Source organism: Heteronotia binoei, chromosome 7 (assembly GCF_032191835.1).
Source record: "Heteronotia binoei isolate CCM8104 ecotype False Entrance Well chromosome 7, APGP_CSIRO_Hbin_v1, whole genome shotgun sequence".
Lineage (NCBI taxonomy): Eukaryota > Metazoa > Chordata > Lepidosauria > Squamata > Gekkonidae > Heteronotia > Heteronotia binoei.
Window position 1 is genome coordinate 115,585,963 of NC_083229.1, and position 119,386 is coordinate 115,705,348.

Sequence of the window (119,386 nt, forward strand, 5' to 3'; positions counted from 1 at the left end):
CACTCCTCCTTCCTACTCTACTTTAACGGAGCTATGGGGTGGGAGCCACTGCTTTCTCGCATGCCCAAGGTCTTGTCCCTGGCACCTCCAGCTAAAAGGATCAAGTGATATTCTCACAATTTTTATTGCTTAATCTCACATTTTTTTAAAAATTAAAAATGTAAATAGTTTCAATTTTCTTCATTTTCCTACAATTCTCTGTTTTTTAAATTTGGGGAAGGGGCTAGTGGGCATCTCTCCAAGGGCACCAAAAACTGGCCCTGGTTGTTAATGCAGACACATATATGGAGATGCAAAATGCTGTTAGAACTCTATTGAACTGGCTAGCCTGTGTCTTTTAATGTGAATGGTCTCCACATCCGGGGCCGTATGTATGACTCACAATTAAAGTTGCTTGGGCCCATGACCTGTACTGTAGTCAGAAAAAATATGTGTAAGAGATTATATTTTATTTTGACATTAATTTTTCCGCTATGTTTCTTTTCTGCACACCTTCAATTATCCCTTACAATTCATGTCTCTTTCTTTAGTAAATTAAGGTAGATTACAATCCCCTGTGAGGTGGGTGTGGCTGAGAGAGCTCTCCCAGAAGCTGCCCTTTCAAAAACAACTCTGCGAGAGCTATGGCTAACCCAAGGCCATTCCAGCAGATGCAAGTGGAGGAATGGGGAATTAAACCTGGTTCTCCCAGATAAGAGTAAACGCACTTAACCACTACACCAAACTGGCTCTGTATGAGAATCCTCGATAATTTTTTGAGCTCTGGGGCAATCAATGGCTGTCCTGGGTTGACAGGTTCACTCCAGAGTCTAGGAATATTTCTCTGGTCAGGAAATACTCCATTTGCAGCCAGTGCAGGCTCCTGGCTCTAGCCTTATCAGTTCCTGACACAATCGTTCTGCTTAGTAAGCTAACAAATTATAATGGATAACTATTCCAATCATTTACTTCATTATTAGAATAATTAAAAAGTAAGACCTATATTGTTCAAATCCGCTTTGAGTGCTTTTTGTTATTTGCCAGTGATAAAACATTATGGGGAATTGGTTGATTGGGAGTAAATGAGATGGAAAGTAAGGGTGTTTTCGCACTCACGTTTTACTGGCGCCACGACCCTCCTGACGCCGGCGAATCTGCATGGATTTCGCAACAGAAGCGCCGGCGCTCCCAGAAGCGCCGGCGCTTTCCGTCGCTAAGCCAGCGCAAACGTTTTCCTGCATCTTTGCGATTTCCGTTTGCGCTGGCTTAGCGATGGAAGTAGCCGGCGCTTCTGGGAGCGCCGGAGCTTCTGGTGCGAAATCCATGCAGATTCGCCGGCGTCAGGATGGTCGTGGCGCCAGTAAAACGTGAGTGCGAAAACGGCCTAAGTGTCTGAAGTAAATAAAGGTAAAGAGTAAATCTGAGGTAAAGAGTAAATCTGAGGTAAATGAATCTGAAATAGAATTAGGAAACTGAGATTGGCTATACTTACCCAAATTCTGATCAACCCCGACTCACATGGACAGTGTGTAAGAAAGGAAGTAACAATGGGTTGCGGATGAACTTCCTACAAGAGTTCACATCTAGCCTCATTGGCTTACAAATAGATATCATTTGTGTGTCACAGAAAACATGCTCAATAAACAGCCAATGGTTATCTGCTTGATGTATCCATGTTTCTTTACATAGGCAAGACCCTAAGAGTATATCAGCCATTTCCCTCATGGTATGTTCAAAAGAAATATCATGGGGGAAAAAGAAGAGATTGGATTTATACCCCGCCCTTCACTACCCAAAGGAGTACAGAGCAGCTTACAACAATCACCTTTCCCTTCCCCTCCACACAACAGACACCCTGACAGAAACTTGGTATTTCCAGAACAGCCTCTGACAGAGTTATGACTGACTCAAGGTCACATCAGCAGTTGTATGTGCAGGAGTGAGGAATGAATCAAACCTGGTTCTCTCATGCACTTAACCACCACACCAAACAGTAAGCCTAATCCATACTTGGTTTTAATTTTTTTATTCATTTATACCCTGCCTGGGGAAGGCAATGGCAAACCACCCCATAAAAAGTCTGTTGTGAAAACGTTGTGAAAACAATGTCACCCCAGAGTCGAAAACGACTGGTGCTTGCACAGGGGACTACCTTTACCTTTTTTCTCTCCAATTGGGGACTCAGCAGCTTACATCACTCTCTTCCATTTTATACTCAAAACCACCCTGTGAGGTAGGTTAGGCTGAAAGCATGTGACTGGACCAAGGTCACCAGCGAGCTTCCATTCTGAATACTGATTGGTTCTGGTTGTGTTTTTTATGATTAAAAAGTGAAAATTTTAATTAGATTGGTTACCACCAATTAACTCACAATTCTCATTTTATTGTCTGAACAGCCTTTTATGGAGGGGTGCTGATATGGAAGATGGCATGCCTCTCTCTTCTTTGCTTCCAGTGCTGCCCTGATTCCTCTCATTCCTGCAACTGTTGGTCTCCCTGTAGGAGCTTTCTTGAAATAGTTTTCACTTTTTAAAAAATGTGAAATGTATTTTTAGCACAGGTAGCCCTGTGTGTATTCCTTTCTCTTCTGTCTCTATCTTCTTTTGGGGGAAACACCTTTCTTTTTAATAAGCCTTTTGTTGCCAGTTTCCATCTGATTCACTTCTGTGGGACTTGACTCCCCACCGAAGTGATCCATGGCTAGATCTCATGGCTGAAAAATGCCTGGCCCTGCATACCAAACGGCTTATTTCTAAGGTTTTTCAAAAAGCTAAGTAAAACCCCAGAGTATATCTAAAATGAGCATCCCAGAACAATTTGTTGTTGTTGTTGTTGAGTTGCACAGTTGAGTTCGACTCTTTGCGACCCCATGGACCAAGTCATGTCAGGCCCTCCTGACTTCCACCATCCTCCAAAATCTGCTCAAATTTGTGTTAGTTACATCAGTAACGCTGTCCAGCCATCTCATCTTTTGCCGTCCCCTTCTTCTTTTGCCTTCTGTCTTTCCCAGCATCAGGGTCTTCTCCAGGGAGTGCTCCTTTCTCATTTGGTGGCCAAAGTATTTGAGCGTCAGCTTCAGCATCTGACCTTCCAGGGAACAGTCAGGGTTGATTTCCCTTAGGACCGACTGATTGGATCTTCTTGCAGTCCAAGAGATTCTCAAGAATCTTCTCCAGCACCACCCAGAACAATTATATCCATATAAATGCCAGTTCTACTGGGGCCAAGGAACAGAACTCAAAACTGGATTATTAAGATACCAGCAGATATGATTCTGACCCTGAGTAGAGAAGACTCTGCAGGCCTTTTCTCCACACACACTTATATAGAAGTTTTAAATAAAAACTAAATAAAATATGCATGTTCACGTCTTTATAATGATGGGCATAAACTGTTTAAATAACAAACTCTACTTTATATTTAACTTGTAGCTTAACACAAAAGCCACATCCAATAAATGTCAGATGTTTGAGAGCTGCAAGACAGGAAGGAAGGAAGGAAGGAAGGAAGGAAGGAAGGAAGGAAGGAAGGAAGGAAGGAAGAAAGAAAGAAAGAAAGAAAGAAAGAAAGAAAGAAAGAAAGAAAGAAAGAAAGAAAGAAAGAAAGAAAGAAAGAAAGAAAGAAAGAAAGGGAGAGAGAGAGAGATTGGGGGAGGGACAAGTAGAAAGAAGGCAACTTTAACTTTAAATGCATTCTCCAAGCTGCTGGCTGGTTTGGCTCGGAGAAGTTATTTAAAGAGACAAATGCCTTCTCTAAACCAGCCAATGGGGCAGCGGGGACTTCAAGAGTCACACAATATGTGTGAAAGAGCAGTAGTTTGGCCACCCCTAAACTAGTACATCTTCCATATTGAGCCAATTCTACAGTGCAGTTTATCTTCTTCCCCCATACACTTCCCCATCTTTCAGATTATTTTTCTTTCTTGATGACTTTATAATCTGCTGCCTAGTTCTGTTCTAAGCCACCCAGTTGCTTTGCTTGGAGGGCGTATGGTGGATATTTTCCGGTTTTGTCCATATGCTCCAAAGGAATGCATAATCTGTAAACCTCAGGCGTCTTTTGGCAAAAGGCTCAGTCACTCCAATGTCGCGGCTTAGCAGTAGCAACCTGTAGCTGAAATCTGTGATACTGGCTAAGATTTATAACGCAGCTTGAGGGGTGTGTGTTTATTCAGTCACTTCCCTCTCTGATCTGTACAGTGCTGAGAGAGCAATTCATCAGCGTAAGCAAAAGAAGGAGGAGGGGGAGATGTATCAATCTTCCTAGAAGGATTATTATTAGCTTTTGTTTGAAAGGATCAAGGCAAAAGCAAACCATGCAGACTAGGTTCTAGGACATTGCTGTCAACATAAAAGTTAAACAACACAGTTAGGAAGAGAAATTTCTTACCCCCACCTAGAGTTGCCAACCTCCAGGTGGTCAAAGCAAAACCACTGCACAAACACAAAATAAATCAACAATATTAGAATAAAGTGTCCAAATAATTTATAAAGATACCCCAAATACACTGGAAGTATATTTCATGAGGGGATGGATTCCACAATGATTTTCAAGAAGATTCCATGGAGAGTTTACAGGTAATCTTGTATTTCTTGTTGCACTTTGTATTCTGTTATTGTTTTTAATATCAATGTACTTTGAGTGCTGCATTTTATTCAAACAGGATGGCTCTTAGATGAAGCTTGTTTGCGAAATGTGGTATATCAAGTCAACAAAGACGTTAAAGAAGGAACTTTGTACCTTTGGAGCCTTTATTTTGGGAGACTGGATCAACCACATCTTGTGAAACTGACTGTGATTGAATTTCCAGGGGAAGCCTTTTGAATGGACCTTTTGCATTCTCCATGGAATCTTCTTGAAAATCATTGTGGAATCCATCCCCTCATGAAATATACTTCCTGTGTATTTGGGGTATCTTTATAAATTATTTGGACACTTTTATTCTAATATTGTTGATTTATTTTCTGTTTGCGCAGTGGTTTTGCTTTGATCTATTTACTGTGTAGCCACTTTGTTTCCTAACTTCCAGTTGGTGGCTGGAGATCTCATAGGATTACAACTAATCTCCAGGCAACAGAGAGCAGTTCACCTGGAGAAAAATGGCCGCTTTGAAAGGTGGACTTTGTGGCATTAGTCCTCATTGATGTCCCTCTCCTCCCCAGGTTCTGTCCTGCAAATATCCAGGTGTTTCCCAGCCAGCAGCTGGCAACTGTAACATATAGACACACAGAGAGAGGCAGAGGTTATGAAATGAGGCAAAAAGAGAGCCAGTTTGGTGTAGTGGTTAAGTGCATGGACTCTTATCTGGGAGAACCGGGGATGATTCCCCACTCCTCTACTTGCACCTGCTGGAACGGCCTTGGGTCAGCTGCAGATCTTGCAGAGCTGTCCTTGAAAGGGCAGCTGCTGCGAGAGCCCTCTCAGCCCCACCCACCTCACAGGGTGTCTGTTGTGGGGGGAGAAGATAGAGGAGATTGTAAACTGCTCTGAGTCTCTGATAGAGAGAGAAGAGCGGGGTATAAATCTGCAATTCTTCTTCTGAGAAGGCAGAAAAGGAATAAAGGAAAACACCCACATTAGGATAGATTGATTTAAATTACAGCCATACTGCATATTTGAAGTAAAACCTTGACTTAAAAAGTATTCTAAAAACAGCAAACTACTGTTGTTTTGTTCAGTTATTCTAATTTAATTACCCAATTATAGAAGATGCCAAAGAAACTAACCTTTCCAGACCTAGGGGTAATGAGGCAGATGCCCACTGCCAGGGCTTTTTTTTTTTAGAAAAAGCCCAGCAGGAACTCATTTGCATATTAGACTACACCCCCTGACACAGAGCCTGCTGGAACTGTGTTCCTGTGCGTTCCTGCTTAAAAAAAAGCCCTGCCCACTGCTATCCAGTGAGAGCACATAGACTTGGTTATTTGAAAGATTATATTTGGGTGATTACTAAAAAAAAAAAACCTTAAAGGGGGAGAGATGTAGTGAAACGGACTATTCTCTTTTTCTTAGTTTCAGTGCTAGTCTGAAGTTGGTTGCAATAAAGCAGTTGTGTTACATTTGGCAAGTGAGCATAGCGATTTATTTCATAATCGCTGTGAGATCACAAAAAAATACATTCTGGGATAACCAGTTTGCGTAAAGTGATACTCAAGCAATGTATATACATGTCACATACCTGCTTGGATAAGACAAAGAACATAAGAGGGAAACAATTCATTTGTTCTCTCATGTAAATAAAAGAGCTTACTCATCAGTAGCGGTTGCTAGAAACAGTTCTGTTGGTTCAGAAGGGGAGGGGGAAAAAAATCTCTGGATAAATAGCATAGCACAAAATTAACTGCATACATGTGCAGTGATTGATGATGAAGTCAAGCACCTGGTGAATCTGGTCAATTTGACAGGTAAGATATATTCCATTCTAAAATATACAAAATGCCTATTCACAATCCCTTAATATGGTGCAGCTCCCATTAATATGCTGTCAACAAACTACTGAATGTAAGCAAACTTAATGATGACTACTGAGTCACCAGTGTATATTTTTAATAAGTGCTTTAATCTATGTCAGTGGTTGTGCGTACACAACAGGCAGAGTTGCAGTTATTCTAATTTAATTATCCTAGGTGATACAAATAAACTGAACCATACAGGGAATTTAATCACAGAATAATAGAGAACATGAACTGTAAGTTAAGAGGGTTTTTTTCATGAAGCTAACTCTAGGAATGTACATACCGGAAAGTATTAACTCAAAATTTGCAGTAGCTTTGGGTAGTAAATATGGTTTGTGCTGAAAACTGGAGGAAACCTCTGAAGAACTAAGCCTGTAGGACACTATGCACCTGTGCATGGAACGCTGTTCATCTGATGAAGTGAGTTTGCTTTATAAAAAGCTTGTGCTGGCATAAATTTCATTAGTCTTTTAAGGTGGGGAGAAATTGTGGCTCAGTGGAAGAGCCTCTGTTTGGCATGCAGAAGGTGCCAGTTTCAATTCTTGGCAAGGGAATCTTCACTTAAAACAGTCACACAGTAGATGATGGGAAAGACCCCAACCTATGACCTTGGAAAGAAGCAAGGTGTTATAGGACTGCTGTTTAACCCAGCATGAATATCAGGGCTTTTTTTGAGCAGGAACGTACAGGAATGCAGTTCTGGCTGGCTTGGCATCAGGGTGTGGCCTAATATGCAAATGAGTTCCTGCTGGGCTTTTCCTACAAAAATCCCTGTGTGAAACAATGGTGGTGTCAGGGGTGTGTGGCCTAATATGCAAATAAGTTCCTGCCCGGCTTTTTTCTGCAAATATATATTCACTGAATATATTCAAATAGTTCAAATCAGGGTTTTTTTTTCTGGAAACAGAGGTGCCAGGACTCTGGAGAAACACATGGATGTGGAGAAATGGAGGGAAATGGAGAAACACATGGATGTACCTCATGAACCTTTAAACAATTTTGGAGTATTTCTACAGAGAGGTTCTACAGAGAGGTTCCAGAACTCTGTTCCGCCATGTTCCTTCAGGGGAAAAAAGCCCTGGTTCGAATCTCTGGAGATGGAGACACCAAAAAATGAAGCTGGCAGTAGTATAAACAAAGATATGCAGTTAAGTAAGCACAACAATGTGCCAGGTTTCAAAAATATGACTTTGTAATTACAAGTGGATTCCACTTTTCTTTGTTCATTAAATGCAAGTGGCATATATAGGATTCTCAGAAAGTATCCTGTCAGGACAGCCACCAGATCTATACTTACTTATATTTCTAGCAAGGTTGCTGTATCAAGTATCTTCCAGCCACAGGAGGGTTTTTTCCACAGAAACGTCTCACTGACATTATTGTGCATTATTTATTGTGCACCACTTTTAAGTAGGTGAGAAGTGAGGCACAGTGTTTTTAAATAAATTAAAATAACTCAAGACAAACATCTCAACTTCCTTTGTACGTTGAACGTTTAGCACTTAAGAAAAGCCGCATCCTCATCTGCCCTGTCAGCATATTTGAAATTTCTAACAATTCCTGCCGATAATCAAGCCCTTTTTTCTTAGCCATCGGCCATTCCGAGGACCACTATATGAAAATCTTATTCCAGGACAGATATTGCTGATGCGGACAGAAAGCGCTTGAAACATTGGATCATAAGATCTTGTTTTGTCCATGGCGTAATTTATATAGAGCAAAATGGCTGGATCCAATCCTGAGAACGTTAGTTTTTTTGATAGAACAAGTTGTACCGTTTTTATTAAAGGATGTGGATCCTAGGACTACTTTAAAAGTAAAGGCATGGGTCATTACCGACCCAAGGGGTGACGTGACATCAGAATGCTTTCTTGGCAGACTTTTACGGGGTGGTTTGCCATTGCCTTCTCCAGTCATCTACACTTTACCCCCAGAAAACTGGGTACTCATGTTACCGACCTCGGAAGGATGGAAGGCTGAGTCAACCTGGAGCTGGCTACCTGACCCCAGCTTCCACTGGGATTGAACTCAGGTTATGAGCAGAGCTTGGACTGCAATACTGCAGCTTACCACTCTGCACCCCGGGGCTCCTAAGGCTGCTTTAGCCATGGTAAAATTATTCTCTGTGGCCAGGGCCAGCCATGCCACTAGGCAAACGTAGTGCCCCCCAAGTGACTCGGTGATGTTATCAGTGCGGTGTGTGTGTGGGTGTGTGTCACCCAGGGCTTTTTTTTTGTAGCAGGAACTCCTTTGCATATTAGGCCACACACCCATGATGTAGCCAATCCTCCAAGAGCTTACAGTAGGCCCTGTACTAAGAGCCCTGTAAGCTCTTGGAGGATTGGCTACATAAGAGGGATGTGACCTAATATGCAAAGGAGTTCCTGCTACAAAAAAAAGCTCTGGTGTCACCAGAAGTTAGCCGTGTCTAGGGTGCCAGTCAGTCTAGGGCCGGCCCTGTCCATGGAGATTACATGGAAGGAAAATAAGAATTTTTAATGATGGGGTGAAGAAAATGTATATTAAAATATACTACAACAGCAGCAGCAACAGCTACTACTACTACTAATACTCCTACCACTGACGGTGATGATAAAAATAATTTAGCATGGCCTAACTTGAGACCTCAAATGAGTCGACCTCTAAAGGGGAAAAGTACAGAGCAGGACAAAGTTTGAATCCAGTGGCTTCTTTAAGACCGACAAAGTTTTGTTCTGGCTATGAGTTTTTGTGCGCACGGCTTATACCCAGAATAAAACTTTGTCGGTCTTAAAGTTGCCACTTGACTCAAACGTTGTTCTGTTGCTTCAGACCAGCATGGAGACCTACCTGAATCTATGCACAAATTAAAACACATTTATAAATGCGTATACAATTATGTATATCACAGTATATAAAAGAACCCCATAAAGGCCTGTATTCTACTGTTCACTTCTCCACTAAGCAAAGTTTGAAGCCCTTCCTTCAGCTTCCTCCAGCCTAAGGAAGGCAGGACATTATTTCACCCAAAGATGCACATTTCAAAGGGTGAAAACTGGCTGGATGCAGATACAAACACACGTATATATGGTGCTGTGCTCGACATGATTCAGTCCAGTGACAGAAATTTTATTTTCTGTTTGAAGAAGTGAGCAGTGACTCACGAAAGCTCCCATCCTGCCTCAAATTTTGTTAGCCTTTTAAGGCACTACTGGACTCTTGCTCATTTCTGCTGGTACTTACAGACTAACACAGAGACCCATTTACCCATTGTTATAAAGAGGTGACCTTAAATTTGCACCAGAGAAACAAGTGGCTGGGGAAACTGTAGCAGCCTATCTTGCCCACAGACATAGATCCAGAGGAGTTAGCTGCGGTAGTCTGCTCCTGCGAAATAGTAGAGTCCAGTAGCACTGTTACGACTAACCAATGTTATTGTAGCATAAGCTTTCAAGATAGGGTTGCCAAGTCCAATTCAAGAAATATCTGGGGACTTTGGGGGTGGAGCCAGGAGACTTTGGGGGTGGAGCCAGAAGACATTAGGGGTGGAGCCAAGATCAAGGTTGCGACAAGCATAATTGAACTCCAAAGGGAGTTTTGGCCATCACATTTAAAGGGACGGCACACCTTTTCAATTCCTTCCTTCCATAGGAAATAAGGAAGGATAGGGGCACCTTCTTTTGGGGCTCATAGAATTGGACCCCCTGGTCCAATCTTTTTGAAACTTGGGGGGTATTTTGAGGAGAGACACTAGATGCTACACTGAAAATTTGGTGCATCTACCCCAAAAAACAGCCCCCCCAGAGCCTCCATGATTTTCTATGGGAATAAATCTCCATAGGGAATAATAGAGTTCCCAGCAGACATTTCCCCCCTCCCCTCGCTTTCTGACGACCCTGAAGCAGGGGGAGGGTCTCCAAACCCGGGGATCCCCTGCCCCCACCTGGGGATTGGCAACCCTATTTCGAGAAACACAGGTCTCTTCGTCAAGATGTCACCTGACAAAGAGAGCTGTGTTTCTTGAAAGCTTATACTACAATGTGTGTGTGTGTGTGTGTACACACACATACATACTCTTAAAGGTGCTTGTCAATAGAATCATAGTATCATAGAGTTGGAAGGGACCTCCAGGGTCATCTAGTCCAACCCCCTGCACAATGCAGGAAACTCACGAATACCTCCCCCTACATTCACAGGATCCTCATTACTGTCAGCTGACAAAGCAAAGCCAAGGGCGTTTTCACACACACACCCCAAATAAGGCGCTTTTTCGATCCACATCCAATGCACTTTGTAACTGGATTTTGCAGCCTGAGCTGACAAAAACCCGCTGGCCGAGAGTGGCCAAAGCGAACTGACACAGCATGAGGATTTGAGCCCGGCGCCTGCTTCCTTCCCAGCCCACTCCAGCAGAGGGTGACCGGGTGAGTTTGCCAGCCGGAGGTCCAAAGCGGGCCCGCGGAAGCACCAGCAAGCGGGGAAGGTTGTCCGAGGCGAGCAGGGCGGCTGGCGGCAGAGGGAGGACAGGGGAACCCGAACAGTCTCCCGTGGAGGGCTCCAGGCCCCTCCTCAGGGCCGCGGGAGGCAGCCGCCGGTTGCTATAGCGACGGCCCGGAGCGGGGGCTCCTCGCGGCATAGTAACCGCGCTTTTGCCAGCCCTGCGCCGCCAAAGCCTCGCCGGGTGCAGCTGCCGACAGAGGAGGAGGAGGAGGAGAAGAGCGCCGGCGCCACAAGGGAAGCCCGCCAGCGACCCCCACCAGGTACGGAAGGCGCCCCGGGCTGTGTCCTTCACTGGCGTCCCTCTCCAACCCCCCCCCCCCCCTTTCCTGTCCCCGCCCGCCCTGCAGAAGGAGAGTCCCTTTGGGTGTCATTGCGAGAGAAGCGACACAGTTTTATTACTGCACCAGTCTGGCGGGAGGGGGGAAAGAGCCTGGCTGGCACCGCTTGAGGACAGGAAGCAGCCGGATGGATGTTATTGGGGTTTGCTTTTTTTTTTTTGCAAGCCCCTCAACAGCTTCTGTCCTTTCTTCCCCCTGCCTTATAAAAAAATGGGCTAGCAAAAAAAACTGGACATAGGAGCGGCTGCAAGGTTCAGTGGAGTTGAGCAAGATTGTTTAAGGACATTTGGCCATTAGAAGTAGTCGGGGAAAGTTTGGGGGGGGGTATTGGGGTCCTCCGGAGCCCTAGTTGAAAGTTGGAGGGAGTTCATTGCCTTGGGAGGGGAGGGGATGCTGCTGTTGCTTGTTGTTGCTCTCATTGCTTGGCATGGAAATGGATTGGCACCAATGTTCCCTCTAAGCTGTGGGAGTCTTGGGAGCAAAAATTCTACTTTGTGAGCTCCTGGCATTAAAGTTGTGAGCTGCTGCATAAATTATTGTGCTCGGGGGTCATCCTTCCTGAGCTAAGACAAAAAGGTGTGAGCCGGAGGCTAAAAAAACTGTGAGCTAGCTCACACTAACTCAGCTTAGAGGGAACACTGATTGGCACCCCAGCTTTTGTGTTCTTCTGGAGTGTATTGAAAAGGCTACTGTGTTGGGTGTGTTGGAACTGATGAATCAAAGAAGGTTCTATGTTCCCCCTAAGCTGCAGAGACTTGTGAGCAAAAATTCTACTTTGTGAGCTCCTGGCATTAAAGTTGTGAGCTACTGCATCAATTAGTGGGCTCTGGGGCCATCCTTTCTGAGCTAAGACAAAAATGTTTGAGCTGGAGGCTAAAAATCTGTGAGCTAGCTCACGCTCACTCAGCTTAGAGGGAACACTGATCGGCACCCTGGCTTTCGTGTTCTTCTGGCGTGTATTGAAAATGCTACCGTGTTGGGTGTGTTGGAACTGATGAATCAAAGAAGGTTCTATGTTCCCTCTAAGCTGTGGAGTGCTGTGAGCAAAAATTCTACTTTGTGAGCTCCTGGCATTACAGTTGTGAGCTACTGGCATTGAAGTTGTGAGCTCCTGCATAAATGATTGTACTCTGGGGTCATCCTTCCTGAGCTAAGACAAAAATGTGTGAGCTGGAGGCTGAAAATCTGTGAGCTAGCGCACGCTAACTCAGCTTGGAGGGAACATTGTTTGCATGTATGGTTATAGGCTAGCTGGTTATTAATTTGGCCCTGGAACCTGTGGAAATTATATGAAGTCCTAAGCTTCCTTCTTTTTAACAGCTCTGCTTGGTGGAGGAGGGCATAAACTACCGGGTTAATTCCTCCCCCCCCCCTTGTCCTGGTGTGACTTTAAAGATGTCCTGATACTGAATGGATAATTCCATTTTTCGTTCCCTGAGCTGCAACTGGTGGACTTCCTGTTTCCCTTTTCTTCTGCAGAGTAGTCTTTAAAATCCTTGGCATTACAATAATGATTTGCAATAACGGAATGGAAGTTTTTAAAAAACTTCTCCCTTGGAATTCTTCTCTTGCTGCTGGGATGTGAGGTTGTGGAAAGATGTGAGGGTGTGGAAAGAAGGGCTTAATATGTTTCTGAAATTAGGGGTCTTGCAATTAGATGAAATGTACAATTTAAAAATGTTGGGATTTTTACATGAAACATGTTTACTATGCTTAAATTCAGCTCTTACCTTAAAATATCTCTGAAATTAGATGTGAAAGACTTTGCTACCTGGAAGGTGCAATTTGGAGTTACATTTCAATGACAAGAAAGGGCAGTAGAAACTATTGGACCAGAACCAACGGGTTAAAATTAAACCAAGAGTTTTCGGCTCAACATTAGAAAGAACTTCCTGACCGTTAGAGCAGTTCCTCAGTGGAACAGGCTTCCTCGGGAGGTTGTGAGCTCTCCTTCCTTGGAGGATTTTAAACAGATGCTAGATGGCCATCTGAAAGCAGTGAGGATCCTGTGAATTTAGGGGGAGGTATTTGTGAGTTTCCCGCATTGTGTAGGGGTTGGACTAGTTGACCCTGGAGATCCCTTCTAACTCTATAATTCTATTGACAACTATGCAGTATGAATGATGCGTATATGTCACTTCTCCAGCCATCCCCTTGAAACTCATTTTCAGCATTAATCTAATCTTATTTCTGTGAAAGTCTGCTTAATGTTGGGTGCCATTTTCAAACAGAAAGAATTCAGTTTTTTACTGGGTCAGATCCTGAACATTTTTCTTATTTATTGAGTGGTTTGGTACTTCCTTGGGGAAGTTTTAATCAAACGTGAGAAGGCTTGTACTAGTTGCCTAGAAGTCTCTAAGAACGGGTGTTGTAGATATGGAAGTGGATAAAGGTTGATAGCAAACAGAACACTACATGAATCCTGGGTACAACTATCTCATTTGTGAGTGTGCAAGTTTGCAAAAAATAAAAATAAACCAAAGGCAATATTCCATTGTCTTCAGTTGCTCTGAAAGTCAGCATGCAAGCATAAATTCAGCAAAGCATTTCGACACTGCTACGCTTCCATGCTACTTCCCAAATTTATGTTTGTCATTTAGCAGTTAAAGGCACAGGATCACTGCAGTGAAAGAGTTGGCAATCTTATCTAAAACTTTGTTCAGCAGTTAGCAAATACATTAGATGCAACACTATAATCACACCTCTAATCAGGTCTACTAGAAGGGGAAGACATGGAAGTAGTGACAGACTTCACATTTCTGGGATCCAAGATCACTGCATATGGTGACTGTAGCCATGAAATTGAAAGACTAACCTAAGCAGTATAGTAAAAAGTAGAGACCTCACCTTGCCAACAAAAGTCTGTATAGTCAAAGCTATGGTATTCCCAGTAGTAATGTATGGCTGTGAGAGTTGGACCATAAGGAAGGCCGAGTGCAGAAGAATAGATGCTTTCGAGCTGTGGTGCTGGAGAAGAATCTTGAGAGTCTCTTGGACTGCAAGATCAAATCAGTCAGTCCCAAAGGAAATCAACCCTGACTGTTCCCTGGAAGATCAGATGCTGAAGCTCAAATACTTTGGCCACTAAATGAGAAGGGAGCACTCCCTGGAGACCCTGCTACTGGGAAAGACAGAAGGCAAAAGAAGAAGGGGGTGGCAAAAGATGAGATGGCTGGACAACTTTACTGATGTAACTAACACAAATTTGAGCAGATTTCGGAGGAGGGTGGAAGACAGGAGGATCTGGCGTGACTTGGTCCATGGGATTGCAAAGAGTAGGACTTAACTGTGCGACTGAACAACAATAACAAAAAGTACTACACCTTCAGTGGAACTTGTTTTAAGTAAAAAGCATAGACCTGAGTTCATATGGGGCTGGGACTGTGTCCTAATTAAAATAATGCATATTCCCTTAAATGTAAGAGATGAATTCTAACATAGGCATCCGCAGGGGACTGGCTCTATGGAGAGGATGCTGGAGTAGAGGGACCACTGGTCTGATCCAGCAGGGCTCTTCTTATGTTCTTATTATACTCAGTGTAAAATTATTTTCTTTCATTGTCTGGCAAGGTATCATGGATCAAGTTGCTTTGTTGAAAAGCTGTTTCTTTCTCTATGCCCTTTCTTCTGACACCGTTGTGTTTGTGAAACGTACAGCAACAACGACCTGTATTGGTTGCTCAGCACAAAAAGCCAGGATGTTGCTAGACTTTTTACTGAGAGCTATATAAAATAGAATGCCTGCGATCTGGTAGTGAAAAGTCAGCTGTGTATACGTTGTTGTTTTTTCCAGAAAGCTCTGGTTCTCTTTTCCCCTCATGGACATAACACAAATGATGGAAAGCACTGGAACCTAATAAAAATCCACTTTAAAAGCACAAAAGAAAGCCTTAGTCACATCTTCCACTTCACAGCCGCATTCCAATCATATGCATGTTTCCTTTTTCACAATTAAACCCCCCAAGCGCAGTGGAACTTTCCTAGAAGAAATTGTGATAGGGTCATAACCCAATATTCACAGAGTCACAGAACCTTTATTGACATAACAACAACAATATCAAATCAAGAAAGCACAGGGGGGCGGGGAGGTGGTTAATTAAACATTCTGAACAGACTTCTCCTCTTATAAGCACAGTAAAGGAAGTTTGCCACCACTTTGATGGTTTCAGCCTTATTTGAGGCTAGTAAACTTCACTTATCTTGCTTTCATCAGATTTACCCTCCAGTGATTGCAATAAAGTATGCAGATAAGATGCACGTAAATCACAGTGTTTATGTTAGCCTGTTTTAATGTGCTTCCTTCTGCCGTATTATACGGGAGATTTTTTTTTTTTAAACCATTCTTTGAAAGGCTCTGTCCCTGTGGGCTGAAGGAAACTGAAGGAACAGGCCATGTACTTTTATCCTGTAGATTCTACTGTGATTTACATTACCCAATATACGGAAGCACTTTATATTTTATTTTTTATTTTATCAGATTTACGGTATATCCCGCCCTCCCCTAACGGGGATAATACCTTATAAAAGTTCCATGAGCCTCAAAATTGGGCTAGAGCAAGCATGTTGGTAACCCATAAAGATAAAATGAGAAATAAATCAAGGTGTTCTGAAGCAGTTCCACAGAAGGTGTTCTGAAGCAGTTCCACAGAAGGTGGAACAGAAGGTGGAACTAGGTCCCTGTGCCCATATTTTACACCCCGGTATTTCAGTCATTAACTGTTGGTAAATGTAAATCTGGAACAAAAGGAGGAGTACCTAAAATGAACATAAAAATACATTTCTATAATGCAATATAAATAAACTACCCAAAGAAAGTAAAAAAGTTCAACTGTAGTAAAATGTGTAAAATAAGGCTATGTAGCTAATTAGTACCATACGGAATTGGATGTTTTCATTCAGAATAATGTATATAATATGTAGGATTGCACAATGCAAGTGCAGATTTGTAGAATAATACTGCTCAAAATGCAAATGATGTCTATGCTGCGCAGTGTTATGTGCTGCTTGACCCCTTTTAGGACATGAGTAAAGGATCCAGCTTATCTGTTGTTTTGTGCAAAGCCCATTCTGTGCCCTCTGGAGTCCATCCACTTGACACATAATTTGGGCAAAGGGAAGACGTATGGCTTTGAAAAGTCTAAGGGAAGACGTGAAGCAGCTGGTAGAAATACAGTGTAACGTAAATCACATGCATCTTCTCAAAGACTTGGGGACGTGCCAAAAGCAGCTTCAGACACATCCAGACACTTGCCCAATGACCCCCCAGAGACTGTGATTTCATTGTTGCTATGGCTCACTAATGGGACCAGGCAGTATATGTCTCAGGGAAACCTCCTGTGGCCATTACAGACATTCTGAAGTTACTTCTGCCTATTTATTAAGTTAATGATGTAGCAATAACAAGCTATTGACACACCACCTACACCACAAGGTACTTTTCAAACGGCACACACAGTCAGCCCAAGTGAGACTCCCTGTCTTAAAACGCAAGGTTGCTCTGTTCTGAGTTCATGTCTGAAATCATTTGCTCCTCGCTGAAGAACATCTGATGTGCTTTAAACCCAGTGGAATATCTTATTTTACCAAGATGTTCCTGATTCCAAAACGTCACTCCTCCAGAACAACTTTTCAGAAAGGTCTGTCTCTATAGCTCATCAGTTTCTTAACATGCCTCATTTTTGACATTAAAGGTAAAGGTAGTCCCCTGCAAGCACTAAGTCGTTACTGACCCATGGGGTGACGTCGCATCAGGACGTTTTCTTGGCAGACTTTTCGTGGGGTGGCTTGCCATTGCCTTTCCCAGTCATCTACACTTTACCCCCAGCAAGCTGGGTACTCATTTTACCGACCTCAGAAGAATGAAAGGCTGAGTTGACCTTGAGCCAGCTACCTGAACCCAGCTTCCGCCGAGATCAAACTCAGGTTGTGAGCAGAGCTTGAACTTCAGTACTGCAGCAGCTTACTACTCTGCACCACAAGGCTCTTCTCTTCCTTCTCCGCCTCCTCCTTCTCCTCTTCCTCCTCTTCCTTGGCATTATGAACTGATAAAGCCATTTAAAAGAGAGAACGCTTGAGAAGCTTTGGGAACTTATTTTGCTTTTTCTTAGGAGGCTGTGTCCAAAGCTCACTGAACAGCCAGGCTACCTTTACCATAGGGTTACCTAAGCAACTTTTGCAATGTATGAAATTAGTGTTTTATGACATGCACATTGTTTTTGTTTTTATTTATTTATTTATTTACTTTGGATTTATATGCAACCAACTCCGCGAGCAGATGATTAAAAGAAATAATCTATGCTAAGAACATAAGAGAAGCCATGTTAGATCAGGCCAATGGCCCATCCAGTCCAACACTCTGTGTCACACAGTGGCATTATATATATATATATATATATATATATATATATATATATATATATATATATATATATATATCCACACACACACACTGTGGCTAATAGCCACTGATGGACCTCTGCTCCATATTTTTATCTAAACCCTTCTTGAAGGTGGCTATGCTTGTGGCCGCCACCACCTCCTGTGGCAGTGAATTCTTTGGTGTCTTTATGCTTTTTATTCTATGCTTTGGTGTCTTTAAGTTTAATTTGAGATTGCAGTAGGTGAAGAGGCAGGGCAGTGCCAGAAATAAATATTTAGAAGGCAAAAATGAGCAGGGTAGATTCAAAGGGATCAAGCACAGCAGAATTACATCAACAGGATGAGTTTTCCCAGTATGGAGATACAGTGATTCAAAAAAAAAAAAAAAATCACTTATTGAATTTCTGCTTGGTGTGCATCTGTTAAAGATATAAGAGTTCTGGCAAAGAAATATTTCCAGGCTGTATCAGAGATGTCTTAAGTTTGGTTTGGTAAAATAATCCAGATAATTCAACTTGGTCTTCTCAGAGGTTCAGAAAAGCCTGGGCCACTTTGGCTTTCGAGCCCTCCATCCCCAATAAACATTAAAAAACACATAGTGTCCATGAAAACAAGTGAAACTTATCAAATGCCAAAAAAATTAACCAGTGTCTAAATTGGAGGCCTCCTTTGAATTTGAGGTCCAGGCTAAATGAACCCCCCATCAGCAAAGGACCCCCCCCCTCCCATCAAGAGTAGCAGGGCCTCAAATTCAAAGTTTGGTTTGGTAAAATAATCCAGATAATTCAACCTGGTCTTCTCAGAGGTTCAGAAAAGCCTGGGCCACTTTGGCTTGTGAGCCCTCCATCCCCAATAAACATAAAAAACACAGTGAAAGCAGAGGGGTTCCTAGGCATAAGATTTCAAAAAGAAAAGGAGATAGTAGTGAAGTGAAAGGCAAAAGACAGAAGAGGAGAGTGAGAGTTAAATACTGGACAAATTTCCACCTAGAAACAAGATAGTATCTTTTCACTCTTGTGTTCCACCTAGAATAACTTAACTACCCCTGTGCATTGATGTCTTTGGATGTCCTGACCCCAAATTCAGCTGGAGCACCAAAAAAAGGTAGGCTGCAGGAAGAGCAATCTCAGCTATGCCTGTGCTGTGACGGCCAGCTGTGGCACAGCAGTGGCAGCACTGGTCAGTTCCCTCAGGGGTAATGTATGTAGCGGTCTAGCGGTGGCAGAGGAATAGTTTTCTAACAGGGTAGCTGGTGGCTTGCACTGCTGCATCCATGGTGATTCTGCCTCTGTGGACTTGCGGCGTAGTTTGGAGGCAGGGCAGAACAAGAGACGCTGCTGGCCTGTGGGAGCAACCGTTCAAAGGGCCAGGTGCCAGTGCACGTCACAGTTAGGGGGCAGAGAAGGGCAGGTCAAGAGAGCCCCATTCTCCTCTCCTGGCATGCCCCCCTGAAAGAGACCCACACCAATGACAGATATATGGTTGCTGCCCTTCAGGAGAGGGACTGCTCGGGTCGCCATCCTTCTGCCTAGATGTGCGGCCAGAAATGCATATTTCTGGGTGCCATGATAAACCATAAGACAAAGAGCAGGACACTCTCCCCCTTTTCATCTTTTACAACCTAAGGCAAGTAATAAATCCATCTGGCCCAAGGATGTTTAGGTTAGCCTTGCTGTGAACGGTGTGATGTGCCTCTCCCCCAGATTCACACAGCCAGGTCTTATCTACTCTCTGAGAAAGTGTGAGAAAGGGAGATGTTTGTAACAGCCTGCATTCCTAAGTAGTAGAAGAGATACTATGTAGTAACCTTTGAACCCATGACTCAAATTGCATCTTCATGTTACTCTTTGAAGCTATCCTATAAAGTATCTATGTGTGTCTGTATACGTCGTTACTTCCAAGGATTCTGTCCTTGGCAAAGCTATGGAGTTTCTACAATAAAGCAACTTTTGATTGAATAACAAAAGACTGATTATTGAGAAATATCAATGCTTGACATTTGGAACTGCACACTTCCTTTAGATTGAGGAGCTCATTGCCCCTTGTGGGGAAGGATGCTGGGGGGCAGCTACCTGGGCACTGTCATGGGTACTGGGGACCCTGCAGAAGAAGCTGAGCCTGCAGAAGAAACTGTGCCCCTGCCACCTGCACCAGTGCCCCTGCCTCCTGCTGGAGAAGATCCAAGCCCCCCTGCCTCGCCCTCTCGGGTGGCTCGTGTGCGTGACCGCCTTCGTCAGGACCTCAGGGATCGGAGGAGGGCGGCACGCTCACGAGCAAGACGCTCCCTGGGCCCGAGTTCTAAAAGGATCCTGGCCCTTTTAGGAGTGAGGATGCTTGAGTCTCAGCGGGATCCTGGCTGCCTCTCTGAGCCAGCAATTAGCCCAAATGGGCAACAGACAGCAGAGGGCTATATAGCTGTGGGCTTTGGGAGGAGGCTTTGTGGAAGCAACTAGTCACTTACCTGACGTTCTAGCATCCACTTCGGCTTTTGACTTTGGCTTCTGGACCCCCTGACTTTGGCTTTGACTTCTGGACCCCCTGACTTCGGCTTCTGAACCTCTGACCTGCGATACCTGGACTGTGATTCGGTTTTGGCGCCTGGGACCCTCTTTGCTCACCAGCTACAGACCTTGGACTGCCCCTGGGCTTTACCTGACCCGGCCCCAGCCCGTGACAGGCACTTGCCTTCTCGCAGCTGTCCTCCTGTCCAATACGAGTCCCACATCTGGCCTCCCATGGCCATGTTTGACTGGCTCCCAGGCTGTGTGGTTGGGGAATTCCCCTTTTGGCACATAATGTTACCATCCCCGTTAAACTCACCTGGCCTCGTTGAAGTGCTGAGGGATTGCTGGCGATGTATCCGCAGCACCACCTGCAGCTGCTGCTTGAGTCTCTGATTCTTCAAGGAAATGAGTTCGTGGGTTGCGTGGTTAGCTGGTTCACCGCATACGGTGGAACAATTGCCAGGAAACCCCTTCCCCAAATCACAGACACGCCCTGTCTTCTCTCGAGGGTGGGAAACAGGTGAATGACAGAGCATTCCCAGTGAAACTTTCCTGGGATCTTTCCCCATGGCATGTCAGGGGCCCCTTTAACACAAACCTAACACTGGGCTTGAGTGCAGGAGGAACTGACATAGCCCCCAACCTCAAGGCAATGTGTGGGTGCCCCTTTGGGTTGCGTGTCTAAAGGTTGAGTACTGTTAGGGTTCTGAAATGGGAGAAGTCAACCACAGCGTGTGGACAGTGCTCTCTTCCTTGGGCGTTAGTGCTAAGTGCTCACCTGGTAGTACTAAGTGTTCTCTCTGAGCTTTTCCCACCCCAGAAACTGCCTCACCACTTGCCCTAAGCCCACGTGGCAAGGAGCTCCGAGACAGAGTCCTGTGCCATGTGCCCTAACTACCGAGTTGTGAGAACTCCTGGCTGAAGTTTTTGTAGGATGGAGGGGCCAGCAGTTGGGTGCTGGGGGAGGCGGGTTTGGCTTCTGTGGGGAGGGAGGTGGTTGACTGAGCCTGTAGTTGGCATCCTCAACTCCTTTGAGCCAAAGTGCCAAGGCTGCAGTGGCAGGGGGAGACTTGAGTTCTCTGTTCTATCGGTGCCTACGGGCTACACTATGCTTTTTGTTGACGTAGCTGTCTGCCTCTGACAGGGGATGTTCCCAGGCTGAAAGGGCTCAGGGAACCAGCTAATTCAGGCTACACACTCCGAACCACCCACAACCACACCAGCACAAGGGCCTGTGCCTCAGTTGTACGAACAGACAGCTGTTGCAGCCTTCCACCAGCGGCCAAGGATGATGGAGCAGCTCTGGGGGCCTACTCCATCATAACTGGCTCCAGGGGTGGAATTCTAGGAGGAGCTCCTTTGCATATTAGGCCACACACCCCTGATGTAACCAGTCCTCCAAGAGCTTGCAAAAAAGAGCCTTGTAAGCTCCTGGAGGATTGGCTACATTAGGGGGGGGGTCCTAATATGCAAAAGAGCTCCTGCTAGAATTCCACCCCTGACTGGCCCTTATGCAGGCATATCTCAGACATATGCCCAACATACAGGTCAGTTGGCTCCCTGAGTGCTTTCAGCCCCCCCCCCCCCATTGCTCTGTAAAGCACTAAGCTGAAAAGAAAGAATGGAAGCTTGAACTGCAGTTGTAGGAGGGGAGACAGTTGCTGGAATCTTCACTGTTCTTACCTTGGCACTTTCCAGAGCTTTTTTGTAGCAGGAGCTCCTTTGCATAATAGGCCACACCCCTCTTACATAGCCAATCCTCCAAGAGCTTACAGGCTCTTACAGGGCCTACTGTAAGCTCTTGGAGGATTGGCTGCATCAGGGGTGTGTGGCCTAATATGCAAAGGAGTTCCTGCTACAAGAAAAGCCCTGGACTTTCCCTTCTAGTTCTTTCCCAGTTTCCATAAACTTATCCATGTTTTGTTCTCTCCACAGCCAAAATATATAAGGAATTTTATGTGGAGTGGATTTGGAAGGGATTTGCACTGTAGCATGTTTTGTCTGCAACTCACCAATGCCCGGCAGAGGTTTTCTTGACTGGCTAGAAGTGAAGGTAGAATGTGCTGAAAATAACTGTAGATGCACTGCACCAAGAATTCTGTTTGCAAAAGGCATATATGTGTATGGGAGTTGCGTGTGAACATGGATTTTTTCAAACAAGGCCTGAACTGGAGTTGCTGATGACGAATTGTGCTCTGGGGGGTGCAACTCGATGGGAAGGCAGAGCTGGAGCAAACTGTGCGTGGCTGGAAAGAAAGACAAACTTCCTTACATGCTTTCCCTACAAGCACTTTTCAAAACAATTCCCTCACATATGCGCAAGATTATATGTATCCTCCATCTATATAACCGTTGGTGTTGCTGTTCTGGGAAGCTGGTTTCATACAGCCAGGGGGTTTCATTCCAGCAGGAATTCATTTGCATATTAGGCCACACCCCCCGATGCCCAGCCAGCCAGTACTGTGCCTCCCCCAAGCACCAAGAATACAGAGCATCACTGCCCCAGACAGAGAGTTCCATCAATACCCTGTGGCTAACAGCCACTGATGGGCCTCTGCTTCATATGCTTATCCAATTCCCTCTTGATGCTGTCTAGGCTTGTAGCCGCCACCACCTCCTGTGGTTGTGAAATAAGAATATATAGAGTGAATGCAAGAGGCCAAGCTTCATAATGCATCTGGCATGGCTGTGGCTCAGTGGAAGATCCTTTGCTTTGCATGCAGAAGGTCCCAGGTTCAGTCCTTGGCTTCTCCGGTTAAAAGGACCAGGCAGCAGGTGATGGGAAAGCTCTCTGCTTGAAACCTCGGACAGTTGTTGCCAGTTCTGAGTAAACGGTGCTGACCTTCTTGGACCAGTGTTCTGATTCGGTATAAGACAGCGTCATGTGTTTTCATGCGGTATGAAGGGCGACCCAAGGAATCCTCAAATAATGCGTATGCTGGCCCATACTCGGTAGGCAGCCCTTCACACAACCATTCATGCTGAAGTTGGACATACCCCATAATTTGAGTTCAGCAAACATAGGGAAATAACGCTTCACACAAAAGCCGCCTCCCCTCCAGTCGGGGCGGGCCCTGCCACTAGGAAAAGTAGGCAATTGCCTAAGGCACTGGCCTTCTGGGGGTACTGAATTGGGCGCCCCCCCCCCCAATGACTCAGTGATGTTGTCAGTGCAGGGGGGGGGGAAGCCAGAGGTCAGCCTCGCCTAGGGTCCGCCTCCAGTGTCTTTTCTCTCCAGACACAAAAATCATTGGGCCAAGACAACAAAGAAATACAGCTAAAAAAGGGAGAGTGGGCGAATGAGAGGCAAACTTCTTCGCAAACTTCTTCTTCGGAGAGCCAGTTTGGTGTAGTGGTGAAGTGTGCGGACTCTTATCTGGGAGAACCGGGTTTGATTCCCCACTCCTCCACTTGCACCTGCTAGCATGGCCTTGGGTCAGCCATAGCTCTGGGAGAGGTTGTCCTTGAAAGGGCAGCTGCTGTGAGAGCCCTCTCCAGCCCCACCCACCTCACAGGGTGTCTGTTGTGGGGGAGGAAGGTAAAGGAGATTGTGAGCTGCTCTGAGACTCTTCGGAGTGGAGGGCGGGATATAAATCCAATATCTTCTTCTTCTTCTTCTTCTTCTTCTGCATCCTTTTAAAAGATTCACAGTCATCGTCAGTTTACAAGATAGAAGTTTACAAGATCACGCATAGGATAGAGAAGGCAGAGAAGGAAGTACTTTTCTCCCTTTCTCACAATACGAGAACTCGTGGACATTCAATGAAATTGCTGAGCAGTCGGGTTAGAACTGATAAAAGGAAGTCCTTCTTCACCCAAAGGGTGATTAACACATGGAATTCACGGCCACAGGAGGTGGCGGCGGCTACAAGCATAGTCAGCTTTAAGAGGGGATTGGATAAACGTATGAAGCAGAGGTCCATCAGTGGCTATTAGCCACAGCTTATTGTTGGGACTCTGTCTGGGGCAGTGATGCTCTGTATTCTGGGTGCTTGGGGGGGGCACAGTGGGAGGGCTTCTAGTGTCCTGGCTCCACTGGTGGACCTCCTGATGGCACTTGGGTTTTTTTGGCCACTGTGTGACACATAGTGTTGGACTGGATGGGCAATTGGCCTGATCCAACATGGCCATTTCTCTTGTGTCCTTATGTTCTTATGTCAGTTACACCCTGTTCAAGCCTACCCAGACAACTACATGGACCTGGGGCAAATCTTCAGAACCACGGCTTCTGCTGAGGGAGGTAATGTTGGGACCTAGAGCCAAAGGCCATGGTTCTCTGTTTCAAGGTACTGTAGGCACATGGAGGGTAATGCCATAGTTGTCTTCCAGGATCAGAGATTCACAAACATCGCAAAACGCCTGCAGATACAGTTTTGCTAGTTTTCCTTTCCATTTAATGTCCCCATTCTACAGAAGATGCAGTCTGAATGCTATCACGTCTTCCCCACGTTCGGTGATAATATCTTGTGTGTTTTCTCAGGCTGAATTTGAACTGTGGTGATGAATGGTCTTCACACCCCCTCGAGTTCGCCAAACTGAGCACTTAGCTGCAAAAGATGTCAGAAGTGGGATCGTCTTAAATAGCACCCTTGGGCCTTTTTTCTCGCAGCTCTTGCTAAAAGTTGATGGGGAAGCATAAAGAAGTCAAGGACTGCAGGGGAGGGAGTGCTGCCCTGCCATATGAGCCATGCTGACATCAGGTTATCGGCAGGGACACATTGTGTGAACAGGATGCCATACATCTATCACAAAATGCACTGCCTGAGTTTCAGTCAGCAATCAAAACCAGCAGTGCTGCAGCTGAACTGTGCTATGGATCTCTGCCGGTAGCAATGTTAAAAATTTGTAAACCATTTCAGTCTGAAGAAAGGGAAGATGTACCTTTTATAAAAAAAATATAGATATAAATGGGCGAAAAGGTGACTAGGACTATCCATATGGGATATATTGAAGGTGTTTTCCCAGGTCATGATTATCCTCCTTATTTTGCTAATGCTAAAGTGGTTTCGTTGGATTCAAGTTAATCATGAATCCAACAAAACCAAGCTGCCCATAAACAGGGTGAGGTGATCCTTGCAGTGGTGGAGCTTGTGTTTCGTACTGCAGCTGTTTGGTGTAAGTTTTTCTTCCTCCTACCCAACATGACGCCAGAGTACAGTGAGAAACACTAGAACAGGGATGGCTAAACTTGCTTAATGTAAGAGTCACATAGAATAAATGTCAGATGTTTGAGAGCTGCAAGACATGAATGTCAGATGTTTGAGAGCAGGGAGGGAGGAAGGAAGGAAGGATAGACGGGAGAGGAGGAGTTGGAAAGAAAGCAACTTTAAATGCATTCTCCAAGATGCTGGCTGGCTTGGCTTGGAGAAGTGCTTTAAAGAGATAAATGCCTTCTCCAAGTCAGCTGATGGGGCGGTGGGAGCTTCAAGAAGCACACAATGTGTGTTTATGAGCTTCATTTGGCTCCCGAGCCACAATTTGGCCACACCTATGCTAGAACAAAGTTTGAGTCCAGTGGCACCTTTAAGTCCAACAAAGGTCTCTTAAAGCTTATACCCAGAATTAAACTTCGTTGGTCTTAAAGGAGAGCCAGTTTGGTGTAGTGGTTAAGTGTGCGGACTCTTATCTGGGAGAACCGGGTTTGATTCCCCACTCCTCCACTTGCACCTGTTGGAATGGCCTTGGGTCAGCCATAGCTCTGGCAGAGGTTGTCCTTGAAAGGGCAGCTGCTGTGAGAGCCCTCTCCAGCCCCACCCACCTCACAGGGTGTCTGTTGTGGGGGAGGAAGGTAAAGGAGATTGTGAGCCGCTCTGAGACTCTTCGGAGTGGAGGGCGGGATATAAATCCAATATCTTAAAGGTGCCACTGGACTCAAACTCTTCTCTTGCTCCAGACCAACATGGCTACCTATCTGAATCTGTCAGCAAATAACACTGTCTCACTTCTGCATAGTCAGATCTCATTGGCTCTATAGCATGATGAAACAGCCACAGTGAGGGCTTCCTGTTTTCATCATAGATTCTTGTTTTGGGGGTGGGGTGGTATATTACTGAACAGTTGCATCTGGGGTGTGGACATTTCTGCTTAGATCTCGATTCCTTCAAAATTTTCTTAGATGTTTCATTTTAGCAAGAAGATCCAAAACAGAGCCAGTTTGGTGTAGTGGTTAAGTGTGCGGACTCTTATCTGGGAGAACCGGGCTTGATTCCCCACTCCTCCACTTGCACTTGCTGGAATGTCCTTGGGTTAGCCATAGCTCTCACCAGAGTTGTCCTTAAAAGGGCAGCTGCTGTGAGAGCCCTCTCAGCCCCACCCACCTCACAGGGTGTCTGTTGCAGGGAGAGGAAGGTAAAGGAGATTGTAGACTGCTCTGAGACTCTGTCCTTGAAAGGGCAGCTTCTGGGAGAGCTCTCTCAGCCCCACCACCTCACAGGGTGTCTGTTGTGGGAGGAGAAGATATAGGAGATTGTAAGCCGCTCTGAGTCTCTGATTCAGAGAGAAGGGTAGGGTATAAATCTGCAGCCTTCTTCTATGTTAGGTGTTGTCTCTTCCCAATTTCACCCAATGCCAAATGTGTGCATTTCAGATCCTCAGGGTTGTTATCATATCTGTGCCACAAAACGAAATTAAAAAGCAACCTTCAAAACAGTGGAGGGAGTTGTAATAGCTCGCTAAGCTTATGTACTTCACAGACACCTCAGGATGGCTTTGGCAAGTGTACTGTGCTCAAAACTGTACAAATTGAATCCTGTGAAAACTGGGCAAGGAAAACCCTAGGGAAGGAAGGCAGTTGGCTGCTACTGCTCTCAGAGAGCCCTTCAAAAGGGGGGAAAAATGAGCCTACTACACCAATTAATTGTCTTTGTGAGCAATGAATGGGATTTTGGGGGATATCTTGAAAAGAAGCTCATTCTGTGAACCCTAAGCAAAACATTGCTATACGGATGCACTTTTGTCTGTAGAGCTCCTGGTGTCATGAAGCAATTTGAATCTCTGCCTGCTCATTTAACTGCTTTCAGAAAGGTGATACTTGCTGCAGAGTTGCTCAGCAATTCCATCTTTTTACACAGTCTGTTCTTTTCAGAGTAGCTGGTGTGCAATCAACAAAGAGTAAACAGCGCATTATCTTTGGTGTGGGCAAAAAGGCCATTCTCTTCAAAGCTCTCGGGAGCAAGACTTTACAGTAACACAGCCATAAACGTGATTGTCCTCCTGACCCGACTGCATGCAGCGGCACTTACTTGTGCGAGCCATCTGTGAGACAGCAGGATGTCAATTATAGTTCTTTATGCAGAGAAAGGAACAGCGGATTTTCCTGGTGGTGTCTTGGGCCTTCAACGGTCATCTGGCAAACTGGGGTATAACTAGTGAAGCTTTTATCATCATAGGATCCTAGGCAAACCTTAAGCTTTTTGTACTGTTTTTAAAAGCATAAGAGCTCTCAAAGAAATATTGGCAACCCAAAGCTCAGAATTTCATTAGATGACTTTAAACTTAATGTGGCTGTTCGTAGAAGACAAAAATATATGACTTCTGTTAATGCATACTGATGCAAAAAAGGTAAAGGTAGTCCCCTGTGCAAGCACCAGTCGTTTCCGATTCTGGGGTGACATTGCATCACAACGTTTTCATGGCAGACTTTTTAAGGGGTGGTTTGCCATTGCCTTCCCCAGTCATCTACAGTTCCCCCCACCCCCGCAACCTGGGTACTCATTTTACCGACCTCGGAACTATGGAAGGCTGAGTCAACCTTGAGCCTGCTACCTAAACCCATCTTCCTCTGGAATCGAACTCAGGTCATGAGCAGAGAGCTTGGACTGAAGTACTTTGCACCATGGGGCTGCTATTGATACAACCCTGTTCATAAATAGTCAAACTGCATCCTGATGTTTATCTTTCCCCCCCTTTTTTGCTCTAAACTTACCCTTTGCCATCATGAACATTGATTCAAGTGGGTAGTCGTGTTGATCTGAAGCAATAGAGCAAAGTTTGAGTCCACTCTCCAACTTTGTTCAATCATGAATATAAAGAGGCCACTACATCTGTATGTTCATAAGCTACTGTGGACTTGTTATTAAAGGGCAATTAGAAAGAGATTGTCAAGAGGCTTTTTAAAGACCTTTCATCTTGTGTAGTAAATTGTGCCCTTTGCACTTTTTTTTTTAATACAGAGGATTTATTCAGAACAGAAACTGTCAGACACAGTATCTAATGTGAACGTCCCTATACGAACAGCCATAAAATGCATTTGGAAAGGAAGGGGAGAAATGTTAAATCCCATTATAGGCCAATCAGCCTAATTCCTATATTGAACAAAATATGTGCTGCCTTTTTAAAGAATGAATTAAAAGAATGGATGGAAGAATACAAAATAATTAAAGAAGAGCAGTCTGGCTTTCGGAAAGGCTATAAATGCATATAACATTGCTTGATCTCATCAGTAAATATACTAACACTAACTGTGAATGTATATTTGCTGCCTTTGTTGATCTTCAAGTAACTTTTGATTCAGTATCTCATGCTCTCTTATGGGAAAAGTTGATTTTCACCTTTATCCTGAAATAGCTGATGGTCCTGATTAAGAATTTATTTACCAGGAATGTTCTACGTTTAAAACCCCCCAATATAAATTCACCTTCAAGATCAATATGGATCAAAAAAGGTGTATGACAAGGATGTGTTTTAGTTTCACACTTACTCAATTTATACATCAATAACTTCTTCCCAGATCTGCAAAATAATACTCACATACTACCGTATATTTAGCAAAGCAACCACAACCAATGCTTTTATATGCTGATTTAGTTCTCCTCAGCTGAACTATGGTTGGCTGGAAGAAACTCATGAATGATTTCTGTGTCTTTTGCACTTGAATTGCTGACAGTTAATTTTGCCAAAACAAAGATCTTGAGATTCTCTAAGTAAAGACACTTAAAGGAACATATCTGGCAAATTTATGGAGAAACTATCAAAGAGGTTAAAGGTAAAGATAATCCCCTGTGCAAGCATCAGTTGTTTCCGACTCTGTGACGTTGCTTTCACAACGTTTTCATGGCAGACTATTACGGGGTGGTTTGCCATTGGCTTCCCCAGTCATCTACACTTTACCTCCAGCAAGCTGGGTGCCTATTTTACCAACCTTGGAAGGGTGGAAGGCTGAGTCAACCATGAGCCGGCTACCTGAACCCAGCTTCCTCCAGGATCGAACTCAGGTCGTGGGCAGAACTTGGACTGCAGTACTGCAGCTTTATATTCTGCGCCACAGGGCTCTGTATCAAAGAAGTTAGACAGTATAAATATTTTGATATTATGTTAATTATAACTTATCCTAGAACTCCCATATAAATTCTGTTATAAGAAAGACTCAAATGACACCAGTCATACTCAAGAAATTTTTCTATCCAAAATGTAGCCAATTTATTCCTCCCAAATTGCTCTGTGCTTCCCCAATACGGATCAAAGGACCACTGGATCCTCTTTATAAGCTCCACCAAACTTTCTTTCGCAAGATCGTCTCTCTCCTTCCCATTGTACCTTTGGCTGTGATGTGGCTGGAACACAGGCTGCATCAAATATCAACAATTGCAGGCTTCTAAGCTCACACTGTCCCTCTGTGAGTATAATGCAGCCTGTTTCAGCCTTACTGAAACTAATAACTGCTGATTCCGGGCTGGGAACATGGCTTAGCCTTATTGATTCAAAGCTCGCGATATTAAACCTGAGCCTTAATCCTAGGAATTCAGTGGGAAAAAAATCTGTTAACTGTAAAAAAAAATATATATATATTTTTTTTTTAAAAAGGTTGAGCTATGCTAAAATTCAGAGCTTGTCAGAAATTGTTTCCTGTTTACTTCCACTTATCAGAATGTGTTTTTTTATTTAACAGTTCCAAAATATCATTGCTCTTTCATGCTACAAAGAAGAAACGGGTGGGGGGGAGATTGGATTTATACCCCTTTGTTTTAAAAAGATTGGGCTATGCTAAAATTCAAAGCTGATCAGAAATTATTCCTACTCAAAGGAGTTTCAGAGCACCTTACAATCTCCTTTTCCCTTCCCCTCCCCACAAAAGAGGTAGTTGGGGCTGAGAGAGCTCTCCAAGAACTGCTCTTGAGCAGAACAGCTCTGAGAGAGTTATGACTTGACCAATGTTCCCCTCTAAGCTGCAGAGTCTTGTGAGCAAAAATTCTACTTTGTGAGCTACTGGCATTAAAGTTGGGAGCTAGTGGTATTAAAGTTGGGAGGGTCATCCCTCCTATATATAGCCAAAGACAGTGGGCAGATTAAGAACATAAGAGAAGTCATGCTGGATCAGGCCAATGGCCCATCCAGTCCAATACTCTGTGACATACAGTGGCCAAAAACCCCAATAGCCTTATGATGTAATTTAGGCTGAGAATATATAAGTGGCCCAAAGTTTCCCAGTGAGCTTCCAAGAGAGCATTTCAGGGGGTAGCTGGATTTGAGTCCTGTAGAACCTAGAGACTAACTAGATTTTGGGGGATCAGTTTTTGGGAGTTGAAGCTCCCTTCATTTCCAAAGCTTATATCCCCAAAATCTTGTTGGACTCTAAGGGGCTAATGGACTTGAATCTAGCTGTCCAACAGAGTGTGGATTTGAACCTGGGTCTCCCAGATCCTATTCTGGAACTCTAGCCACTATGCCACTTTTTCTGTGGAATTCAGTTTCTTTAAAAAAAAAATTGAATGGGAATTTGACTGGAGAGATCTGAACTGTTCTTAGCCTTCTCTTTGAGTTTTCGGAGAGCAAGTTTGGTGTAGTGGTTAAGTGTGCGGACTCTTATCTGGGAGAACCGGGTTTGATTCCCCACTCCTCCACTTGCACCTGCTGGAATGGCCTTGGGTCAGCCATAGCTCTGGCAGAGGTTGTCCTTGAAAGGGCAGCTGCTGTGAGAGCCCTCTCCAGCCCCACCCACCTCACAGGGTGTCTGTTGTGGTGGAGGAAGGTAAAGGAGATTGTGAGCCGCTCTGAGACTCTTCGGAGTGGAGGGCGGGATATAAATCCAATATCTTCATCTACCTCACAGGGTGTCTGTTGTGGGGTGAGGAAGGTAAAGGAGATTGTGAGCCGCTCTGAGACTCTTCGGAGTGGAGGGTGGGATATAAATCCAGTATCTTCATCTACCTCACAGGGTGTCTGTTGTGGGGTGAGGAAGGTAAAGGAGATTGTGAGCCGCTCTGAGACTCTTCGGAGTGGAGGGCGGGATATAAATCCAATATCATCATCTTCTTCTTCTTGGCTCGTTCTTGTGTTTGGTCTCATAAAATGGCTTGGTGTTTTTTTAAGTGAACAGTTGCACCAAAGTATTAAAAGAATCCTTATGACCTGTGGGGTTGTTTTCACCTGTATGGCTTTCAGACCCCACCCCCCTCAGAGCAATGCGATCCTAATGGGGTGCATAATGGCTCTTTTGGCCGTAACACATTGTCACCACAGAAGTATCAGTGCTTCTTTCAGATGCTACTGGACCACAGAGTCCTTCAGACTTGATACCCTGCCAGAAAGGCCACCACAATTCATGAATTCATAAACCCTTCTCCAATCTCTTGTCTGTCATCGTGGCTCACGCGCAGGGTTATGAAACAGAACACCATTCTGTATTGGGAAGTAAATCTAATGTTGCAGAACACCGATGGAATAAACACAATGTCCTTCTCATTTCCTATTGCCCACTGAACTCGAACCTTGTTCTTTTGCTTCGGACCAGCACGGCTGCCCACCTGGACCTATTGCTGTTTGTGAGGGATGGTGTAAGAAAGCATCGCTTCTTGCTTGGGCCCAATTTTAGCAGCATTTTATGCACTGCAGAACATTAGCTTGTTCTTTCAAGTGTGACATAGGCTTTTCTCTACGAGGTACTGGCATTGGCCAAGGGAAATGAGGCAGGCTGCTCCTTTCCCCCTTCTGCTTCTGTCAATCAGTGGGGCTCCACTCTTTCTAATGTTCTTGTAGACAGTGGCACAATCCTTTGAGAACCTTCATAGTGTCGTACCAGGATGGCCAAACATGTGGCTCTTTCACACATATCGTGTGACTCTCAAAGCCCCCCCCCCCCCGCCATGTTGTGCAGATTGGATAAGGCATTTGTCTCTTTAAATCACTTCTCCAAGCCAAGCCTACCAGCAGCTTGGAGAATGAATTTAAAGTTAAAGTTGCTTTCCTTCCACTTTTCCCTCCCTCATCCCATCTATTTGCCCCCCTGCCTGCTTGCCTGCTCTCAAACATCTGATGTTCATGTCTTGTAGCTCTCAAACCTCTGATGTTTATTCTGTGTGGCTCCTATGTTAGGCAGGTTTGGCCACCCCTGGTGTAGTATGATCTGGGATGCCTAGGCTGGAATCCTTACTCTACCATGGAAGCAACCTTGGAATTAGCCACACATGTTCAACCTAACCTACCTCACAGAGTTGTTGTGAGGATGAGATGCAGAAGGGGAGAATAAGTCACTTTGGGTTCCCATTGGGGAGAGGAGTGAGTATAAATGAAATAAATAGTACATTTTTTGGCAATTATTTTGATTCCTTGGGGTTTTCTCTTCCAGAAATTTAAAAGCAAGCAATAGATCAGGAGTGTTGAACTTATTTGTTATGCGGGTCAGATCTTCACCTTGTTGGGCCAGGCCATGCGTGTCATAAAATGTAATGCCACGTAGGGGAGATATAAACTTTATAAAGAACACAGACAAACACATACACTCAGCCTAATCCACCTCACTGGCTTGTTGAGCCTCAGCCAACAGAAGGAAGAGAGTTTTGGCTCAGTAGCTCTTCTGTGCAATTGAGAGAGCCTGGCAAAGCTCTCTCTCCTTCCCCAACTTCCTTCCTAAGGGAGGAGCTTTGCTGTGTAGCTCCTGTGCGATTGAGCAAGCCTAGCAAAGCAAGTTGTGATGCAGAAGGACGCGGGAGAGGGAGAAAGAAGCAGACAACAGTGAGTTGCTTGTGGGCCTGATAGGAGTCCTCCAGGGGCTTGGTTCAGCCCCCGGGCCTCATGTTTGACACCCCTGATCTATATGTTTCTATACCTTCTTTCCCCTTAATGGCTCTGGACTGGGGGTGTATGTACCCACTATGTGGTTCTCAGCTCCTTTCCGGGTACTGTCAGGCAGACATGCCTCTAGGAGTTCTTGGTAGATTACCCTGTGTGGGAACCGAATTTGGATTGGGACCACTGGACGTGAGGAGAGGGAACTCTCTCAGCACTATTTTCCTGACCTGAAATGCCCCCCCGGGAGTCACTAAATTGAAATAATAATAAATAATATTGACCATGTTGGGGGAAACTCCCATGTAGCCATCTAAAGAGCAAATACAACTCTCCATTTCAGGTTGGTAAAATGGCAAGGGGGAAGACTAAAACCTGTACTCCCTGAGCACAAGACCAGGATCAGCCATGCTCTTGGGAAGCAAGTTTTACCCAGGAAATCACAGAACACACCTGCTCAGCATTTCCCAAGAACAATGTATTGTGTAGTTACGTCCTCTGTGTACCTTGTCTTGGAGTCATGTCAGGAGAGCTAAACCGTTCTTTCATACCCACAGTGATAAGTGACTACACTGGACACAATGCTGGAGTGAGACTTGCACTCAGTTGCAGTTATTTTACTGCCTGGATTTGCAGTGGGAGTATGTGGGGCCATGGCAGGTGGGCGGTGGGGGAGAGAGAAAATGAACACCCTCTTTCACTCAGCCTGGTATTTGGTCTGTAATCCTTAACGGCAAGCTGCCTGGCTGTAAATCACTTATGTAAAATAATGAATTCCTCTGAGCATGCTCAGAAAGCCTTTTATTTACCAATGAATAACCACTGTCAAAGGAGCCCCATGGTGCAGAGTGGTAAGCTGCAGAATTGCAGTCCAACCTCTGCTCATGACCTGAGTTCGATCCAGGTGGAAGCTGGATTCAGGTAGCCGGTTCAAGGTTGACTCAGCCTTCCATCCTTCTGAGGTTGGTAAAATGAGTACCCAGCTTGCTGGGAGTAAAATGTAGATGACTGGGGAAGGCAATGGCAAACCACCCTGTACCATGGGCTGGTAACGACCTGATGCTTGCACAGGGGACTACCTTTACCTTTTTGACCACTGTCAAGTTCTGTTTCGAACTGAAGGTCTAAAAAGGCATAATGTTTAAATTCCAGAATCTTTCAGACCAGAAGAAGTACCTTACTACAGAAAGTGAAACAGCCGAAAGAGCGTAATATCCAGGCAGACTTATAAACCCCACTACCTCTCATTACAATGATGACTTCAGGAAGATCTAAATAAATCTAGCCAACAGAATAATCAGCTGTTTACTACAAAGAATAATCAGTTAACTGCAAACACTATGGATATACAGACTAGTCACATCTATCTGCTTGGATTAGGGGCCATGTTCCCTCTAAGCTGTGGAGTCTTGTGAGCAAAAGTTCTACTTTGTGAGCTACTGGCATTAAAGTTGTGAGCTACTGCATAAATTAGTGTGCTCTGGGGTCATCCTTCCTGAGCTAAGACAAACATTTGTGAGCCAGAGGCTAAAAACCTGTGAGCTGGCTCACGCTCACTCAGCTTAGAGGGAACACTGATTTGGGGGTAATTTCTAGGTTGAATTGAGTGATTTGCAGGCAGGACCAATTTAAGAATCTCCAATTTTAGTAACTAACACTGCAGCCCTAAGGACACTTCCCTGGGAGTAAACTCTACTGAGTATACAGGAGCAGGATTTTGCATAGACTTGTTCATGATTGCATTGTAAGGCTCTGATAATTTGCTGTCTATCTCCTCCCGCACACACACACACACACACACACACACACACACATTCATTCCTGGATTTCCCATTACAGTTTTGAATCTTACCACGCAATTCCATGTCCTGCAAGGTCTCTTGAGAGAAGAACGTTAGGTATGCTAATTGAAACAACAAAGGACACATAGTATGATCATAAGCAAATCACTTCTCCCTGAATTGCCGATGGCATGCGTATTACAGTTACAGAGCTTATTCTCTGCATGCCAGCTTGTTAACAACCAGTGCATATGTAAAGTGGAGACCGGAAACAATAAGTGGTACTAAAATGCAGTTACATTTTGCATTTAGTACATAGTTAAGATGCATGTTAAGTTAAGATGCATGTTAAGATGCCTTATGCTCATCCAAGCAAGGCCTTCTGCTGGTGCCAACTTGCAAATGGGAAAAGTCAACAATTGCCCGTATATATGCCTTCTCCGTTATGGCCCCATCTTGTGGAATGGACTGCCTGATCTTTACTGGAACAGTGGTGGCAAGTGTATACCTGTACATTCTCCTAGACCTGAAAGCTCTCAGTACTATCAGCCAGAGTGTATTTCTGGAATAGGTTTACCAGGTCGAGGGCGTGGCGGGGGGGGGGGGAGGACTTACCAGCAGCAAACTGAGGACTAGGTCTTCCCCTATACTCTCCATCCCACCAGTTAATATCTGCCTTACACACACCAGGCCTCAGATTCAGCAGGAGATCACAGAAGCATGGCTCCTGAACCTTTCTGACAGTTCCCCCTTCCTGCTCCCCACCTGCTTTTTCCACTGAATAGGAGGTGCAGCTGCATAACAATCCCTGGATTAGGAGAGCGGACAGCCAGCCAGCCAGCCACCGGGAGCTTTGCCACTCCCCCAGCAGCCCTCATTAACCCCTGGAGAAGCCTGCACCACACTTTCTCCACTTCTTGTGTGATTTGGGGTGGCTTGCTGGCCTTTTGACCTGGGGAGCAGCCCAGGAGAGCCCCGGATGAGCGAGGGCTCACCTGGGGCTCTCTTTTCTTGCGTTGGGTTGCTTTTGGCTGGTGTGTGTGGGGTGGTGGTGGTGGCATATGCTAATGAGATCCACCATCTATTTTTCTACAAAATAACCCCTGCCACACACCATTTTCTTTGACCCAGCTCACAGAGATGAAGTAAGTGACTACGAGAGACACAGTGTTTTCAGTGATGGTTGTGCCTCACCTACCCTTAGGTTTCCAGCCCAAGGCAATTGGCATTGTGTCATCGTCATCAGCGAGGGTCCCATTGCACAGCAGCAATCCCCCCTCCCATTTCCCCTGCCACCACTCAGCTGGAAGAGCCGGCGGAGGGCAGGAGGTCTGGTAGCTCCTTGAGCCTTACCTGACGATTACCATACTGTCTTTTGGGCACCAAAACATTTCTTTTTACCCAGGCTTTGTTTTTATTTACTTATTTCCTTCCTGACAGGAACCCCAGGCATCTTACATCATTCCTTTCTCCTTCTTTTATCTTCGCAACATTCCTGCAAGATAGGTTAGGCGAAGAGACTGCAGCTGTTTCAAGGTTCCATACAGAGTGGGAATTCAAACTCCTGGATCTCCTGGATCCTAGCTTGGCACTTAACCACTGCACCACACTACCACTCTGTCTGGCCGCTGATAGGTTTTATCTTTCCCCCCTGTCCCCTGTTACTTGCAGCCCCCCGGGACAGATAGTGTGAAATCAGAAGGAAGCCCCACTGAGAAGAGGAACGTGAGATCAGCGTATGGTGAGTGGGAAAACGGTCTAACAAAATTTATTTATTTTATTTATTATTTATTACATTTGACTTATATCCCGCCCTCTCCGCAAGCGGACTCAGGGCAGCTCACAGTATCATTTGCACAGTTAAACTAATAAAATATATAAAACCATAATTTACAATTCACAGTTTAAAAACATATTACAATTTTTAAAACCATTATATAGTGCTGAATCCATACATTATAAGCGGCATTAACATTCCAAACAGTGATCACCGGCATTCTGTGTGAAGAAGAAGAAGATATTGGATTTATATCTCTCCCTTTGCTCTGAATCTCAGAGTCTCAGAATGGCCACAGTCTCCTTTTCCTCCCCCACCCCCGCCCAGCAACAGATAGAGAACTCTTGTTTCTAATAGATTGGGAGAGAGTGCTGGGATAATTTTATCTAAAAGGGAAAAAAAACAAGTCATTTCTGCATCCTACTCAACACAAGGTAGCGCAAGAATCAAAACTACATAGCAGTTGGAACTTGTTCAAGGAACTCCTCCACACACACACACACACACACACACGGGGAATTCAGGAGGAAAAACGACAGAAATGACCAGGGCCCGTGCACTGGGTGAATACACATCTATAAGAACTACAATCACTCAGACTATCGGAGAAACCCCAGTTTTCTATCTGCAAAGTCATTTTCTCAGCTATATTCTCATTAAATTCAATGTGATTTTCCAAGGAGTGGAGACTGCAGAAATGCTGCATTTTTAATATAAAAACTGATACAGTGTCTTGTGTGTTGGAGGAAAGTGGTCTTCACAACATAATTTCAGAAATGTGCCCAGTCCACTAAGTCATGAATTGCAAAGGAGCACACAACTTTTTTTGTGTAACAAGGCTCTTCTTTCTGGATAATGTATTTGATTTCTCTCTGGGTTAGCAGTTGACCTTGAAATGCAGCGTTGGCAATTTAAAGTTCAGCAAGGCTAATTCCTAGATTTCTCAGTGCCATTAAGCATAACGATACACTAACTTCGCCTTCCCACTTCAGCGTTGTCTTAATCTGTATCCAGCTTTCTCCTTTGTTCCAAGTCTATAATTTATAAGTAAGTAGCTGACTTTTAACAGAGGCAATATTTTAAGTGGGGGGTCACAATCAGGCCTTGAATTTAGCAGGAGCTCACAGCAGCACAGCTCCTGAACCTTTTTGAGGGTTCCCTCCTCCCCACCACCTACCTTGTCCATTGAATAGTAGGTGCAGCTGCATAACAATCCCTGGATTAGGAGAGCAGGCAGCCAGCCAGGCACCAGGGACTTTTCCACACCCCCAGTTGCCCTCATTAACCCCTGGAGAAGCCCACATCACCCTTTCTCCTTATTTGATCTCGGGTGGCTGGTGCCTTGCTGGCCTTTTAACTTGGGGGGGGGCGGGCGGCCAAGGAGAGCCCCAAGTGAGTGAGGCCTGCTTGGGCTGGCTGGATCTGTAGCCAGCCCAAGCAGGCCTCACTCGCCTGGGGCTCTCCTTTCTTGCATCCGGTTGCTTTTGGCTGGTGGGGGGGCATATGTTAATGAGTTATGCTAATGATCTCTGCCACCTATTTTTCTGCAAAAGGACCCCTACTTCAAATTGAATTCCTAGGTGTGTGGAGGCCTACGTCAGATCAGGACCACAGGGGTGGGGAGAGGGGGCTTGATCCTTTTTGCCCGCGCAGATTCCCTGATCTAGAACAGCCCTGGGGATCTGCTGCCCTTGCCATCCTTTACTCACGTGGTCGATAAGAAAAATTAAGAGGACATCGCTTCCACGCTCCTGTCGTCATCCCATCTTGTTTCAGACTTGGTTTGTGGTGATTTTTTTTTTTTAAATAGGATTTCAGCACTAGCTGGTGTGGGAATGGCAAAGCACTATTGGTGCACCTGGCAGCAGAAACAGCTGGGTTGATTTGGGAGTTCCCTCACTCTTTTCTGGTTGCATTGCCTGTTTAAAACATCCTGTAGTATATTCTTTCCCCCCAATACTGCTAGGATTGAAAAGGAAAGGGCGAGGCAGTTGGCCCCTTTCCTGGAGCATGACGATCTAGCAACGGTGATTTATGCAATGGTCACCTCGAGGTTGGACTACTGTAATGCCCGCTACATGGGGCTGCCCCTGTGCCGAACACAGAAGTTGCAGTTAGTGCAGAACGCTGCTGCCCGGCTGTTATTAGGGCTCCCAAGATGGGAGCACATCTGGCCAGGGCTCCGGGATCTGCACTGGCTGCCAATAATATACCGAGTCCGGTACAAGGTGCTGGTTATTACCTTTAAAGCCCTATATGGCCTAGGACCTGCCTACCTTAGGGACCGTCTCTCCCCACATGTTCCCCAGAGAGTACTGAGATCGGGCTCTCAAAATCTGCTTGTTAGTCCCGGGCCAAAGGAGGCCCGTCTGAAATCCACCAGGGACAGGGCCTTTTCGGTAACGGCTCCTTACTGGTGGAACCAGCTGCCGGAAGAGGTGAGGGCCCTGCGGGACCTTGGCCAGTTCCGCAGGGCCTGTAAGACAGCCCTCTTCCAGCTGGCCTATAACTAACTGGCATTGGGAACTTTATAGAAGGTTGTAGTGTAGTGTTCTGACAGAGCACTGTTTTATTTGTTTTATTACTTTATTGTTTTGATTATTGTAAATCGATGTATTTTTTAAAACCAAAATGTTAGATCTTATGTTGTGAGCCGCCCTGAGCTGCTTCGGTGGGAAGGGCGGGATATAAATTGAAATAAACTGAAACTGATAGCAATAAGAGCAAGGGAAAGAAACATGCACTTTTAATCTTTTGGGTCTATAACATAGTGGGTTCAAAGCATTGCAGAGACGAGGTCATAGTGAGGACAGCTCTTTATTAGGTGCAGGCTGCTCCAACAAAGACTGACTAAGGGCCTATGGACCAAACCTATATACAACTCTAATCGCCTGTGCTAGCCTGCCTTTGGTTCATTCAAACAGGCAGGAGTCTGTGATAGGTGCAGGGCGGCAGGTATTTGGATCCCGCTATGCGTTGAGCCCCATGGCGCAGAGTGGTAAAGCTGTAGTACTGCAGTCGGAGCCCTCTGCTCATGACCTGAGTTCGATCCCAGCGGAAGCTGTTTCAGGTAGCCGGCTCCAGGTTGACTCAGCCTTGCATCCTTCCGAGGTTGGTAAAATGAGTACCCAGCTTGCTGGGGGGGAAAGTGTAGATGACTGGGGAAGGCAATGGCAAACCACCCCATAAAAAGTCTGCCGTGAAAACGTTGTGAAAGCAACGTCACCCCAGAGTCGAAAACGACTGGTGCTTGCACAGGGGACTACCTTTACCTTTACCCATTGTTATACATTCCCCAAGCTCTGCTTTCTTGGCTCCAATGAGCGGGCAGGAAGTACATACTTTAAGGCACATACATAACAGGGTCATTATTGTTTTGCTTAGTTCTGTTAGCAAGTCAAAGTGCAGTGTAAGCAGGACTCTTTTTTTGTAGCAGGAGCTCCTTTGCATATTAGGCCACATCTTCCGGATGTAGCCAATCCTCCAAGAGCTTACAGGGCTCTTAGTACAGGGCCTGCTGTAAGCTCCAGGATGATTGGTTACATCAGGGTGTGTGGTCTAATATGCAAAGGAGTTCCTGCTACCAAAAAAAAGTCCTAAGCAGAAGGTTGAACAAGGATCTGGGAGATGAAGGTTTCAGTTACCATTCCACCATGCAACCTTGCTGGGTGACCTTTGACCAGGCACACACTCAGCCCAATCTGTTTCGCATGGCTGCTGTGAAGCATTTTATGTCTTGGTCCCCACTGGGGAGAAAGGTGAGGTTTGGTTTGAATGAAATAAATAAATAAAGTGCAAGAGCAGGCAACGTATATGCCTTTTTGCAGGGGTGGAATTCTAGCAGGAGATTCTTTGCATATTAGGCCACACACCCCTGATGTAGCCAGTCCTTCAAGAGCTTACAAGGCTCTTTTTTGTAAGCTCTTGGAGGACTGGCTACTTCAGGGATGTGCAGCCTAATATGCAAAGAGCTCCTGCTAGAATTCCACCCCTAACAGGATCAAGAAAAGATGATAGATCTATTAAAGAATTGCTTACGATAATGGTCATGGAAATAGTCCAACCCCATCACACCAAATGGGACTTAATCGTAAGAAAACATACGTACTTAAGATCTTGCTGTGTGTAGATGGGCATTGTGGGATTTTGACATGAATATAGTGGTATATTAAGTGTGGTGTGAAACCACATATTTAGTTCTGCTTCCAGCCGATTGTGGAAGAAGTATCCTTCAGCAGTGCAAAAAAAAGAATCTCATATAGAAAGACCCACTTTCTTCTTTATCTTTGGAGTTTGTTCCACATGATGTGATTTGATGCATGCTTCAGTCTGATTTAGTGTCTTAAGGTCAATATCAGCAGTGACAAAAATAAGATTTCAGTAATCTGTTTTATCTTTATGCTATCCAGCATAGCCAGCCATTTCTGCAGTAACTGTAATTGCATGAGGCTGCTCTTTACCAGATTTGAAATAGATTTTATTCTTGCATAATTAATAGCTCAGTGTTTCAATTTGATTTACATTGATTTGCTATTAATCATAATATTAGAGGGTCTTTCTGGATTAAACTTCAGTTCACTCACATTCCAGCCCATCACCATCTCTGTGCGATATAACTTAGTGCAGGGATGGCCAAATTGTGGCTAAGGAGCCACGTGTGGCTCTTTCACAAATATTGTGTGGTTCTTGAAACCCCCACCATCCCATTGGACACCTTGGAGAAGGCATTTCTCTCTTTAAGAACCTCGCACAGTTTTGCAAGCCTTGTAAAACCACACTCTTCCGGTTAGCCTTTAACTGATATAGAGTTACTGTTATTGTGGGAGAAAATGTAAGAACACGGAAGCCATCAGATGCGAAACAACTACATATGATATCAGCACCAGATTGTTTTAACGATTGTTGAATTATTGAATTTTAAATTGTCGTATTGATGTTATGCAATTTTTGAACTGCTTGTTTTTATTTTATTGTTGTGAGCCGCCCTGAGCCTGCTCCGGCGGGGGGGGGGGGGCAGGTTATACATCAAATCAATCAATCAATAAAATAAATTTAAATCACTTTGCCAAGCCAGCCAGTTAAAGTTAAAGTTGCTTTCTTTTCGCCTCTCTCTTCCCATCTTCCTTCCTTCCGGCTCTCAAACATCTGGCATTTATTCTATATTTATTTTATTCACAACCGCATTTAACTTTAAAAGGGGTAAATTCTCTGAGATGAGGAGGCATGTGAAGAGGAAACTGAAAGGAAAGGTAAATACAGTCAAAACCCTTGGGGAAGCTTGGAGGCTATTTAAAACGGCAACTAGAAGCTCAGATAAAATATACACCACAAGTTAGGAAAGGCACAAACAGATATAAGAAAAGGCCTGCATGGTTAACAAACAAAGTAATGGAAACTGTAAAAGGTAAGAAGGACTCCTTTAAGCGGTGGAAAGCTAGTCCAAGTGAGATTAATAAAAGGGAACACAGGCTGTGGCAGATCAAATGCACGACTGTGATCAGGCAGGCAAAAAGGGACTATGAGGAGCATATTGCAAAAAACATAAAGACCAACAATAAAAATTTCTTCAAATATATTAGAAGCAGGAAACCAGCCAGGGCAGGGAGGCAGTGGGGACCTTGGATGACCAAGGGGTAAAAGGATTACTGAAGGAGGATAGGGAAATGGCTGAGAAGCTGAATGCATTTTTTGCCTCCGTCTTCACTGTGGAAGATGAGAAGTGCTTGCCCGCTCCAGAACCACTAATTTTGGAAGAGGTGTTGAAGGACCTGAGTCAGATTGAGGTGACAAGAGAGGAGGTCCTATAACTGATTGACGAATTAAAAACTAATAAGTTACCAGGTCCGGATGGCATACATCCAAGAGTTCTGAAAGAAAAAGTTGAACTTGTGGATCTCCTGACAAAAATATGTAATCTTTCATTGAAATCTGCCTCCGTTCCTGAAGACTGGAAGGTAGCAAATGTCACCCACATCTTTAAAAAGGGTTCAAGAGAAAATCCGGGAAATTACAGACCAGTCTGTCTGACTTCAATACCGGGAAAGTTGGTAAAAACCATTATCAAGGACAGAATGAGTAGGCACATTGATGAACACAAGTTATTGAGGAATACTCAGCATGTGTTCTGTAAGGGAAGATCTTGCCTCACTAACCTGTTACAGTTCTTTGAGGGGGTGAACAAACATGTGGACAAAGGGGACCCAATGGATGTTGTTTACCTTGACTTCCAGAAAGCTTTTGATAAAGTTCCTCATCAAAGGCTCCTTAGTAAGCTCGAGAATCATGGAGTAAAAGGACAGGTCCTCTTGTGGATCAAAAACTGGCTAATTAATAGGAAGCAGAGAGTGAGTATAAATGGGCAGTCTTCGCAGTGGAGGATGGTAAGCAGTGGGGTGCCACAGGGCTCAGTACTGGGTCCCATGCTCTTTAACTTGTTCATGAATGATTTGGAGTTGGGAGTAAACGGTGAAGTGGCCAAGTTTTCAGATGACACTAAATTGTTCAGGGTGGTGAGAACTAGAGAGGATTGTGAGGCACAAAGGGATCTGTTGAGGCTGGGTGAGTGGGCGTCAACGGGGCAGATGAAGTTCAATGTGGCCAAGTGCAAAGTAATGCACATTGGGGCCAACAATCCCAGCTACAAATACATGTGTGATCTGGCAGAGACTGACCAAGAGAGAAATCTTGGGGTCGTGGTAGATAACTCACTAAAAATGTCAAGACTGCGATTGCAATAAAAACGGCCAACGCCATGCTGGGAATTATTAGGAAGGGAATTGAAAACAAATCAGCCAGTATCATAATGCCCCATATAAATCGATGGTGCAGTCTCATTTGGAATACTGTGTACAATTCTGGTCACCGCACCTCAAAAAGGATATTATAGCATTGGAAAAAGTGCAGAAAAGGGCAACTAGAATGATTAAAGGTTTGGACACTTTCGCTATGAAGAAAGGTTAAAACGCTTGGGGCTCTTTAGCGTGGAGAAACATCAACTGCGGGGTGACATGATAGAGGTTTATGCATGGGATGGAGAAAGAAGAGAAAAGTATTTTTCTCCCTTTCTCACAATACAAGAACTCGTGGGCATTCGATGAAATTGCTGAGCAGTCAGGTTAAAACGGATAAAAGGAAGTACTTCTTCACCCAAAGGGTGATTAACATGTGGAATTCACTGCCACAGGAGGTGGTGGCGGCTACAAGCATAGCCAGCTTCAAGAGGGGATTGGATAAAAACATGGAGCAGAGGTCCATCAGTGGCTATTAGCCACAGAGTGTGTGTGTGTGTGTGTGTATATATATATATATATATATATATATATATTTTGCCACTGTGTGACACAGAGTGTTGGACTGGATGGGCCATTGGCCTGATCCAGCATGACTTCTCTTATGTTCTATGTGGCTCTTACATTAAGCAGGTTTTTCCACCCTTGGCTTAGTGTATCTGCAGCCTCCTGTTGACAAAGACAGGCCTATCTGGAGGGTCATCTGCATACTCACGACACTGCACCCCAGATTTACAAACCATCTTTCTTAATAGTTCCGTGTGAAAGTTTAACAATGCAGGGGGCAAAATGGAGCTGTGCAGAACATCAGAAGCCCAAAGTAGAGCAGCAGTCTTCTAGGACCACTTTCTAGATCTCATCTTCTGCACATAAATACTGACACATACACCAAGCCACTGCGCAGAGCCTTGTCTGCCATTTAAGTATGGTCTACAGGTACAGCATACAACCGCCCTTTTGAAGGTAAGCAGCGGGTCACTGCCTGGACACAGGGCCGGCGCGTGGGAATAGGCAGGGTAGGGGGCTGCCTAGGGTGCTACCCCGCCTGGGGGCGCCACCAGGCACCCTTCCCCAGTGGGAGGTACTGCTCGGCCCCTATGTTCTTTGGAGGCTTCCTTAGAAGTCTCTGAAGTGTGCAGTGTTTTAGCACCACCCGGCCACTTTCAAGCAGAAAGCAGCTGCCGCGCTCTTTGGAGGCTTCCTTGGAAGCCTTTGAACAGTGTGGTGTTTCAACCCGAAAGTAGCCAGGCGCCACTAAAACACTGCGCTATTCAGAAGCCTCCAAAGAGTGCGGTGGCCGCTTTCGGGTCGAAAGAGGCCAAGGTGGTACAGGGGGAAAGCGGCAGCACTTTTGCGCGCCACCCGTCACTCTCTTCCCCCCACACCACTCTGCACGATGATGTCACTAGTGATGTCATTGTGCCGTGCATGCTATGTGTGCGCAAAAAAAAGGGCACTTGTGGGAGGGCATGATGCGGGGGTTTGCCAAGAGCGGCAGAACCTCTAGCGCCGGGCCTGCCTATGCAGCTTATACCCAAAAGCTTAAACCCACAAATAAAACTTTGTTGATCTTAAAGGTGCCACTGGACTCAAACAGGATGCTGTTTAGGAAAGCTATATATATGCTGGTTTCAGCTTGCTAAAACAGCAACAAAAAAAGGTATATTCAACAGTTGTAGGACAAGTGTGTTTTTGTGGTAATGCACATGGGCTCTTTTCCTGGCACAAATGCAGGCAAACTTGCATCCCACAGTGGCTGTGCTAGCTGGTTGGAAGACTCACACTTTCTTAACGCCAAAATACGGAAGGCTGAAGAGGGAAAACAAACGTTAGTCGCTGAAATCTTTCTAAACCTGGATTTAAAATGGCTGCTGTCCTAGGTTCCAGGTGTTTGCTGGCTCTCTCCAGAATTGCTTCCCTCCATGCACACACTTGTGGGAAAATATTGGTGCCTTGCTGTGTCATTAAAGCGGTGACCTGATTTCTTTCCCTGTCACTGTGTGTATAAAGCAACAAAGGGACAGCAGGAGGGGAGGGGAAAATTTTTACATATAAATCAAGATGGTTGGCTGTATCTAAAGAAGTGAACAGGGGCTGATAACAGACAGGCTTTTAAAGCCACGGGGGCGGGGGGGGCGGGAGGCAGGCAGACCAAAAAAGCACATCCACACGCACACATCTGCCTGCCGTCCTTGTCCCGCCCCCAGTTTGCCAGGAGCTGGCTTGAAAAGGCACCACTTGTGAATGGGACGCATGAACATTCCAGATGCTCCAAGGGCGCCTGCGGCTCGCGCCTTTTTCGTGCGCCATCCAGAAGTTCCGGGGCGCTCTATTTCTGACCGGCTCTCTTTGGGGTGGCTTCAAGCCGCCCCGAACCGGCTTTTCTGCCGTCTGCCAGTGACTCACGAAAGTTTATGCCCTGCCACACATTTTATTAGTCTTTAAGGTGCTCTTTCCTATCGTGATATAAGTTAGTGTAGCCCACTGCTTCTGTGAAAACAGTGCCACCCCCATTGATATTCTTCTAGGCTGTGGCCAAGACTGTAGCAGCTGCATTTCCTGATGGCATCTTTTGAAGTTCTCGTGTTTACTCCCCTAACTGTACAGCAAAATTAATCTCTTGATGGCAAAGCAGAAGAAGGGAGGAGGGTGATCTGTTTGGACTGCTGAGACGGGAAGTATCATGGCCACGGCCTCCCTTTGCCCCTCGGATAATTAAAGCTATATCCAGGAGAGGCTGGCTATGGGGCCTGCTTAGGGCTGTCAGCCCCACACCCCCATTCACTGACAGGGGATGCAGGGGGTGGGGGGGTAAGGTTGCTAGATCCAAGTTTTATTCTTGCATAATTAATAGCTCAGTGTTTCAATTTGATTTGCTAGATCAAGTTGGAAAACTCCTGGAGACTTGTGGATGGTGCCTGGGAGGAATAGGGACTTCAGTGGAGTACAGTGCCATAGAGCCCACCCTCCAAGTTTGGTATAGTGGTTAAGTGCGCAGGCTCTTATCTGGGAGAACCAGGTTTGATTCAGTTCAGTTCAGACCTTTATTAGCATAAAAGGTTTGATTCACTACACCTCCATTTACAGCTGCTGGAATGGCCTTGGGTCAGCAATAGCTCTGGCAGAGGTTGTCCTTGAAAGGGCAGCTTCTGTGAGAGCTCTCTCAGCCCCACCTACCTCACAGCTGCTGGAATGGCCTTGGGTCAGCAATAGCTCTGGCAGAGGTTGTCCTTGAAAGGGCAGCTTCTGTGAGAGCTCTCTCAGCCCCACCTACCTCACAGCTGCTGGAATGGCCTTGGGTCAGCAATAGCTCTGGCAGAGGTTGTCCTTGAAAGGGCAGCTTCTGTGAGAGCTCTCTCAGCCCCACCTACCTCACAGGATGTCTGTTGTGGGGGAGGTTGTGAGCCACTCTGAGGGTGTTTTTACACTGACAGTTTGTGACTCTCTGTCACCGCATTGGAAACTCACCTTTTACATTACCTAACGTTCTCACAGCTGTTTTGCGTTGTTGCTGCCCGAAGCATCTACATTTGTTTCGGTGAGATGAGTTTTGGAGCTGCTTCTGCAGCGTTTTTCTTGACACTAGTTTTGATCTGGTCTTTTCTCTACAGGCGTTCCAAACTTATATTGTAGAAGTTTTCATGCATTTTAAAAGACTCCTTCAAAAGCCACAAGGTGCAGTAATTTGCATGAGAACTGACAGCACTTGAAATTTTTACATATCATTGCTTGCCTCATCTAGTAATTTAAATTTGTATTGTTTTTGCAGTGTTGACACGATTTCCAAGCAATCGTATACATTTAACTAAGCGCTGGTATTCCGGATGCCCTCTGATCAGAGACACCCCCCCCCCCAATTGAAACACTTAAATGTAAAAGGAAAATAATTAAAGCGGAACAGTGGCAGGCGATTTGAAGACTCTAAAACTCTGGATCAAACTGAATGTAAAAAAACCCTGAGACTCTGAGTGGAGGCCTGGATATAAATCCAACATCTTCTTCAAAGCTGCCATTTTCTCCAGGGGAACTGACCTCTGCAGTCTGGAGATGAGCTGTAATTCCAGGGGATCCCCAGCCATGAGCCTGACATCCCTAAGTTCGTTATACGTTGGTCAACCTGTAACAAAACTACATGAAAAATGCAGTTTCGTCAGCATTCGCTGTAGGGGGTGAACTGCTGTTCTGCCAAGCTCTGCAAGTGGGAGTCTGGCTGATCATTCCAGAAGAAAGAGCTCATTAGGAATAAAACTATGTATAATGTCCACTAGGTCAGGTGTCTTGATTGACGGCTCTTTATAACGCTATTTGTTGGGGGTGGGGGGCGGGGAGGTGCATCAATCAGTTTCATTTAATTTGCACAGACAGTGCGGAATAGAGAGTTGCCAAGTGTCCAGTTTTGTTCTGGACAGCCCAGTTCTGGGAGAGCTCTCTCAGCCCCACCTACCTCACAGGCTGTCTGTTGTCGGGGAGGAAGGTAAAGGAGACTGTGAGCCACTGGTTGTTTGGGGGGAAATATAAACGCCCAAGATTTTTAAGGTTGCCATTTGCTGGGCAGCAGGTGTCAGGGCTGATTTTAAAAGTCAGCGGGGGGGGGGCATCCTTTCTTATCCACTGCTGGCCTTGCTCCTCCTTAGAAGCTTTCTGGGGTTACAGCAAAAGTTGGAGGCTCTGAAAGAAGCCCAAGATGAGGCAGTCAACCCTAAGACTTTGGAGTCAAGAAGAGACTGCACCTTGTGTGCAAGCAGGGGGGTTTCCTTCCATTTCCCTCTCCCCCACCCTGGAACTTTGCAGCCAGCAGTTCCATCTGCCCGCCCCCCCCCCGCTTCCTGGTCCATTCCACGTGACTTCCTCCACTTCCCACTACTCCACCTCCCGGGTTCAATTCCCCACTCCTCCACTTGCAGCTGCTGGAATGGCCTTGGGTCAGCCATAGCTCTCACCAGAAGGGCAGCTTCTATGAGAGCTCTCTCAGCCCCACCTACTTCACAGGGTGTCTGCTGTGGGGGGTGGGGAGAGAGGAGGAGGAAGAAGAAGAAAACTGCTCCTGAAGTTAAAGCTCCCATTGAACCACTGCCCTCCAAAAGCTGGGGAGTGGGCTGGGTTCCAGTTGCTTTACAGCACTTCTTAGGCTTGGCACCAATCCCTGTGGGCTATGGCTGTGCAACAGCTTTACCAGCCACACACATACACACACACACACACACAAACCATCAGGCTGCAGTTTTGCAGAAAAGCAGCAGCAGCCGCAGCATGTACTTCATGTCGAACCCTTCTTCTCCCCCAGCCCACTGAGCAGCAGCCAGTGTCTTTGCACTGGCCCACCAGTCTGCCTGCCACTGCAGAAACCAGCCAGGTACTTAGCCAAGGAAAACCTGGCACTGAGTGCACTGAGCTCAACTTCCTCCTGGGGAAGTATGCCTAGCCGGGTGGGCTGAAATAAAAGCAACTGTTTGAAAGTCGTAGAAAACATACTGTTTAATGGGATCTTAATTGCTTCCTCTATTATTGTCGTTGTTCAGTTGTACAGTCGAGTCTGACTCTTTGCGACCCCATGGACCAGGTCACGCCAGACCCTCCTGTCTTCAACCATCCAAAGCCTTTTCAAATTCGAGTTAGTTACATCAGTAACACTGTCCAGCCATCTCATCTTTTGCCATCTCCTTCTTCTTTTGCCTTCCGTCTTTCCCAGCATCAGGATCTTCTCCAGTGGGTGCTCCCTTCTCATATGGTAGCCAAAGTATTTGAGCTTCAGCTTCAATTCAGCTGAAGCTTCCTCTATTAACTTGTTTCTGTTATTATTCAAGATACAGTGATCTTTCTGATTCATTCTGTTCCTCTTCATTGAAGAAGAAGAAGATATTGGATTTATATCCCACCCTCCACTCTGAAGAGTCTCAGAGCGGCTCACAATCTCCTTTCCCTTCCTCCCCCACAACAGACACCCTGTGAGGTAGATGAAGATATTGGATTTATATCCCGCCCTCCACTCCGAAGAGTCTCAGAGCGGCTCACAATCTCCTTTCCCTCCCCCCCCCCCCACAACAGACACCCTGTGAGGTAGATGAAGATATTGGATTTATATCCCGCCCTCCACTCCGAAGAGTCTCAGAGCGGCTCACAATCTCCTTTCCCTTCCTCCCCCACAACAGACACCCTGTGAGGTGGGTGGGGCTGGAGAGGACTCTTACAGCAGCTGCCCTTTCAAGGACAACCTCTGCCAGAGCTATGGCTAACCCAAGGTCATACTAGCAGGTGCAAGTGGAGGAGTGGGGAATCAAACCCGGTTCTCCCAGATAAGAGCCTGCACACTTAACCACTACACCAAACTGGCTCTCCCATTGAATGTCTAATTTGTGGAACTCATAAATAATTACATTGTTTCTTGGGGACTCAGGAACAACGGGCAGTAGGATCCAAACCTCTGCTGCCCTGCTCCAATCATGGGCCCCCTGCTGGTTTGAATGACCCAATGACATGCTTGCACGCATGGCCGATGTGTGAGAGTAGGTCAAGGAGGCGGCCGCCTAGGGTGCCACCTGGCCTGTGGGACACCGCCCAGCACCCCCTCTCCCCACGTGCAGCATGTGTGCTTTTGGGAGCCTGCCTTCCCCAATGGAAAGCAGCCAATGTGGCAGCCAAAACATTCTAAAATGCCAACTGAGCCTTGTTTCTGCAGTTGCTGCTGGGGACTCCTGCATTTACGCCGAGATGCATGGCTGGGGAAGGGGCGCAAGTAGGCAGCCTTGCCTAGGGCACCAAGAAAGCTGCTTGCGTGGGAACCCTGTTGTGTATATGGTTGGCCCAGTTCTCCAGTCTTAGAGTGCAGACCCATTCTATGCTGTGCTATAATAAAGAGCTATGATCACTACCACCTCATCTCTTCCTTGCGTTGAACCCACTATATTATAAACTCTGAGTGCCTTTGAGTAAAGATGCCCTCCCTTGGCATCTGTTCAACCTGCTGGTTATACTTGTATGGAGACGGGGACTGTGCCAATGTTGCCTGGTAGCCTAAGGTGAGGGGAATCCTTTGCCTTGCATGCAAGTTACGGAAAGGTAGTTTTGCTTTACAAGGAAAAAAGGAAAGGGCCCCTGTGCAAGCACCAGTCGTTTCCGACTCTGGGGTGACGTTGCTCTCACAACGTTTTCACGGCAGACTTTTTACGGGGTGGTTTGCCACTGCCTTCCCCAGTCCTCTACACTTTCCCCCCAGCAAGCTGGGGACTCATTTTACCGACCTCGGAAGGGTGGAAGGCTGAGTCAGCCTCGAGCCGGCTACCTGAAAACCCAGCTTCCGCCGGGATCAAACTCAGGTCGTGCTTAGGACTGCAGCACTGCAGCTTTAACACCCTGCACCACGGGGCTCTTTGGTTTGCTTTACAAAGTCCCATTCTATCTCATTTTGCCTGCGTTATGCTTGAGAGTTAGATCAAGATGGATAGCTGTGTTAGTTTTTCTGTAGAAAAACAGTAATAGAAAAGAGCAAGAGTACGGGAGCACCACAAAGACCAGGGCTTTTTTTGAAGAAAAACCCGGCAGGAACACATTTGCATATTAGGTCACACCCCCTGATATATTACTGTTTTGTGCAGGGTTTTTTATAGAAAAAGTCCTGCAGAAATTCATTTGCATATTAGGCCACACACCCCTGACATCAAGCCAGCCGGAACTACGTTTCTGCTCAAAAAAAGCCCTGATAAAAGACTAACAAAAGTTTTGGCAGGGTAGGAGCATTCATGGATCACTGCTCACTTCTTCTTCTTCTTTAGAAGAAGAAGGCTGCAGATTTATACCCCGCCCCTCTCTCTGAATCAGACACTCAGACCGGTTTACAATCTCCTTTATCTTCTCCTTTATCTTATCCCACAAGAGACACCCTGTGAGGTGGGTGGGGCTGAGAGGGCTCTCACAGCAGCTGACCTTTCAAGGACAACTCCTGCAAGAGCTATGGCTGACCCCAGGCCATTCCAGCAGCTGCAAGTGGAGGAGGAGTGGAGAATCAAATCTGGTTCTCCCGGATAAGAGTCCACGCACTTAACCACTACACCAAATTACACCAAACTAGCTCAGTGATCAGAAGTGATAAGTGACTCACAAAAGTCACAAACCTTGCCACAAACTTTATTAGCCTTTAAGGTTCTACTGGACTCTTGCTCTGTTCTGCTGCTTGGGAGCTAGATTCAAGAACAGTTGCAACTTAAGAGACACAGGATTTTCAACCTGTAATCTGTTGAGTCTCTAATGTCCTTTCCTCAGAATGTCCTTGATACTGTAAAGTCAGTGATGAGTAAGCAGTTATGATTTATAGTATTTATGGTATATCCTGCATTCTCAATAAAAATATGTTTAGGGCTGCTCTGGTTATGTGACTCATGATATGCATTTTAGTTATGACTAACTTAATCAACAATTCAGAAATAACCAGTAAGACGGCAACAAATAGCCACCGTAAATTCTAACATAACAAATGTGTTAAGCTAAAAATAGGGCGTTTTCGCACTGACCTTATGCCGGAGCGACGTCCCTCTTCACCGCGCAGCGTCTGCGTGGATTTCGCACTAATTGCTCCGCAGAACCCGGAAGACCCACAAAGTCCCGCGGCTTTTGCGTCGCAAATGTAAACTGGTTTTTGGCGGTTTACATTTGCGACGCAAAAGCCGCGGGACTTTGCGGCTCTTCCGGGTTCTGCGGAGCAATTAGTGCGAAATCCGTGCAGATGCTGCGCGGTGAAGAGGGACGTCGCTCCGGCGTAAGGCCAATGCGAAAACGGCCATAGTAAAACAGCAGCAATTATTTATTTGTTTAATTGATTGGTACTCTGCAGTGGGGACCCAGAACAGCATACAGCATTCTCTTCTTCTCTGTTTTACCTATACAACAGATCTAGGGTTGCCAGATCCGACTCAGGATTTATATAGGAACTTTGGGGGGTGGGGCCAGCCTTTGTTCAGAAAGATCCCAAAATGTTCTCTACATGCTAACATCTCTCCTCCTCCTCCTCCTCCTCCTCCTCTTCCTTCTACTTCTGCTTCTTCTAAAATTTCCATTTTCAGACCAGGCTCAATATGAATTTCCATTATGGTTGGACTGTGTGTATAGGTGTGTGTCCTGTTCTTCTCACTTGCGATTTAGAATCCCATAATAAATGGGAGCCAGTTTGGTGTAGTGGTTAAGTGTGCGGACTCTTACTTGGGAGAACTGAGTTTGATTCCCCACTCCTCCACTTGCACCTGCTGGAATGGCCTTAGGTCAGCCATAGCTCTGGCAGAGGTTGTCCTTGAAAGGGCGGCTGCTGTGAGGGTCCTCTCACCCCCACCCACCTCACAGGGTGTTTGTTGTGGGGGAGGAAAATAAAGTAGATTGTGAGCCGCTCTGAAACTCTGAGTGGGGGGCGGAATATAAATCCGATGTCATCGTTATGTGCATGGTAAAATAAACTAAAAAATCACATGGTCTTCTCACTCATTTTGTACTTAAAAGATCACTAGATTTATGATATTATAGAACAGGGCTTATTCCCCACTGTGTGTGTGAAATTGCAGCCTTCACTGTACAGTTGAGATAAAAACAGATTATACCCACACAAACAAATGTAACATTTTCTAATTAGTTTTTATTTTACTGCCTTTTATGCAAACCAATTACTGTTTTATCTTATTTCTGCAGTTTTTCTGTAAGGGGGGGAGGAGGTTTGGTATTCAATAGCCAAATTTAATGTAAACACACATTTCTATTTTGTGTCTGAATTTAACATTTGTTAAAAAAACCCATTGGAGTTTTGCCATTGGCATCAAAAACACAGATTAAATTTTATGAATCAGGTAGTTGTTACGATTTCCTATAGCTACAAATTCAAAATGGTATTTTGTTAGGATTCTCCCTTTTAAGCAATGTTACTGTCATGCGTGAAAAACGACAAATTGATTTGGAACTGGTTTAAGCAACTTCAGTTAAATATTCAAACTTCCACGTCATACCATCTTGAAATCTGGGAATTCATTGCAAAGTGTAAATTAAATTGCTCTTGGAATTCTTTCAAGAGTGTTACCGGTTTTGGCATGAACAGTGAATGATATTGTCCGAGAAGTAATGCATTGGAAGTGAACAAAGCAGCAAATTTTTTAAAAAGATGAACGCTTGTGCGAAACAATAGTGATTAAATATGCTGTTTCTTTTTGTGTGGGGCCAGTTCTCCCCCACCCCCTGCCCCGAGGAGCTACAGCAACTGGAAGAGTAACAGCAGACCATCAGGAGACAGGCCTGAACAGGAAGGAAGGTCTGCCATTTTCCCACAGGGGATGGTGGATTCCTTGTCCTGGCTCCTGTTCCCCACTGCAGCTCCCGTGAGTGGCAGGAACGCTTTAAAAAAACACTGTTGGCGATGGCATGATGTTGTCTCTGGGGGAAATGAGGGAGTGATGGCAGTCTACTGTAGGAATATATAAAAACTCTAGGGTTTTAACATACATAACATAAAATTATTGAGAGGGCTGTGGCGTTGCAGCTACAGAGATTTCTGGATGACGCTTCCGTCCTAGACCCTTGCCAGTCTGGCTTCCGGCCGGGCCATGGGACGGAGACGGTGTTGGTCGCCTTGATGGATGACCTCCAGCGGCAACTGGATCGAGGCGGCGTTGCGGTGCTGATGCTGTTAGACCTGTCGGCGGCATTCGACACAGTCGACCATCAACTACTGACGCGCCGCCTCGCCGACATTGGGGTTGGAGGGTCGGCCTTACAATGGCTTTCCTCCTTTCTCCTGGGTCTGGGACAGAGGGTGGCCATCGGGGGTGAGCGGTCCCGGAGACACACACTGGATTGTGGGGTGCCTCAGGGAGCAGTTCTCTCCCCGATGTTGTTCAACATCTATATGCACCCCCTTGCCCAGATTGCCCGGCGGTTTGGGCTGGGTTGCCATCAATATGCAGATGACACCCAGCTCTATCTGTTAATGGACGGCCGGCCCGACTCCGCCCCAGGGAACCTCAACCGGGCTTTACAGGCTGTTGCAACGTGGCTTAGGCTGAGTGGGCTGAAGTTGAACCCAGCGAAGACAGAGGTCCTTTGTGTGGGTCGCGGCGCTCTGGGAGGGGGAATAGCTCTCCCGGCCTTTGACGGTGCGCCATTGAAAGCAGCGCACCAGGTAAAGAGCCTGGGTGTTCTACTGGAGCCTTCATTATCCATGGAGGCCCAGATAGCGGCCACTGCCAAGTCAGCATTCTTCCACCTGAAGCGGGCAAGGCAGTTGGCCCCTTTCCTTGAGCGCTGGGACCTCGCAACAGTGATCCATGCAACGGTCACCTCAAGATTGGACTACTGTAATGCCCTCTACTTGGGGCTACCTTTGTGCCGGACCCGAAAGCTGCAGCTAGTGCAGAACGCGGCGGCCAGGCTGTTGTTGGGACTCCCGAAATGGGAACGTATACGGCCGGGGCTACGTGGACTGCACTGGCTGCCAATTATATACCGGGTCCAGTACAAAGTGTTGGTCATTACCTTTAAAGCCTTATATGGCCGAGGACCCGCCTACCTGAGGGACCGTCTTTCCCCATATGAACCCCAGAGAGCACTGAGGTCAGCCGGGAAAAATCTAATGGCTATCCCTGGGCCGAAAGAGATTAAACATCAAAATAACAGAGCACGGGCCTTTTCAACCGCGGCCCCTGCCCTATGGAACCAACTCCCTGAGGAGGTGCGGGCCCTGTGGAACCTTGACCAGTTCCGCAGGGCCTGCAAGACCACCCTTTTTAAACTTGCTTACTCAGACTGCTAAAGAAGGCTGTTAATAAGGATCCGCCAATGCGGCTTAAAGACCTAGACCGCTGTGTATAAACTGGCAGAACTAGTTGTATTAACTGGTTTTTAATGTGTTAAATAATGTCTTATATTGTTTTATATTGTTAAATTTAAAGGTTTTATTATTACTGTATGTTATTGAGAAATGTTGTTAGCCGCCCTGAGCCTGCCGAGGCGGGGAGGGCGGGATACAAATAAAATTTATTATTATTATACGGTTTTACCATAGAGTTTCCAGTGATTCCAGTAGAGGTGTGACATCACTACTAGGTTTTCCCTGGAAATGACATCACACCATCATAAGTCACGCATATCCCCCCCATGGGCTCCTGTGGCACCAGGGTTGCCAACCTCCAGGTGACACCTGGAAATCTTCCGCTATTGCGGTTGATAATCCAGATGATCAAGATCAGTTCCCCTGGAGAAAATGGCTGCTTTGCCGAGTGGACTCTATGGCATTATTCCCTGCTGGGGACACTCCCCTCCCCAAACCCTGCTCTCCACAGAAGAAGGAGAAGAAGACTGCAGATTTATACCCCGCCCTTCTCTCTGAATCAGAGACTCAGCGCGGCTTACAATCTCCTATATCTTCCCCCCACACGCACACAACAGACACCCTGTGATGTGGGTGGGGCTGAGAGGGCTCTCATAGCAGCTGCCCTTTCAAGGACAACTTCTAAGAAAGCTATGGCTGACCCAAGGCCCTTCCAGCAGCTGCAAGTAGAGGAGTGGGGAATCAAACCCAGGTCTCCCAGATAAGACTCCCCCCCCATATCTCCCAAGTTTTTCCAAAACCAGAGCTGGCAACTCTGCTCCCTATAGGGAGGTAACACCAATCCAGAAGTGGATCCAAGAAGAAAGAGAAGATATGTTTGTACTTGAACCTAGGAAAGTAATCTATCACAATAATGTAGACATTATCAATAGGTGCTTTCTTAATTAATGGCCTTTTATTGTTGTCTCCTTCTTTGCATCATTACTTGCCACTACAGGTTTGGGGGATCTTAGTGCTACAAATACCAGTCTAGGCTGGTGTACACACACCATCTTCCATTTCACTTTTAGGCATCATTCAGTTATAACTGCAAAGCATGATTTGATCCAGATTTGGATCAAACTGCTTTTCCTGAGAGCAATTCAGAAGCCCATGCAGGATTATTGGATTTTTGCTAATTACCAGCATCCTGTTATTCTCTGTGTGCTGCTTACAGTGGAGACTGGAGGCGACAGGCACCGTCCAACAACCAGGGTTCCCACACAAATGGGACAGAAGCAGAGTTTTCACTTTTGCCAAGGAAATTTTACTCAAGAGCCAGTTTGGTGTAGTGGTTGTTAGGACTCTTATCTGGGAGAACCGGGTTTGATTCCCCACTCCTCCACTTCTAGCTGCTGGAATGGCCTTGGGTTAACCATAGCTCTCGCAAGAATTGTCCTTGAAAGGGAAGCTGCTGTGAGAGCCCTCTCAGCCCCAACCATCTCACAGGGTTTCTGTTGTGGAGGGGAGATAAAGGAGATTGTGACTGCTCTGAGATTCAGAGTATAGGGCAGGATATAAATCCAATTTCTTCTTCCTCCTCTTCTTCTTCCTCTTTTTCTTCTTCTTCTCCAGCTTAAACATGACCTATCCTGCATTTATAGGGCTTCAAAGGACTTTGTGCTTATTGACTAAAATCTGGTCTATAAACTTCAAATGCAATAAGAGTTCTTGCGCAGAACCTTTGCGGACTGCATCTCGGGAACTTTGTGCCTTGGCTGCCCACCTGCCAACCCAGATCTCCTCTGCTGTGTTGTTTCTCCCTGGGTAACTGACAAGGTGAGAGCAGGGCTCCTTTTGTAGCAGGAGCTCTTTTGCATATTAGGCCACACCTCCTTGATGTAGCCAATCCTCCAAGAGCTTACAGGGCTCCTCTTACAGGGCCTACTGTAGGCTCTTGGAAGACTGGCTACATCAAGGAGGTCTGGCCTAATATGCAAAGGAGCTCTTGCTACAAAAAGAGCCCTGGGTGAGAGTTTTCATATTCTCAGTGCTTCCTATATCAGCTGTCTTTTAACTGCCCTGCACTGTGGTACTCTACAAGTTTACTACAAGAAGTTATGCTCAGAATTTGCCTATACATGTTTCAGTGACAGGACAGCATTTGTAGTTTAAAGTACATATGAATATATGAAGCTGCCTTATACTGAATCAGACCCTTGGTCCATCAAAGTCAGTATTGTCTTCTCAGACTGGCAGCGGCTCTCCAGGGTCTCAAGCTGAGGTTTTTCACACCTATTTGCCTGGACCCTTTTTTGGAGATGCCGGGGATTGAACCTGGGACCTTCTGCTTCCCAAGCAGATGCTCTACCACTGAGCCACCGTCCCTCCCCCAAGTAAATTACTGTGGCTTCCTTTCTAACAGTAGTATCCACAGGTAAATGGAGCAGATGACACTTTCTTTAAAGTATGGGCCTTTTATCTCTGTCGGTACGCCTTATGTACCTGGATAATACACCACATCACTCATGGACCTTCATCTTGCATATTTTGAGGATCACGTTGAGTTATGTTAACAGATATTATTCAGTATTTGACAAAGAAAACATCAAAGGTGCTACCTTTGAGAAATGTGTGGTGGTTTTTATGCAGTGAAGTATAAGGGGTGTGTGTGTGTGAAGTGCCATCCTCCAAAACGCCTTGTCACTAACACCTTGGTCAAGTCTTGCAGACGGAGGGCCGTAGCTTCCTTGTTTGAGTCAGTCCATCTCATGTTAGGCCTTGCTCTTTTACTATTGCCTTCAACTTTTTCTACCATCATTATCTTTTCCAGTGAGTTTTGTCTTCTTATAATGTGACCAATTGTAAGTTACCTTGCACACAGGGCTTTTTTTTTTTTTTGCAGCAGGAACTCCTTTGCATATTAGGCCACACATCCCTGGGTATAAACAATTTTATTGGTAACATATGGTAGCAAATCTATATCAATATCTTACAACATAAAAAGAAAAAATTATCTACCCCATATCTTACTTTTCCCCCACCCCTCCCCCCATTATTTGACCCCAGCCAGTGTTATTTACTTAAAAAAAAAACAAATATTAAAGGTACCCTTAACTATTAAGAAAACCAAAGGCTATATTCCTCTTTTAAAACTTAATCATTATCAAAAATTGTCCAATGTCCTTTTATTTTCCACTCTTTTTCTACGTATCTTCTGAACTTCTTCCACTCCATCTTAAAAACTTCCAAATCATAGTCTCTTAATATTCTTGTTAATTTGTCCATTTCACTCCATGTCATAACTTTTATAATCCAATCCCATTTTTCTGGTATTTTTTCTTGCTTCCACAACTGCGCATACGATGTCCTAGCGGCTGAGCGCAAGTACCAGATTAAAGTTCTATCTTCTTTTGGAAATGTTTCCATTTGTAGTCCCAACAGAAAAGTCTCTGCAACTTTGTTAAACTCATATCCCAAGATCTTAGAAATCTCTTGCTGAATCATCTGCCAAAACATTTTAGCTCTTTCACAAGCCCACCACATATGGTAGAAAGAACCTTCATGCTTTTTACATTTCCAACATCTGTCTGGCATCTTATTATTCATCTTTGCCAATTTTTTAGGAGTTATATACCATCTATACATCATCTTAAAACAATTTTCTTTAATACTTTGACATGTTGCGAGTTTCATAGAGTTCTTCCACAGATATTCCCAAGATTCCATCTTTATTTCTTTATTTACATTAATTGCCCATTTAATCATTTGAGATTTCACTACTTCATCTTCTGTAGACCATTGTAAAAGTAATTTGTATACTTTTGAAATTAGTTTATCATTGTCTCCAAGCAGAACTTTTTCCATTTCTGTTTGCTCTTTCCTTATTCCTTCAGTTTTAATGTCATTCTCTACCAAGCTCTTTATTTGTTGCATTTGAAACCAATCATATTTGTGACTCAATTCTTCAGCAATTTTCAGTTCTATTTTTCCACTTTGTATTTTTAACAATTGATTATATGACAGCCACTTTTCTTCACCTATCTCAGCCGATATCTTTATTACTTCAGCTGGCACTATCCATAAAGGTCTTCTCTCATCTCCATATTTCTTGTATTTTGTCCATGTATTTAATAAATTGCTTCTTATATAATGGTGAGAGAAAAGACCATCCATCCTCTTTTTTCCATAATACAAATATGCGTGCCAGCCAAATTTATTTCCGTGACATTCCAACACTAGAAGTTTTTTGTTTAACAGCGTTATCCATTCTTTCATCCACACTAAGCAAACTGCTTCATGATATAATTTTAAATCTGGTAATTGAAATCTGCCTCTCTCTTTTGCATCTGACAAAATTTTCATTTTAATCCTTGGCTTCTTCCCAGCCCACACAAATTCTGAAATTTTCCTATGCCATTTATCAAATTGTTTGGCATCCTTCACAATAGGAATAGTTTGGAACAAATACATTATCCTTGGTAGAATATTCATTTTAATTGCAGCTATTCTGCCCAGCAATGACAGATTAAGTTTATTCCATTTTAGCATATCTTCATCCATTTTATGCCATAACTTCTCGTAATTGTTTTTAAACCGATCAATATTTTTCATTGTTATCTCCACCCCTAGATACTTTACCTTAGAGGTAACTTCACAACCCATTAGTCTCTGTAATTCTTGTTGTCTATTCATCTGCATATTTTTACACAGAATTTTAGATTTTTCTCTATTTATAGAGAGTCCCGCCAACTCCCCATATTCTTGTATTTTAATTAACAGCAAAGGTATAACTTGTATGGGGTTTTCATTTATAAACATTATATCATCAGCAAACGCTCTGTATTTGTAAGTACGTCCTTTTATTCGTAAACCTTGTATATCTTTTTCTTCTTGATTCTGCATCAATAAAATGTCAAGAGTCATTATAAACAACAGTGGTGAAAGCGGACAACCTTGTCTAGTACCTTTGCTAATTTTCATCTCTTCTGTAAGATCTGCATTAACACACAACCTTGCCCTTTGTTCGGAGTATATTGCTTTTATCATTCTTATAAAACTTTCTCCCAACTCCATTTTTTCCATTACCGCAAACATAAAGTCCCAGCTTAAATTGTCAAATGCTTTCTCTGCATCTGCAAAGAATAATGCTACTTCTTTTTCTGGATGTCTTTCATAATATTCTACAATATTTACAACAGTCCTAATATTGTCTCTTATTTGCCTTTTGGGAAGAAACCCTGCTTGATCTTCCTTTTTAAAATTTATCAAATGTTGTTTAAGCCGTTCTGCCAATATTCTTGTAAATATTTTATAGTCATTATTTAATAACGAAATTGGTCTGTAATTTTTTACATTCGTGGCATCTCTATCTTCTTTAGGTATCAACGAAATAACAGCTTCTTTCCATGTATTTGGTACTTTCCCTTTTATTCTTATTATATTCATCAACTTCTGCAATTTTGGTATTAATTCGTCCTTAAAAGTTTTAAAATATTTAGCTGTATATCCATCTGGCCCAGGAGCTTTTCCATTTTTCATTGTGTTGATTGCTGCTTCAATTTCTATCTTTTCAATTGGATCATTCAAAACTTTTCTCATATTTTCAGTTAGGGGTTCTTTTTTAACTTTTGTAAATATTCATCCATCTTCTCTTTCTTTATTTTAACACCTTTAAACAGTTTGGCATAGTATTGGAAAAATTCTCTTTTTATTCCCTCTTGAGTAACCACTTCTCTTCCATCTACCACAATTCTGTTAATAATTCTATTTTCTCTCTTTTTCTTCAATTGCCAAGCCAAATACTTTCCCGGTTTATTTGCTCCCTCAAAGGATTTCTGCTGAAGTCTTTTCAAACTACATTCCACTTCTTTATTCAACAAATGTCTCAATTGAGTTTGTAGTATTGTAATTTCCCTTAAAATTTTCTTTTTCCCTGGTCTTTTTCTCAACTCCCCTTCCTTTTTCTTTATTTCATTTTGAATGTCCAACAACTGTTTTTCTTTTTTTCTCTTGTCTTTATTATTCAGAGTAATCAACACTCCTCTCATTACTGCTTTATAAGCATCCCAGACCGTCTGAAAATCAATATCTTCTTTATCATTCACTTGGAAAAAGGCTTTAGTTTCTTTTTCTAGAAATGTCACTGTTTCTTTATTCTGTAGCAAATCTTCATTCAGTCTCCATCTTCTCAATTTCTTGGACAATTTTGTAATCCACATTATTGGGTTATGGTCAGCCCCTATTTTAGGTAAAATCTCTATCTTCTTTGTTATAAAACTTCAGTCTTTAGTTCCCACAGCATGTCAATTCTAGAAAAAGTTTTGTGTCTTGCTGAAAAAAAAGTATAGTCCCGCACTTCAGGATTAAATTTCCTCCATATATCTTCTAAATTTTCTTGTTTAGCCAATTCAAAGAAAGACTTTGGCAATTTCCCTTCTTTCCCATCATTTTTTTCCCTCCAGATCTATCCAATGAGTTCTTAACTGTTCCATTGAAGTCTCCCATTAACAATACTTGATCATAGGTCAGTTCATCAAATTGTTGTGTAATGTCTTTGAAAAAAGCTTCTTTTGCACCATTAGGCGCATACAATCCCAATAACAACGTTGTTTTTTTCCATTTAATATTGTCTCCACTGCTACAAATCTTCCGTCCTTATCTTTAAACACTAATTTTGGCTCCAATTCTTGTTTGATATATAAAACCACTCCTCTTTTCTTCTGTTCAGCTAGTGAAAAAAATTCTACTCCCAATTGTTTATTCCATAAAAATTTATAATCCTTTTGTTTAATATGTACTTCTTGCAAACATTTTATATTACAGTTTTATTTCTTAATCCAATGAAATGTTGCCCTTCTTTTTTGTGGTGAATTTAGTCCATTAACATTCCAAGACAATAATTTGTAATCCATCATGGTGCAAATTCTTTATTTTCTTCAAAAAATCTACACAACTCCTGAGCATTTGTAAGTGTGACTCTTTTCCCCTGGAGTTCAGAGCTCAAACCTTCAAGTATAATCCATCTGAACCTCGTGCCATTGTCCCTCAATTTTTCTGTCAGCTTTTTATTTGTTCTCCTATCGTTTATCACTTGCCTTGGTAACTCCTTCATGATTCTCACTTTACTGCCTCCCACTATCAGTGCCTTTTCAAAATTTTTATTCATGATCCTTCCCACCATTTCCTTTGTCATATATCTTATAACAACATCTCTTGGTAGATTATTTTTCTTGGCAAAAAGTCAATTCACTCTGTACATATAGTCATACATATTTTTAGTCTCTTTAGGATCTTCATCTAAAAATTCTGCAATTATTTTTATTATATATCCTTTCAAGTCACCATCCTCCACTTCAGGTACTCTTCTCAGATGTATCTGAGTTTCCATCAATTTGCAGTCATGGATTGTCACTTTTTCTTGAATTTTCAACAAGGTGGAGGCCACACATCCCTGATGTAGCCACTCCTTCTGGAGCTTACAGTAGGCTTTGTACTGAAAGCTCTGTAAGCTCTTGGAGGATTGGGGCTCTTTAGCTTGGAGAAATGTCGACTGCGGTGTGACATGATAGAGGTTTACAAGATTATGCATGGGATGGAGAAAGCAGAGAAAGAAGTCCTTTTCTCCCTTTCTCACAATACAAGAACTCGTGGACATTCAATGAAATTGCTGAGCAGTCGGGTTAGAATGGATAAAAGGAAGTACTTCTTCACTCAAAGGGTGATTAACATGTGGAATTCACTGCCACAGGAGGTGGTGGCGGCTACAAGCATAGCCAGCTTCAAGAGGGGATTGGATAAACATATGGAGCAGAGGTCCATCAGTGGCTATTAGCCACAGTGTGTGTGTGTGTGTGTGTGTGTGTGTGTGTGTGTATATATATATATATATATATATATATATATATATATATATATATATATATATATATATATATATATATATATATATATATATATATATATATTGGCCACTGTGTGATACAGAGTGTTGGACTAGATGGGCCATTGGCCTGATCCAATATGGCTTCTCTTATGTTCTTATTGGCCACATCAGAGGTGTGTGGCCTAATATACAAAGAAGTTCCTGCTACAAAAAAAAAATGCCCTGTTTGCACATAACCCCTTTCTTCAACATTATTGAAAAGGCGTGTCAATTAAACAGCTAGTGTACCTAGTTTGATCCACTTGGCAAGAAAAACAACAGTGGAAGTGCCCATTTCACCCAGGTTACCACCCATGGACAAAAACTATAGCAATTGGTGTTTTATATCTGTTTTCGTGCTTTATATGTTAGTAACCTGTCAGGAGGTACGTATGACAAAACGATAAATGTTAACACTTATACTGGGATGTTGTCTTCTGTTGTCAGTGTTCATTTACTTTTTGGTGTTCTTTTCAAGACAGTTTTCAAAAACCAACGTTTCCCATGCCACTAAGAATCATTTTATCATGTGAGGAATGCAATAAGGCTTTCCCTCCTGACTATGAAGCAAAAGCAGATCAATATGCCACATCCTGTAACTCCAGTGCAATGTGACACATTGATTAAAGCTGACAGGGAAAGGCTCATTGTTCAAAGCTGTCCAAAGCTAGCAGAAAATGTGGCATGAAACAGCTTTGAGTGTATCTGCACAGACACCGGGACAAGTAAAGCAGATTTAAATTTTAACAAGCTGCACGGTCTAAGCTGCAAGAAATCCTGTGTGGTATTTCTTTCTAAATCAGATAACGGCTAGAACCTTTGGAATACAAATGCAGCCATCTTCTTAGAACGTGATGGTATTTAATTGATACTAGAAAAGCAATCATTGGGCAAGCGTGTCGGAAAGGGTTGAGGAACATCTGTGAAATGGTAGAATATATTTTGATACCTTTAGGAGGAAAGTGTGCTTTGTAACCTATCATAGGAAAAAAAATGATGAGCCGTGTTGGCAGGTAAAGTTGCTGTTGCTAAAAAGCAAAGAGCTCTTTTGTAAAGAACTGAGTGATTTAAATATAGAATGGAAGGATTTGTATTTCCATGCAGGTAGTTTTTAGCATTTTTCAGTGTGCAAATCAGGGGTGGAATTCTAGTAGGAGCTCCTTTGCATGTTAGGCCACACTCCTCTGATGTAGCCAATCCTCCAAGAGTTGACAAGGCTCTTTTTGTAAGCTCTTGGGGGATTGGCTACATCAAGGGTGTGTGGCCTAATATGCAAAAGAGCTCCTGCTAGAATTCCACCCCTGGTGCAAACTAGGGTTGTCAATCCCCAAGTGGGAGCAGGGGATCCCCTGGTTTGGAGGCCCTCCCCCCGCTTCAGGGTCGTCAGAAAGCGGGGGGAGTGGAGGGAAATGTCTGCTGGGAACTCTGTTATTCCCTATGGAGATTTATTCCCATAGAAAATCATGGAGAATTGATCTGTGGGTATCTGGGGCTCTGTGGGGGCTGTTTTATGAGGTAGAGGCACCAAATTGTGAGTACAGCATGTAGTGCCTCTCCCCAAAATATCCACCAAGTTTCAAAAAGATTGGACCAGGGGTGCAATTCAATGAGCCCCAAAAGAAGGTGCCCCTATCCTTCATTATTTCCTATGGAAGGAAGGCATTGAAAAGGTGTGCCGTCCCTTTAAATGTGACAGCCAGAACTCCCGTTGGAGTTCAATTATGCTTGTCACAGCTTTGATATTTCTTAAATTGGACTTGGCAACCCTAGTGCAAACTATGTTTTGGGAAGTGTCCAAATATTGTTTTTTGCCGGTTTAAGGCCTGCTGCAAAGCTAGGGTTGCCTGTAGGGTTGCCAAGTCCAATTCAAGAAATATCTGGGGACTTTGGGGGTGGAGCCAGGAGACATTGGGGCAGAGCCAGGAGCAAGGGTGTGACAAGCATAATTGAACTCCAAGGGAGTTCTGGCCATCACATTTAAAGGGACAGCACACCTTTTAGAATGCCTTCCTTCCATAGAAAATAATGAAGAATAGGGGCACCTTCTTTTGGGGCTCATAAAATTGGACCCCCTGGTCCAATCCTTTTGAAACTTGGGAGGTATTTTGGGGAGAGGCACTGGATGCTATACAGAAAATCTGGCACCTCTACCTCCAAAAACAGTCCCCCCAGAGCCCCTGACACCCGCAGATCAATTCCCCATCATTCCCTATGGGAATTGTTCCTGGAGGTGCATAATGGCTGTGGGGGTGGAGCTTCCCCCGCTGGCCAGCTGGCTGGGGGAGGGGGGAAGCCTGTAAAACCAGGGGATCCGCCGCTGGGACCTGGGGATTGGGAAGCCTAGTTGCCTGCTATGGGTTGAGAAATACCTGGAGATTTTGGGAAATACCAGGGAAGGGGAAGGACTTGAATGGGACGTAATGCCATAGAGTCCACATTGCAATCCTAGGAGTTCTTCAGCCACTATTGGAAGGTTGCAAAGCAAAACACAACCTCAAGGTTATGATGACAAAATTGCTAATATTGCAACAAATAACAGTACATAAAGAGAACAAGTCCCTTGATGAAAAATCATGAAGTGTCAATATCCAGTATCCAAACAGACTTGAAACTGATTCCAGTAACTGCAAAAGCATTCAGGTCTCACACGTAGTTGAAGTTGGAATTCCCCAGAACAAGTCGTCAACTTCTGCCACACCTGTTTCAATCTTTTGTCAACCCGGGATATTCCACAGTACTTAAATAGAATACAGGTAGGAGCCGTTAGGAGCTTGTGCCCTAATTGAAAGAGCATTTTGTGGAGACTGGTTGGTCCCTATGTATAATGTTTGAATGTTGCGAACTGTATTCTATATAAGTACTGTGGAATAACCCAGAGGATTGAAACAGGTGTGACTGGGGTAACTTTGCATAGGATTGCAACTGCTGATAGTTTTACTTGAATTTTAATTTGTGTTTCCTGACCTGACTTTGTCAATCAGTCCAGTGTCATCTCTGAGTTCTCTAGTGCGAACTCAGCTCCCAGATACATGGGAGGGGGGGGCGGGTGTCTCAATTTGGACCAGGACTTCTGCCCCTCCTCCGTTTAACTTTGCTTAAGATTGTACTGTTAATGTGTCAACAGTTTTCAGTGCCTTCTCCTCCTTACATTCAAATAGTATAAAGCAGGGGTGTCAAACATGAAGGTCAGGGGCTGAATCAGGCCCCCGGAGGGCTCCTATCAGGCCCCTGAGCAACTGCTGTCATCTGCTTCCTTCTCCCTATATCTTGCTTCCTTCTGCATCACAGCTTATTTTGCAGTTGCACAGAAGCTACAGAGCAAAACTTCTGTTTTCTCCATTGACTGAGGCTCCTCCCTTGGGGAGGAAGGGGGTAGGAATAGCTTGCTTTGCCAGGCTCTCTCAGTGGCACAGCAGAGCTACTGAGCTAAACCTCTCTTCCTTCTATTGGTTGAGGCTCCTTCCCCTCCTGGTCCCCTGGGGAAGGAAGGAAAGAGCCAGAACTTCCTTTGCTCAGTTCCCCGGATCCCATGGGAGAAATACGAAGAAAGCACCTTTAAGACCAATGAATGCTAATGTTTTAAGCATGTTTTAAGTTTTTTTAAAATATATATATTTGTGTTTGTCTGTGTTCTTTATAAAATTTATATCTCTGCTACCTAATCTTAAATAGGTACACACGTAGCCCAACCTGACATGGCCTGGCCCCTCAATTTATATCAGATCCAGCCCTCATAACAAATGAGTTTGACACCCCTGCTATAAAGGAAGTATATGCTATTTAAAATGTTGCACAAAGCTTTCTCACAAAGCCTTAAATTTGTTTGAATATGATTTTTAATTAATAGATTCCCCCCCCCCCATCAGATATTTCAGTTCAAGTATTTTTTTGCTACTGGGACATAAGATTAACAAGGAATACCTTCAGGTGGGATAGCTGTGTAGGTCTGGGGCACCTTTAAGACCAGCAAAGTTTTATTTACAGGCAAGCTCTCAGGTGCACACACACTTCATCCAATGCATTGAAACAGTTTCCTTTCCTGATCTAGATAGCCCAGGCAAGCCTGATCTTGCAGATCTTGGAAGCTAAGCAAGGTCGACTCTGGTAAGTACTCAGATGGGTGACTTCCTTGGAATACTAGAGGAGGGAGGTGGGGGCAGGCTTTATTCAGCCACCTCGCTGAATATTCTCCAGGCCTCCAGTTTGCCATGACTTCAGGTGCAAACATGCACACAACACAAATACAAAAGGTAGGTAGTCCCCTGTGCAAGCAGCAGTTGTTTCTGACTCTGGGGTGATGTTGCATCACAACGTTTTCATGGCAGACTTTTTACGGGGTGGTTTACCATTGCCTTCCCCAGTCATCTACACTTCCCCCCCCCGACAAGCTGGGTGGTCATTTTACCGACCTCGGAAGGATGGAAGACTGAGTCAACCTGGAGCCAGCTACCTGAGCCAGCTTCTGCTAGGATCAAACTCAGGTTGTGAGCAGAGAGCTCAGACTGCAGTACTGCTGCTTTACCACTCTGTGCCGTGGGGCTCTAATACAAAGATATCCCTTCAACAAAAAAGTTCCATCAAGCCTTACTTATAAGGGTGGAGTCAGGAAGGGTCACTTAGAATCGATGCCTAAATGCTGGGTGATTACAACTTGAGATTGGATGCAAAGAAAGACTTGTGAATGGCAGTAAATTAGCCCACAAATACAGGAGTTGGCAAACAGATGTGGGAACCTGGTGTGAGTCTATAAGTAAAGTTCAATTCTGGGTACGAGCAAGAGCTTTAAAAGGGGTAAAATTTATGCCAAATCAGATCATACTTTATTCAGGACGTTGGAAAGATTTTCAAGTGATATATATATTTTTAGAAAAGCCACATCATTGCTTTCTAAGAATCTGTTGCTATAAAAAGAATGCGTAAAACGATCTGCTTTCTCCTCTTCTTACTGAGAAAACCATGGAGACATGCACAGTTCAAGAGGTTTATTAGAAAACTGTGCTTTACGATAAATGGATGATAACGCAATAGACGGATTACTTCAGGGGTAAAAAGATGAGCTTGATCTAGGTTTCTTTTCATTCTATTCATGTTCTCTTGTTCATTTCAATGAGTCCATGTAAATATGCTACTTCTGGTTGCCAAGCAAGGAGACAACATGTAATTTGCAGAGAAGCATATGTGGAAAAGCATCAGTCGTCTGGAAGGTAATGAAATCAATAAAATACTGAAAAGGAGACTGATGGGTTTGATGAACAGGGCTTAAGAAAAGAAGATGAACACCAGATTTTAAAGTGTGTCTGCATCAGTGCCTTTTGTTAAATTGCATTTTAAATTCAATTCAGTCTGCCCGTATTGTCCTAGAATTGCAAGTTTCCCATAATGTCTGTTTCTTACATTTTGGATGGTGGACTTAAATATCCTTACAAACACCACATTTGTGCGATTGAAACTGTGTAATGGATAAAATTAAATAGTTATGGGGGAAGGTGTAGAGGGGGAGGGGGGAGCTGCAGATCACTCACCAGCAGAAAAGGGTGCATAAAATGTATTAATAATAAATCCGCTAAATAAATAAAGACATCATGAGGTCTAAAAAAATCACTGGATTGTCCACTGTATTGTCCGCATGGCTCCTAATAATTTGATTAAGTCATTGCTACCCTGAACTCTCTTGAAATGATTATGTCATTGCTACCTTGGACTCCCGTCACATCTTGGTCACATCTACCACCAGAGACATCTGATTTACATTGATAGTGAAAATGTTTACCCAAGTGCCCAATGAGAAGGACTAGTGACCAGGGGTGGAATTCTAGCAGGAGCTCCTTTGCATATTAGGCCACACCTCCCGATGTAGCCAATCCTCCAAGAGATTACAAAAAAGAGCCTTATAAGCTCTTGGAGGATTGGCTACATCAGGGGGGTGTGGCCTAATATGCAAAGGAGCTCCTGCTAGAATTCCACCCCTGTGTAGTGACCTCATTGAAACTGTCATAGGAGTCTTCCCTAGGGAGTTTCATCTGTTCCACCATCTTTGTCTTCTATCAGTGGCATGCCCACTGCACTAACTATTATTGGCCCCATTTCCCGGTTGCGATGTTAGGGCGACTATCTGTGTTCATATTTTTTTTCTGAATTTTAAAAACTATTTTATATATACCCTATTTTAAATGTTGCTTTTAATGTCTCACAAATTCTCATGTTGAAATGTTTTTAATGTTCGCCACCTTGGAGAACCTAGTAGGATCAAAAGGCAGCCCAGAAACGTTTTAAATAAAGAAATAAATGTCAGTTCCAAGTTAGGGTTATCGCTCAATTAAAGAAAAGGGTGGGCTGGGAGGGGCTGTGGTTCAGTGGATAGGGTTGCCAATCCCCAGGTGGGGGCAGGGGATCCCCCAGTTTGGAAGCCGTCCCCCCTGCTTTAGGGTCATCAGAAAGCGGCAGGGGAGGGAAATTGCCCCTGGGCACTCCTTTATACCCTATGGCAGGGGTGTCAAACACGCGGGCCAGATGCCCGCAGAGGGCTTCAATCAGGCCCTCCAGCAACTGGCTGTCATCTGCTTCATTTTCCCTTGCCTGCTTTTTTGGCAGCCTTTTCCTCTCCCCCCTCCCTTTTCCTAAAGGAAGGAGGAGGGAGGAGCAGCCTCAGCCAATGAGGGAGCTCTGCTGGGTGATTAAGTTTGCCAGGCTCAATTAATCACCCCACAGAGCTACTGAGACAAGCCTCTCTTCCTTCTAATGAATGGATGAGGCTCCTCCCGCTCCTCATGCCCTGGGGAAGGAAAGAAAGAGCCAGAGCTTCCTTTGCATAGTCCCCACGAGCAGAAGAGCTACAAAGAGTGCTTTTAAGACTAGCAACGTTTTAGTGAATGTATGAGCTTTTTGCCTTGCTACAGAGAGAGAGTTTTGTTGGCTTGTTATGGGCGTAACTGGGTTCCCTTCCTCTTTTTCACTGTACTCATGCCCTCCAGTCTTTCTCAATAGGAAAGAATGTGAACTATTTAGAAGAGAAATATCAGCAGGCTGAGAGTGTGTTCCACCCCAGGTTTACCCAGCAAATTTTCCTTAATTTTTATTTCACATTTTCCTTTGATTGGGGGTCTTGAATTTAGACTTCTCAGATAGTAGACTGACACTGACCACTGTACATGGCTGTCTCTCTGTTCTTGTAGCTGTTTTTTGGGGGGAAGTTGTATTTTTTTTTTTAGTTGTAGTCATTTTTCTGGGGAAAATTATAGTTTTGTTGACAAGCACATAGCCCTCAGTCTGTGCTATGGTGCTTTCACATGTTCTTGCCTAGTATGTGAAGCCACTTATGTACAAAAGCTCACAATGCCCAGCTGCTTCATGTTCCTCTGAGTCTTAGGCTCAAAGCATTGACCACGAGATGTCTGTAATGAATGTCAATTAATCAAAAGTAGGTTTGCAACTTACAGATGTGCACACCTGAACAGCACATATTCAAGACTGGTACAGCACATTGTCTGCAGTTTTTGATGCAATAATTCATAGCAAGAGGTGACATTTATCAGAGACTGTAAAACAAAATATTGCAAGCGTGCTAATATGTTAAGCATGTTTTATTTTAAGTTTTAAAAAAATCTTTAATTGTGTGTCTGTGCCCTTTATAAAGTTCATATGCCCGCTACCTGGCATTACATTTTATGACACACATGGCCCGGCATGACAAGGTCTCATTTATGTCAAATTCAGCACTCATAGCAAATGAGTTTGACATCCGTATGGAGATCAATTTCCATAGGGTATAATGGAGGATTGATCCATAGGTATCTGGGGCTCCAGAGAGGCTGTTTTTTGAGATAGAGGCACTAAAATTTCAGCATAGCATCTGGTGCCTCTTCTCAAAACACCCTCCTGGTTTCAAAATGATTGGAGCAGGGGGTCCAGTTGTATGAGCCCCCAAAGAGTGTGCCCCTATCCTCCATTATTTCCTATGGAAGGAAGACATTTAAAAGAAGCACAGTCCCTTTAAATGTAATGGCCAGAACTCCTTTTGGAGTTCAATCATGCTTGCTCCTGGCTCCACCCCCAAAGTCTCCTGGCTTCACCCCAAAGTCCCCAGATATTTCTTGCGTCGGACTTGGCAACCCTGTCAGTGGAAGTAGCTCTGCATTGCCTACAGAAGGTCACAGTTTCAACCCTTGGCAGGATCTGGCAGGATCTGGTAGATCATGGATCTGGTAGGAGATGATGTGAAAGACCTGGATAGCTGCTGCCAGTCTGAGTAGACAATACTGATCTTGATGGACCAAGGTCTGCTTCAGGATTATTCAGCTTCCTGTATTTTTCCTGTGAGAGTTTATTAATTCTGCATAAATTTGCACATGAACAGAAATGGAGCGGGAAACAGCATTTTTTTGTTTTTAGATTATATGCTTACATTTAAAGCTCTATACGGCAGGGGCCAGCATACCTTTGGCACTGCTTCTCCCTGTATGAGCCCCGGAGGTCTTTACGATCAGCGACTCAGCAACTCTTGGTAATACCCGGCCCCAGAGACGTCTATCTGGCCTCGACAAAGGCCAGGGCCTTTTCAGCCCTGGCCCCTGCCTGGTGGAATGAGCTCCCCCTAGAGATCCGGGCTCTGTGGGATCTGCTGCAGTTCTGCAGGGCCTGTAAAACAGAACTCTTTCGCCAGGCTTTCAGCTGAGGCGGTGGATGTCACTTGTTACTGGCCTCCCCCCTGTAAGATCTATTGGACCTGGACAACAGGCCATGTCTGTGAGGCAGAACCTGTCATTTTAGTCATTCTGTAGTTTTAGATGTTATATATTTAAATTGGTCTTTTATTGTTGATTGTTTTTATGATGTAACCCGCCCTGAGCCTGTCCTACGGGAAGGGCGGGCTGAAAATCGAATAAAATAAATAAAAACAAATAAATGCATACCCAGGGCATTTTGGGTAGAAAAAGCCCAGCAGGGACTCATTTGCATATTAGGCCACACCCCATGACACCACAGTTGTTTCACGCAGGGTTTTTTGGTAGGAAAAGCCCAGCAGGGACTCATTTGCATATTAGGCCATACCCCCTGACCCCAAGCCAGCTGGAACTGTGTTCCTGTGCGTTCCTGCCCCCCAAAAGCCCCTGTGCATACCTGTCTTCACTGGCCACCTTTTTAATCTGGGCCTTTAAAGGCTCAACTACGTGGCACTCCCTACGGGTGCGGTCACATGTACCATTAGTGACGACACAGCTCCGTCTGGCTGACGGATTAAATGTGTTCATTCAGACATCCACATCTGGCAATCGAGCGTCATCCGAGCGTCATCTTGCTATGCCTGAATGGCGCATTAATTTGACAGCACAGAAAGTCCGGCACTTTTTCAAAACAGCGGCACAAGATCGGCTTTTTGTTGTTTGGACAGCTCACGCGTGATACTGCCTCCCACCTTTAAAAAAAAAAAAAAAAGCCCCAGCAGACATGAGCATTGCCAGATCATCCCGGAATCTGAGGTGACGCTTCTGCTTCTCCAATCAACACAGGATTGGAGGGGGACGGGAACGTTATCCCACTACTATTTAGAACAGGAAAAAAATCTCTTTTTTTCAATGTGGCGGATTTCTGGAAACTCCCCCCCCCCCCCGAAGTAACGTTTGATTTCCCACCTCCAAACAGTTGGGCACATGTTCAATGGACCCCCCCTCCCAGAAATCACCACCTGATCACGTATGCTCCAAGAAAAGAGCGTGATAGTATTGGATGTCTGAACGCTCAACAACAGAATGAGTCGCATTCTTGGTTGCTCGTCTGAATGGCCCTGCATCGAATCAGTATTCAGCTGTTCAAATTTGAGCGCTACACACACGCTTTTAATGTGACGTGTGACCGCACCCTATTTGTGTTATGTCACAGGGACACAGTTGGACTCACAGTTAGACATAACATTGGGGGAACCCCAATGGACTCATAGTCAGACATAACTTGTGGGAAACCCACCTGAAACTGCCTGTTTTGCTCAGTGTTTTGAAAAGGAGCTTCTGGTCCCCTCCCCCCCCCCAAATGGTGGTGGATGGGAGCAGTTTGCCTCTTGGGCTCCACCTGTCCTTCCTCGGGTTTGTGGAGCCAGAGAAAATGGCCCCCATGCTACCATATTCACTGGTGAAAGCACTGCAAGAGGGAAACCAGAATCTCCTTCTCCCAGTCTGAATGGGACTTAGCTGCACTTACTAAATTTTAAAGGAACACACCCACTGGGAGCTCAGTTCACAGAATTCCCAGTGTCACATCTGACTTGATCATAAACCATGTATAATCTGACAGTTTCCGGTTTGAATCTCTGTCCCAGTGGTAATTTCAGTACATCAGACCATAAACAGGCAGCATTTCCTTGGAAAGCAGTCACCGAAGAGCCATCATGGTGTAGTGGTTAAGAGCAATGGATTTTAATCTGGAGAACTGGGTTCGATTCCTCACTCCTCCATCTGAAGCCTACTGGGTGACCTTGGGCCAGTCACAGTTCTCTCAGAACTCTCTCAGCTCCCATCTGCCTCTGGGGGGAGGAAGGGAAGGTGATTGTGACCCCCTTTGAGACTCCTTAAGGTAGAGAAAAGAGGGGTATAAAAAACCCACTCTTCTTTTTCTTCACATAATTTTCTTGTGCGGCTCAAGTGTGGTTGTAGACATGCTCAACCATGAAGATTACTGGGGTGATATTGGCCCAGTCATAATTTCTCAGCTTCACTTTACTCCTCAGGGATAAATCCCAAGTAGATTGTTTTAGAAAATAGCTAAATAAAGTCCAAACGGGCACATCTCAATAACTAAGTCTCAAGACTAAGTCTTGATTAAAGCTATAAATAATAGATGACAGATAAATGAATTAATTTTTCCCCCGTTCTCCCTTCTCTGCAGAAAATCCATGTTGTGTTTGGCATGTGGAGATAACAAATGATTCTGGAGGACCATGCAGATAAGCCATGGAGATAAGCTGAAAATGAACGAAGACTATTGGTGCTTTTTTTCCCCTGGCTGATACGAGTGATGTAATAATCCGAAAGGAGCTATAAAGTCCCTGTGAAAAACAGTCTTCTACTTGACATCCCCTCAAGGCTACAGGACATTAAAAAGAAATGACCACCCTCCTGCCAGAGGACCCGACGGATTCCCAGGGCTCCGATGAGCTCGAATGCAAAATCTGCTACAACCGCTATAACCTGAGGCAGAGGAAACCCAAAGTCCTGGAATGTTGCCACAGAGTATGTGCCAAATGCCTTTGCAAGATCATCGATTTCGGGGACTCTCCCCAAGGAGTCATCGTCTGCCCGTTCTGTAGATTTGAGACGTGCCTGCCTGACGATGAGGTCGGCAGCCTTCCCGACGACAATAACATCCTCGTGAATCTGGCTTACGGGGGGAAGGGGAAGAAGTGCCTACCGGACAACCCTACGGAACTCTTACTGACCCCCAAAAGGCTGGCCTCTCTCGTGAGCCCTTCTCACACGTCCTCCAACTGCCTGGTCATAACCATCATGGAAGTGCAGAGGGAGAGCCCGCCAACCCTGAACTCGACCCCCGTGGTGGAGTTCTACAGGCCCACGAGCTTTGACTCGGTTGCTTCCGTGCCCCAAAACTGGACCGTGTGGAACTGTACATCCTTGCTCTTCCAGACTTCAATTCGAGTCCTCATTTGGTTGCTAGGTTTGCTGTATTTTAGTTCTTTGCCTCTAGGGATCTACTTACTGGTATCAAAGAAAGTCACCCTCGGGGTAGTCTTCGTCAGCCTCGTTCCCTCGAGTCTTGTTATTCTCATGGTTTACGGCTTCTGCCAGTGTATATGCCACGAGTTCCTGGATTGTATGTCTTCTTAACGGCACTTGCAATGAAACAAGCAATGAAAATGTGAAATTGCCAGAGATGTAGCATAGTTCACTTATACTTCTTTTTGTATTCTTATTTATTACCGCTGTCCATCAAACTGAATAGGAACGCTGGCCACAGTTTTGTGGTCCCCTTTATTGTTTCTTAAGCATAATTGAATGATACTCTTATATTTTGTCTTGTTTTCTTAACAGATTTAAACAGTCCATTTTGAAAAAGACTGAGCAATCGAAAAGAATGAGGCAAGAACAATGAGCTGACTAGGTGCCTGATCCTACAACAGAATAACTATTTATTTTCCAGCGGCTTTCTCCCAGGGCTTTTTCTTTTTTGTAGCAGGAACTCCTTTGCATATTAGGCCACACACCCCTGATGTAGCCAATCCTCCAAGAGCTTACAGTAGACCCTGTAAGAAGAGCCCTGTAAACTCTCAGGGGATTGGCTGCAACATGGCGGTGTGGCCTAATATGCAAAGAAGTTCCTACTACAAAAAAAAAGCCATGCTTAATCCCATAGGAGTACAAAGTTTGACCTACTGGAGCCATTTCAGATGAAATGCCTGTTATGTTCTAAATTGTCTCTTATTTCCACTGGTGAGTAACATTGTTCAGGGAGTTAATCCACTGGGGAACTCTGCTTCACAAAGTCCCATTGCCACTGTGGAGGAGCAGGTATTTAATAGGAGAATCGGGCATGGTGTTGGGGGCGTCTCATCATCTATCCCAGTGGACTGCACCCATGGCATTAAAATGTACAAGGGAAACAGATGTTGCCCACCATATTAGACATTATTTACAAGCTCACAAAGACACAAAGAGTTTTTGAAGAAGGTGGTTGGCTTCTAAAATTTAAATTCATTAGATGGGTCCAAGATTACAAAGGAAGACATCGGTTATCCAGATGCGTGACCCACAGGCATGCAGGAATGTGATTTTTTTTTCCTGTTTACTTTAAAATCGCCTGTCCAAAGTGCATGCCTGTTGGAAGCATTTCAAAGCCTTATCTCTGAAAGAGAGGTAATCTCCAAAGAGGTTTCTGCACTAACAGCAGCGGTTTTTTCCCCATGTGCAAGAAAAACCAAGCTCACTCCAGAGGGATGTGTTCCGCATGTGGCACTGCGTTGACATAATTGTTACGCACATAATTTGTGCAAAGCCTTATATGCCTCCAAACCCAACTTCCCTTCTATTCGTGACCCTCTTTGTATTGTAATATGCGTACCTAAGCTAAAAACAAAAATAGAATAAGTGTAGAAAATGTTGTTATAAAGAGCCTGAATAGATTTTTTTTTTTTTTTAAAGAAAGCTTTCCCAAAAAGATAGATTTGGGAGAGGACCTAAGGACCATACCCCAAGGACCTAAGGATTTCAGACATTTTCTTATGGGGCCAAACAGCATTGCTTTGAAATCACAACATCTGGCAAACTTCAAAGCGGCACTCCACCAAATCTCATGACCACAGCTGGAAATGTGGTTTCAGATTGTTACATCCGAGTTGGAGGATATATTTAACGTGTAAAGTGTGGAAAGTTATGTTAAGATATATAAATAAAGATAGCTGTTTTGTTCTGCTTTAAATAAGCTAAAATATTAATACTTAGAAACTTTTGAGGACTTTGCGACATGTGATAGAGTTAGGGCAAGCATGCAATAAGTCCTCACAAGAGAAAAGAGGCAAGTAGTGTGAAAAAAAAGACAGTGCATATTAACAAAGAGAAACGACGTGCGATGTCCTATTTTCACACAAAACTCCTCCGTTCCCATAGCAATACATTATTACAAAAAACATTAACAGAATACGAGCAGAATCCAACCTATGTTAGATACTTTCAGGTTCCACAGATTTCAGCGGGAACATTTGAGAGGAAGTTAAGCAAGTGTTTAGCTCTCCTGTTGGAATCAAAAGTTCCTGAAATCCTTAACTTGGCCAGGATCATGCTCTGTATTATTCTTCCAGGATTTATGATATATTACATAATGGTTTAAAGAGACACCTGTCTTGTCCAGCACTAAAAACTAGCATTAAAAATTTAATAGTCCTTAGAATAATATATTACTCTTACTTTAAAAGTGCTTGTGATATACAGCATGATCCGGCGTAGCTGGTTAAACAGTAAAACCACAAAGTGTAACTAACTCATTACCGACTCCGATGTGAAAAGTCCATCCAACCAAGATTTTAAAAGAAAATGTTTTGTATCAACTGTGATGTTTGTAATAACTTGTTTGTGCGTGCAAATGTTAAAAGGATTATTTATATATTTGTAGGAAGTTTACATTCCGTTTGTCCGAGGTGTCCTGTCTCCTAATAAACGGGTTTCCTGTTACAGGATGAAATGTAGGTAGACGTGTGTGCCTTTTCTGAAAATGTTTGTGAGGTGTAATATTGTTCTATCCGGTGCTTTTGTAGGGTTGCCAACTCTGGGTTGGGAAATACCTGGAGATTTGGGGGTGGAGCCTGAGGGGGCGGAGCTTGGGAAGGGACGGCTGAGGAGGGACGGGCTTGGGGCTCACCTAACAAAGTGGTTATCTTCTCCAGTGAACTGATCTCTGTTACCTGGAGATCAGTAGTAATCCCAGGAGATCTCCAGCTACCTCCTGGAGTCTGGCAGCCCTATGCTTCCGCCACACAATATTTAACCTGTACACTTTAAAGAATGTTAATCTGACACAGTTTTCACATTTTGTTTTGAGAGGTGCCTTACAGCTAGGTTTGGGGACTGAGACTCTTCAACGTATAAGGCCATCATGACAACGTTGCAACATTCTTGTGAAACGGCATTGAAAATTTGCTAGGACAAGTCTTGGTAATAAAATGTTCATGCTGGATCATTCTGGAACGGCAATGTGATGACTTGCACGTGATGAACGACCACCACAGATCAAGCATCGAAGGCAGAATTTTAGTTTTATGTCCAGTTACCACAAGCAACAGGAGCCTTGTTGGCGCAGAGTGGTAAAGCTGCAGTCCAAACTCTGCTCACGACCTGAGTTTGATTCTGGCGGAAGCTGGGCAACGTCAGGGGTGGGGTGGGGACCTGCCCTGCCCAGGAACTTGGCAGCCCTACTGCACTCAGGGGGCGAAGCCTGGGGAGGAAGAGCATCAGGAATGTGACCTCATTTCTGCCGAGGGAGTGGAAGCGACTGCACCGCGGGAGGAACTTCCCAGAGCGTCACTGATGCTGTGCTGTCATTTCCGCCAGCTCAGCCAGCAGTAACATCCTGGCGTTGCACAGGAGTCGTTTTGTAGGGGGAAAGGTGCAGGTGCTCAGTAGCGTATCTCATTTGCATATGCCCCGGGATCTGTGTGCAGACCCTGGCTGGAGGTTCAGAAGCTGCGCTCCTGTGAGCTCCTGCTGAATTCAAGCCCTGGCGTTGCACCAGATTTTGCCCTCCTGTTTCTCCCCATTGCAGGGTGGGAGCCAGAGTTCAGGGGCTGGCGCACCTTTGTACACACCCGCTATGAGGGGATTGGGGGGGAAGGGTTTCCAGATCCAGGCTGGGAAACTCCTGAGGATGGAGCCTAAGGAGGACGACCTCAGTGGGGCACAATGCCATGGAGCCCACCCTCCAAAGCGTCCATTTTCTCTAGGGGAGCTGATCTCTGTAGTCTGGAGATGAACTTTCATTCTGGGTTGGTAGATAGGGAGAGCTCCAAGAGTGACGGGTGAGTGGAGTGCAGGGGCGTAACCAGGATTTTAAAAGTCAGGGGGCACCCTTTCCTATCCCCTGCGGGGCTCGCCACGTCTCAGTTTCAAGTCCCGCAAGTTCTCCTGCAATCAACTCACTCTGTGGAATTAAACAAGTTTATTGAAAGACAGAGAGACATCTCAGGCAAGATGGTTCTTGCTAAAACTGGCTTTGGCGGGCAAAGCCCCTCTACATATACCTGGGGAATGACCGTTAAGCATTTCAAAGCGATGAGCGTCAAAAGCAGCCAATCCCCCCCCCCAAGTTCAATCCCAGTAGTCCCTTTGCAGGTACAAGCTATTCTCCATGAACCAGACACTTGACCTTGACAAGTCTACTACAGGGTGGAAGAGATTCATAACATGTTACAAAGTGAGATAGCGAGCAAAGCCAGGGCCCCAAGTTACTACAGGTCATACAGCAAAACATAAAGCAAAGAAAATCCATCATGGTAAGAGGCAGGCCTTGAATTCAGCAGGAGTTCACAGGAGCACAGCTCCTGAACCTTTCTGATGGCTCCTCCTCCTCCTCTCCACCTACCTACCTTGTCCATTGAATAGTGGGTGCAGCTGCATAACAATCCCTGGATTAGGAGAGCGGGCAGCCAGCCAGCTACCAGAGCCTTTGCCACGCCCTCAGCAGCCCCAATTAACCTCTGGAGAAGCCCATGCCACCCTTTCTCCACTTCTTATGTGATTTGGGGTGGCAGGTGGCTTGCTGGCCTTTTGGCTAGGGGGTTGGTGGCCAAGGAGAGCCCGAGGTGAGCGAGGCCTGCTTGGGCTGACTGAATCTCTAGCCAGCCCAAGCAGGCCTCTCTCTCACCCAGGGCTCTCCTTTCTTGTGTCTGGTTGCTTTTGGCTGGTGGGGGGCAGTGGCATATGTTAATGAGTTATGCTAGTGAGCTCCATCACCTATTTTTCTATAAAACGACCCCTGGCAAGAGGTACTCTTGACACTCCAGAAGCTTTCTGGATTATGGGCCCTGATAGTGGCCGAGTGGAGGCAGCCAGCCCTAAAACTTTGGGGTCAAGAAGGGATTGCAGCTTGTGTGCAAGCAGGGGAGTTTCCTTCCCCCTCTCCCTCCCCTACCTCAGTGCTTTGCAGCCATCAACTCCATCTGGCTCCTCTTCCCAACTAGGGTCGGCAGTCCCCAGGTGGGCCACGCAAAGCCAAAAGGCGCACAACCCAAAAAGTGCTGCAAAAATATGTAACAGTCGATACAAAACTTGATATTTATTACACATGCTGACTCACTAGCCACCCTCAATTGAGAGCTGTGTGTGGAGCGGCACTCCGTTGTTCTTTTGAGCGAAAATTCCAAAAGCTTAATGAAGGCTCAGTAAGATTCCGTCGTAGTGAATCTTACTGAGCCTTCACTGAGCTTTTGGAATTTTCGCTCAAAAGAACAACGGAGTGCGGCTCAACATGCAGCTCTCAATTGAGGGTGGCTAGTGAGTCAGCATGTGTAATAAATATCAAGTTTTGTACTGATTGTTACATATTTTTGCAGCACTTTTTGGGTTGTGTGCCTTGGCTTTGTGTGGTACTCCTGTGCACAGCCTTCCTGTTGGCTTGGCAATCCCCAGGTGGGGGCAGGGAATCCCCCGGTTTGGAGACCCAGTTTGGTGTAGTGGTTAAGTGCGCGGACTCTTATCTGAGAGAAGTGGGTTTGATTCCCCACTCCTCCACTTGCACCTGCTGGAATGGCCTTGGGTCAGCCATAGCTCTGGCAGAGGTTGTCCTTGAAAGGGCAGCTGCTGTGACAGCCCTCTCAGCCCCATCCACCTCACAGAGTGTCTGTTGTGGGGGAGGGAGATAAAGGAGATTGTAAGCCGCTCTGAGACTCGTCGAAGTGGAGGGCGGGATATAAATCCAGTATCATCTTTTTCTTCCCCTTGCTTCAGGGTCATCAGAAAGCGGGGGGGGGGGGAGAGGGAAATGTCTGTTGGGCACTCCACTATTCCCTATGGAGAGCGATTCCCATAGGTTATAATGGAAAACCAATCCGTGGGGCTCAGGGGTGCTGTTTTTTGAGGTAGAGGCACCAAATTTTCCACATAGTATCCAGTGCCTCTCCCCAAAATACCCTCCAAGTTTCCAAAGGATTGGACCAGAGGATCCAATTCTATGAGCCCCAAAAGAAGGTGCCCCTCTCCTTCATTATTTCCTATGGAAGAAAGGCATTGAAAAGGTGTGCGCTCCCTGTAAAAGTGATGGCCAGAACTCCCTTTGGAGTTCAGTTTTGCTTGTCACACCCTTGTTCCTGGCTCCACCCCCAAAGTCCCCAGATATTTCTTGAATTGGACTTGGCAACCCTATCCCCAGCCCATTCCACGTGGCTTCCTCCACTGTGGAACAATGTGAGTTAATTGTTGCATCTGATACTTCAAAATGCGGAGAACCCCATGAAGTACTAAATGTCTCCCCTCAGCATACTCAGGGGAGGTGAAGCATTTCGAGAGAAATGGGCTGTAAACTCAGAATAGGAATCTAAAGTCCTGAGGAAAAAGCTGTCTCATCTTCCCGGTTCTGCTGCAAACGATGAGTCAGACAGAGACTGCTTTTTCCAATTGCAGTTGAGGCCCATTGTGACACTATGATTTGTGTTTTTAGCCCCCAGAAGGTATATAAATGCAATTATTTTGTATGAATGGAGCTGGCACTCCTGGGGAACAGGTGCATCCCATACTCCTGTTCTGCATGTAGATTGGCTCCCAAATCAAAATGTCTTTGTGGTTGTGTGTGTGTGTGTGATTTTTTTCTAAACGTTTGCTTCAATGTCCTACGTCATTTATTTTGAAACATGAGTGCAACTCAAGGACAGTCTGGGAGGGCTATTGCAACCAGGGCCATCGCTACAGTGGAGCCTGGGAGGGGCCAGGCCCATCCTTTCAATCCCCCCCTTCCAACTCTATGGCCCCAACCCGTCCCCTTTGCTCACTGCCACTCTGAACAAGTAGTAGCCTTGTTGCTGGTCTTTGCGCTTTTTTCTCTCCCCTTCCCTAACACGGCATGCAGAGCAAAGGGGGCGGGGAGAGTCAAGAAGCCTCTGTTTCTTTGAAAGAGGGGCACATAACAAAAGGGTGGGGGGAGCAGAGCTGCTGTGACTGCCCAGGCACGAAGAGGGGTTAGCTTGTGGGACTCAAGGCAGCTTACAGTGCCAAGAGCCCTGGGCTGCCCCAAACTGGGTGGCCCACATTCCGCCCCCCCCAACAACAAATCCTGCTGTGGACCCCACCAGACATGAAATCCTGGCTTACGGCCCTGATTGCAGCCCTTGTGTGGTGCGTTTGCCTTAATTGCACTGAAGCATTTTGTGCGTGTGTGTGTGTGTGTGTGTGTGTGAGGGGGTGGAATTAGGGAAATCGGAGATGAAGAATTTCTTATATGTAATTCTAACCAATTTCCTTAGCTAATCGGGTTTGAGTTTTCTGCTCTGGAATGGAGCTAATCTTGTGTTAAACCAACTAATGGGAGTAATTAGAATTTCCCTACTTCTACGAAGAGATTTATGGCTCATGCTGCAGCGATTGCACTGCTGCTGACCAGTATACGCTATTTTTTTTTGCCCAAGAAGTTGCGTATATTCTAAGACTCTTCTCGTTTATAAATGCATTTATGAATTTGCTTTCATGCAGTAGATTTTTAAAAAAATTGCACCAATGTGTATATGAATGATGTTATGTGTTTATGCTCTACTTATAATAGTTAAGCTCAAAGGCAGCCTTTTTTGAAACGCCATGATGGCAGCAATTGAGGCAACCAAGTATAAAGGCTCAAAGGGATCTCTACTAGGTTACAAACTGTACTGCAGACACTCCAATTTAAAAGTTCTTCAGTCCTGTATCCCAAGACAACACAGTATGCATGATCGTCTCAGTACATGTAATTGCCAGTTTGGTGTAGTGGTTAAGTGTGCGGACTCTTATCTGGGAGAACCGGGTTTGATTCCCACCTGCACCTGCTGGAATGGCCTTGGGTCAGCCATAGCTTTTGTAAGAGTTGTCCTTGAAAGGGCAGCTGCTGTGAGAGCCCTCTCAGCCCCACCCACCCACCTCACAGGGTGTCTGTTGCGGGGGGAGAGAAGATATAGGAGATTGTAAGCCACTCTGAGTCTCTGATTCAGAGAGAATGGCAGGGTATAAATCTGCAGTCTTCTTCCTGCGGAGTAATATTTGGAGGCTTTGAGAGATCGAATCAAATCACTGGCCAATAAAGTCTAGATAAATATGACTAGACTTTTTCACTCTTGCATCTTCCTTGCTTGTGTGTTACTGTCGCTTCCAGAGGGGAAGGTTTCCTGTTCTGCACGTTTTGTTCCCTTTAGTGGTCAACTTGATATTCCATTGCTTGATGTCCGGCATATCGCCCTGCAGGCTTTTTCTGCCAGGCATAAAGTTTGCCTGCCCGCCTCCCCTCCCCTCCCTTGCACTCTGCCCCCACCCCCCAGTGCAATCAGAGCCTACTGTGCCATGCCGAGGCTCAGCCTTACTGGTTTTGCCACAGCCGGCATCTGATCCATCGTTGAAGAGCGCACTGGATGAGGCTTCTCTCCCTTCCTTTCCAGAACCGGAAGTGAGGGGGGTGGGGTTAAGCCTCCAGCATGCTCTTCAAAGATGGAACAGATGCCGGCCATGTCAAAGCCAGTATGGCTGAGCCTCGGCACGACACAGCATGCTCTGATTGCACCGGGGAGGGGGGCAGAGTGCAAGGGAGGGGAGGCAAACTAGGTGTTTGTCATGGGCACCGGGAGGAGGGGAGCCCATTCATCACCCCCCCTCCCAGCGCCCTAGGCAAGCGCCTCGTTTGCCTAGTGGGCGAGCCAGCCCTGCATCTCAGTACGCATAATTGCCATTTTATACAAAAAGTGTCCTGCGTATATTTGGCAGCTTCTGATTGCACAAACATGTACTCCCTAAAGTCCGCTTTAAAGGCAGGGCATGCTGAAGCTATTGAGTGGCCATTTTCAGGCTCAGTTGCCAGGGCTGAGGTGATCATGTGTAGCTTTCTCTTCCATCATGTGGGACTGGATGAACAGAAATGGAACAGGAAAACTTGGCAAGATGTTGTCAATCTTCTGCGCATCATTTGCCAGAGTCTTAGAGGCTCGCCTTGCCAGCAGCTATCTGAATCAGGCTGCCAAGGGTAGAAGCTGTTGCTCAGAATTTCTTCTCCCACCAGGGCTTGGACACACAGCAGTGGAAGAGAAGAATCACTGCATGGTAGATATACGTCTGGACATGAGTCGGGTCCAGACTTTGCCGTCTCCAGGGGATCTGTTCCATGCCAGCAATGGAGGCTCTCTGACCCATGCAAGCAGCAAGGCTCCTCAAGGCAGAGGGGCGATCCCCAGCAGGGTCTTTGCCCCACAGATAACCCAGTGCAGAAAGGGGGGGAAGGAGGCAGCCTCCAATTCCCTTAAAGACAGGATCATGCAAGCCAAGGATCACCTGCTGTGTCCTTGGCTTGACCCAGGAGAGCCGATTTGCCCGGCACCTGAGGGGATCAAAACAGGGAACCACCTGGCGGGAGTGGAGAGGGGCGTACGGTTTAAATTCAGCTTAGAAACCGAGGCCAAGCCCAAGAAGACAATGGCCAAAACAGAGGGGTGTCAGAACAGAGACCAAGAACCCTGGTTTGAAAGAACATCCATGTTTCTGAAGGAGGAGGACTGTTAGTGCAGAAACCACCTCCCCTCCAGAGGCCTGAGGCCTTGGGAGTTCTCGGCTGAAGGACTGAACTGGAGCTTGAAACTCCACCAGGTGGTTCTGCCAGAACTGGACAATATACAACTCTACTACCAAGAGGTGGCTTCTCCCCTCAGGAAGAGACTTGTTAACAATAGCCAAGGGCATCAGAAGCCTGGCTCAGGGCCCTGTAGTAACTGTCGTCCTTTGCTCTGTGGGTGCCGTGCAAACTCTCATCCTATTTCTCACCTCCTCTCCTCCAAGATATTTGAGGTCCATGACACCTGCCAGAAAGCCACCACGATGAAAGCCCATTGCTGCTGCGCTGTCCTGTATCCGCAGCTACAGCAGCAACAGGCACATATCACAAAGAGATGGTCCATATGCGGGGAAACACTGGGCTTTTTTGGTAGCAGGAACTCCTTTGCATATTAGGCTCCACCCCCCTGATGTCGCCGATCCTCCAGGAGCTTACAGGGCTGTACGTACAGGGCCTACTGTAAGCTCCAGGAGGATTGGCTACATCAGGGGGGTGGGGCCTAATATGCAAAGGAGTTCCTGCAACAAAAAAAGCCCTGTGACCAATAGAGAGTGACTGATCCAAGGTCACCCAGGGAGAAAGAAACGGTGCAGGGAGGCCCAGCTTTAGCGGCAGACTTCAGAAACGGAGCTCTCAGCCGGAGAAAGCAGAAGCAGGCCAGGTAGTGATCCCTTCAGATGGTTTCTTCTGAACTGACTGACGTTTAATCAAACTGAAAAATGAGGGGAGCTTCTGGCCCCTTGCCTGGAGGCTTGATTGAACGAAACGAGTGGAATCACTGGAAACTGCGGGGAGGGCACAATGCAGTCGAAAATCAGCCTCTGCTGAAAGATATTCAGCTAACGCTGTTGGGAATGCTTGGCGGTTGGGAGCTGCTCACTTCCTCTTGAAAAGACATCACTCAGTTTGGAGCCCGTGATTTGCACACAGAAGGTCATAAGAACACCAGAAGAGCCCTGCTGGATCAGACCAATCAGGGCTTTTTTTTTGTAGCAGGAACCCCTTTACCTATTAGGCCACACACCCCTGATGTAGCCAATCCTCCATGAGCTTACAGGGTTCTTCTTACATGTCCTACTGTAAGCTCTTGGAGGATTGGCTACATCAGGGTGTGTGTGGCCTAATAGGTAAAGGGGTTCCTGCTACAAAAAAAGCAGAGCCTATTGGAAATTTGATTAAGTGGTCTTAGTTGACGTCAAAAAGGAAAAAAAAGCAGATTGGCTCTCCGAGGAAGCACATAATGCGAAACGTGATCCAAGTTGACGGGCACGTAAAGGGAACATCACCTTTAGAGCCTGGATTTGCATGGAATTTGGATACCACACAAGTTGGAACAAGAAGTGTGAAGGACTGAATATTCGCTGGACATTTGAAGTTTTGTGGTTCCTTTCCTTTTTATGAGATATTGTTGTACACTGTGTATTTGGTATTGTTGGGAAACAAACAGAGACAAACAAGAGAGACTTTATACACATATATTTATATTGTGTGCTTTGGACACAGTTGTTGTTTTCTGCTGCTCAGAACTAGACAGCAACTCCTTTTTTTAACCTGCTAGAGATGCTTGCGTACAAGCAACATAACTAGTTTGAAAACCTGTTTACCCAAGGGTACCTAGACTTGTGAAGCAGCCTTTGCAAGTAGGCTAAAAGCCTTCGAGTACACTTCCGTGTAAATGTTCGAGAATTCGGCCATTAATATTCATAGGATCTCAGTGTCTGTAGCTTGGCGCACTGCATGGCGAGCAGCTCTGCTCATTTCAATAACTTCATATTTCATTAAGCTTTTCTCTTTTTTTTCATCATGCCACACTGATTGACAAGTTGACTGAAAAACTCACCTGCTATAAACTCAGGGAAGTCAGTCGGCTTGGTGCCCGGAAGGCATGCCAAGCCAATTAAATGGAACACTTCCTTTGACATTTTCTCCTGCACTGTTCTTTAGAGTGCTGTGGTTTGAACAGCAATAGGAGGAATCGGTTTACCCTAGGACCGTTTCTTCTGTAGTGAAAACCCCTGCATTGGCATTTTTTAAGACTGCACATTATTAGCAGAGATCTAGAATGAAAGCCAAATTGGAAGGACACTTTCTTCCTCTTAAACTAGGAGCAGAAAAACAATATACTATGCCAAAATCAATATTGTATGCAGGGCTCTTCTCTTTTTTTGGTAGAAAAAGCCCTGCAGGAACTCATTTGCACATTAGGCCACACCTCCTGATGCCACCATTGTTTCACACAGGGCATTTTTGTTGAAAAAGCCCAGCAGGAAATCATTTGCAGATTAGGCCACACCCCCTGATGCCACCATTGTTTCACACAGGGCATTTTTGTAGGAAAAGCCCAGTAGGGACTTATTTGCATATTAGGCCACACACCCCTGAAGACAAGCCAACTGGAACTGTGTTCCTGCTCCCAAAAAGTCTTGAATGTATGGTTCCTCATGTATCCTCTAATTCTGCAGTAGGGTTGCCAGCTCTGGGTGGGAAAATATCTGGAGATTTTGGGGGTGGAGCTTGGGGAGGACAGGGACCTCAGCAGGGTACAGTGACACAGACTCCGCCCTCTAAAGCAGCCATTTTGATCAGGGGAACAGATCCCTGTCATCTGGAGATCAACTAATAGTGGGAGATCCACAGGTACCGCCTGGAGGTTGGCAACCCCCTTCGGCACCCAGCAGCCATCATGCAAATAAAGCAGTTTATTATTCCTCCAAAATTTAAAGAAACCCATGAATAAGTACATAATGGCCCGCCAACCCGCTCAGTAAATCTCATTTTTTGCTGCTACGGCTACCAAGTTTTTGGAGCCTACAAAAAGAGAGTTCTCAAGCATCTGGCAGACAGCTGTTTGTCTTGGTGGATCTCAAGTTGTGCAAGTCTTATTCAAAAGTTCACATTGGCCATGATATAGGGTACCAACATCCTGTTGAAATCCATGGAGCTCAAAAGATGCATCATTTGGTGCTGAATTATGTCTGCTGTAGTTTACCCTTGACCGCTCTTACAGGATAACTGCTTTATTTACCTACAAGCAGGGCATTTTTTTGAGCAGGAACGCAGCTCCAACTGGCTTGGTGCCAGGGGTGTGGCCTAATATGCAAATGAGTCCCTGCTGGGCTTTTTCTGTAAAAAAAGCCCTGTGTGAAACACTGGTGATGTCACAGCGTGTGGCTGAATATGCAAATGAGTAAGAAGTGGCTAAGCAAAGGGAGTTGATAAACTGAGAATGTTAGGGTTTCATATTTGGCTATTGAGTCACCTTTTGGGGAGGAAAAGGGAAATGAACTGAACAATTTTTATATGAAAACTTTTTTACAGCGATGATACAGTTCAGACTTGAACTGTGTTGTCTTTTGATTGTCTGCAATCACGGCTGGTTACTTACCGCTAAGCGTAATGCGATTTTCTGAAATGGAACATTTAATATCTCTTTAACTCCTCCGGTATTGCATAAGCTTTTCATAAATGCTAGCTGCTGTTGACATCCATTTCAGCAAATATATTTAGCACAATACACTAATGTGCTGGCGGTAAGCAACTTAATGAGTCTTGAGGGAGCTTTCTTCCATGTGTTTTAAACGACAGCCACAACAGAGAGAACAATTAGCTTCCAAAGATGTGAGATTCTGTAGGGTATTCCGAAAGCACGATCTCTGTCACTTTAGCAGAGCGGAGCCTTTGCATCTTAATATATAAGAAACCTGAAGATGTGAATATAGCCCAGGGGTAGCCAAACTTGCTTAACGTAAGAGCCACAGAGAATAAACATCAGATGTTTGAGAGCTGCAAGAAGGAAGGAAGGAAGGCAAATAGTGGGGGAGGGAGGGAGAGGAAGAAAGAAAACAACTTCAAATGCATCATCTAAACTGCCAACCAACTTGGCTTGGAGAAGTGATTTAAAGAGAAGAATGCCTTCTCCAAGCCAGCCAATGAGGCAGTGGGGGCTTCAAGAGCCACACAATATGTATGAAAGAGCTAAACAGCAATGATCATAGTCTTGTTTAACAACTATATCGGGGTGGCCAAACTGTGGCTCAGGAGCCACATTTGTGTGAAAGAGCTAAGCAGCCATGATCATAGCCACTCCGATATAGCCGTTAAACAAGACTATGATCATTGCCGTTTAGTACATTGGGCAACATCTGCTCTATTAGGGTTAACCACCTCTGGATGGAGAAATAGCTGGAGATTCTGGGGGTGGAGCCTGGAGAGGGTGGGGTTTGGGGAGGGAGTGTTTTCAGCAGGGCATGATGCAAAAGCAATACTTTTCTCCAGGGGAACTGATTTTGGTTGTCTGGATTAATAGCAAGAGATCTCCAGGTCTGAAATCTATTCTTTTTGCATTTTTTTGTGTGTGTGTGTGCCTGGAAATCATGGTTGACTTCTGGTGACCCCTAGTGGGGCTTAGATATCCAGACAGGTGGCTTGCTATTGCCTGCATCCTAGTCCTGGTATTTCTTGGAGGTCTCTTATCCAAGTACATGTCAGGGTTGGCACTGCTTAGCTTCCGAGATCTGATGAGACTAGACTTGCCTGATTATCCGGGGCAGGGCAAGGAGCACATTTTAGAAATGAAATGATCTAAGTGGTTCATGTAAATGGTTCATTACTGTTATGCTGTTTTATTGTTATGTTGATTTTATTGTGATTTTATTATTCATGTTGTGCTCTGCTCTGAGCCCGTATGGGGAATGGGCAGAATATAAATACAGATAATAATAATAGGTTAACAAATTGTGATTTGTTAGAATTGCAACAAGGTGAATATAAATTAAAATCTAGAGAAGACTTATTAAAATCTAGAAAAGGCCATGCGTGCCACTGGTTTACATATTTAACATTTTTTGGAAAGGTTTAAAACTGACAAAAGATATGATTTTGAGCAATTAGAGTCTGAATTTGAAACTGAATTATGTACTAATGACAATCATGTTATCGCTATAACGAAACGTCTGGAAGGAAAACTTTCTCCAGTAGAACACGGCACTTGAGCCCGAAAGATTCTACAAACCCTAATAATATATAAACTTTTATTGAAATTTGAAACTGAGGAAGAACAAGTTAAAGAATGTATGGTAAAATGGGCTAAACTTTGTGGCATACATAATGAATGAAGGGAATGTATGTGAACAATGGGTTTGAAAATTGAGGTCCTTCCAACTCTGTGATTCTATGAAATTTGCTTTAAGCTCTAATCTTAAAGAGAATTTTTATAGGATTATGTATCATTGGTATTATTAAGCTGTGCCTTGCCAGAGACTGAGCACATTGCAGAGACCTTGGCAGCTGGGGAACTGCTGAAAACTTTTGAGTTCCTGTGAAGGGCTGAAGGTGAAGGTGATTGTGGCTGATTGATTAGAGTTGCTGTGTTGCCCACCCTCTTTGCATTATTAAGCTGTGCCTTGCCAGAGGGCTCTTAGCCTGGGGGCTGTGTAAGGACCAGGAACCCAGATTCCTTGTGTTCCCAATAAGGTAAGTAGACTCTCCAGGCGGGGAGCCACATAAACAAACAGGGTTTAAAAGGGGACTGCATATTTTTAAAAAGCTATCATGAAGGTAGAATGCCAGCAGGGGGGTGGGGGCTTTCCAGTGTTTTGCATAGAGTGTCACGTGTATGACTATCTGCCCACAGGACAGAAGTCTTGGGTGTGTGCTCGATGCAAGGAGCTCCTGGTCCTCAGGGAATGAGTTCGTACCCTTAAGGCTGAGGTGACTGCCCTGGAGAAGCAGAGACAGTCAGTTAGGCACTCACAGAAGACTCTCGGGGACGTGTTAGTTGAGCCCCGCTCTGAACGTGGCAGCCCTGTTGCTGCCAGCGAGCCTGAGGGTCGAGAGGGAACAGGGCACCGGGCTGAGGATAAGGGGAATGCGCCCTCAGAAGGGACCTCTTCTTCGGTTGGTGAGCGGGTATCCTTTCGTGCCAAGGAACCATCCCTGGGCGGGGAGAGAGGGAGGGTCTTGGTAGTTGGTGATTCGATCTTTAGGCAAGTAGACAGCTGGGTGGCAAAACCGCGTACTGATCGTATGGTGACTTGCCTGCCTGGTGCGAAGGTAGCGGACATTAGGCGTGTAGTAGATAGGCTGATAGACAGTGCTGGGGAGGAGCCGGTGGTCATGGTGCATGTTGGCACCAACGATGTGGGGAAATGCAGTCATGAGGTCCTGGAGAAAAAATTTAGGCTGCTAGGTGGGAGACTTAAGGCCAGGACCTCCAAGGTAGCCTTCTCGGAAGTGCTACCTGTTCCACGTGCAGGGCTGGAAAGACAGGCACAAAGTAGAAGTCTCAATGTGTGGATGGGACGATGGTGCAAGGAGGAAGGTTTAAGTTTGTTAGGCACTGGGATGCTTTCTGGAACAAGCGGGAGCTGTACAAAAAAGATGGTCTCCACTTGTCCCTGGATGGAACTAGGCTGCTGGCGCTTAAAATCAAAAAGGTGGCAGAGCAGTTTTTAAACTAAATCTAGGGGGAAAGCCGACAGGAGATTAAATGTATCTGGTTCGGGAAGACTCATCTCAAAGAGATGAAGGGTTAGCTGATACTTTTCTACCGGGTAATGGAATAGAGTTGTCCACTGAGACGGTGACAAACAAAATGGACTGCCTGCCAGAGCCTCCAGGTGGCAGGAGGAAGGTGGCGAGCCTAGCTTGCCTGGGAAATTATAAATGTTTGTACGCAAATGCTAGAAGTCTTCGAAGTAAAATTGGTGAATTGGGATGTTTAGTGTTGGGGGAAAACATAGACATTGTGGGAATTTCAGAAACTTGGTGGAATGAGGAGAATCAGTGGGACACGGTGATTCCTGGATGTAAGTTATACCAGAAGGACAATGAGGGAAGGGTTGGAGTTGGGGTGGCTCTGTATGTCAGAGAGGGCATACGGTCCAGTAAGACTGAGGTCAGAGAATTGGACTCCCTTATAAAAATGCTTTGGGTTGAAATAGAGGGGCCAAAAGACAATTTAACTATGGGAGTTTGTTATCGCCCACCAAATCAAAAGACAGAGGACGACTATAATATGATGGAAGGCTTAAAGATGGTGGCTAGACGAAAAAACTGTGTCGTGATAGGTGATTTTAACTACCCCCAGATTGATTGGGTCAATATGCGTTCTGGTCGAGAGAAAGAGACTGCGTTTCTAGATGCTCTCAATGACTGTGCTATGGAGCAGATGGACACAGAACGAGGGGTGGGGCGATCCTGGATTTGGTCCTAAGTAATGCCCAAGACCTGGTGAGAGATGTAAAAGTGATCGCACTGCTTGGGAGCAGTGACCATAACATTATTGATTTCCCTATTTGTATAAATAGGGAGTTGCCCCAAAAGACCGGCACGACCACGTTTAACTTTAAAAGGGGTAAATTCTCTGAGATGAGGAGGCATGTGAAGAGGAAACTGAAAGGAATGGTAAATACGGTCAAAACCCTTGGGGAAGCTTGGCGGCTATTTAAAACTACAATCCTAGAAGCACAGATAAAATATATACCACAAGTCAGGAAAGGTACAAACAGGTATAAGAGAAGGCCTGCATGGTTAACAAACCAAGTAATGGAAGCTGTAAAAGGTAAGAAGGACTCCTTTAAGCGGTGGAAAGCTAGTCCAAGTGAGATTAATAAAAGGGAACACAGGCAATGGCAAATCAAATGTAAGACTGTGATCAGGCACGCAAAAAGGGACTATGAGGAGCATATTGCAAAAAACATAAAAACCAACAATAAAAATTTCTTCAAATATATTAGAAGCAGGAAACCAGCCAGGGAGGCAGTGGGGCCCTCGGATGACCAAGGGGTAAAAGGATTACTGAAGGAGGATAGGGAAATGGCTGAGAAGCTAAATGAATTTTTTGCCTCCGTCTTCACTGTGGAAGATGAGAAGTGTTTACCTGCTCTGGAACCACTTCTATTGGAAGGGGTGTTGAAAGACCTGAGCCAGATTGAGGTGACAAGAGAGGAGGTCATACAACTGATAGACGAATTGAAAACCAGGTCCGGATGGCATATATCCAAGAATTCTGAAACAACTCAAAGTTGAACTTGTAAATCTTCTGACAAAAATCTGTAATCTTTCATTGACATCTGCCTCCGTTCCTGAGGACTGGAAGGTAGCAAATGTCATCCCCATCTTTAAAAAGGGTTCCAGAGCAGATCCGGGTAACTACAGGCCAGTCAGTCTGACTTCAATACCGGGAAAGTTGGTAGAAACCATTATCAAGGACAGAATGAGTAGGCACATTGATGAACACAAGTTATTGAGGGAGACTCAGCATGGGTTCTGTAAGGGAAGATCTTGCCTCACTAACCTGTTACATTTTTTTGAGGGGGTGAACAAACATGTGGACAAAGGAGACCTGATAGATATTGTTTACCTTGACTTCCAGAAAGCTTTTGATAAAGTTCCTCATCAAAGGCTCCTTAGTAAGCTCGAGAGTCATGAAATAAAAGGACAGGTCCTCTTGTGAATAAAAAACTGGCTAATTAATAGGAAGCAGAGAGTGAGTATAAATGGGCAGTCTTCGCAGTGGAGGACGGTAAGCAGTGGGGTGCCGCAGGGCTCAGTACTGGGTCCCATGCTCTTTAACTTGTTCATAAATGATTTGGAATTGAGAGTAAGCAGTGAAGTGGCCAAGTTTGCGGATGACACTAAATTGTTCAGGGTGGTAAGAACCAGAGAGGATTGTGAGGCACTCCAAAGGGATCTGTTGAGGCTGGGTGAGAGGGCGTCAACATGTCAGATGAGGTTCAATGTGGCCAAGTGCAAAGTAATGCACATTGGGGCCAAGAATCCCAGCTGCAAATACAAGTTGATGGGGTGTGAACTGGCAGAGACTGACCAAGAGAGACATCTTGGGGTTGTGGTAGATAACTCACTGAAAATGTCAAGACAGCGTGCAATTGCAATAAAAAAGGCCAACGCCATGCTGGGTATTATTAGGAAGGAAATTGAAAACAAATCGGCCAGTATCATAATGCCCCTGTATAAATCGATGGTGCAGTCTCATTTGGAATACTGTGTGCAATTCTGGTCACCGCACCTCAAAAAGGATATTATAGCATTGGAAAAAGTGCAGAAAAGGGCAACTAGAATGATTAAAGGGCTGGAACACTTTCCCTATGAAGAAAGGTTAAAGCGCTTGGGGCTCTTTAGCTTGGAGAAATGTTGACTGCGGGGTGACGTGATAGAGGTTTACAAGATTATGCATGGGATGGAGAAGGCAGAGAAAGAAGTACTTTTCTCCCTTTCTCACAATACAAGAACTCGTGGACAACCCGTGCATGTACTGAGGAAGCTCATGTCAATCTGGAAGAAAATATGGATGCTATTTAAAAGAAACTGAAGCAACAAGAAAAGGGAAAAGCTGAAGAAACTTATAATTTATATTTATTGATTTTTCTTTCAGAATTAAGGGCTTGGTGGGGACAGCTGGTGAGAGCACCTGGGTAATATCCCTCCTTGTTTAATTCAGTCCAGGTGAAGAAGAAAGAGTTTCTTCTTGACCTTAAATTTTAAGGTCTCCAGAAACTAAGATTTATAGTTAGAATTTATTCTTTATGGATTATTTTTTTGAGAGTAGAAGGAATAATCAAGATATAGAAGAAGAAGGAAAATAAGAAGTTATATTGAATGCTTGTGGTACTAAGTTTTAAAAATCTGTTAGGGAAATTAGCATTGTTAAGCTTAATTATTCCTCTGCTATAAAAAAATAGAAAATATAAATAGACATAATATATATATATTAAGTGGTGTGGAATGGTAACACATGAGGTATCTTTAAGTTGTGTTGTTTTTGATTTGTTATTATGGTACACCTACCTGTTGGAACAGGTAGTAATTGTAATGAGTCTATAATAAAAATTTGAGTTATGAAGAATAGAAGAATGGTTAGAGAAGATGTTGGATCTTGCAGCGATGGCTAAGCGCACTGTGTTGTTTAGGGAAAAGACAGATTGGAAACCTTTTTAGACTTCTCACAGGAAAATGATAATGCTTTGATGATTTGTGGTTTTGACGCTTAATATATAAGAAGGAGATTTCTTTATTCATATAGAGCAAGGGAAAACTTTGTAATCAAACATATTTGTTGTAGAGAAAACCTGAAGTCTTTTTCTATCTTTTAGTATATTTTTTCTGTTCCCCCTCTTTTTCTTTTATTTATTTATTTGTTTGTTTACATTAGACTTTTATCCTGCCCTCTCCGCAAGCAGACTCAGGGCGGCTTACAACAGTCGTTTACACAATTTAAAACAATAAATCTATAAAACATTAATACAATTAAAATTTAAAAACTATTCCACGGTGCTGTACCATTACTATGTTGCCGGTTCTGCTTTTCAGACGGTTGGTCACTGGGATCTCTAGCTGATGTTATCTTATCAAAAAAACTTTTTAAAAAATCGTAATTAAAAAGAGTTATATAAAGGTAGTAAAGCTGCCACAAAATACCTCGATAGCATTGCTACCCTCCAAGTGGCACCTGCAGATCTTGCGCTATTACCGTCAGTGTTCCTTCGAAGCTGCAGAGTCTTGTGAGCAAACATTCTACTTCGTGAGCTACTGGCATTAAAGTTGGGAGCTACTGCACAAATTAGTGTGCTCTGAGGTCATTCTTCCTGAGCTAAGACAAAAATATGTGAGCTGGAGGTAAAAATCTGTGAGCTGGCTCACGCTAACTCAGCTTAGAGGGAACACTGATTTGATCTCCAGATTACCAAGGTCATTTACCCTGGGAACAGATGGCTGCTTTGGCAGGCAGACTCTAGGGCATTCTACCCTGCTGAGGTCCCTCCCCTCCCCAGCCCCGCCCCTCCTCAGGCTCCGCCCCCTTTAATTTCTCAACCCAGAACTGGCAACAATTCCTTATCACTACCCTTCCAGGAAGCCCCACCAAACAATGGGCACATCCACAAACCAATTGCCCTTTCACCACACCCCCTCCAGCCTAGAAATAGCAGCTCTCCAGCAGCCCTGGCCCCACTCAATGCACCGCAGCCAAGAAGGTCAGAATGCCTGCGCCGGCTGCAACACCACTGAGAATGTTCTCCGCAACTGAGAACGAAACATTTGGAAGGAAAACTTTCTCCAGTAGAACACAGCACTTGAGCCCGAAAGATTCTACAAACCCTAATGATGTTACCAGCCGTGAAAACCTAAAATCTCTGTTCAAATTCATGTTTGTTACATCAGTAACGCTGTCCAGCCATCTCATCTTTTGCTGTCCCCTTCTTTTGCCTTCTGCCTTTCCCAGCATCAGGGTCTTCTCCAGGGAGTGCTCCCTTCTCATTGGGTGACCAATAGGCTTCCCAACCCCCCCGCCCTGGCGGGGGACTCCAGAATTTATAGCCTCCTCCCCCGCTCTTCAAAAGTCCAGAAGCGGGAGGGGGGGAGGGGAACGGCGCCAATTTCATGCCACTCTCCTGGAGAGAGCCTGCCTGATTCCCTGCACCCACCGAAGGCTCGGCACTGGAGTCCAGTCATCACCCAGGCAAGCTAAGAAAGAGCCTAAAAAGAAGGGAAGGGAGGGGGGGGGTGTCTGTCCTGTCCTGTTAGTAAGGAAGATTTGTAGAGCCTGCGCGATTTGTAGATCTCATTGCTCAAACGGTGGTTGGTGTGTAAATAAACATTCCTTCCAGGCACCGAGAGAGGGGAGATCTAGCAAACAATTTCTCCTCACACAAACCTGCCCTGTGCCTTCACTACAGAACAGAAAGGCATGAGGTGTTCTTGATGAGATTTTGAATGATGCATGAACTGATAAACTGCCTTGCCCTCAACCTGTCAGCAGCAACTTCTGCAGAACTTTGCAGTAGAATACTTATTGAGAACTTTTGGGGTTGCTTTGCTTTTAAGACGAAAAGCCTCTCTTCCAGAACAGGAATTGCAGTGGGTGGGTGTACAGGCAAGGAGTAGTCTTCTGAAGCTGTTTTGCTCTGCTACTAAGGTGCTTTCTACAATGATTTAGAGTGCTTAAGTTTTCGTTTTATGTGCTTTTCAGCCGGGCTGGGCTAAGCGCAGTCCCAGCCTTGTGTTCTTGTGGAGACTGTTTATTTTTTCATTGTCTTATCTGATTTATTGCCTCCTCTGCTTTTATTGCCTTTGGCTACCCCATGTTCAGCTTAACTTTAGTATATGCTGGCCTGGGTGTCTGGAACATTCTGAAGAAATTTGTCTTAATTTTTAAAACCTTGCTAAAACTTTGAACCCAGTGGCACCTTTAAGACCAACAAAGTTTAATTCAAGGTATATTTTTTCATGTGCAAGCATACTTATTCAACTCATTTCCAGATTACAGAAGTCATTTTCACTTGAGAAAATGGGTGTTAAAACTAACCTATTTTTATTTGCTAGCATTGTTTAGCTGAGTTAATTATCTTGCTCTCCTTCCCCCCCCCCTTAAGATATAGCAGGTTTTTTTTATCACAACAAACACACCAAACAAACCAATCCTATAACAACTGGGGGGAGGGATTTTCCAGGTAAAGATCAGATAGTTTGACAGGAATTGTATTTTTTGTGAAAAAGAAGCAATATAGTTTATTGCATTATGAATATGTTGGTTCTAGATGACATTTAAACATATTTTTGAGCAATGTTTCCTCTAAGCTGAGTTAGTGTGAGCTAGTTCAGTTTTTAGTCTCCAGCTCACACATTTTTGTCTTAGCTCAGGAAAAATGGCCCCACATGAAACTAATTTATGCAGGAGCTCATGACTTCAATGCCAGTAGCTCACAAAGTAGATTTTTTGCTCACATGACCCCACAGCTTAGAGGGAACATTGCTTCTGAGTCTCAGGTGTTCTAAATGCAGTACTGCAGATATTGCTTTGATATTGTGTTCTTTTCTAATCCCACTAAATGGAAAGACGAATAACTGATACTTGAAAGTATTTCCTGGAATTATGGCATATCTCCAGATTACAAAGTCAATTTCTACTGGAGAAAATGGATGCTTTGGAGGGTGGCCTTTGGGAGCATTGTAATCCCCTGAGTTCTGTGTCCTCCCCAGGCTCCACCTCCAAGTCTCCAGGAATACCCCAACCTGGAGCTGGCAACCCTACCCCTGCCTCTGGTCAGTGACAGGTCCTGGCAACCCTAGAGCTATTCTATTACATGATGGTAACCAGAGCTGCTTATTAGGATTTTTGGTAGGGGTGATATATGCAAACCTCCACTCCCAATTGCTAGACATAGAGGAGGACATAATATGCTCTAGTGTGCATATAAGAATTTTCTCTGGTGTGAATTATCTTAAGCTTCCAAATTGCCAAGTTCCTGAAGCATAAAGAGCTACAAATTCTTTTTTGTGGCAAAGGGAATGCAACTGAGAAATACCTGACCACAGAATTACCAGAGGTATGATAGAGCTACTTAGCCTTGTAATTGTGTTTGACCTGAGAAGACAGCAGTAACTAAGTCTTACTAGGTTGGGAATGGCTTCCACTGTTTAAGGGGGAAGCCCATATCTGTTTTGAATTAAGTGACATTATTTAGCAAGCTTTCATCCAAATTTGTCAATTAGAATCTTATCATTTGAATTGAGTCTAGCACTAAAGTCTCTCTCTCCCCCCCCCCTTTAGAATCAGGTGTGCTGGAGTATCTAATAAAAGTTCTTCAATAAAAAATTCAGATTAATTACAGCACCTTGCTATATCTGATCATTTTTGCTGGGGAGGGATATATACATTTAGTATTAGAAGAGACCCCATTTTGAAGTGTAGGAGGATAGCCATTGCCCATGGGTTTGAATTTTTTAGATGGACACATTCAATTTAAGTGATGTAGAAATTAGGATTCCTAAACCCCCGTGAAGGGTTTTAGAGGTGGGGTTTGATGCAGTGTGCTGGAAGTGATATAGAGGAGTGAAGCTCAGGAAGTGACATCACTTGACCTTTGACTTGGAAGTGATGTCACTTCCTTGCTCCTGGCTCCACCCCCAAAGTCTCCTGGCTCCACCCCCAAAGTCCCCAGATATTTCTTAAATTGGACTTGGCAACCCTAGTGACCAAAGTATTTCAGCTTCAGCTTCAGCATCTGACCTTCCAGGGAACAGTCTGGGTTGTGTATCTCCATGTAATTGTTCACAGCTCATAACAGTGCTCTCTTGCATGACCTGGAAAGAAATTCCAGCTTCTGACTTGCTTAATAGTTTCTCCTCCCCCTCTCCCATGGCTCCCTGTTGCTATATTCAACGACCAATTGGGCAGTAGTAATAAGCAACCATTTCCACCACCACCCCTCAAAGTAAAGACACTCCGTTTTACTGGAACACATTCCTCATCTCCAAGTGCAGGCTTTTCCTCCTCAATTGCCCATTCACAAAAACGGACTAAACTGACTGAATAAACACAAAACATGCTATAAAGGAAATAGGGGGTTCCTTCCAACTCATGAATGATTTTTTTCCCCAGCACTGATTAATATGCAGGTGTCTCCACCTAGTGGTTAAATTTCTCTACCCTTCCCCTGCTGTAGTAAATTGCATAATATGTTTTTTACATTTGGTTATTCCTTGTTGTTGTTGTGATGTGTTCCTATAATAGATACGTGTAGATGACTGGGGAAGGCAATGGCAAACCACCCCGCAAAAAGTCTGCCATGAAAACATCATGATGTGACGTCACCCCAGAGTCGGAAATGACTGGTGCTTGCACAGGGGCTGCCTTTGCCTTTACTTTTTTATTACTATAACAATGGGAAAATATTAAAAGAGACCTTTAGTTCTAGCAATGACTGGGACCTTTTCTTCATTAAGTTAATAAGTTATCTTTCCCTTCCTGGAATAGACAAGCAAAGGTCAACACTGAGGTTTGGTCCTCTGCAAATGTTCTAATGGAATAAAAGGAGAAAGGTGGAGTCTAGTAGCAATCCTATCTATCTATCTATCTATCTATCTATCTATCTATCTATCTATCTATCTATCTATCTATCTATCTATCTATCTATCTATCTATCTATCTATCTGTCTGTCTGTCTGTCTGTCTGTCTGTCTGTCTGTCTGTCTGTCTGTCTGTCTGTCTGTCTGTCTGTCATCTATCATCTGTCTGTCTATCTATCTATGGGACCCCCCCCCTCTCTCTGTCTGTCTGTCTGTCTGTCTGTCTGTCTATCTATCATGGAAGCTTTTCCTTATATTTAGATGAGGAAAATATTAGCATAGGAAAAAGGAAGGGACCAAACTCCTTTTGATACTCTTCTTGCTTTGAAGTCTGTGCCAAAAGTAAATGTTAGCAGCTTGAACAGTCTGTCACTTTGGGTGATGTTTGCCCTGTTCTCTGATGGAGGAGAGCCACTGACTGTAGCACCATTTGAGATTTCCCAATCAAGCTTTTCAGGCAGCCGACAACCTTGATAAACAGCTCTGCCAATGAGGGAAACGCTGGGTTGGATGATCCGTTTCTGTCCCTGAACATTTCCACATCCCTTACTTCCTACTGGCGACAACAAATAAAGGATGGTTGTTGAGCAGGCAAAGAGCTCTAGCCTTTGGCAAGGCAAAGCTGGCAGTGATCTCTGTCTCGTATTCCCCACCATCCAAGAAAAGTATAAGCAGCATTTTAATCAAGCAACAGAGTGCTAATTAGATCACAGTTCATGATTTTCAAATTGAAGGGTCGCTTTCCTTAAGCTTTCAGTCTCTGCATGACTTTGTGTCTGCCTCCTGCTGTTGTCTGTAAGCTTGAAGGGCCTAGTCACTTGGACATTGACTCTAAGCAGGCAGATGGCATGAAAGGTGCATAATTGCATTTGCTTTCTGGAGTGCACATCTTTGGCTGAAATCAAAGCGTCAAATCAAAAGCCTTATTTTAAAAGAAAATCAGGGAAAAATATGAACATCTCTAGGGATGAGAAATTCACCCAAGGCTTTTGGCTAACAGATCATGCAGTCTTTATTAAGAACTAGGAATGAGGCCTGTTGTGGAAGGAAATGCAATGGGCTCTAGAAAGAGGCTCTGGTCAAGTGCCCCCTCCCACCCTTGCTGTCTTCCCACCCACCCAAGACCGCTATTTTCTATAGGGGAATAAATCTGACTTCAGTTTTCCATCTCCTCTCTGCAGCCTCTACCTAAGAAAAGTACAGTGTTTCACCGCAGTGAGGACCAAAGCAGCTTACATCGTTCTTCTCTCCCCCTTTTCATCTGCACAACAACACTGTGTGGTAGGTTAGGCTGAAAGTCTGTAACTGGTCCGAAATCACAGTGTGGACCAAAACAGGAGGGAAGAGACCTTAGCAGGGTATAATGACACAGAGTCCACTCTGCAAAGCAGCCATTTCTCCAAGGGTAGCGAAAACCCAGCGGAAATTATTTAACTCTCACACTAAAAGTGTGTATAACCTAATAAATCTTATACCAACAGCAATTAAAGCACACAATTCATACAATACAGCCTTTGCCTTTTCCTTGAATGCAGCAACTAGTCCTTTAACAAAGTCCAGGTTCTTACTTCATCCTCAAGAAAAAAATTCAAAGAATGTTCCTTGGGGCTAAATATGCCTCCAAAGTATTATGCTGTTGAACCCTTGAAGATCCAGTAAATGTTAAAGGAGTCCAAAGTATCCAGAAGAGAGAATATGGGACTGCACTCCTAGGACTTTCCATGGTTTTGGTCCTTCTTCAGCCTGATCTCTCATTACGGCTGTTTTACAGAGCCACAGTACAAACATTTTTTGTTTTGGGTCAACACAATAGATGCGTAGGGTTACCATGTCCGACTCAGGAAATATCTGGGGACCTTGGGGTGTGTAGCTAGGAGTAGAGTTGTGACAAGTACAACTGAACTCTGAAGGGAGTCCTGGCCATCACATTTAAAGGGACTGTGCTCCTTTTAAATGACTTCCCTTTATGGGAAATAACAGAGGATGGTGGCACCTTCTTTTGGGGCTCATAGAATTGGACATCCTGATTCAATCTTTTTTAAACTTGGGGGGAAGGACGTTAAGGAGATGCACTAGATGCTGTGCTGAAAATCTGGTGCCTCAAACCTCAAAAAGCAGAGGGCCCCAGAGCCCCAGATACCCACAGATTGTTTCTCCATTATACCCTATGGGAACCAGTCTCCATAGGGTATAATAAGGTGCCTGGCAGACATTCAACCCCCCTCTCACTTTCTTATAACCCTGAATCAAGCATAGACAACTTCAATGTCTGTCTATGCAAGCATAGACAGCTTCAAGAGGGGATTGGGTAAACATATGGAGCAGAGGTCCATCCATGGCTATTAGCCAGAGCGTATTGTTGGAACTCTCTGTTTGGGGGAGTGATGCTCTGCATTCTTGGTGCTTGAAGGGGGTCTTAGTGGGAGGGCTTCTAGTGTCCTGGCTCCACTGATGGATTTCCTAATGGTACCTGGTTTTTCTGACCACTGTGTGACACAGAGTGTTGGACTGGATGGGCCATTGGCCTGATCCAACATGGCTTCTCTTATGTTCTTAATCAGGGGGAGGGTCTCTAAACCAGGGGCCCTTGACTGGGGACTGGCAGCCCAATAATGCCTTCACTAATCTCCTCTCTCAAATCTCCAGGAATTTCCCAACCTTGAGTTGACATCCCTGTTTCAAATCTATCTAACTGGGATACAGAAAATATCCTGTGTTTCCCACAGGGAGACAGTGTAATGCTATGGTCTGAGTCATCATTAATAGGCAAGCACTTATAAGAAGTCAGTGGCGAAATGGACAATGATCTCCGAAGAGGCATCTAATCTAATTACTATTGTCAGCATGGCGAGGCTTGAAAAAAAAATATTCCAAAACAGTTTCAACTAAAAGCAGAGTAATTTTAGGATTTGTTTTTCACAACTGGAAATCCTGACTTGACAGCTACAAGCAAAAAAGATCAGACAGTCCAACTCAAGGCAGCCGCCAGTCACAGGGATTTATGCCAGCCAGATTGTCACAGAATTCATAATTGACAGTAGGTGTTGATCGCTTATATTCTGGGGCTGGCTCTCTCTCTCTCATCATCATCACCGCTTTTAAGTTGCACTCCCCCCAACCCCAAGTACATGATGTCTCAATACTTGTTGGCTGCCTGGCCATAAATGTTTACAGCTCATGAAAAAGCTGCTTATAAACTCCTACCAGATGGGCTGATTGGCTGGCAACTTTGTTGATCCCAGGGCTTTTTGTGTAGCAGGAGCTCCTTTGCATAGTAGGCCACACACCTTTGATGTCGCCAATCCTCCAAAAGCTTACAGGGCTCCAGGAGGATTGGTTGCACCAGGGGGAGTGCAGCCTACTATGCAAAGGAGTTCCTGCTACAATAAAAGCCCTGTTTTATCCCTTCCTTATATGGAAGGAGCCTGGCCTTACATCGCTTACAGTGTAGGAATGTCACACGACTCAGGGTTGATGTTCTCGCACCAGTCTGTCCCTGCTGCTTGTGTCTCAGTGACGGTGGTTGCGTTGCTTTATTTTATACATTCCTCTGTACCCAATCATTGACTAACAACGTGCAGAATGAAACGACCGATGTCTACCTAAGCTTGTTACCCCAAATGCGTATTCCAGGAAGGAGGTGACAAGTCAGTACATTCCAAGACCCTCAGCATTCTTGCATAGGGGAAAGTACAGGAAGACTTAAGCCTCCCTTCTAAGTCTAGAGATGCCAAGCCGTTGCCCTTTCCTTCATTACAGCCTTACCTTACAGCTTTAAATCTCTGAAAAACAGGAAGTAGATACTCTTCTATGTTGCACTTCCTGTCTCCCCGGTGTATAGATGTTCAGTGCCGTCAAGTCACTTTTGGCTTACGTTTTAAGTTCCAAGGTCTTAAGTTTCTAACAGCCCGCGTAGCTGAATATGTCCAAGCAGGTAGCCTTCAAATAGTGTAAGTTGTAAAAGTGCCTGGGCGTCGGAGAACGCAGGCAAGGAGCCGTCTCCATCTGCTGACAAACCGGAAGCCTCCACTTTTGACTTATGGCGACCCTATGAATTAATGTTCCCCAAAACATCCTATCGTTAGCAGCCATTCTCAGGTTCTGCAAACTGAGGGCCCTCGTGACTTCTTTTATTCAGTCAGTCCATCTCATCCTGCCGCCTTCAACTGTTGCTAGCATTATTGTCTTTTCCAGTGACGCTGGTCTTCCCATAATGGGACCAAAGCACAACAGCCTCAGGGGAGCCATTTTAGCTTCTAGGGAGAGTTCCGGGGTGATTTGATCTAGAGCCCGCCTGTTTTTCTTTATGCCAACCCACAGTATCCATAAAACTCCTCTCCAGCATCACATTTCAAAGGTATCTACTTACTTCCTCACAGCTTTCTTCATTGTCCAACTTTCACACCAATACATAGTAATTAATTTGATCTTGAATTAATTTAGGGATGCCAATCCCCAGGTGGGGGCAGGGGATCCCCCCCATTTGAAGGCCTCCTTCTGCTTCAGGGTCATCAGAAAGCTGGGGGGGGGGAGGGAAATGTCTTCTGGGCACTCCATGATTCCCTATGGAGACCGATTCCCAGAGGATATAATGGGGAATCAATCTGTGGGTATCTGGGACTCTATGGGGGCTGTTTTCTGAGGTAGAGGCACCCAATTCTCAGCATAGCATCTGGTGCCTCTCCTCAGATCACCTGCCAAGTTTCAAAAAGTTTGGATCGGGGGGTCCAACTCTATGTGTCCCAAAAGAAGGTTATTTCCAGTGGAGGGAAGGCATTTAAAAGGTGTGAGGTCCCTTTAAAAGTGATAGACAGAACTCCCTTTGTGCTTGTCACAACTTTGCTCCTGGCTCCACCCCCAAAGTTCTGAGATCAGGGCTTTTTTTAGAGCAGGAACGCACAGGAACGCAGTCCCGGCTGGCTTGGCACCAGGGATGGGTGGTCTAATATGCAAATGAGTTCCTGCTGGGCTTTCCCCACAAAAAGCCCTGTGTGAAACAACGATGATGTTTGGGGCTGTGGCCTAATATGCTAATGAGTTCCTGCTGGGCTTTTTCCACACAAAAAGCCCTGATTATAACTCTGGGTCCAGACCGTTACAGGTTTGAAGCACTAGGCACCTTTTTATCTCTAGCAATGAAGCATTCCCCTTACCCCATTTTTCTGTTATCAGCTCCAGCTTTAGCAGGTTACTCCAAAAGCGAAAAATCTCTGATGTGGCCTTCAGCTCCAAACAGCACCATGCACTCGGGGTGAGAAATTTACTTGTATAAATAATGTCACAGACATAATACAGTCGATAAGCCAGCAAGCAGATTAAACACAGCTATTCCCTTCTACGGCAGTTTTCACTGCAGCATTGGTCTGAACTCAAAATGGAGGTGTTGATGACAAGAAGCATTCTTGACAGCTTTGGCGCTTTCTGCTTTAACCTTCATCGGTAGTCATTTCAAGTCTTCACTGTTTTCTGTCAATAATGCGGAGTCATCTGCATATCTCAAATAGTCACCGGTGGAATTCTAGCAGGAGCTCCTTTACATATTAGGCCACACACCCCTGATGTAGCCATAGGGTTGCCAAGTCCAATTCAAGAAATATCTGGGGACTTTTGGGGTGGAGTTAGGACTTCGGGGGTGGGGCCAGGAGACATTGGGGGTGGAGTCAGGAGCAAGGTTGGAACAAGTACAATCAAACTCCAAAGGGAGTTCTGGACATCACATTGAAAGGGACTACACACCTTTCCAATGCCTTCCCTCGGTTAGAAATAATTAAGGATAGGGGCACCTTCTTTGGGGGCTCATAGAATTGGCCCCACTGGTCCAATCCTTTTGAAACTTGGAGGGTGTTTTGAGGAAAGGCATCAGATGCTACGCTGCAAATTTGATGCCTCTACCTCAAAGAACATCCCCCCCCCCCGAGTCCCAGATACCTGAGGATCATTTCCCCATTCCCTATGGGAATCATTCTCCATAGGGAATAATAGAGTGCCCAGTAGATATTTCCCCCCCTGCTTTCTAAAGCTTTCTAAAGCAGGGGGAGGGCCTCCCATCTGGGGAATCCCCTGCCCCCTCCCCCTCTCTCTCCCACACACACACACTTATTGGGTCTGGTTCCTCCACAACTTTACTTGCTCGGAAAATGAAAGCAAAACAAACAGAGGATCTGTGCTCTGAGGAAACTGCTGCTGACCCTTCCCCATGAAGTGCTTCCTGTTTCCTGCTCAACTTTAAAGGCACACATTTTAAAAATGAGACCTGTTTGCGGGTTTCTATATCTGCCCGAGCTCTAGAGGGACATGGTGACTGTAGGGGCGGGGCTTCCTCCCGCCAGCCAGCTGGATGAGAGCGGGGGGAAGCCTGTAAATCCGGGGGATCCCCCACTGGGACCTGGGAATTGGGAAGCCTATGTAGCCAATCCTCTTGGAGCTTACAAAAAAGAGGATTGTAAGCTCTTGGAAGATTGGCTACATCAAGGGGTGTGTGGTCTAAGATGCAAAGAAGCTCCTGCTAGAATTCCACCCCTGCAATTTTCGCTAAATCTCCCCACTACAAGCACCCTAATATCTCCAGGAGGAAGAAACTAAAAGATTCATTGGTTTTAGATAGAGTTGCCTGTCCTGCATGACCACCAGTGTGTGTTTGGGGGGGGGGGGATAGAGTTGCCAGATCCAGGTTGGGAAACTCCTGGAGATGTGGGGATGGAGCCTGGGGAGGACAGGGACCTCATTGGGGCACAATGCCATAGAGTCCCCTCTCCAAAGCCTCCATTTTCTCCAGGGGAAGAACCAAAGCACCCATCTTCTCCAGGGGAAGCAGCCATCTTCTCCAGCGGAACTGATCTCTGTAGTCTGGAGATGAGCAGTAATACTGGGCCCCATCTGAAGGATGGCATCCCTAGTTATAGGATATTCTGACAATAACTTTCTTGGAGTCTATTGAGCTGAGATATTTTCATTTCCTGTAGCATTTCGTTCCCAAGCAGTTAAACAAATCAGTAGTTTGATGGATCTCGGTCACAGGCCTCCGTTAATACAAGCATTTCCATCTCTCCTCCTGGGTCTATTTATATTTCTAAAACTAGACTGTAGTTGGTGGGGGAGGGGAAGGGCTGGAATGAAAGCTTAAATATTTAAATCATGGCCCCTGTCAACAACTCTGTTTGAAAGCAAGGCTTTCTGAAATTGTTACTGTAAATCTTCCCTTTACAAATGCGGGCGTTCTTTTCTCCAGTCAAGTGGAAATGACGTTTCTCCCTCTTTTCCACAGGGCTCCCTGAAGTGTTTTCGTGGAATATAACTTTAAAAAATAAAAGTAAATCTCAGCAATTTATATAAAGAGGCACGGCTGGAAGCTTAACAGTTGTGTTCACACTAATGTCCCTTTTTTGAACGCAATTCTGTTCTTTCCAGAGATGAGCAAGGTTATAGGACCCCGAGTGACACTTTGTAGTCTTTTACATTGTAAATAGGCCAATGGTTTGTTTTCAATGTGTGTGTGTGTGTGTGGGGGGGGGGGATTGGCACTTTAAACCAAAGCTTCATATGCACTTATCTTAGAGTCAGATCTAAAAATATTTACGTACCGCAAGTGGAGACTGAGGATGCAACTGGATGCAGCGTTTTAACCAGAGGTGGAATTCTAGCAGGAAGTCCTTTGTATATTATGCCACATACCCCTGATGTAGTCAATTCTCCAAGAGCTTACAAAAGAGCCTTGTAAGCTCTTGGAGGATTGGCTACATCAGGGGTGTGTGGCCTAATATGCAAAGGAGCTCCTGCTAGAATTCCACCCCTGGTTTTAACACTGATAGAAGCACCTCAAGACACTTGTGTTTGTCCTTCAAATGCATGTATAGATTTGTGTTCCTCTGATAAAACCATTTCTGTCCCTTTTCAAGAAGGTCTACCTTTGCCTTTTCCTAACATCCATGCCTCCCCTTCATTCATTCATTCATTCATTCATTCATTCATTCATTCAAAAACTGGCTAATGAAAAAGAAACAGAGAGTGAGTATAAATGGGCAGTCTTCGCAGTGGAGGACGGTAAGCAGTGGGGTGCTGCAGGGCTCAGTATTGGGTCCCATGCTCTTTAGCATGTTCATTAATGATCTGGAGTTGGGAGTAAGCAGTGAAGTGGCTAAGTTTGCAGATGACACTAAATTGTTCAGGGTGATGAGAACCAGAGAGGATTGTGAGGCACTCCAAAGAGATCTGTTGAGGATGGGTGAGTGGGCATCAACGAGGCAGATGAGGTTCAATGTGGCCAAGTGCAAAGTACAAAAACAAGTTGATGGGGTGTGAACTGGCAGAGACTGACCAAGAGAGACATCTTGGGGTCGTGGTAGATGACTCACTGAAAATTTCAAGAGAGTGTGCAATTGTAATAAAAAAGGCCAACGCCATGCTGGGAATTATTAGGAAGGGAATTGAAAACAAATCAGCCAGTATCACCCTGTATAAATCAATGGTGCGGTCTCATTTGGAATACTGTGTACAATTCTGGTCACTGCACCCAAAAAGGATATTATAGCATTGGAAAAAAGTCCAGAAAAGGGCAACTAGAATGATTAAAGGTTTGGAACACTTTCCCTATGAAGAAAGGTTAAAGCGCTTGGGGCTCTTTAGCTTGGAGAAATGTCGACTGCGGGGTGACATGATAGAGATTTACAAGATTATGCATGGGATGGAGAAAGTAGAGAAAGAAGTACTTTTCTCCCTTTCTCATAATCCAAGAACTCGTGGGCATTCAATGAAATTGCTGAGCAGTCAGGTTAGAACAGATTAAAGGAAGTACTTCTTCACCCAAAGGGTAATTAACATGTGGAATTCACTGCCACTGGAGGTGGTGGCGGCTACAACCATAGCCAGCTTCAAGAGGGGTTTGGATAGGAATATGGGGTAGAGGTCCAACAGTGACTATTAGCCACAGCATATTGTTGGAACTGTCTGGGGCAGTGATGCTTTGTATTCTTGGTGCTTGGGGAGGGGCAAAGTGGAAGGGCTTCTAGCCCCACTTGTGAACCTCCTGATGGCACTTGGGATTTTTTTGGCCACTGTGTGATGAGTGTTGGACTGGATGGGCCATAGGCTTGATCCAACATGTCTTCTCTTACGTTCTTATTTTCTGAATCCAAGGAGCAGTTTTTCTTCTTGCTTTTAAAATGTTGGCCCCTTTCCCCCTTTTTTAAAAAAACGAATGCTTATACACAGGGCTTTTTTGTAGCAGGAACTCCTTTGCATGTTAGGCCACACCCCCTGATGTAACCAGTCTTCTGAGAGCTTATAGGTCTCTTTGTACAGGGCCTACTGTAAACTCCAGAAGGATTGGCTACATCGGGGGGTGTATGGCCTAATAGGCAAGGGAGTTCCTGCTACAAAAAAGCCCAGTGTTTCCCCACATATTGGGAAGAGAAAGGCGATTGTAAGCCACTCTGAGACTCTAAGTGAATGGCAGTGTATAAATCCCATCTCCACCTCCTCCTAATAGTTGGTAGTTTTAAGTGAACTGAAGGTGGCATGATAGAGCCACATGTATGTCCCCTGCCCCTCTGTTGTCTCTGGCCATGCACTGATTTTGTTTATTTCTACAGAAAACCTGTCTGCACCTTTCTCTGCTTACCTCCTTGAGGTGCTATATAAAGAAGAAACCTGCAAATTGTGTTTGATTCGAGATGATGAAGAAGAAGATATTGGATTTGTATCCCGCTCTCCACTCCGAAGAGTCTCAGAGCGGCTCACAATCTCCTTTCCCTTCCTCCCCCACAACAGACATCCTGTGAGGTGGGTGGGGCTGGAGAGGGCTCTCACAGCAGCTGCCCTTTCAAGGACAACCTCTGCCAGGGCTATGGCTGACCCAAGGCCATGCTAGCAGGTGCAAGTGGAGGAGTGGGGAATCAAACCCGGTTCTCCCAGATAAGAGTCCGCACACTTAGCCACTACACCACACTGGCTCTCCAATAATGTTGAGACCTATAATATACCAGTAGTGGGTTCTTAGGCATTGAAAAGGCAAGGTGGTAGTGAGTACAGCATGGTAGGTGGCTGCACTAGCAAGACTGGGGAACAGGGTCCGCTGGGCCAACTATATACAACGCTGGTTCCCACGCTAGCACGTGATTGGGTCATTCAAACCAGCAGGAGGCCTGTGATTGGAGCAGGAAAGTTGAGATTTGGATCCTACTGCCCATTGATCCTAAGTCCCCAATCTCAGTCCTTCAGGCTCCAATGAGCCAGGCAGGAACACCATTTGGTACACATAGATTCATATACATAGGGGTGGCCAATGGCAGCTCTCCAGATGTTTTTTTGCCTACAACTTCCATCAGCCCCAGCCATTGGCCATTCTGGCTGGGGCTGATGGGAGTTGTAGGCAAAAAAAGACACCTGGAGAGCTACCGTTGGCCACCCCTGATATACATAACAAGACCCAAAAGAGAATGTACATATAATAGGCAAAGAAGGCTCTCTTATTCCGTGTTTGACTTCAAGTAGGGGGGAATCTACTCACTCCCAGTTTGGTGTAGTGGTTAAGTGTGCAGACTCTTATCCGGGAGAACCGGGTTTGATTCCCCACTCCTCCACTTGCACCTGCTAGCATGGTCTTGGGTCAGCCAGAGCTCTCGCAGGAGTTGTCCTTGAAAGGGCAGCTTCTAGGAGGGCTCTCTCAGCCCCACCCGCCTCACAGGGTGTCTGTTGTGGGGGAAGGAGATAAAGGAGATTGTGCGCCCTCTGAGACTCAGATTCAGAGAGAAGGGTGGGGTATAAATCTGCGGTCGTCTTCTTCTTCTTCTTCTTCTCCTTCTCCTCCCCCCTCAAGCTATTCTCTTTCTGCTCTCAGGTAGCAGAAATCTCTGTCCTCGAACAGCTTCTCTGGCTCAGAATTCTTTTTTATTCCATGTCTTTTCTTCTCCTGTCAAACAGAACTTGATGTGAAACTAAAAGCTGCAACACCATCCATTAAGAAAAGGCAGCCTGTTAACTCTCTTCCTCCAACCACAAAATCCATTTAATAATCATTTAGAAATTGGCTCTCTAGGCTTTAGGGAGTGTTTGTGCAATTTTGAAAAGGAGACAGATTCTAATGAAAGTTCTTGCCTAAAGAAGGGGAGGCTGCCTGTTAATTCCTCGTTCCTCTTTTCTCTCTGAATAGTTACAGCGTTCTTGATTAGGGGTTGGAGACACTTTCTCAGCAGGTTCTCTCCAGGCATGGGAAACATTTGTTTAGTAAGCGGTTCTGGAGATCTTCCAGCGAAATGAAAAGCCATTAAAAATGATGATTCTTTTTAAGTGGCAAATTGCAGGAGCCTTGTAGGTGGCTGTTTTGGCTGCTGGCGCTGGATGTCTGGAACAACAGAGCAGAAGGAAAGGAGCTAATTTCTCTTCCAGGTAGCAATACCTGATTGCTAGCACTGAGACTGGTGGATTGGTGGGTTGTCTCTGCTTCTACACAGATTCCCTATAACATCTCAAGCCTTCCTTGGCCTGGGTCAAACTGACCCTGGCGACTGTTCAACAAGATAAGCAATTCTATCTGTCTGTCTCTATGTGTCTGTCTGTCTGTCTGTCCGTCCGTTTGCCCGCCCGCCTGCCTGCCTGCCATCATCATCTGTGTCTCTATCTATCATCTGTCTGTGTCTGTCTCTCTCTCCCTCCCTCCCTCCCTCTATCTATCTATCTATCTATCTATCTATCTATCTATCTATCTATCTATCTATCTATCTATCTATCTATCTATCTATCTATCTATCTATCTATCTATCTATCCATCCATCCATCCATCCATCCATCCATCCATCCATCCATCCATCCATCCATCCATCCATCCATCCATCCATCCATCCATCCATCCATCCATCCATCCATCCATCCATCTATCTATCACAGAGGTGGTCATACTGTTGCTCAGGAGTCGTATGTGGCTCTTTCACACATATTGTGTGGCTCTTGAAGCCGCCACCACTCTGTTGGCCAGCTTGGAGAAGGCATTTCTCTTTTTAAATCACTTCTCCAAGCCAAGCCAGCCAGCAGCTTGGAGAATGCATTTAAAGTTAAAGCTGCTTTCTTTCCACAACTCCCTTCCTCCCCCGTTTTCCTTCCTTCCTTCCCTCCCTCAAACATCTGATGTTCATGTCTTGCAGCTCTCAAACATCTGACGTTTATTCTATGTGGCTCTTACATTAAGCAAATTTGGCCATCCCTGCCCTATGGGAATCGGCCTCCATAGGGAATAATGGAGTGCCCAGCAGACATTTCCCTCCTCCCCCCTCACCTGATGACCTTGAAGTGGGGGGGGGCCTCCAAACTGGGGGATCCCGTGCCCCCACCGGGGGACTGGCAACCCCACTATAAACTAATCAGTACCAAAACATTCTTTCATTGAGCAAGAATTTATTTTGTAGACCTTATTTACACCAGAAACGTGTGGATTTTGTACCATTTATGCCAATTGATTTTATACCTGCTCCTTACCTCCTTCCCTTTGCAAAACAGTAATTCTCATTGGGAGAGCAAATAAATCCTACACCCGTAGAATACTGCTGACATGATTCATATGCCAAACCAAATTTCAGCTTAGCAAACCCAGCTGTGAGTCCCTCTGAATCGCCGCAGACCATATTAGCTTTGAACGTTTTCAAACAGCTTCTTTTAAATTTCTCTGTGACAGACAAGCATCCAGAGAGAACACGAGCCCCCCCCCCCTTTCTGTTTGCCTTCTCTTTTCAGCCATTTCCCGTCATACTAATCCACTCTAGTCAGAGTTCAAGGAACACATTGTGGGAAGGGCTGCGCGTGAGAATTGGGGCCTGACAAATATTGAAAATGGAAAGGCTCGCTCTTTCCATTTCGGAAATCTAGAAACATGAATTTGAGCCTCGTTAATCCAAAATGATACCTCTTGTTGGTATAGGTTTGCTCTGAACGCTTGGTAGGAAAATAGCAACATTCCAAAACGTTATGCATCAGGCTAAATCTCTGTTTGATGGGCTACATCAGGGATGGCCAAACTTGCTTAATGTGAGAGCCACATAGAATAAACGTCAGATGTTGGAGAGCTGCAAGACATGGACATCAGATGTTGGAGAGCCACGAGGCAGGAAAGACGGCAGGCAAGCAAGCAGGCTTGGCTTGGAGAAGTGATTTAAAGAGAGAAATGCCTTTTCCAAGCTGGCTGACGGGGCAGTAGGGGCTTCAAGAGCCACACAATAAGTGTGAAAGAGCAACATGTGGCTCCTGAGCCACAGTTTGGCCACCCCTGGGCTACAATCTTTCTCAGGAAGGCATTTCTTGTCTCTGGCCTGCTTGGGTTTCTAGCATAAAAACCACGGAATACAGCCCAACACACAGTTACATTGATTGATTATGTCCATAAGAACCAGACAGCAGAGTACAAAAGGACCTGAGAGGAACTGGGAGAAGAGAGAAGAAAATTCCTGCACAGATATTAGAACCATCTCAGCCATGTATGTCCACCACACCAAACCACATTGCCCACCAAAATTGGAGCATTTTCCAAGACCAACAAAGTTTTCCAGGGCGTAAGCAGGGCTTTTTTTGAGCAGGAACGCAGTTCCAGCTGGCTAGGCATCAGGGGGTGTGGCCAAGATGCAAATAAATTCCTGCTGGGCTTTTTCTACAAAAAAGCCCTATGTGAAACAGTAGTGACATCATGGGGTGTGGCCTAAGATGCAAATGAGTTCTTGCTGGGCTTTTTCTACCAAAAAAGCCCTGGGTGTAAGCATTCATGAGTCAAAACTCAGTTCATTGGCAACAGATAAGAACATAAGAGAAGCCATGTTGGATCAGGCCAACACTCTGTGTCACGCAGTGGCCGAAAACACCAGGTGCCATCAGGAGGTCCACCAGTGGAGCCATATTACACCAGATACAAATAGAATGAAGGTCTATCAACCCTTATAGCCAGGTCCGAAGGTTGGCAGGGTGTTACCAAGCAGAACCAGTGGGAGAAGATGTGGAGGTACAGTTTTCTGCATTTCCCACTCTGTACATGTATCCTGGCTTCATTATTTATTTCCTTACTTTATATCCCATTGTTCACCCCAGCAGGAACCCAAAGTGACTTACATCATTCTCCTCTCCTTTGTTTTATCCTCACAGCAACCCTGTGGGGGAGGTTAGGCTGAGTGTGTGACTGGCCCAAGGTCACCCCGCAAGCTCCGGTGGCACCTATGGGGATTTGAACAAGGGTTCCCCAAATCGTAGTCTGACACTATAACTACATATACCATGCTGGCTCTAAGCGAATTACTTTTTGTATTGTTGGTCTGTAAGGTGCTTTCTACTCGAATTTTATTCCACCATCTCAGACTAATACAACTACCCCCTTGAAACCAGTCACCCACCAGTTACGTTTGTATCCTGTTCGCAGGTAAGGATCATGGGAACGGAATAGGTGACACTTCTTCTAAAAGCAGGTGACAAATGAAATGATGACAATATGACACACCACACCGTATGATACACAACACAGAAGGAAAGGGAAGGGGGGGGGAATGAGTCGATCCAGGTGTTGAGTGTATTCAGGGGAGGGACGGTGGCTCAGTGGTAGAGCATCTGCTTGGGAAGCAGAAGGTCCCAGGTTCAGTCCCTGGCATCTCCAAAAAAGGGTCCAGGCAAATAGGTGTGAAAACGCTCAGCTTGAGCCCCTGGAGAGCCACTGCCAGTCTGAGAAGACAATACTGACTTTGATGGACCGAGGTCTGATTCAGTATAAGGCAGCTTCATATGTTCATTCGGTAAGGACATCGTTCTGGAAGGATGGAAAACCCATTGGCTGCTGGTCCCTTGCAGGCTGACTGAGTGGACCTCACCATCTCGCATCTGCCTCTGGGGGAGCCAGATGCCTTTCAAAGGAGGAGTCCAGCAGCACCTTTAAGACCAGCCAAGTTTTATTCAGAACGGAAGCTTTTGTGTGCATGCAGACTTCTTCAGACGAAGGAATGGGGCACAGTCTGAAAAAGTCTGCATGCGCAGACGGAAGCTTCCATGCTGAATAAAACTTGGCTGGTCTTAAAGGTGCTGCTGAACTCCTCCTTTCTTCTGCTGCTTCGGACCAACACGGCTGCCCACCTGGATCTATCCAGACGCCTTTCAGCGTTGTCGCAGATGGAAGAAAGCGAGGAGGCTTTGTCGAGCTCATCTATGCCAATTTAGTGCGTTTATGCTAAGAGGCGAGTGTTCCCTCTAAGCCCCGAGTGTCAAACTCAATTGTTATGAAGTCTGGATCTGACATAAATGAGACCAAGACAGGCCGGGCCATGTCAGGCTGGGCCATAGGTGTACCTATTTAAGATTAGGCAGCAGAGATATAAACCTTATAAAGGACACAGACAAACACAATTAAATATTTTCTTTCTTAAAAACTTAAAACGTTAGCACTCATTGGTCTTATAGGTGCTTTCTTTGTATTTCTCCTGTGCGATCCAGGGAACTGGGCAAAGGAAGCTCTGGCTCTTTCCTTCCTTCCCCAGGGGACCAGGAGGGGGAGGAGCCTCAGCCAATAGACGGAAAAGAGGCTTGACTCAGAAGCTCTGCTGTGCAATCGAGGGAGCCCAGCAAAACAAGCTATCCCTCCCCCCTTCCTCCCCAAGGGAGGAGCCTCAGCCAATGGAGGAAATAGAGGTTTTGCTTTGTAGTTCCCCTGCGATTGAGCAAGCCTTGCAAAGCAATCTGTGATGCAAGAGAGTGGGAGAAGGAAGCAAATGACAGCCAGTTGCTCGGGGGCCTGATGGGAGCACTCCAGGGGCCTGATTTGGCCCTCGTGCCACATGTTTGACACACCTGCTCAAAGCTGTGGAGTCTTGTGAGCAAAACTGAGCTACTGGCATTAAAGTTGTGTGCAAGCAGTGTAACATGATATTGCAGCATTAGATCACGAGGGCCACCAGCTGTGGGTTGAGAAGTTCATGGAGATTTGGGGGGTAGAGCCTGGGGAGGGCAGGGTTTAGGGTGGGGTGGGGAGGGGAGGGGCCTCAGCAGCGTGGAATGCCCTACAGCCCGCCTTCCAAATCTCCAGGAGAACTGGTCTCTCATTCCAGGAGATCTCCAACTACCGCGTGGTGGCTGGAAAACCTAAGGATCATTGGTGCAGCAACCAGCCGCTGGAGATCTAGCAATACTTGGCAGGAATGAATCCCTAGCGTGTGTAGCAAGAGCTGTCCTGGCTGCTGAAGGAAAGATCTAGCAGGGCATGTAGCAAAATAAGGTAGGGATGTCGCAAAATCGTTCAAAGGGTTGTTAGCAAGATCTGACAGCAGGGCAGGACCCTCAAAGGAAAGGTTCTGGTTTCCCTTTGTCAGCCATCTGCACAAAATGAGTCCAGGTAAAAGATCAGACTACATTCCAGAGTACTGTGAGGTGTATCACAGTGAAATCCGTTTGAGGCTAGTCTTTACTCAAGACCTCTACTGACCCAGGCTGGGCCTTAGGGGGCAGCATTGTTAGACGCTATTGCCATCTATGGGTAGCATTATTGTAAGCAACGTCCACAAAACATGATTTGTGGTGCATAACTTTATAAAGCATCGGTTTCTGTTCATTCTTGATACCAGGGGTGGCCAGGGCTTTTTTTGTAGCAGGAACTCCTTTGCATATTAGGCCACACCCCCTGATATAGCCAATCCTCCAAGAGCGTAGAGGGCTCTTCGTACAGGGCCTACTATAAGCTCCAGGAGGATTGGCTACAACAGGGAGTGTGGCCTAATATGCAAAGGAGTTCCTGCTCCAAAAAAAAAAGCCCTGGGGGTGACCAAACTGTGGCACAGGAGCCGCATGTCTCTTTCTTGTGCGCCATTCGAAGCCCCACTGCCCTGTCAGCTGGCTTGGAGAAGGCATTTCTCTCTTGAAATCATTTCTCCAAACCAAGCTAGCTAAAAACTTGGAGAATGCATTTAGAAAGTTAAAGTTGCTTTCTTTCCACCTCTCCCTCCCTCCATCTATTTTCCTCCCTTCCTTCTTTCCTTCCTTCCCTAAAAACTCTGACGTTTATGTCTTGTGGCTTTCAAACATCTGACATTTATTCTATGTGGCTCTTACATTAAGCAAGTTTGGCCAGCCCTGTTTTATACCATACATTCATAGCATATTTTTGAAGGAGGGAACCTGGGGTGAGGGGGGCAAAAGTGGGAGACAGTCACCCCTCCCTCTTCACCCAACCAGGTCTCTAGGATTCTAACCAGGCTGGCCTCTTCCCCTGATAAGGGATGTTTTGTTTCAAACTGACCTGGCATTCAGCAGCAGCACTTTTAGGTTGATGTGTGAGCCACAAGATTGACAGGTATCTTGCAGTTGAGAAAGGGACCAGAAGAGTGGACAAGAATCACCTACCGATCCCCTCTTCTTCCAACCATCAGACCTCTCTTTATACCACCAGTCCCTCTACAGTGGCACCTCTCAGCCTTCCACATGAAGGGCTACCTAGGCAAATGATACAATATATAGATCTACAAATTTCTTTCAAGTGTGTCCTTTTTGACAGTCTGATTGTTACAAATGTCTGCATGGCGCCACCTGGTGGCTATAGAGTCAAAATGCTTCCAAGTCAATCTATTGCACAAAGTGACTTTTGAAGACCAACAAAGTGCTATTGGGAAGTAAGTTTTCGTGTGCATGCACGCTTCCTATAGCTGGTGGGCAGTGGTTAAGCATGCAAAGCAGTGCAAAGTTAGAAGCCAATGGCAAAACAGTGAAATGAACAAATTGAAAGTGAAATGAACAGATTGAAAGAAGTCTGGTCCGGATGGCACTTGCCTGGGGAAACAACAAAGGCAGTAAAGCATGTCAGAACTGGAGGATGATGGTGAGTGTCACAAGGCAATAAATGCAGAGGCTTGTGGACAGATTGCCTTGTGACGCTCTCACCATCATTCCGGTGGTGTCAGGGTGTGTGTGTGGCGTATGCAAATGAGTTGTGCTAATGAGCTCTGGCACCTCTTTTTCTATGACATGACCCCTGGCTTCAAGTATATATGACTGAACAATAGCGCTTTAAACGAGAGGCCATCGGGGTTCGTAATCTATTTTTAATGTAACTGATTTTATTGATATTAATATATGTATTTTATTTTAATGCTGTACATTGCCAAGAGCCTGGCACTAGCTGGGATGGGGTGATCCATCAATAATAATAATAACAATAGTAATAATAGCAATAATAATAATAATAGCAATAGTAGTAGTAGTAGTAATAATAATAATGATAATAATAATAGCAATAGTAGTAGTAATGATGATGATGATGATGATGATGATAATAATAATAATAATAATAATAATAATAATAATAATAATAATAATAATAATAATAATAATAATAATAATAATAATAATAATAATAATAATATAGACTAATGGGCTCTGAACTTGCTGAGAATGAGAGGGGGGAAAGTATTTGGGGTCATAATGGACAGTTCCATGAAAGTGTCAGCCAGTGTGCTACAGTGGTGAAAAACCACAATAGCAAATACAGAGAATGTGGTGAATACCACACAGTATCATCTGCAAAACACCACATTACAAAGGCAGTCTGAATACATTCTGTAAGCTCACAGTATCTATACTTACAAAGTTCTTTATGAAGTGATGGGTCAGTGTCCTTTTTAAAGAGTCCATTCAGACTATACATTGTATATTTTATACATCAATAACAGGATTTCTTATTAGATGTTTATGCAGGCGATTCTTGAAAAAGAGAAAGTTGACATGGAAGGAAACATCCGTGGTGGTCCCTTGGATTACTAATAAGCTGGAAGCAAAGGCTTACACTGTGCATTGTAAATTTATTTATTTTATTATTTATTTATTTCATTCGATTTATATCCCGCCCTGTCCCACCAAAGCGGGCTCAGGGCGGCTCACAACACAAAGAAGAACTCTTTGTACTTCTTTGAGAAAGAAGACAGTTGTTAAAAAGTGCACTGCAAAGAGTGAACCATAACAAACAAACAAACAAACAAACAAAAAATGTACCCTAAGACCCCATTGATATCATATCGCATATTGCTTAGCTTCTTGTTGGGGGTTCTTTATATTAGTGACTTGTTTAAATGACACATGTATGGATTTATATCCTCAAAAAGTTAAGCATTTATGATGTGTAAACACGCTATTACAACGTATGAGTAGCAATTATGAGACATACAGATATTGTTAGCTTAAAGACTATTCAAACTGCCTTTTAAATAAGTGTTTTGCAGTTCATGCGGTGATGAAAAAGTCAAACTCTATGTCAGGGATTATTAGGAAAGAGACTGAGAATAAAACAGCCAATATTGTAATGTCCCTGTATAAATCTATGAGGCAGCCTCATTTAGAATACCATGTACCATACTTGTCACCCAGTCTCAAAAAGGACATTGCAGAGTTGTAAAAAGTACAAAAGTACAGAGGAGGGCAACCAAGAGCACCTTCCTTATGAAGACATTGAAGAATCTGGGACTTCACAGTTTAGAAAATAGATGACTAAGGGCAGGGCTTTTTTTGCAGCAGGGACTCCTTTGCATATTTGGCCATGCCCCCTGATGTAGCCAATCCTCCAAGAGCTTACAGGGCTCTTAGTACAGGGCCTAATGTAAGCTCCAAGAGGATTGGCTGCATCAGGGGTATGTGGCCTAATATGCAAAGGAGTTCCTGCTACAAAAAAAGAAAAAAGCCCTGCTGGCTATACATTGCAGAAGCTTGTTCTTCTTTCATTGCCACATTGACATCCTGCAATTCAGGGCTTTTTTGTAGCAGGAACTTGCACCCCTGATGTAGCCAATCCTTCAAGAGTTTACAGGGTTCTTAGTACAGGGCCTACTGTAAGCTCCAGGAGGATTGGCTACATCTGGGGGGTGCAACCTAATAAGCAAAGGTTCTCCTGCTACAAAAAAAGCCCTGACAAAGGGGGAACTTTACAGAGGTTTATAAAATTATGCATGGGGTGGAGAGAGTTGATAAAGAGAACTTTTTCTCCCTCTCCCGAAACGCTAGAACCAGAGGGCATCCACTGGAGCTGAGGGGCAGTAGGTTCAAAACAGGCACTGATCCTCTGAATCCCGGAGCCCTGTTGTTGGCCACTCAAAGGAATTGGTTGGT

General features: G+C 44.9%; 1 protein-coding gene across 2 annotated transcripts; it reads left to right on the top strand.

Moving 5' to 3' along the window:
- The first annotated feature begins 10,696 nt into the window (after window positions 1-10,696).
- RNF182 (ring finger protein 182) lies at window positions 10,697-77,353 on the top strand. 2 transcript variants are annotated; one of them, XM_060244257.1, is made up of 2 exons: window positions 10,697-10,837; window positions 74,051-77,353. In XM_060244257.1, exon 2 carries the CDS (start codon window positions 74,269-74,271, stop codon window positions 75,004-75,006), a length of 738 nt encoding a protein of 245 aa, XP_060100240.1. In that variant the 5' UTR covers window positions 10,697-10,837; window positions 74,051-74,268; the 3' UTR covers window positions 75,007-77,353. The 2 variants fall into 2 exon arrangements, with proteins under 2 accessions (XP_060100240.1, XP_060100241.1); XM_060244258.1 differs by having other exon boundaries at window positions 10,828-11,173.
- Window positions 77,354-119,386: the final 42,033 nt, after the last annotated feature.

Coding starts and splice junctions, on each gene's coding strand:
- RNF182 (XM_060244257.1), top strand. CDS start 74,269: ATGACCACCCTCCTGCCAGAGGACCCGACGGATTCCCAGGGCTCCGAT.